The 143,147-nt window shown below is 32.3% G+C and overlaps 18 protein-coding genes and 2 pseudogenes across 24 annotated transcripts; 11 read left to right on the top strand and 9 right to left on the bottom strand.

Annotated features, from left to right (window-relative positions):
• Positions 1-4,602: 4,602 nt before the first annotated feature.
• On the top strand, positions 4,603-7,039 carry LOC123911024 (cytochrome b-c1 complex subunit 6-1, mitochondrial). Its single transcript, XM_045962340.1, has 4 exons — positions 4,603-4,758; positions 5,443-5,527; positions 6,636-6,725; positions 6,825-7,039. Coding segments are annotated over exons 1-4 (210 nt in total). The 5' UTR covers positions 4,603-4,756; the 3' UTR covers positions 6,858-7,039.
• A 1,375-nt stretch (positions 7,040-8,414) lies between these two features.
• LOC123911023 (cytochrome b-c1 complex subunit 6-1, mitochondrial-like) lies at positions 8,415-11,219 on the top strand. Its single transcript, XM_045962338.1, has 4 exons — positions 8,415-8,546; positions 8,765-8,849; positions 10,818-10,907; positions 11,008-11,219. Coding segments are annotated over exons 1-4 (210 nt in total). The 5' UTR covers positions 8,415-8,544; the 3' UTR covers positions 11,041-11,219.
• Positions 11,220-18,166: 6,947 nt separating this feature from the next.
• LOC123908614 (vacuolar iron transporter homolog 4-like) lies at positions 18,167-18,858 on the top strand. The gene has a single exon (XM_045959300.1). It carries the CDS (start codon positions 18,208-18,210, stop codon positions 18,829-18,831), a length of 624 nt encoding a protein of 207 aa, XP_045815256.1. The 5' UTR covers positions 18,167-18,207; the 3' UTR covers positions 18,832-18,858.
• A 5,315-nt stretch (positions 18,859-24,173) lies between these two features.
• LOC123907694 (serine decarboxylase 1-like) lies at positions 24,174-29,534 on the bottom strand. Of its 4 annotated transcripts, none has more exons than XM_045958059.1 (7): positions 29,283-29,401; positions 28,936-29,051; positions 28,057-28,409; positions 26,027-26,258; positions 25,751-25,944; positions 25,524-25,660; positions 24,174-24,864 (listed from the first exon to the last, which is right to left on the bottom strand). In XM_045958059.1, exons 3-7 carry the CDS (start codon positions 28,382-28,384, stop codon positions 24,298-24,300), a joined length of 1,458 nt encoding a protein of 485 aa, XP_045814015.1. In that variant the 5' UTR covers positions 28,385-28,409; positions 28,936-29,051; positions 29,283-29,401; the 3' UTR covers positions 24,174-24,297. The 4 variants fall into 4 exon arrangements, with proteins under 4 accessions (XP_045814015.1, XP_045814016.1, XP_045814014.1 ...); XM_045958060.1 differs by having other exon boundaries at positions 29,211-29,381; XM_045958058.1 differs by lacking the exon at positions 28,936-29,051 and having other exon boundaries at positions 29,283-29,534.
• A 15,266-nt stretch (positions 29,535-44,800) lies between these two features.
• Positions 44,801-47,553, bottom strand: LOC123908224 (glycine-rich RNA-binding protein RZ1A-like). Of its 2 annotated transcripts, none has more exons than XM_045958793.1 (4): positions 47,398-47,553; positions 46,323-46,439; positions 45,102-45,654; positions 44,801-45,017 (listed from the first exon to the last, which is right to left on the bottom strand). In XM_045958793.1, the coding sequence occupies exons 2-3, from the start codon at positions 46,431-46,433 to the stop codon at positions 45,121-45,123; spliced, it is 645 nt and encodes a 214-aa protein (XP_045814749.1). In that variant the 5' UTR covers positions 46,434-46,439; positions 47,398-47,553; the 3' UTR covers positions 44,801-45,017; positions 45,102-45,120. The 2 variants fall into 2 exon arrangements, with proteins under 2 accessions (XP_045814749.1, XP_045814748.1); XM_045958792.1 differs by having other exon boundaries at positions 46,323-46,559; positions 47,398-47,543.
• Positions 47,554-51,299: 3,746 nt separating this feature from the next.
• On the top strand, positions 51,300-54,237 carry LOC123908223 (peroxidase 43-like). Its single transcript, XM_045958791.1, has 4 exons — positions 51,300-51,561; positions 51,655-51,837; positions 52,010-52,172; positions 53,592-54,237. Exons 1-4 carry the CDS (start codon positions 51,361-51,363, stop codon positions 54,014-54,016), a joined length of 972 nt encoding a protein of 323 aa, XP_045814747.1. The 5' UTR covers positions 51,300-51,360; the 3' UTR covers positions 54,017-54,237.
• An 811-nt stretch (positions 54,238-55,048) lies between these two features.
• On the top strand, positions 55,049-57,067 carry LOC123904550 (putative clathrin assembly protein At1g03050). Its single transcript, XM_045954199.1, has 2 exons — positions 55,049-55,757; positions 55,944-57,067. Exons 1-2 carry the CDS (start codon positions 55,082-55,084, stop codon positions 57,065-57,067), a joined length of 1,800 nt encoding a protein of 599 aa, XP_045810155.1. The 5' UTR covers positions 55,049-55,081.
• Positions 57,068-58,282: 1,215 nt separating this feature from the next.
• Positions 58,283-59,255, bottom strand: LOC123908225 (60S ribosomal protein L44). The gene is made up of 4 exons (XM_045958795.1): positions 59,175-59,255; positions 58,906-59,085; positions 58,607-58,681; positions 58,283-58,504 (listed from the first exon to the last, which is right to left on the bottom strand). The coding sequence occupies exons 1-4, from the start codon at positions 59,175-59,177 to the stop codon at positions 58,445-58,447; spliced, it is 318 nt and encodes a 105-aa protein (XP_045814751.1). The 5' UTR covers positions 59,178-59,255; the 3' UTR covers positions 58,283-58,444.
• Positions 59,256-66,616: 7,361 nt separating this feature from the next.
• Positions 66,617-67,699, top strand: LOC123904549 (S-type anion channel SLAH1-like). The gene is made up of 3 exons (XM_045954198.1): positions 66,617-66,737; positions 66,933-67,369; positions 67,454-67,699. The coding sequence occupies exons 1-3, from the start codon at positions 66,617-66,619 to the stop codon at positions 67,697-67,699; spliced, it is 804 nt and encodes a 267-aa protein (XP_045810154.1).
• A 969-nt stretch (positions 67,700-68,668) lies between these two features.
• LOC123904548 (F-box protein CPR1-like) lies at positions 68,669-69,820 on the bottom strand. The gene has a single exon (XM_045954195.1). The coding sequence runs from the start codon at positions 69,818-69,820 to the stop codon at positions 68,669-68,671; it is 1,152 nt and encodes a 383-aa protein (XP_045810151.1).
• A 3,162-nt stretch (positions 69,821-72,982) lies between these two features.
• On the top strand, positions 72,983-74,821 carry LOC123904547 (annotated as a pseudogene).
• Positions 74,822-76,085: 1,264 nt separating this feature from the next.
• Positions 76,086-93,517, bottom strand: LOC123908188 (phosphatidylserine decarboxylase proenzyme 2-like). 3 transcript variants are annotated; one of them, XM_045958740.1, is made up of 21 exons: positions 93,025-93,517; positions 92,836-92,915; positions 92,717-92,741; positions 92,200-92,259; positions 90,592-90,660; positions 90,367-90,459; positions 90,232-90,282; positions 89,870-89,953; positions 89,362-89,453; positions 89,038-89,193; positions 88,634-88,718; positions 88,144-88,255; positions 79,789-79,889; positions 79,024-79,071; positions 78,218-78,364; positions 77,658-77,753; positions 77,500-77,574; positions 77,315-77,407; positions 76,682-76,768; positions 76,535-76,585; positions 76,086-76,384 (listed from the first exon to the last, which is right to left on the bottom strand). In XM_045958740.1, the coding sequence occupies exons 1-21, from the start codon at positions 93,214-93,216 to the stop codon at positions 76,277-76,279; spliced, it is 1,905 nt and encodes a 634-aa protein (XP_045814696.1). In that variant the 5' UTR covers positions 93,217-93,517; the 3' UTR covers positions 76,086-76,276. The 3 variants fall into 3 exon arrangements, with proteins under 3 accessions (XP_045814696.1, XP_045814695.1, XP_045814697.1); XM_045958739.1 differs by having other exon boundaries at positions 89,038-89,196; positions 93,025-93,448; XM_045958741.1 differs by lacking the exon at positions 92,717-92,741 and having other exon boundaries at positions 89,038-89,196; positions 93,025-93,166.
• Positions 93,518-95,921: 2,404 nt separating this feature from the next.
• On the bottom strand, positions 95,922-97,608 carry LOC123909471 (NAC domain-containing protein 104-like). The gene is made up of 3 exons (XM_045960311.1): positions 97,220-97,608; positions 96,525-96,802; positions 95,922-96,191 (listed from the first exon to the last, which is right to left on the bottom strand). Exons 1-3 carry the CDS (start codon positions 97,392-97,394, stop codon positions 96,054-96,056), a joined length of 591 nt encoding a protein of 196 aa, XP_045816267.1. The 5' UTR covers positions 97,395-97,608; the 3' UTR covers positions 95,922-96,053.
• Positions 97,609-100,286: 2,678 nt separating this feature from the next.
• LOC123910104 (7-deoxyloganetin glucosyltransferase-like) lies at positions 100,287-103,340 on the top strand. Its single transcript, XM_045961152.1, has 2 exons — positions 100,287-101,075; positions 102,127-103,340. The coding sequence occupies exons 1-2, from the start codon at positions 100,577-100,579 to the stop codon at positions 103,068-103,070; spliced, it is 1,443 nt and encodes a 480-aa protein (XP_045817108.1). The 5' UTR covers positions 100,287-100,576; the 3' UTR covers positions 103,071-103,340.
• Positions 103,341-104,189: 849 nt separating this feature from the next.
• LOC123904546 lies at positions 104,190-105,305 on the top strand (annotated as a pseudogene).
• Positions 105,306-106,417: 1,112 nt separating this feature from the next.
• On the top strand, positions 106,418-108,105 carry LOC123911326 (soyasaponin III rhamnosyltransferase-like). The gene has a single exon (XM_045962730.1). The coding sequence runs from the start codon at positions 106,617-106,619 to the stop codon at positions 108,036-108,038; it is 1,422 nt and encodes a 473-aa protein (XP_045818686.1). The 5' UTR covers positions 106,418-106,616; the 3' UTR covers positions 108,039-108,105.
• Positions 108,106-111,076: 2,971 nt separating this feature from the next.
• On the top strand, positions 111,077-112,801 carry LOC123908011 (soyasaponin III rhamnosyltransferase-like). The gene has a single exon (XM_045958505.1). The coding sequence runs from the start codon at positions 111,169-111,171 to the stop codon at positions 112,603-112,605; it is 1,437 nt and encodes a 478-aa protein (XP_045814461.1). The 5' UTR covers positions 111,077-111,168; the 3' UTR covers positions 112,606-112,801.
• A 45-nt stretch (positions 112,802-112,846) lies between these two features.
• On the bottom strand, positions 112,847-118,129 carry LOC123908010 (beta-xylosidase/alpha-L-arabinofuranosidase 1-like). Its single transcript, XM_045958504.1, has 7 exons — positions 117,388-118,129; positions 115,992-116,279; positions 115,338-115,507; positions 115,142-115,239; positions 114,496-114,846; positions 113,819-114,229; positions 112,847-113,596 (listed from the first exon to the last, which is right to left on the bottom strand). Exons 1-7 carry the CDS (start codon positions 117,832-117,834, stop codon positions 113,025-113,027), a joined length of 2,337 nt encoding a protein of 778 aa, XP_045814460.1. The 5' UTR covers positions 117,835-118,129; the 3' UTR covers positions 112,847-113,024.
• An 8,447-nt stretch (positions 118,130-126,576) lies between these two features.
• Positions 126,577-129,716, bottom strand: LOC123905456 (laccase-14-like). The gene is made up of 6 exons (XM_045955059.1): positions 129,576-129,716; positions 129,334-129,485; positions 128,429-128,673; positions 128,200-128,316; positions 126,939-127,892; positions 126,577-126,707 (listed from the first exon to the last, which is right to left on the bottom strand). Exons 1-6 carry the CDS (start codon positions 129,714-129,716, stop codon positions 126,577-126,579), a joined length of 1,740 nt encoding a protein of 579 aa, XP_045811015.1.
• Positions 129,717-131,346: 1,630 nt separating this feature from the next.
• On the bottom strand, positions 131,347-134,148 carry LOC123903723 (laccase-14-like). The gene is made up of 6 exons (XM_045953303.1): positions 134,008-134,148; positions 133,764-133,915; positions 133,083-133,327; positions 132,835-132,951; positions 131,608-132,564; positions 131,347-131,477 (listed from the first exon to the last, which is right to left on the bottom strand). Exons 1-6 carry the CDS (start codon positions 134,146-134,148, stop codon positions 131,347-131,349), a joined length of 1,743 nt encoding a protein of 580 aa, XP_045809259.1.
• Positions 134,149-143,147: the final 8,999 nt, after the last annotated feature.

The raw sequence follows: 143,147 nt of genomic DNA, 5'->3' as shown, positions 1-143,147 counted from the left end.
ATTTATGATATTTTTATTTCTTTTATGAAATGGAGGGCCTAAGCCCAAAAAAAAAGATTACTACATAAATCAGGCTTGAAACACTAGTTCGATGAGCTATAACAAGATGACGAATTAGCACCAAATGCGACTCATAAACAATCATAGTAGAACCCAAATTGCTCCCAACATGAGCAAGTCAATCGCGTAAGTTGGTCTCAGTGTAAGTATTACTAACTTAAATTTCTCATTCAAACTCTAGCTTCCTCTATATTCTCTTGTATAGATCCAACTTTATGCCTGCATCACGGTCTCCCTGTTAATTGTTTTGACCACAAAATATGCATCCATATGCAGCTCTACGGGTTCGTTTGGTTGAGTGGAATGAAATAAAATTACGAAAAACTAATGAATGAACTTAGACTAGAGTTTGTTCAAAATCATCAATCGGTTTCCATAATTTTCCTTCCTTCCGTTTTCTTTCCTTCAAACCAAACAAAGCCTACATGTTTGTAACCAAGCTCCCATGCCATATTCAAACATCTACACCCACCCCAAAGCTTGGCATCACCCCCACTACAAGTACCCAACTTTTTAACAAACCTTTAAGATAGTCTTATTTTTGTAATTTGCTCTCGAATTAATCTCTAACTCTTTTGATATTTAAAATTATTCACTTTATTTGTGAAATGCTACTCAATCTAGCTTGTTATTAACATCCGCTTTCAAATACTATTAAATATGTTGATGTAAATTGTGAAGTGTAGCGTGTACAATGACATCGTACAATTTATGTATCACGTGGTTAGTAGTCAATTTAAAGACAGTGGCTATTTGATTAAAAAAGTGAATATAAACATACGAACTCGACAAAAGCTGGGAATTTCAGATATTATCTAAAGTAAATAAAAATATGAATTTATAAACGGATGTTAACATAATTACCAACTTAAAAAACATTTAACAAAAATAATGACTATTTTTAGATATTGAAATAATCGACACTTATTTAAAAACAATATAGAGAGATGAAAAATAATCTAATCCATTTAGTTATTATTATAAGCAAAACAAAACAGTTTTTATATTCATTAAAAACTAATGTGTCTATATGTGTAGGAGTTCGAGTTCGAACCTGGAATACTCTAAGGTGAATTTTTTAGTCATTAGACTACTCGACAAGAAAAAACTAATGTATTTAATCTATCTTATAAACCAGATAAATAAATTTTTCAATAAATTTAAAATGTAATTTTTTTTTTTAATAATAATTACCGAAGAGAATCTATATATATAAATCCTAGATAGTTGTGGAATTGTCTATCTAAACCCTAATCCACAAACCAATGAAAACTTTTCATTTAGCCATATCATCCACTTACATTCATTTAATGTGGGGTACTAATTGTAATTATTATTATTATTATTATTTTGGGTTATTATTCATTTACATTTTTTTGTTCATTTTATTATTTTTTGTATTTTATTGTTTTTTTTTTCAAAAAGGTTAATGTTTTTACTAATAATCTTTTGTCCAATCTTTGTAAATATAAGGAGTTGGTCGATTGTCAGGACTACTTTCTAATGTTAGTAAAAAAAATAGATAAAATAAAGTTTACTAATGGTTGTTATGTCCTGTATGATTTTTATCATATTCGATATTTGAGTATGAGTTAAGTTGGTTTATTTTTGCTCCAATAAGTTTCAAATTAATATAAATGTCAAATTCGATAATACAGTAGTTTTTTTGTAAGAGATAATAAAGTAGTTTATCCAACTCAGAATCCTCCAATGAGATTTATAATATAAATAAAAACTTATGTTTCAACATCGATTGTTTTCCATGGTCAATTATATGTTGTCATTTCCATAGTTATTTTGAAGAATGAGTTAAAGATATTGCTAATCAATGTTAATGAAGAAGATACCAAAGTAACTTCAAATCTGATGTACAAATAAGTTTTTTAAATGTATAAGCATCGATATATATAATTCCTAGATAGTTGTGCAACCACTAATCTAACCACAGTGTATGAGTATGACCATAAACCGTTTTCATAGTGACATGACAATTTATGGATTACCAACTTATTTTGGTGGATGCAATAGGATCCATTGTAATCTTTTCGAAATGTATAAACACATCTTTAATATCTATCTTATATTTACATCACTTTATTATATTTTTTTTTAAGGAACATCACTTTATTATTATTATTATTATTATTTTGTTTTTATTGATATTATTATTATAATTTTCATAATACTTATTGTTTCAATTTATACGAATGATTTTTCAATATTATAATATAAAATACCGCATAACACCCGTGCATCGCACGGGTGTGGGACTAGTAATAGTATACTACTCAATAGACAATAGACATGACCTTTTTTGTATGAGAATCCACCGAAATTCTCACTCTCAGCCGTCCATTTCTTGTGATGTGCTTTTTGAGGTTACTTTCCATCAATACCACGTCATCACGGGCGGCTACGATGTGCTTGTGGGGTCTACTAGGACCGACCAATTCTCAAAAGTTTTGCTGTAGCCTTGTTGGATCCACCTCTCTAACAATTGATCTACCAAACATTCAAATTCAATGCTCAATTGGAATTATTCAAACTTAAACTGAAATTAAAATATTGTGATTAGTAGGAAAAAATGGATTAAAATGTGTTAAGAATTTCAGCAAATGGGGGTGGAAAATGACTGCAAGAAAAGAAAAATAATTATGAAAGGTTGATAGATTGAATGGAAAATACTGCGTTTCCAACGTTTCACTCAAAAGAGGAAAAAAAAATCGAGTTTAATTGTTACATGTAAGTGTAAATTTATTGTACACGTGTATTAATAATATGTTGTCACATTATTTAATAAACGTAATACGTATGTGTTTTAAAATATATTATATGATGTGTCAATATATTATTTAATACATATGTAAAAAAAAAAATTACACTGGCAATGTCACGTCATTTTAGAAGTTTGTGGGACACCTGGTACGAAATTTTGTAAACTTATGTAAAACATATCCAGTATGTTCCAGCAAAAATGTTAATCTTGGCCAAAATATATCCTCAGCACAGGTAGGATCCTTAACCAAAAACATGAAGTAATAGGTAGGAAAAATACTTTGCATCCTTTCAATGGTTGGTTGGTTGTACTCACTCCGTCCTAATTTGATTGACACAGTTAACTGTTGTGCACTATTATTGAGTATTTGAAAATAATGAAAGAAAATACGGATTTTGAAGTCTAGATCCATTTTTCATTCTGAAAAAAGAGATTTTTATTAAAATGTTGGCTGAATCCATTTCTTCGTATTGCATAAGTATTTTTCTCTTCTCTTATTCTATAGGAGAGGATGGTTAACACTTTCTACTAGGGTTCAAATATAAATGGAGGTCATAATATCAATTAGCTAAAGTAGAACAAGCTAACGCTCACTAAAGAGCAAAGTGGATTGAACATTTGTGATCTTAATGGCTTTAATTTGGCCATGTTGTGTAAGAAAGGGTAAAAATGACTTTAATAGTACAAGACTACAAGCTTTGTTTGGCGAAATATTTGGAGATTATTCATTTGCTTTCTATTGGTTACTGTTGGAAGATTATACAAGGAACTAATATAAACGTTTGTAGGATCCTTAAAAAAATTGTCCATCCATACATCATATTTGTCACTTGAAAGACATCATTGTCATATGAATGAATTGGATAATAATAAAAGAACGGGAGAGTGAGCAAGACTATGATATGCCCTAGTCTAGTCCTAAGCAGCTTTGCTATTGGAGAAATGAGAACTCTACCAAATTAAGCTCACCGCTATGATCAAGATCCACCAAGACAATATACAATTGACATATGGACTAACTTCTCGATAAATATGTTTGATCTCGCAATTTTAGTATATTCAGTTTTCGATAGGTAGTCTTAAAAAGATAAGGGAACAAATGGAGATTCGAGACATGATCATATTAACCACAACAAAAAAATTCATCTCAACAATAATCGAGGAGAAAACCAGTTTACTACTTATTTGTTGTATTGTATCATAGATTTTAAAACATAATTAAATGATTCAGTAAAATAATAGATTTTATTAGATATATAATAAAATATTATATAAATAATTGTTGGTCAAACTTTACTTATTTTAAATCAAATTTTATCAACAAACTTTGATACTCTTGATTACCTGAACAACAAAACTTTTATATTGAAAATTAGAGTGTTAATCAATCGTTAGTTGATTTAGTGGTAATTGACGCTGAACTTGGTAGGGAGGACCACGATTCGATCCCCGCAACTGCGATCGGAAGGGGGCTAGAACCACTTGATGCCATAACTAACCACCGAACCAGATTAAACTAGTGGTGAAAGCCAAAAAAAAAGAAAGAAAATTAGAGTGTTAACACTATATTTTTGTCAAATAGCCTAATAGTTAATTAGATTCACACTACAAGTACGAAGAACTGAAAAAATTAAGTTTGAATTTTTACTCATCCAATAATATGTAGCTACCAACTGAACTATTGGGAAACAAGTGTTTCAAGGTGGTTAATTTTACACTCAGGAATAATATTTTATTTTATTTTATGCAGTAACTTTTTTTCTTAATTTATTTTTTGATAATTTATTTTATTTTATTCCTCTCTCTTCCCACATCATTTTTCATTATAGTTGATCGAAAATAACGACTGCGCAATACCCAAACGAAAACGCAACACCGCCGACCACCTGATCTCTCTGCAACTTCTCTCCACACTCCGCCATGTATGTCTCAAAGCTTCTTTATTTCTTTAGTTCCCATTTCTCATATCTATTATTTACATATTTGATTCGAATGCAAACACGTTTTTCGTCTCCAATTTTCAAATCTAGGGTTTTGAAACCTTGCCGCGATTCAATGTTTTTTATTCAATTCTCTTAATGATTCAGTAATATTTTCATCCTTTTGAGTGTAAGCTTCCGAGAGATTGATTAGGTTAATCCAATTCTAGAAATGATTTAAGGGGTGATTGTTATGTTAGATTTATGCTTCTGATTGATGCAATTCATTGTTACTTAGTTAAAATTATTGATCATGTTATGAGTTTTGAGATATATTAATGTTAAAGTGATGATTTGAATCTTTCTGGTTATTGTGTGTTTGTGGTTGATTTAGTGAATACTAATCTAGGAAGGAAAACATATGCTAAAATACTTAAAAAAAATAATTATAAATTTTGTTTAATCAATTCGATACTCATGTTTCCGGTGTATATGTTTTTTCAATCATATGTGTGACTTTAGATGCCGTTATGATTAATGATCGTACATGATCGGATTATGGTGTAAAAAATGATTACATTGACTGTATATTAATGATCGTGCATGATCGGATTATGGTGTAAAAAATGATTACATTGACTGTGTATATGAATTAAATTAAATCCTTGGATTTTATTGTGAATTCAGGGCTGACGAGGAACCTGTTGATCAGAAGAGACTTCTTGAAGAGTCTTGCAAACCAAAATGTGTGCGACCTTTACTTGAATATCAGGTGTGTGAATTTTTTTCTTTTGAAGAGTAAGCTGAATCATCTAAAGATGAGTTTTGTTCTTGATTCATGCGAACAGTAGTCATCAATACATCTTTTTAAAATTTTATAGGTTTAAGAATTCAAAGTAGATAAGCACTATTATTTGATTTTACATTTTGTCGATCAATTATATTATCCCTTTTACATTCATACATTTTATTATGATATTGTTTACTGAAAAATGTGATCAGAGAATTCTATAGTCATTAGTATATATGATATGAATGTGGAAGGGAGTACCAGTAAGTCAGTAACATCAATAACCAAAAATAACAAAGAAATGCAATTTAGCGAAGGAAATGGAGGACTTTTGAAAGAGTTACCTGGCAGAGGCTATACACTCTTATTATCTGTTTATTTTAGAGTGTTTGAGTGGTTAGATAGTCATGAAACTAAATTATTATACTGAGCTACAACATGACAATCTAACTTCTAAGTGCTTTTCCTTTATGCTGATGCATTTTTCTCTTCTTTCATCTCTCATTCTATAAAAAATATAACATTTCTGTAGTAGTCTTTTGTGGGGGATTTTAGGATTCTGTAGTTGCGAAACAATGGAACTTGATATAAGCCAAGGCCTCAATATCATATTTTTGGGTAATGCAGGAATAGTAGATTTGTAAATAAATCATGGTTTCAGTTCTGTGTTGATAAAAAGGTTATTTTAGCGGGGGCTGCCTCTTATATCCCCTTCCTTCTCTTGAGTTGAGAGAACCAACATTGTATGACATTAGTGGGAAAACCTCAGGTTCTGAAGTGTTTATTTGAATAGTAGATACATTGAGAGATTCTTAATGGACAATAATGTGTAGCTCCATTGTGGGTCCGGTGAAGGGTAGACCTATTGTGGATCTATTGTAGGTTGTCTTATCTTGCATTATTATGATTCTGATGCCACTTCAATTCACATGATAGCAACTCCAATTGATGCGTCAAGACAAATTTACAATAAAGAATAAGTATTTGCAAATTTTGCTTATTAAAAAAATGTCACAAATTTTCGTTCAGCCTTATCTTTATTTTTGAAAGAAGTTCTTGCAAAGAAAACTAATTCTCTAAATTGCTACAGGCATGCATTAAAAGGATACAAGGTGATGATTCTGGGCAAAAACACTGCACTGGACAATATTTTGATTATTGGTACTGTGTTGACAAATGTGTAAGTATTCACTGAATCATTAATGTTTAGTTTGTAAATAACCATTGAGCCATTTGATTTGCTGTTGTTTGCCTGATAAATTGTAATCTTGCAATGCAGGTTGCACCAAAGCTATTCACCAAACTGAAGTAATAGGGGAGAATATTTTGGTATTATAATATCGTTCTGTTTTATCTTCGTTCCCAAAAACTACTCCTAAACATATGATTTTGTAACCAAAACTCATACCCTGTATGGTTTTCATTTTGTTTATTATTGGGAATTTTTGATCCCATGGAGACATTGGGTGATAATTAATAATTATGTGTTTGGAAGTGTGTGGCCTTTTGGATTTCCCTTAACAGCTGTTTGTTGAATTCTGCTAGTTCTGTGAACGACTGAACTGAGTATCAGAGGTTCGTGATAATTTGGTCTTCAGGTTTCCTGCTAGGGTTGATTCAATTTTCCGTGGATAATTGATATCTAACGAACGAACTATAAACAGCAAGGTTGCACACCAAATAAATAAATAAAATACAGTTGCATGTTCCTCATGAACAACAGAAAGACACAACTCTCCCCCACCCACGCACACAATAGCCTCTTACAATGCAAACAAATTTAGTTTACCAACTTTTTTGCGACACTAAATGTCTGTTTTTTCCAGAAATGTAAATGAAATTACCATGACTAAAATTCAATTGCATGGTGTTTTCCATTTCCTCAACTAAGTTCATATTGTGTACTCCTAACTGTGATTACAAAGGAAAGTCGTAGCCAAGTATTGTAAGTGCAATTTTGATTCAAGAGCCTTCAGTTCATTTTGTTTTGCATAGTTCTAATATTGAAAAAATGGCTCATCATTTCATTTGTTTCACTTCGATCATAAGATGATCAACCCTAACACCAACTCTGAATAGGGTATAAACCAAAGATGCCATGGATATGGATTGAATTAATATTTTTGATTGCGAGTGTAGGTTACATGCTTTTCATTTTTGGGTAAATTACATAGTTTAGATGCTGCCTGATTAGGAGTTCACCTTAGACATTACCATTCTCCACATTTGCAGTATTATTATTCTTTTCATCCAACCTCATTTTGAGAATCCAAAAATCAAATATGTTTACCTATTGTTAGCAAAACTGATTTAAAAAAGACTATCTAAAGATCAACACACTATTGTGAGGTATCAAACTCGAATTCGGATGAAGTTGTTCAACCTAACAATATTATCATTGTCAGTTAAGTTATTACGGACAACTAAATCCTTTTTGTGGGTATTAGACAAAGTGACAAACATCACTAAAATTTACACATCTACGAAGTTTCAAATTCAAACTTGATGAAAGTGACCGACCTAACGATAGTGACCGACCTAACGATATCATTGAACCAAGTCACATGTACAATTAAATCCATTTCAACAATTTAAAAACAAAAAATTTTGGTTTGGGTTTTGGTCTTCTTAAACATGTGGTTATTAGAAGTTCAATTTCTGACTCACGCGTATGAATAAAGTTCGAATGGAAGGAAAAACCACCTTGTGTGACCCATAGATTATTCACGGAGGTTAGACATCATTAACGGTGGTGAAAACTTCGTACCAATATTGTGGTAACAAAGAAATACTTAATTTTTTTTGGGGAGTAAAAGGTAAAAATACTTAATACTAGGTTAGTTATGGTGATTTGACCGAAATTGGATGGAACCCGAATGTAATAATAGAAGAAGAGAGTGTATGTATAGCACTTGATCCCCAAATTACGATTCTGCGATACCAACACAAACAAACAAACAACACCTCCAATCACTTGCAACCTCACTTCGCGCACCGCCATGTATATGTCTCAAAGCTTCTTTGTTTCTTTCATTTTCATCTCTTTCATTTATTATTTGTATTTGATTTGAATTCAAACACATCCGATTTTTAAATCTAGGGTTTTCAAACCTTCATGTTTTGATTTGGTTAATCCAATTCTAGAAATGACGATAGATTCATGTAATTGTTGTGTTAATGTGTGATGATTTGAATCTTTTGATTTTATTGTGAATTCAGGGCTGATGAGGAACCTGTTGATCAGAAGAGATTTCTTGAAGAGTCTTGCAAACCAAAATGTGTTAGACCGTTAATTGAATATCAGGTTTGTCATTTTTTTTTTTACTATTTTCAAATTCATACAGTTTATTGTGATATGGTTTATTTACTGAAAAATATGATTGGAGAATTCTATAATCATGAGTGTATACGAAGGAATAAGGAAGGGTTTACCACTAACCAGTAAGATCAATAAATGAAAATAACAAAGATTGTTAATGTAATGAAGGAAAGGTTAAATTAAATGAGTCGTTTATCTGTTTGTTTTAGAGCGGATGATTGGCTAGATAGTCATGATGAAACTATACAATCTTATTATGATTTATTTTGCTGTTCTCTCGTTCTATCGAAAATATAACACTTCAGTTGTGGGGAGTTTTAGGATTATGCTCCAAGTGAGGGAAATTAATATAAAGATCATTTCCATTTAAGTTGGACTAGGATTCTCTCAATTGGAGAAAAAACATGATGAAGTAATGCGAGAATCTAGACCATTAAAATATAAAGAGGGGATAATATTGAAATTTGAAAAAAAAATGGAGAAACATTAGTTAAGGGTTGAGATGTGAACATGAGAGGAAAAAAATGGAGGATCTATTTCCGTTCATGACAATGAGAATGAGTGTTTTCTATATTCTGTTGGAGATCTAACACAATGGAACATGATATAAACCAAGGCCTCAATATTACATTTTTTTGGGGTATGTGGGAATATGCAAAGGGTGTAAGTGAACTGGGTAAATCCAATGAACCTGAAAATGACCCGTTGTTCATCAGTTCGGGTAAAATACCGAACCGTAAAGAACCAAGTATGATATGATTGGCTCAGGTGACGGGTTTCAGTTTTGAAAACCGAGTATGGTCACCCAGCCCGAGTACTGTGCTATTACTGTTTTTTTTAATAAATATGGGACTGTACTACTAGCCTACTACCTATTCTGGCGACCCAACTCATTACTCCCTTAAACCCTCATTTCATTTTAGCCAACAAACATAGAAACCCTAGCCTAATATTCTCATCACCGCTATCTTAATCTCTGACCCAGGCCCCTCCTTCCCTCCGACAAGGCCAGCATGGCGTCCCACGCAGCCACGCCTTTTCCGACTTCTGATGTTCTATTCTGTCTCAGTTTTATGTTCAGTGGTGAAGAGTCGAGTTTGTGGGTTTTAATGGGGATGGGGATGAACAGTGGAACTGCTGCTTGGGGAAGTTGCTAGGTTGTTTTGGTGAGTGGCTATGGAAGTCACAACTTGTGACTAGCAGAAAGTGAGGTTTTATTTTTGGGGCGGGGGTGGTTTGGCTTTTGAATGTTGGAGATCATGGTAGATTTTGTGGCCCCTCTATTTCTCTCTGGTTTGTGATAGATGCAACAAAGGTCGAGTTCTGGAAAAAAATTACTATGTTCTACTCCTTTTTTTTTATAGCTAAACCAATCACCCAAACCGAACCAACCCATATTTCATGGGGCTAGTTTGGTCCACGTCCATTCACAAAAATTGCATAAAATAAACCAAACCAACCTGTGCATATTTGATTGGTTTGGATTTTTTCCTATTGAGAACCGAACTAAACTGACCCGTTACACCCCTAGGAATAGGGATAGAGAGATGAATATGATGGTTTCAGTTCTGTGTTGAATAACAGTTTATTTTAGCAGGGGTTGCCTCTTACATCCCCTTCCTTCTTTTGAGTTGAGAGAACCAACGTTGTATGAAAATAGTCGGAAAACCCTAGGTTATGACTTGTTTGGTTGAATAGATACCCTGAGTGAGTATTAATGGACAATAAAGAACAGCTCCGTTGTGGGTCTGCAGAAGGGTAGGACTCAATGTTGGCCAAAGGTTGTCTTATCAGCATAGTGGAATTAGCATTTTTTAGGCTGATTCCACTCCATCTCACACGATACCAAATTGATGTGCCAAGACAAATTTAAAATAAATAACAAGTGTTGACCCTATTTTTGTTTATGAAAGAAGCTCTTGCAAAGAAAATTAATCCTCTAAATTGCTACAGGCATGCATTAAAAGGATTCACGGTGATGATTCTGGTCAGAAACACTGCACAGGACAATATTTTGATTATTGGTATTGTGTTGACAAATGTGTAAGTATTCATTGAATCATTAATGTTTAGTTTGTAAATAACCATTTAACCACTTGATTTTCTTTTGTATTTGCTGATAAATTATAATTTTGCAATGCAGGTTGCACCAAAGCTATTCACCAAACTGAAGTAATAGGGGGAGAATATTTTGGTATTATAATACTGTTCTGTTTTATCTTCATTCCCAAATAACTGCCCCCAAACCTGTGATTTTGTAATCTTTGATTCAAGACACATATTTTGCTCATTGGGAAATTTTGACCCATGGAGACCTTGGATGATAATTAATAATAAAATTATGCCAATTCATTATTTTGAAAGTGTAATATTAGTTTGGGAACAAGAGCAACAATATCAACACAAGATACTATTTTGTTTCTACACAGAAGATCATCATGTCAAATTCATCCCCAACTAGTAAAGAAAGATAAGTTCAAATAATTGATAACTTATGTAACAAGGTAAGAAAAGCTCCATGTTACTATGACATGAAATTGGACACGGACTAGTGTCTCCAACTTCATAAGTTGCATTCATCCAAACATCAACCGATCTTTGCTTTGTGTGTTATTAAAATAGAAGTAGCCTTAAATTTAATATGATATTTTAATTTTATTCTCTTAATATTAAAGAGAAACTAAGGTCTCACTGAAAAACTAAATGTTTTAACAGAGGCATTAAAGAATAATAAAGGCATCATTTTGTTCTTGGATGATTGGTGTAATCAAGAGTTTCTTCTTTGATAAATGTAATTAAGATGTATTTTCTTTAAAAATAAGTGATCCATAGTTATTGAGTTGTTTATCCACTCTTATTTTTGAAATAGTGTATGTATGGATGAGTTTGGGAGTTTGTCGAAACTTTAAAATGTAATTTTTTGTCATCAACATAATATGACACAAGTAGTAGATAACCGATGCCTATAGAAAAAACCTTAATAATTGATTTGGTTTGTAGTTTCACATGGCAATGCTTAAAATCCTAAGTAAATCTTTTTGATTCATAAAGGAATTTTCGTTTAAACCCTTTCAAAGATGTGTTATGCTCCATTTAATTACAGCAGCAAACTTAAACCCTTGTTGTATCTAAAATACTTGCGTGATATGAAATCAGTTGGTTTATCGACTGATGGTTAGTCTTAGGGTGTATTAGTATCTTCCTGTCTTAGCATGCAGAGGTTTGTGTCTGAGTTAGGTTTAAATTGCAGTTTAGTCTTCTACCAATTAGTTGGGGTGGATCAGGCTGATTTTATTTATTTCCCATTTACAACTAAACTACCGTCTGGCCTTTTCTTTTATTAAGTGCCAATGTTGGAGTAATTTGAGTTATAATTGATAAAAAAATCATAAGACTAAATCTCAAATAAAACAACATTTGATTTAATAAAAAGTTATTATATATTTTCGGCAAAACTTTTATTTTATTTTAATATAAATTGAGCATCGAGTCATTGACTATGTTACTACCGCATAACAGTGAACCATGAGTGTATCCTCTCCTGTCTTAGGTATCGTTTGGCCTAGCTTATTTTGAACTTTTTTACTCCTTAATAAAAAAAGTTGGGTCAAACAGTTAATTTAAAAGTACTTAATAAAAAAAAGCAACTTATTATATATGTGTTAAATATATGCTAATAAAGTACTTTCAATTAAGTTAATCCATGTAACTGTTTCTAGCAGAAATTAGCTTCTCGGTGGTTACCTCCTTCGATTCCCGCATGAGACAATTGAATTGATATTTTAAATATTTATTTTGTTTTCTAATTCTAACATACATATTGTTATGAATAATATAGATGTGGATGTTCATTAGTCTAGGCCCATATTCTTGGCCCATGTAATCTCCTATATATATGACTATCTCACAATGTAAAAGACACACCTTGAATAGAACAATACAATAGTCTATTCCTTTCTCTTCTCCCTTTCTCTCATTCTTCTCTATTCTAGCTATTCTCTAGAAATAGTTCATAACACGTTATCAGCACGATAGTCTCTCTCCCCTCTCTAGAAAGGTATAGCAACCATGAGAGGTGATAATTTTATTTCTTGTATTTTTTATTCTATTTTTTTCGTTTTTTTTTTTCATATTGATTCACAGCCTACGATCCAGAAGTATCGTAGTGAAATTTTTAAAATATGAATCCTGAAGATTCATAGTATGATGAAATTTTAAAATATGAATCCTGAAGATTCATAAACCTACGCTTCTAAAATATCAATCCCTGAAGGATTGAAAAAAAAAAAACTGATTTGATCTATTATATAGTTCTTAAAGAACTTAAAAATACAAATTTTATTCTCCATGAAATCTTGATGAATTCAATTGGGACACATCCCTGAAGGATTGTACCAATATATGTATTCCTATTACATTATAATATATGTTATACAGTTCCTGAAGAACTCGATGTTGTATGCATTCCTGAAGAATTGCATAAATGATTAATTTTACATTATAATGATGTTATATAGTTCTTGAAGAACTTCTTATAAATTATTTCCTATGAATTCCAGAAGAATTCAAAATACATATACATGCATCCCTGAAGGATAGCTTTATCAATTTTTTTTAGAGTTTTGGCTATTTATAATTTTTATTGAATTTATTTTATTTATTGTTATAATAATAATAATAATAATAATAAAAATAATAATAATAATAGTGTATAATCTATGCATATCATGCTGATTAAAAATAAATAATAATAATAATAACAATAATTTAATATGTATCATCATATTGTAAAGCTAGAGCATAAAAATATTCCAATTTATTTTCAATAAGATACTAATTAATCTCATTCATAGCATATGTTACATTATAATTATTATTAATTTCATTATGTTACTATTTAATTTGCATTATAAAATTTTAGTACGTTACATTATATTAGTATTAATAAAAATAATTGGAATTATCTTTTATTAGACTGTGTTTACTATGTTTATCTAATTATTTGCTTAATTTTATTATTTGATGATAGTATATATCAATGATAAATGAATGAAAAATCATTCCCAGAAGTGAATGAAATCTAACCCACTGATGTTACTCCATTCCCAGAAGTGAATGTAGTAACACACGATTACCATGAAAAAAAAATTTGTGGTCATGGTCGTGGTAATAGTCATGACTGTGTTAATTTTAAAATTTCGGCTTCTCACTAGAAGTGAAAAAAATAATGAAAAAAAAGTAAAAAATGGGCAAATTAGTTCCTGAAGAACTAAAGAAGAAAAAGGGAAAATCCAATTGAATGCACAAGGAATAAATTATTCTTAATCATTATGAAGATCACTTGTGATATAGTTCTTGAAGAACTAATGCTTTAATAATAATGATCTCCGATGGATTACTCAAAGAATATGGGCCTAGACTAATGGACATCCACATCTATATTATTCATAACACTCCCCCTTGGATGTCCATCGATAATATGCCTCATTAAAACCTTACTATAAATAATTGATTGTCAAATATTCTTGGCCCATGTAATCTCCTATATATATGACTATCTCACAATGTAAAAGACACACCTTGAATAGAACAATACAATAGTCTATTCCTTTCTCTTCTCCCTTTCTCTCATTCTTCTCTATTCTAGCTATTCTCTAGAAATAGTTCATAACACATATGATATATCCTGCGTAATTGTCTTGTTGTTTTATCTACTTACTATTTATTAAACAAACTCTACTCATCGGTCGTCGTTACTAAAAAAAAATCAGTCATCATCATATCATTTTTCCTATTAGTGTTTTTATTTTAATTTTTTCATTTAGTATTATAATTATAGTTAATCATTTTGAAGCAAACAACTTTAAATAATTACTCTTTTAAAATATTTTTATTTATTTAACATAATTATTTGTAAACTTTAATTTAACACTTATTAAGAAAATATCATATTTCTTGGTCATTCATTTTTTAGAATTTAATTAAATGATTCATTTATAGTAATTATTGTGAAAAATTAGCTTCTAAAACAAAACAGGAAATAAAATTAACAAACAACTTTAACTTTATTTTTAAAGTTCTTCTTTTTAACTTTAAGTTGAAAGTAGCTTTTGTTACAAATAAAAGTCAGGCCAAACGGTACCTTAGTGTGTTATGTCATCTCTCCTATCTTAATCCAATGACGAGATTATAAAATAAAATAAAGTGGTCTGGAAAGTGAAACAACAGCAGAAATCCAACGGTTACAATTAGTATATGATAGACAACATAAGAGAATCAATCGGATCTGTATAACGTTTTTTTAAAGAATTTATAAAAATATCATTAAAAAAAAAGAATTTTGAATTATTACATTTGTAGCATCTAAGTTTTCTTGCTTGTTCAAGTTTGGTGTTGAATCTGGATTATTAAGGGTGTATTGAATCTAGTTTCAACAACTTAATAATTTCGTTTCCATGTTGTTAAAAGTCCTGTTGAAGTTCCAATACAATTATGACAAATTATGCTTGACTTTAAAGCCTTTGGAAACCTGCTAAAATGTTTAATTTGGTTAGTTTTACCATTGGACATGCCACTATTAAGATAAGTTTTAATTTATTAGTTTGATCATGTTTCTATAAGGAAGTTACTTCCTCTTAATATGAATTTAAAAGGACAAAAAAAGTGCTTAACAGTTGAGTAGTAGTGCTTAATCAAAACTTGCTGGTGATGCAGATGCTGAGAAGGACAAGGAGAAGAAGGATGCTGATGCTGAGAAGGAGAAGAAGAAGAAGAAGACTGCTGATGCTGATGAATAGGATCAACCTACATGATTGTGAAAAAGTCTCATTTCTGGCTATTTTGTCAAATTTATCAATACCTTAAACTTTGTTCCGTGCTATTTTGTCAACTTGCACATAGTAGGACTGCTCAATGCAATGGACCAATTGTTTAACTACCATCTTTAAAGCAAATTTTTGTATGTTTCACATTGTAGGACTGCTTAATGCAATGGACCAATTGTTTAGATACCATCTTTAATGCAAATCTTTGGATGTTGATGCATTGTGGAATTGAAATTTTATGGAGAGTAAAAAATAAAGTAAATAAATCTGATTTTACTCTTCTTTCATGTTAACGGAGAGAATCCATTTAGTAAAAATGATAAATCCTCGATATATTTTCCAAACATATTAAATATCAGAAGACATAATGCAAAAGTTTGAAATTAGAGTGTGGAAAATGTATTGGTGAAATTGACATTTGGGAACTTAATTTTTCTGTGACGTATTTGGTTAGTCCACAACTCTTAGTTTGTTACATCTATAAATTTGTTTTTGGTGATAGTATCACAATTACTACATAGTCACCTAAAATAAGAACCAAAACCATAGAGAAAAAGCTTCTGGTTTGAGTTTAATGTTTAGTCCAAATTCTATGCAGCCTAGGATGATATTAGTGAATAGGTAAACACAAATTTGGAAAATGTTAACTTGTACAAATTTCAGTTATATTCTGTTTTCTATGCACACTTCAAAATAATTGACTTGTGTATCTAAATGATAATTACAGGTTTTCATGCACATTGAAGAATCAAAGTGTGAAAATTGGTATGTCTTCCAAAAAAAAAAAAAAGTGTGAAAATTGGTATGAATATATAACTCATACTTGTTTGGTTCAATTTTTTTTTTATGGGTTCATATTCTTCATTCTTCTTAGTCTTAGACTTATCCAAATGCAAATGTTATTAGACTTATCGTTTTGATTGTTAAATTTGCAGGACACTGCTCAAAGGTACCGCGGAATGTAAACATGGAGAAACTGCAACATGGTTATTTATTTCCTGAGGTGATCTTCAATAACCTTTCTATTTTTTGAATCAGCAACAACTTTCCAAGTATCACCTTCCTCGTCATATACTTTAATCTTTGCCGAGCCGAGAGAGCTTGAAGGATCAAGTGCATACAAATCATTATTGACAGTAACACTCGATTTTGTTCCAGCTTGCCTTGCCGGCCAACCGTCGCCCATACCAACGAGCATTTCAAGCCAAGAATTTATATCTGGATCATAAACTTCTCCCCCAACGTCAACAAAAAATGGCCAACAATACAAACTCTGAGGAACATACAACCTTCCCCTGTATGAAGTCATTCCTGTGGCAATAGGCTTGAGCAAGTCAGCCAGAAAAGCAGTTGGTAGTATCTAAGCTTTTGCAATAGGCATGTACCTTCTCCATAATTTTCTTAAAGGAGTCTTATATTTAGGGACGAAGATAATGTTATATAAATAGAACAAATCTGATTGAGTAAATATTAACCGTTAGTTGGTTCAGTAGTGATTGACGCTGAACTTGATAGAGAGGACCACAATTCGATCTCCCGCAACTACAATCGGGAGGGGCTGAAACCATTTGATGTTAGAACTGATTCCCCGAACCAGATTAAACTGGTGGTGAAAAAAAAATCCGATTTGGTATTGAGCAGTATTGCTGCCATTCACATTTAGCAATTGAAACTTGCTGTCGTGGGGTGGATACTTTTAAAAAGTTGTCTGACCATAGCTTGTTCGAATCTCAGCAAAATCACCTTTGTTCCTTTCAATTGAAACTTACTGTTTTAGTGGTAATATTTAATTTGTTGTATTTACCCCATATTGCACATCATGTACCTTATTAAGAAAATTATTACTGGTGCAATATATATTCCTTTCCCACGTTTTATATACTTATTTAAATTTATTGAAAAATTATCAAAAAAAATAAACTTTATTAAGAAAAATATTGAATCACGAGATATTCAATTTTAACTCAACAACAACGATGATATAAAGATTATTCTAACATATATCTTAAGGGTATATTTTAAAATATCTAAATATAATACAAAAATTTAAAGTTTAAAAAATAGAATACATGGACACAATTTTTTTTCCTAATGTTTGTTTCTTATGACACATTTCATCGAGTTATATCTTGATTTGTTTTCATTAATTCTCTAGTTTTCCGATAAAAGTAGCTCCAGTAATTCAGAGTTTGGCCGTTAGGTAGATAAAATCTGATAAAGAATTATTTTTATCAGGAGTCGAACTCGATTCTCTTAACAATCTTTCATAGGAGAAGCTCAATAAACCCTGATCCAATTTAAAAATTTGATACTTCTATAGTATTTGAAAAGAATGATTAGTCGGTATAAAGAGATAATTAGCATCCAAAGTATGAACGCATTATTAGATTCTAAATTAAAGTTTATGTTAGTTTTCACGCGTGGCACCCACTAATTCAATTCTATATATTATGGCGTGTGTCTTCCACACTTACTCCAAACTCATCATTTCAATATTTCACATAGTATTTCTAAGATCTATGGCTGAAATTCAACACCACCATGCAGCTACACTAGCTCGCAGTGAATCAAAAGTGTACAACATGGATGTTGAAAAAAATGAAGAAAAAGATTATACACAAAGAGCTCAATGGCTTAGAGCAGCTGTTTTAGGTGCTAATGATGGTTTACTCTCAACAGCATCCTTAATGATGGGTGTTGGAGCTGTTACAAAAGATGTTAAGACAATGATTCTAACCGGAATTGCTGGTCTTATAGCCGGTGCATGTAGCATGGCAATCGGTGAATTTGTGTCGGTATATTCGCAATATGATATTGAGTATGCACAAATGAAAAGACAAGGAAATACTTCTCAGAAAGATAAATTACCTAATCCTTATTATGCCGCTTTTGCCTCGGCCGTTGCTTTTGCGGTCGGGGCTTTTGTGCCGTTACTCGGCGCGGCTTTTGTGAAAGATTATAAGGTTAGATTGGGAGTTGTGGTTGGTGTTGTTAGTTTTGCCTTGTTTGTTTTTGGTGGGTTGAGTGGTTTTCTTGGGAAAGCACCTTTGGTTAAGTCATGTTTGAGGGTTTTGATTGGTGGATGGTTAGCTATGTCTCTTACTTTTGGTTTAACTAAGCTTGTAAACCATGTTGTAGTTTGATCAACTTTAATCTCTTTATTTCCAGCACTTTAATTTGTAATTTTAATTACTCCACATCTTTCTTTGTTATATAAGTTTAATAGGTTGATGATTTTATACATATTTTGTTTTTGTTAATTAGATCTATAAAGTTTTATATATCCTTTATGCATAGTCTCAAGATTTCATTTTGAATAGAGTTGTTTTTTTTTTTTTTTTTTTTACTTTTCTTTTTCTTTCAATGGAGTTAATTTTCTGGTATAATTTCATGAATTAATAGTCGTCCAAATTTACTAATAAAAAATGCTCAAACTAACCGTCATGAGCCTATAACTTAACCCACCCACATTTAGATTCACCCCAAATCAATTTTTTTTTCTTTCTTTTTTCAATACATTAAACTAAGTGATTTTTAACATGTCATTTTTTTTTTGAACATGTCAACTTATAACTTATTTGCAAAGTTCAACTTGATCCAACTTTTTCTCACTTTTAAACAGAAGACAAGGAAGGGAGTAATTTTATTCACCATCATTGAATGCATATATTTATTTCAAGTATTAAACCATAAATGGAACTGACTCTATTCAACCTTATTTAGCAAGTCAAAACTAAATATTGTTAAACATAAAGTACACGGTTATATTCATGAACCTTATTTAGCAAGACAATATACTAAATACAACTCAAATAAAAATTTAAAATATTTCCTCACCATATTTTTTAAAAAAAAAATTCATGAAATATAATACGTATATATATTGTTTAGCTTAAATCACTACTAAGATCAATGTTTGCACATCGTATTTTTATTTACTTCTGGTTCAACCAAGAAAACGAGAAATAGATTTTAATGAAAGAGAGGGATGAAAAAAAAAGATATCTTTTAATATATCTGGTTAGATGAAGGGTGAGGAAAGATTTTAATGGAAAATTAAAATATAAGATTATGTTTTTCAAAATTATAAATATTTAAAATTATGTCTAAATAGGCCGAAAAGAAAGTCATTAGGTTTGGTCTAGTGATGAGGGGTTTGGCTAGCACGTACATTATATGTCCTGGGTTCGATTCACAGCTTATTGTAAACCAATAAAAAATTAAAAAAAATAGGCTGAATTAAAGAAATATTATCTCTCGTTTAAATCTTCCCATTTTGTAAGGGAGTTAAAATTAACTTTTGTAGCCACTAGATTTGATATAGTGGTGGAAGATTTGGATAATATGTATGAACATACGATGACAAATTAATTTTTTAATTATAATGAGTCAAAATTAACAAAAAGACTAATTTGTCATTGTAAGAAATAAATGAAACATTCTAAAGTCATGTATTAGAATGTAATATATTGTATATGACAGCAATAGCAAAAAAATCATAAGAATTGTATATTTTGTCATGATCAATTAGCCATGATCCTGTGTCAAAAAAAAAATAAAAATAGCCATGATCCAGTTGTATGAATTTAGGACATGCAGCATATATAATGATAAAGATAATAAGGGAGTGAGGAAATTTATTTCTTAAAAATATTCTCTTACTATTTGATTTGATTTTTTTTTTTTGGTACCTTGATTTGATGTTTTTAAATCTTCTGCCTCTTATCTCTTGATAAAAAAGACTTAATATCATTGTATGTCTATCCTTTAAAGTTTGAGAAAGAACGACAGGAAGATCTAATCTTAATAATTTTTTTTATAAAAGATCTTATCCTAGTAACTGTATAAGGTTAAAATAATTAAAAGTTTTTGGTAATTTATTTATTGATATATCTAATAATTTAGATGAACAATATTTTTTATTTAAAAGAGTGACTTATATCGAGAGAGAGAGAGAGAGAGGAAATATATTCTTTTGTGGTGGACAAGGAACCTATATTCTTCTTTATTGTTCTTTAGTTATCTCACAATAAAGCAATTATTTTTTAGTGTTTTCTTTTTTAAAGCAACAATGCTACTCCCTTCGTCCCAAAATATAAGGGAAAATTGGTCAACCAAAGTTGATGTATTTAGTCCAAATTTTTAACCAAATACATCAACTTTCTTTGACCAATTTTCCTTTATATTTTGAGACAGAGTAGTAACTTTTAAGCTAGCTATATAGTAGTGCGTACTCAATAATATGTTTTATATTTCATCAATGTCGGCTAGCCAACAGGCTATGTTGTGTTGTTAAAATATGTTAATTTCAAACTTAGTTAAAGTGGGAAATTAGTGGAATTATTTCTTAACCATTAAAAAATAGAATAGTTAACAAATATGGATAAGCCTTCAACAGTTTTACTTTCTACTCCCCGTCCCATTTTAAATGACTTATTTGATCATTTCACACGCTTTAAGAAAAATACATAAATAAATTAGAGTGTGTTGTATAAATACTAAACTACCCTTACCTTTTTCATTACTAGTAATAATGATTAAATTAGTTGAGTATGTCACACATAAACAGGATCTACATAAAGGATAAAATTGGAAAAACTGGTTTGAAAGTTGTATATGTCATTACTCATTTATTTTGGGACAAATCAAAGTCAAAAAAGTATCATTTAAAATGGGACTGGTGAAGTATTATACATATCCGTGATGCATGATGTGGCAGATTTAATTAGAGGAGATATTTTGTTTTTTAATCAATTATTTATGATATGAAATATTGGATGTTGGGGAAATATAATCAACTAAATTAATTAGTAGATGGACTCAAGTCCACAGCTTTAGCTAAATTAAGTGGAACCAACCATTAAAGTACTGGTTTGTTCTGTCACTAATCCACTCGTTAATTATGGAGATTAAATAAGATTTCATTTAATTATGACCAAACCATTCGCATGTACTCCTCCTCCGTCCTATTTTATAAGGTTTCATTTGACTAAATTCACTATTCATATGTCTTGTTTTGACCGTATTTTTATAAAAATATATAAATCTAAATATTATTATATAAGATCTTGTTTGATTTGTTTCGACGAGTATTTTCAAAATTTTAAATTTTTATAATTTTTACTAATGAACAATTAAAGATATTTGTAATCAGAATTATGCATTGGTGTACTGCAGTGGTCAACTGATTCTTATATTTTGGGACGGAGAAGGTATAAAACAATCAAATGGGAAAGTGAGCATTTTAATTGATTCCGTTTGATATAGAATGAAACCATTTTAATTTATCTAGGTTCTGTGCGGTGGTAAAAAAGATTTGGTTGGCTACTACATACACTATTTGAAGTATATAGTTTTTGAATTATAAGTTTAGTATACTTTTTATTTTTGTTAAGTTATGCGGTGACTAAAATTTCATTTTTTTAAAGCTGAATAAGTATGAATATTGAATACAGTATTTAAACTCTGATCTCTACATATTATACGCAATGTCTCTGTTAATTGAGCTATGTGTTCACGTGTACCAGTTGGATGGGTATATTTTATGCTCCTTAATTATAATTAAATTTTTTGTTTGTAAAAAGAAATGGGGTATCATACAGGTAGAATCAAATTGTGTTTTCTAAACTTAGTTGAGGATTTTGAAAATTGAAAGTAACCCAAATTAGAAAGCAAATAAACAAAGGAAAGGAGTGTGTTTTCCACACGGAACAACTAAGCCATGCGTGTATTTTTTTTAATTATATTTTTAACTACTAGTTTGCAAATAAGATAGGAGCAAAGATAATTTTCAAGTCCCATAGTTTGGACTATTAACAATTTTGGTTCTTCGGTTATTTTCCGGTTAATCATCATCATTAATAGTAAAGTCCACTACTTTAAAAATGAAGCAAATATATTTTTAAAAGAAAAATATAATACACTCTATAACTTAGATCTATATTCACAACACCATAGTATAACGAAAAGTTTACTCTATAACTTATTAATTTCACACTTTTGTCTTTGTCTAAAAAAAAAAAATATTATTAACTTCACACTTTGTCCTTATACATAACGTTTTCCCCCTAAATGTGAATATTTTACAATCTGAATTGTATAAATTTTTAAAATTCAAAATATGAAGATAAATCCCCAATTTCTTATAAGAAAAATAGGTATAGTGTTGGCTTAATCTACTTTTTTTTTTTACTAAAGGCTTTTGTTTTTTTTTATTAGGTAGTCTAGTGACTAGACATTCCACTTTTAAGGTGGATAAATGGGGTGTCCGAAGTTCGACCTCAGGCCCTGCATATAATATGTGATGCCCCTTACTAACTGAGCTAAACTCATGGGAACAAGACTTTTGTTTTTATATGTGTGAAAGTTTATGTTCCACATTTTCCAAAACATGAAATAAAAAATTCGAAAAATAAAACCAACGCTTTAATTTTTTTTTCTTCAAATGTTAAGGTGCAGCATTGGAGACCCTTAATCTACACCGTGACAACTACTCCTAGTTACACCACGAGTTTGGCGCATGTAGTTATTGTGCAATTTGTTTGAATGTGTAAACTTTTGAATATTGATTTCAATTTCTATTCAAAAAACACTCTTAGTTGTGAATCTCTCTTCTCACATAATTTTTTTGACTTAGAAATCAATGAAAAAATGAAAATTATAAATCATGGTGTCTCTAAGGCTCCACACCAATGAATTCTTGTTACAACTAATTCCCATAAATCAATCAAAGCATTGAAAGACACAATATTCATACTTAAACCTACATTTGTATTTTAAAAATTTACGGGAGAAACAGAAGATGTATTACATAGAGGGATAAAAAACCAAATAAAATTCAACATAAAAATCAATTTGGAAGGCAACATGTATCATGAAATCTTCAGCAATTTCATGAACAAGAGTTTAGAAATGAAGCTTTCCGATCAAAAGCTCAACATTCTTCTGATATTTACTCCTTAACATTAAAATTATCAAAATAAGTATTGTGGGAAGTGAACCTTGCCTAACAGCATGTCAGCATTTTCTTATTTAGCTTTGTAAATCATAGATAGATAGATTGGGTCTGTTTGTGTGGATTCTTTTCGCAAGTGTCCTTTCAAGGAAAGGAAGCACAAGAGGTTGAAATTGCTTGGGTCTGTGGCAAGATGGAGGTTTTCGATTTTCATCTTATCAGAGACTTTAATCGATAGGGATCTGCCATGTTCCCACAAACCACCAGACCTATGCTGGTGAGCGATGGAGAAGTCAATCACTAAGAGGGAAGGAGATAAATTTATGGTGTTATGAGTAGATCAGATCCACTAAAACACCTTAATACAATGCTAGGGGGAGATTGTGCATGGTGCGCCACCTATACCACTTGTGCACATAAGAGATCGCCCTCTAATAAAGCTTTCTTCATGCGTCAATTTTATTTTAGCTACACTGGTAACTATGGCTTCCAACGGGGAAACTGAATATGTTTAATTGCAGGCCAAGTGAGTAGGAAAGCAAAGACGACTAAATGTTATTTAAGTGCATCAAAGTGCTTAAAATACACCACACACAAAACTCCAAAAAACAACTACAGCCATAAACTCTAGAATAGATTGTATTAGATGCTACAATTACTTATGCAGTGCACAGAGGCAACTGTTTTCGCCTACATCTGATGCTATACAATATGGTTGACACTTCTCATCTTTAAACCAGGTAGCACGCTTCTGCACAAGCTCGTTTAGAAAATCATCAAGCTTCTCAATAGTGACGTTTGGCATCACCACCACATGAGCGATGTTCCCCTTGCATGCTAGCTGCCACTTGCGTATAAATTCCTCATCATGTGGCCGCTCAAATACAACCGTGCTGCTAAGCTCATTAAGCATTGCACCAATCCCAGACTCAATAAGGCGGTCTTTAAAGTAGTGAGCATTTCGCAAGCATCTCTGTACTTCTTTCTGAAAGCCTCTGTATCCTTTACGGTTCAAGGTATACCAAAGGAATATGGGAGCATGGCCATTTCGACTACCCATGATTGTGGCATCCCTAGAAGCAAGGTATTCCACATTCCTGGAAAGAGCATTAATATGCTCCAATCTTGTTATCTGCACACCACAAGGCATGGGGCACCCCACAAATTTGTGGCCAGAAACACTGACACTGCCAATAGGTTTCTTAAAAGTAACTTTTGGAGCCTGACAAAGCACAATTTTATTTTGTTATTACACATATCAACCCTGTCAATGCATATGAAATGGCTAAAAAATATCAAAAGAATATGGCAACTGGCAAGGTTCACATAACATAACTACAAGAATAGTTCTCATTTTCTCAACCTAGCAACTAAACAATCATTTATGTCAAACATAGATGTGTTGACAAAGAACCAATAAACTTAATCTTGTTCATGTTTAAATTTGATCAGGTCAGAAATTAGATAAGAGACAATATTCCCAGACTGAAATTGAAATAACAGGTGGAGTTTCTTCTGCATGTAAATAGTCAATGGTAGTCATGCTTATATTAATATCAATTGGGTCAATTGATAATAGTAAAGCAAAGTCTCAACTACCATATATGAACAAAGTCCGATCATATAATAATTGGGATAAAGCCTACGAAATATGACCTTATTGCTAGAGTGAAAATGCAGAACAAATGAGACACCATAAGATAGACAGGGTATGCATGGAAAAGCATCAATGCAGCTCGTTAATATGATGTATGCAAACAACCATAACAAATGACACATTAACATTCTCTATCAGAACATATGGAGATAGCAAATGGAAGTTTCAACATTATATCTCACATGTTACATGATTTATTTATTCATGATAAAATTAGCACTTACTATTTTCACGAAAGGCATCATGAGACCAAACAAAGCCCCATCAACATGGATGTAGAACCTATCATGCGAAAATCCAGCTTCTTCAAGTTTCTTTATGACCAGATCAAGATCATCCACAGCTCCTTTCACAGTTGTACCTGCAATATTTCAGTTCTATGAGCCAGAACCAACATAACGAAGATGACCAGAGGCATGGGACTATGGGAGAGAGAGGGAGGGAAACTTACCTATGTTCACATTTATAATTGCTGGCTTGTCCTGGTGGAGAAGAAGTTTAGCCTTGAAATCATCACAATCAATCTCGCCAGACCAAAGAGTCTCAACCTTCACACATTCCATTCTGTACATACGGGCAGCTTTAAAAATTGAATAATGTGACTCCCGTGAGGCATACAAAATCCCATCTGGTAACACCTCTCTCCTGCAAAAGTCATTTAAACCATATTTCATGTTCTTTACAAATTTTCATAATGTTGAAGCAAATAAATTTAGCCGACACTAACCCAACTAGGATGCCATGGAGATTGCCTTCTGTGCCACAGTTTGTTATATAGCCCCAGTACTCATTTTTCTCCAATTCCCACAATCTGGCAAACCAATCCAAAACACCAACTTCAAACTGCCGGGAGTGGACACCATAATTGCTTTCAATAAATGGATCTCCAAGGTTGTTTATGGAAAAGTGCTGAAGTTGAGAGAGTGCACCATAATCGAAATCTAAATTATAGGGGTAGCCTGCAAAGTTTATTCATAGATTAAATGAAATGCTAGGCCTAATTAATTACAGAGATTTGTTGAAGAAGTGAGCTTCTAAAGTTGCAAAACTCCTAATAAAATTTACTTCGTAAATGGAATTAAAAATAATTTAAATGCACTGTTATAGATTCATCAAATGTTAAGTTCCAAAAATATATGCAAGGTTGCAAAAGAAATTTCCTCTAAAGAATGATCTTAGCATTCTTTAAGCATATGAAATGCTCTTAACAAATAGAAAGATTTCTTCATGGATCCAGTCAATTGAATGTTTTCTAGTTGTATTGTATGTACCCATCTACTTTCTCACATGCAGAACCTTCAAATGTGTATTTTAGGTAATATGCAGTGAAATTAGAATAGCACAGACGCAGCTGCATGTTCATTCTAAACCAATATCAGCCATGGCGGATTGGGTGGCAGAATTCAATAACTGCCATGACCGATTTGTGAAGGATGGTGGTATCATGGCGCTTTCTGGCGGCAATGTTGTACGGGACATAGTATTGGGTTGTAAAGAACCAACACAAAAATAAATTAAGCGTAGCAGAGATGATGAGGTTGCGTTGGATGTGTGGTAAGACTAGATGGGATAGGATTAGAAATGACAACATTAGAGAGAGAGTTGGGGTAGCACCTATAGTAGAAAAGATTGTGGAAATTAGGCTTAGGTGGTTTGGGCAATTTCCTGCAGACACAATCAAGTTTCCTTCCTACACTAGAAATTAAGATTTTTAAACCCAACATATGTAAATGAAATATCCCACCAAAATGGATGTGGGTCCATGAATTGAAGAAATAATCAGAACTCTTCATGTCAATATCTCCAACAATTAAAAAACCCAGGATTGTAAGTGTTGTTCATTCATTGGAACCTCCTTAAAGTGCATTGGTTTATCTTAAAGATTCTATTTCAATTTAAATTTGGATGATACAAAACCATGACCATCAGAGATTTCAAAATTTCATAGTAACCACAAGTAAGTCCAGATTATGGAAAAACACTAGCAGTTCAGTAGAGATGGTTCAGAGGGATGTCCATTTTAGCAGGCTGTAGCATGTTTTTTGTGACAGAAACCAAAACAGATACTATGTTCTTTGATAGTTTAAAAACAATATTGTTTTTAATTAGATTTGTAATGTATACCACAAAAATTTAGAACGTCTTCAAATTAAAACACAGGACCTTTAGAGAAAGTTCTTACTTTTGACCAAAAATAGCTAGTCAAGACAGGCTTAGCATCAGAAATATAATGGAAGTGAGCTAAAGCATAAGTTCAAGTTAGTGGCAATTGGTGGGTGCCGGGTCGACGTTGCGATGGAGTTAGTTGATTTTTCAGTATGTCCACAGTCAAGTCATAAACCATAGTGCCAAATCTTGAGTATACATAAACCTAAATCCTAGAAAGAAAACTAAAAGCAGCACAATGATTTGAATTACTTGGTTGATATCCTGTTGGCAAACTGGTTTTATGTTTAAAATGAATGGGGATGGATGCAGAGGATTATGACTCAAGGGTCAAGGCTGTTACCATTGGCCCATTGAGAGAAAAATAGAGAATATATTGGCAATTAAGGGAATAAATTGGAATCATCCAATATAGGCAGGTATTTCGTGAAAAGGATTTGATTAGAGGGAGAGTCCAAGTCTCTCGGATTGTTATTAATAAACACTATTTTCTTTTATATCCAGAACCGGCACAGACGACAACCCACATACAACAATAACATAAATGCAATCAGTAAAGTAAAAGGATGGAAAGAGCAAATATCGTCAAACCTAAATGATACTTTGTCCTTTCAGTTAAAGATCTTCTGTATCTGGCCAACACACTTGCCATATGAGCATCACGATCCCCAGTAATCTCATCATCTGCTTCTGGCTCCGTGACTTCTAGACAAGTGGTATGAATATTTCTCCCCAGTACTATTTCCCTTCTCTCTTTTCCCGCATTGATCTGAACCTCCACCTTGTCAGTGCCATTTTCTGCAACTACAGGAGGCAAAGGATCTTTGATAATGGCAGCCACATCAAAATCATCAGGCAATACTTCAACTGCTCCGTTAATGCTCAAATCATCGCCCAAAACATCAACACTTCCAACCATTTTGTTATCAACAACAGAAAAACACCTGACAAAAATTGGCTTACAAAATCAAGGGTATATCATAAAATGGAAATGTTTTTCAAACACAAACACCGTATAATAAAATACAGTTTCCCGTTAATAAATAATCCTCTTCTCTCTCCTCAGGCAAACATCAACACTTCCATGCAGGTTGTTTTATTTACAGTATCCAAATATGGTGTCGGTTTTTGTAGGTTTAAATTTAAATAACACATCTCATCATAAACATGGGAACTCAACTAAAATCAAAATATTTTAAAAGATACTAACGAATCCAAAACGCCAGCATTTCAATGATCCATTGAATGTAACAAGAACATGATATAAAAAATGCATAAATAAATTTTAGAAACTTTAATTAAAGACCGTGCATGCAAGCAAGAGTAGTGAAACCAATCAACCATCCAAAACAAAAGCAGCTAAACATGAAAACAATACATCACACAAGATCTAGTAAATTCCCTTCAAATCTATAATTATAATAACATTACGTATGATTAATTAATAAACAAAAATTGCAGTCTCCTGACCACGGTTCGATCCCTGCAACTGCAATCGCAAGGGGGCTAGAGACTGAAACCACTTTATGCCGGAACTGACCCCTGACCAGATTAAACTAGCGATGAAAAAATTGCAGTCTCCTATCCTAAAGTATATTATTTTTTGAATCAAACAAACAAACAAACAAACGGTAACAACATTAATTAGAGCATGGTTTAATAGTATATATTAATTAATAATTATGCGAAAATTAAATAGAATTGAACGACGGATATAAAGAAGATGAATAACGAAAATGCATTACGAGGAGTTAGAGCATGATTGAAATTGAAAAAACGGAAGATAGATCTGAAAGAAGAATAGAAAAGTTAGTTACTGATGAATGGAGAGAGTAGCGGAAGAGTCGAAGAGCAGTTACGCTGAAAATGAATGAAATGGAGCAACCACAGAGAGAGTTGCGGATTTTCTTTTCTCTCTTCCCATTTATAGAAAACAAGGGTGATTCAGATTCCCTCACGCGCTTCACGTTATTACTGTTTGCCACACATACACACGTGATTCATTAGCTAGCAAGTGGCCAACAATATTAAAGAATCTTCATCTTACTGTTTGCCGAATTCATTCTAGCACATTAATTAAATGTATTTTCTGTTTCTTAATAAAGGATAATAATAAATAACTTTAATATGTTTAAAATGTGTAACGGAAAAACTTCGAAGATTGATTAAAAAAAAAAAACTTTGAAGATATTATTTAATTTAATATTATTATATATTTATTCAATATTATATTGTGATGTCGTGTCAGAATAATGTGATTTTCCAAGATATTTTCACGTATATTTGCTAACTACCACACATTTCTTTACACTTGTGCTCTAGGTTGTTGTAATGACTGACAGTGCAAATATATTTATTTATCTTTTTTACAAATGATAGTGCAAATATAAAATGTGGAAGACTCAAACTTATACAGATTTTATTTGATTTAAATGTGAGTGATTGGTTTCGTGTTCATTATGAATTAACGAAATTTTGATTTCACAAAGTGAAAATTGTTACGAATCTTGTCAGGGTTAGTTCGAGGGTAAGATAACCAAAACAGTCGCAAAAGCCTCTAAAAATATAAAAAAAAAAAAAAGAAAAGTAAAAGATCTTATGATTTTATTATTAATAAAAAATGAAACGAATTAAATACATTAAATTCGCTATGAGTCTCCTCATGTATTGGATTAGTCCTCGATCATGTAGTGAGTAATGTTTTCATATGAGGGACGTTCATCCTTACCATTCAATTTTATGTTATCATCTACGAGCTCTCTAGAATTAAGCTTTCACTTAAAATTTACCATAAAAATAAAACTCACTTAAATTCTTTTATTTATTGTTAACCCTGGTTCTTAAAGGAAGGGATTTATTGGGCGGTAAAGGGAGAGTTACACTGGGTTTGATCGACACACTGAATATTGAGCAACCACATATATAAGTGACTTTAACACCACATTTTAACCCAAAACCTTTAAGACATTAGGTTTATGATTTCTCTCACTTATATGGTGTTCAACTTAAACTATTCCAACCAATGTGAGACTTAACTCACATTTGATAGATCTCAATATTTCCCCTCAAGTGTGAGTCTTTCCATGTCCATGATCAATCATCACTCACTTATTGTTCCCTGAACTGAGCTCTAATACCAATGTTGGGTTGTGTGGGGCAGCATCACTGGGTTGGATCGACACATTGGACATTGAACAAACACAAGTGACTTTGACACCATACTTTCACCCAAAACCTTACGACATTGAGTTTATGGGTCCTCTCACTTATATGTTGATCAATCTCAACTCTTCCAACCAATACGAGGCTTTTTACTCACACTTGATTGATCTCAATAGGCCTAGTAATATGAAGTTTGACCACGAGGTAAGTAAAGAATGACCAAGAAACAGAACTCGGATTCTCCGGAACGATTCGTCCTTTGGTGAAACTCATTAACCACTCAAGTTCAATGCATTAGTTAAACTCACTTATATTCTGATAAATAGTGAATTCTTTCATGTTCAATCACCAACTCAACTTAAGGCTTTATCACCCTTTATTATATGCAATCTATCATCAGATTATGTGTATCCTCAAGTCCAATGACGAATCCGAAATTTTTAAATTGTGGAGGCAATAGATTTAAATTAACACCAAATAAATAAGTCCATGCTTTACAATTACAATAGAATAGTTGAACAAAGGTGGGAAGATGTTTGCTCCCTTGCGGAGATGAAAGTGAAGGTGATGTTGTGAATGCATATATGTCATGTTGAAAGAGAGTGTTTACCCTGAAATTTGGTAAACAAGCGCTAATTTGAATTAATTGCTTGAAAATGTCAGTGCTCAAATTAATTCTTTATTAAATGCTTCCTGTCGAAAATTGGAGATAACAGAAAGATGAAATTAATGGAAGATATCCATATAAAAGATTAAAGAATTGATGCTTAAACTTTAATTTATAATGATTCAGAGTTATAAGGCTCCGTTTGGATTAATGGTACGAAATGGAATGGAGCGGAATGAAATATAATGGAATGGAGCGGAGCGGAATAGAACACAGTTTCCATTCCATTATTTGGGATTTTATAATTGAGCAGAATGGAGCGGAGCGGAATGAAATTTTTTGGTTCCAATTTTACCCCTATTTTTATAAAACGAAGTAAAATTCAACATGTTCTACTTTATTTTAATTAATACTCAACTATTTATAATAATTGGGTTTTATCAATTTGTTAGATTGTTTCAATCGCTGCAATTGTTGTGTGTGATTTTATGCAATTGTTATAATCTGCTATATGTTGTTGTTGTGTGTGTCTATGGGTAGGTACAACTTTTAACTTTAGAATATGAATAAAACTTTTGTCATAAAAAGAGAAGAAAGAAAAAACAAATAGAAAAAACATGGAATGAAAAATCACTTGCTGAAAATTAATTCGAACAGACATGAGACACCTGAGACATGAGACACCTGAGACTTGTAAATGAAGATGTTGCCGATAAGAGAATAAAAAGAAGGAATAAGATAGTATTTTAATCAATTAAAAATTAAGTAATACATCATTCTATCATATTTCTCCCAAATTGGAGGGGAACAAATTTGTGAGTAAGTGATGGAATGTGATGGAATCTATTCCATCCTATTCCATTCCATTCCATCATATTTTAAGTAACCCAAACAATGGAACATAGATTTATTCCATTGCATTCCATTCCATTCCATTGCATACCACCAATCCAAACATAGCCTAAGTTAAATATAGACACTACAAAAAAACTGACTTATACCCGGACCATATTATGCTTAAACTTTAAAATTGATAGTAAATGGTTCCAAATTCAAATGGTTTTGATTATAATATTTGATTATGTTTATTGAGCAAACTAATTTTAATGGTAATTTTATAAATTATTAGGATATATATAGCAGAATGAAAAATATGCCTAAAAGAACCGTGAAAATATTTAGTGACAGCCGAAATCGTAGCTAGAGGTGTTTTATGTTTAGAATGATTTTCTAAGATATCCTACGATTTTGTTCGTAAGTAAAAGTCAAACATATAGTGACAACCAATGACAGAAGGACAAAATTTCGTTAGGATACGGCGCACATAATACAAGGCTAAGGTGGCTGACAGTGAAAGTCAAAGTGGGATCTACCTACGGACTTTTGACTTTTAGTGACGGTTTTTGTGAGTAGATACAAGTTAAATTTCTTGTAGTGAGATGATAGTAATAATTTGAAAGAGTGCGCATGTTGTAGTTTTGTAGGGGTTATATGTTGGGTGTGAGTAGTCGTCACAATAAGTCACATTATATTGCTAGACAATTTTAGTGCAGGCACATGCACAAACAAATGCTTGCGCTCGTAAGTCCTCTCACTTGATTTTGGTTTAGGGGTCGTTTTGATCGTAAGTCTTTTTTTTTTTTTGAATGGTGTATAGATACTATTGTATGTTTTCAAAACATACTATAATTTACTTTATATTATAAGGAATTGAGTACTCCTTTATAATATATATTGTTTGCTTATAAAAAAAAATGCTTGCGGTAGATCCGTCGCTGATCAAGTCTCAACGAATATACTATTATATTAGGGTGCACTTTATGATGGAATGTTAATGGCTACATCAATTATGTTGCTGCAAATAGGTTCAGTTCACAGTAAAAATTGAACCTCAACTGTTTACATAGTTTAAAAAATCGAGTCTAACCAAATTGTTAATGGTGCATCCCCATTCAAACCAAAATGTACTGTTGAAAAAAATATCAAAATCAAGTTGAACATTAGAACTATTTTTAAAAACAAAACCGAACTAAATTGTTAAACAAACCCAACCCACAATGATAGCTCATTATTGAACTAAAATGCATAGTTCAAATATCATAAGTCGTAACTCAAAATATTGTTAGATCAGACGCTTTCATCCATAATCGAACTCAAGATCTTATTATCCGTTTGGTATGATGGAAAGAAAGTGAGAGAAAAAAAATTATACAAACTAATGAATGAATTTGAACTAAAGTTAGTTTAAGTTCATTTATTAATTTGCATAAAATTTTTTTTCCACACTTTTCTATCAAATCAAACCGACGTTAAAGATATGTTGGGGTTGAGTAGTTGTCACAACACTAATAACTCACATTATATTGCTAGACAATTTTAGTGTAGGCACATGCCCACACAATATTTGTGTAGATCCGTCGCTGCTTTTGGAAAAAGAGACTCCAAAAAAAACTTTTCTAAAAAGAGAAAAAAAAGAAGAAGTGTTATGAATAATATGTAATGAATGTCCATTATTGTGTAGGTTTTCTTGTCCCCTAATTGTGTCCTATAAATAGGACCCCTTTGTTACAATGTAATACACACCTTAAATAGAACAATACAAGAGTCTATTCTCTCTTCTCTTTCTCACCTTCATCTCTTCTTCTTTATTCTTGTTATTCTCTAGGAATAGTTCATAACACGTTATCAGCACGATAGTCTCTCCCCTTTCAAGAAAGGTATAGCAACAATGGGAAGTGACAATTTTATTTTATCTATGATTTTTTTTATTCTATTTTTTCAGATTTTTTTTCTTCTCGTTTTTTTATATTAATTCACAAACCTACGATCCAGAAGTATCGTGGTGATATGAATCTTGTAGATTCATAGTGTGATGAAACTTTAAAATATGAATCCCGAAGATTCATAGTATGATGAAATTTTAAAATATGAATCCTGAAGATTCATAAGCATACACTTATAAAAGTACCGTAAAATATATTTTAAAATATGAATCCCGAAGATTCATAGATATAAGTAAAATCAATATCTTGTTAATCTTTTAGAAGAATTCAAAAACAGCAATCCCTGAAGGATTGGATAAATAACTGATTTGATTTGTTATACAGTTCTTGAACAATTTAAGAATCAATTTTTATTCTCCATAATTCTTAAGAATTCATTACGGATACATTTATGAAGGATCGTACAATTAGATCTATTATATAGTTCTCAAAGAACTTAAAAATTCAAATTTTGTCCTCCATGAAATCTTGATGAATTCAATTGTGACACATCCCTGAAGGATGTAAAAAAATAATATATTGATAAGATCTATTATAGAGGTTTTGAAGAACTTATGAATGATTCAATATATATGCATCCCAAAGGATTGTACAAATGATTATTTGTACATTATAAATATGTTATGTAGTTCCTGAAGAACTTTAAAATTAAATCTATTTCTTTATATTCATTATTATTTTATTATTATTATTGTTGTTGTTGTTGTTAATTCATGTTCATGATCACAGTTTTTTTTATTTATATTGTTACATGTTGATGAGATTATGATAATCTTGTTGAATTCCAGAAGAATTTAACATTAAAGCATCCTCGAAGGATTGCTCAAATAATAGGATTTTTGTTGTTAGTAAATATCAATTTTGATATAGTTCCCGAAGAACTAAAGAAGAAAAAGCAGACCTTGATATTGAAGCATCCCTGAAGGATTGCTCAAAAAATATGAAATTTTACATTATTGTTTTGAAGATTTGGGACATAGTTCTTGGAGAACTAAAGAGTTGTGCATCCCAAAAGTTTAGAGCATCTTAGAAAAATTTGATCTGAAGCATCTTGAAATGATTTTTCATAATCGTTATCTATAAATATTAAATGGTATATATAGTTCTCTATTATGCTCCTGAAGTAGCAAATTTGAGAAATAATTTTAAGAGTATGTTGAAAGATTAATCACATATTGCTTGCATATACTTTCGATGCATATTCTATATATATTTTTTCGATATATTATGCATTATTATACAATTGATTTTTTTTTTTAAAAAAAAAGAAATTATACAATTGATTTAAAATAATATGATTGTGAAAGGTGTATATTGCTTTTAAATTCCCTCAATTATTTTATAGCAACGGTTACTATTTTTTTTAATTGATATATTTAGAAGAAAAATGCAAATTGATTGCTTCACTTTATCTTATTCTGGTGTACGTTTCACTTTTATATCAGAATTTAATTTAATTTTTTTGTGCCTCAATTTATTGTATATTTTAATTTATTATTATAATATTGGATGATTAAGTTTTTGTAAAGACTAAAAACAATTTTGAGTGAGTTTATTTATATTAATTATTAATTAGTTCTATTTAATCATTAGTTTGTATGAATTGGCTTTGAGTAAGTTCGGTTACAAAATAAATTCCACATTGCCATAACTTTTTATAGCTACTATGAGTACCTATTAAAATTTCATAATTTTTATTTGTAATGTTAGTGTAATTAGTGTAAGATCGGTTACATAATTAGTGTAAGATTTATATGTTTCAGTTACAGTTTAACTTATACTCATAACATGACCTTTATTGATTTTAAATATTTTTAATTCTCCATAATTAAATAAAATGATAAGCCATTGGAACATAAGAAACCGTTTGTTGTCTATTATTTTTATTCAATCATTTAATTGATAGTCTTCTATTTTTATACCCATTAAATAAATTGAAGAAATTAATGTTGCACAATGCAAAAATATGGCTCCGGAAGAGCTAATATATTTTTACATATGAAGGAAAAACAAGAACGCGTTGAGAATACATTATATTTTTCAAGTCTCCAAGAAATTTATTAAAACGAAGGAGACCTCGTATCTCAATATTACGAGACATGTTTTTTTAAAGAAAGTATCAACCTTTTGTCTCTAGTTTGGGAAATACTTTTAATATTTGTGCAACTCAAGCACATGTTCAAGTAAACCAGAAGTTTACAATTTAAATCATATATATTAAGTTTGTAATTGGCAAGATCGGATGGGTCATCCCGAATCTATTATGATGCGAAATATAAAATAATTCTATATGTATTGAAGGGCCTGAAGTTTCTTCAATCTAATAATTTTTATGTGTTACTACTTCCCGAAAGAAGTTGATAAATTAAGTAAATGAGCATCTTTTATTTTTAGAATATACGAAAGGTGATATTTATAAATCAATACACCGATCATGATGTGAACCAATTAGAACTTTATAATTTTAATTTATGCAACAACGAAATGGTCACATGTGTGTTTGTTGTCAACTCACAACCAGAAGTTTGTGAGATTATTTTTACTAATTTGGTTAAGAGCTCATTTAATATTTAATTTTCTAGAAAGTATTTGATAAGTATCGAATGTCAATTAAAATAATATAGAACATCTTGTAGAATATGATAATACAAGAAGAAAAAAAATGGAATTGACGATCCATTCTCTAGGCGTCTAAAGTTAATTACATGATCGATACTTATGAGATCAATACTTCAAGTTCTATTTTATATTTTGGGAACATTTAAATATATATGTTGAGATATTGATTCGCTCAAGCCAATATGTTATTATACAAAAGTCTTCCCCTTAACTTGCAATTAAGTTTAGTTTTATAATCTAATATTTTTCATATAAGCATTTTTGGATGTGTTGGTATGTTCCGATTGCTCCAATATAATGCAATACGATGAATTATTAAAGAATATTGGGAAACTATATTTGATATGACTCTTCATCCCTTATAAATTATATTGAGCCAATAATTAGGGATTTGTTTATAGCCCAGAAGGATAATTTTCAAGCGATGGTGAATTAGTTTTCCCAATATTAGGGGGAGGGAATAAGCAGCTGAAAAATATGAACCAGAAGTTCAAATGAATCACTTGAAATAAATAATTATTATTATCTCATCTTGATCCTCATATAAAATAGATTGAACTAGATGTTCAAAAGATATATCATTTGCAAAGTCTATGAAATCAACTATCAGCTGCTAATGCTCCAATCAAAATGGATGTCCCTGTTGGACAATCTTATATTGCAAATGAATTTTAACCACCCTGTAGCGTGGTAGGTCAGTCGGTTCCAAAGATAAAAATCCTCAAATAAGAAAATGAGCTAAAAACAAAGATGACCCGAGTGAGGATATGAAAATTGTATTTGACATAATTAATTTTCCAGTTCCAGAAGAACTTATCAGGTACCTGTAATTTACGAAAATATAGAGATCTCGACAAACTATGTCATGAATGGAATACGATGGAACCGAGATGAAGTCAACGTTGACAATATTTTTGCACATAATAAAGCGCTATATATGTGATAAATGACAATGAGGATCATAAATCAAAGTCTATTAAGGATTATAGACAATGAAATGATTGACTAAGGGGGGTGTATTGGATTGGGATTTCATGAGACAAATTTGGCAAAAAAAGTCTTGATGATTTTATGAGATTTTGTTAGACTATATTGATTTTGTGAGATTTTAAAGACTTTTTTACAGAGACTTTTCTACAATCAAGATTTTTAACACATGATTTGAATGGATTTTGAGAGATTTTTTTCAAAAAACTTTTTACAATCAAGATTTCATAATACTTTATATATTAAGAAACTTTTGTATATTAGGCAAATTTTAAAAGAATCAATAAATTTTAATAAAAGAAATTATATTTTTTTGGGAATCCAAATTTTTAAACAAAAAAAAAGCCTTACATTTTTTTCACGTATATGTTTCTAATCACAAATTAAAACCATTATCACCATTGATGGGAAAAGAAGCAGATGAAGGTAACGAAAAAAAATTTGCCGTAAAAAGTTGTATTGAATCAAAAGTTTGTAAAAAAGATGTAGAATTTGTTAAAATATTTTTTTGCAAAAAAACATATTTGATAGAAGAAGAAGAAGAAGAAGAAGAAGAACTGATATAATGATGATGAAAGTAAAATTTTTTGGAGAGTTTGAAAAAGTCTCAAGTCTTTTGGTGAGATTCTTGAACAAGTGAACAAAGAAAAGAAGAAGGAGTGCAGTGATGATGAACTATGAAAAAATAAAGAAAAAAAAAATTTGATACAGTGATGATGAAAATAAAAAGTCTTGGAGATTTCAAAAAAGTCTCAAGGCTTTTGGTGAGATTGTTGAAAAAGTCTATCAAGTGTATTTTCAACTAAAAAGTCTCTCAAAATCCATTCCATAGAAGAATCCATCAAAATCGGTAGACTTTTGAATACCAGTAGACATTTTAAAAGTAGTACCAAATCTCAATTGAATACCAACGGATTTTATTGCCCTGAAAAAAAAATCATGTTTGTCTTAATTGAATACCACAAGATTTATTTAACTTTTGTAAATGTCTTGATTGAATACCTCAAGATTTTTTTGTCATAAAAAAGTCTTTTAAAATCCCATGAAATCTCAATCCAATACACCCTCCTAAATAAGATAGACGCAATTGATACAAAATTAAACTAGCTTTGCAAAGCGAAATGTTTTTGGACCAGTAGTCCATTTCATCTGCAGATGGAGATAAATCGATATGAATAAGTTTTCAAGAGAAAAATAATAAAAACAAAATGTTTAGAGTTTGAATTGTTTATCAAGTATATTGATAAATGTCAATCATTGATTTTCAAGAAGCATATTCACCTGAAGTGAATTCAAAAAATTAATTAAGTTGAGTAGTATCTGAAATACTCAATTCATGTGAAATATGTGTTTTAACGTATTTTACTGGCTCACTTGATAATGATGATCCTTGAAGGATTTAGTTATATTTGACAATGAATTATTTATATCTGAGGCTTATATTAATGATAAAATATCATCTAGACTCCCGAAGAGCTTATGAGATATTCTCATTTAAATTTATAATTTAAATAAGATTATATAGCAAAATTGTTAAAACAGTTTGACATTGACAAACCTAATTTGTTGTATACTAAAAATGGTTGCAATGTCATTTGATGTGTCATGCCTCAAGAAAATGATGAACAATTTGAATTGGTCCTGAAGTACCATATCTTAATTCAATTAAGCTCACTAATATATTTGCTATAATTTCGTAGTATTTTATTTTTGCCTATTCATCCAACCCAAATATTGAAGTAAAGCAAAACATACAATTATTTATACTTTAAAGAAACAACAATATCATCCAATCATGTGAAGATTTTAGCACTACATCAAGCAAGCTGAGAAGATGTTTTTGTTGAGGATTGTAATTCAACACATACAAGAAATTCGTTGTTTTATTACAAAATGATGGTTCCTGCAACAACTCAACATGAAGATAATATCAGACGCAATGCTAATTTAGAGAAGAGTATAATAAAGAAGATATGACAGAATTTTCTACAGAGTCAACTTTTAGTAAAACTTTGGAGCAGCTAGTACAGAAGATTATTTGATTTTTCATCCCATGTATAATAATTGTCTTTATGAGGGGGAGATATAAATATGTTCTGCACTCTTTTTCCCTTCACCGTGGTTTTGTCCCACTGGGTTTTCCTGGTAAGGTTTTTAATGAGGCAGTTCACACACAAATGATGATGTACTCTTTTTCCTTCACTAGAGTTTTTTTTAGAGAAAGAATATCCTTCATGGACATTCAAGGGGGAGTGTTATGAATAATATGTAATGAATGTCCATTATTGTGTAGGTTTTCTTGTCCCCTAATTGTGTCCTATAAATAGGACCCCTTTGTTACAATGTAATACACACCTTGAATAGAACAATACAAGAGTTTATTCTCTCTTCTCTTTCTCTCATTCATCTCTTCTTCTTTATTCTTGTTATTCTTTAGGAATAGTTCATAACAAGAAGGAAAATAAATATTGTAAATACTCACTTAAAAGTTCCACTCGCATTGATCGCGCGTAGTAGTTAGTACTTGAATATTCCTCCCTTATCCACGATTCACTGTCTCAAATCCCTAATTTCTGAAATCGCCAAAACCCTAAAAATTGAATCTACCAAATCCGAAGGTTCTACCTCACCGGAGATGACGATCCATGAACCAGAGAAACAAACCGAGACACAGTCACATCCACAAAATCCTGATTCGTCGGAAAATCGTTCAAATTCCGATCCGCACAAGAAAACTAGGGATTTGCCCAATTTGACCGAATGCCATGGTTGTGGATTCAAGATTGACGTTTGCACCGGTAGGAACAGACTTCGACCCCTTTATAGCGAATGGCGCGTAGTTCTTTTATGTAAGAAGTGTTTTTCTTCTGTTGAATCTTCCCAAATTTGTTCCTATTGCTTTTCTGGAACTTCTTCTGATTCTCTTTGTTGTACCAAATGTAAGCATTCTGTTCACAAAAGTTGTTTCCTTAAGTACAAAAATGTTCCTCCTTGGTCATATTCTTGTGTAGGCTCTGAATTTTCTGTATGTGTTGATTGTTGGGTTCCTAAACATATGGAAATTGCTAGGAGAAGAAGATTAAGAAAAATCAAGAGTGGGAGGATTGAGAAAAAGGGTAAGGTTGATGTTGTGAAAGAGAGTTCTAGGGTTTTGAGTGGTGGAAATTTGATTAGGTCTGTGGCGGATGTGGTTAAAGAGGCTACAAATGATGTGAAGAAGAAGCTTGAGGCGGCTGCTAGGGCTAGAGAGGTGGCAATAAAGAGAGCTGTGGCGGCTAGAAGGGCTGTTGAGTTGGCAAACAATGCCTTGAGTTTAGTGGCAAACAGGGAAAAGAGTACATTGAATCTGCCTTCCAAAATTGATCCTGTTAAAGTTGTTCGTAGTTCGTATTTGGCTTTTGACTTGCATTTAAATAGCCCGACAAAGATTTCAAAGACTCGCTGCTTGTTGAATACAAGTTCTCCAAAGAAGTGGACTGTTGGTATTGATTCATCGTGCAAGAGATCAAACTCAAGGAATGCCAGTGGTTCTGATAATAAGCTTTCATTAGGATCCTCGGACAGTGATTCTTCAACTGATCTGAGTTGTCCCGGCATGGGAAGGAGTGATATGATAACTTGCCCAAAAGATGGTGTATGCACTGCTAAGTATGGTGTTGAAGAGGATTGTGGGTTGGGACTTGATTGCGAGCAAGCAGATTCTGACTCGGATGAGGAAAATCATTATTTCTTGAAGTATAGTAGGAGGAGGCCAGATTGCTGTCAATTGAAATATAGTAGGAGGAGGCCAGATTGCTGTCAATTGAAATATAGTAGGAGGTCAGATCGTTATTCCTTGAAGTATAGTAGGAGGAAGTCAGATCGTTATTCCTTTAAGTATAGTAGGAGAACTTGTTTAAAACCAAAGCTCAATAGTTAACCTTGAGAGTCAGGATTTGACTGTGGATTCCATTCAATTGTTCCCTGCAATTGAGAACAATATCCAATGCTTCATGTCCGTCACGTAATGCTTCTTTACAATTATCAGCTTGTGAAAGTTGATATTTCAGAGACCTGTCTTAAAATTGGTATATATAGTTTTTTTCTTGTAATTGTTCGTAGTTAAAATTTGAAGCTGTTGTTATTCACATTGTTTTTATTCCTAACATCATATTTGCTCTTCTGCTTTTACTTTTAAACCTAATGGTTTCAGTAGTTCTTCGTAAGTTAGATTTCTATTTTAATGTCACATTTTCAACTTTAGATGTTTTCATACTAATAATGATGGAATGCTGCAATTATCTTTTATTGATCAATGGTAACATATGATATGATGGTTGTTACTTTTTACTGTAAAATGAATACAAATAACACAAGTTATGGGAGATGCTAACACAATTTTATGTCAGGTGCTGTGTTTTGAACCTATTTTATCTTGATTTGGTTCTTATATTAACATTGCTCTTGACTGTTTATCACAATTACTCAGCATTTGTCTGAAGTCTGAACAAAATTGTTGGTGGGTTTGCTTAACCTCTGAAAACATAAAGCTGAGATGTGAAGCTACTGAGATATTATAGAGACTTGTGTATCATGTAGTTTCTTGCTTTCAGAATTCAGACCACATATTTAGCAATTTCTATTTTCATTGGATTCACTTACCTTAGAAAGTGATAAATTTGGAGAAAAAGGCCTGAGACACAATTTTTCTCCTTTTTGCTGGGGAATGGAGGATAGCTTACTTCTTTACATTTTCAGAAGTGGTTTGATAATGCATTGTTGCTTGTAAATGCATCGAAATTCTCTTTTAAACTATGCTGGTTATAGTCATTTTTGGCTCAGCTTTCTCCCTGTTTTTCTTTTTGTTAAAAATAAAAATATGAAATCTTTTATTATCATTGGTGGTTAACTAATTTTGTTTTGTTTCTAAATAGCTGACCTCAAAACGGTCACAAGTTTTCTGAAGCAGATGTTTACTGCTAGAACATTAGCAAATTATCTTTTGATTATTTGCAGCAGAGTGTACTGCGTTGGGTTTCAGAAAACCTGATAGGTTGTTGATCATAGGAAAAGCTGATAGAGATAACTTCTGATGTTAGCAATGTTAAAGCGCGTCTAGTTATAGGTGAAAGTTGAAGGTTAAGCACAAGTCAAACAACTTAAAATATCGTAACTTCATTGTACAAAACAACGAAGAAATAGAATGAAAATAATTATATTCAAGTGTAGTGTAATGGATGAAATAGGGGAGCACCTCTTGGGTTTTATGTGATAAAAAGGAACAACTCAATTTTTTTTTTGACAGAAAAGGAACAACTCAATTTAAAGTGTAAGATTCTTGTATATGGATGACCTATTTTATGCTATATCAACTGTTATTCATGATAGGATGAAACCTACATGGATACAATTACCAGCCCGGAATTGCAGCTACTCTATTAATCAATGGATGAGTGCATAAAAAGTGTAATCAATCAAGTTTTCTATATTTCAGTTGAATGAATATAAACTTGTGACGATAGCTCATGATTAATAAAATGGACAATAAATCAACATTATGTTTGTTATCATATGAACTATAGATAGATGACCGCATCAAATGACTCAGATCTATATTTAAGCAGTTAACAAAATATACAAATGTAGTTTGAAAAGATTTTGGTTAAATGTGGATGCATAGCATCATGCATATAAAGAAAGGTGCTGGTTATGGTGGGAAAGACAATTAATTTTCCCATGATGGGAAATTTCAAATCTTACCGTTGAAGTATTATTTGCATAATGGATAGTTTAGATTGAGAACCCTTGCTTTTTCTTGACTACAAAGTTTTATACTTTAATACAGTTTAAGATTTTGTATTTATACAGGAGAATTGGTACAAACAAACTATAGGGAGTTTACTTTGTATTGTAGTATAAGATTTTATCATGAAGATTTAATGCTTAAGAAAAAAAAGTTATCTCCATAATACTCCCTCCTTCACAGACACAATCACAAAACAACTTAGAACACTGGGAAACTGTGAACCCAGCATCCAATAAGTAAGGAATTCTTTCATAGACACAATCACAAATCAAACTATTTAGGCACACACACATCAAAGAGTAAAATTTAATTGTGATATTAATTACTTAACTTAAAAAATTAATTTTGTGTATTTGTTTTTTTTTTTTTGAACAAGCAATTTTGTGTATTTGTTATGTCAATGGAGGAGATTGAATTGTCAAATAAATAAAACTGAGGAGGTTGGAGTAAACCAAAATTCAGAGGCTGAGTCATCTATCTCTATGGCTGAACCATATGAATATGTTGAAAGATTGAATTTCAGAATGCGTCCAAGGAAAAGCACCACTATAAGATCTCTCTCTAGCTTTGTATATTGCAATTGAATTTTTTCATATTTTTATTCATTAAAAAAGAAACTTTCTTCATAACTTTCATATCATTGAAAAAAAAAAATATTCATATTATTTTAAGCACTTAAGTATATATGTTTGGATTGCGCGATCAAGATTAAGGGAAGATCAGTTTTCTATATTGGAATTGATTCAAGAACAACATTATTTTCATATTTGTTCAAGGCTTGTATTTTGATCACCAATATAGAAAATTGATCTTCTCTTTCTCATGATCATCCAAACATATACAAAAATCTTTTCAATGATATGAAAGTTACGAAGAAAGCTTCTTTTTTTAATGAATAAAAATATAAAAAAATTCAATTGCAATATACAAAGCTAAAGAGAGATCTCACAGGGGTGCTTTTCCTTGGACGCTTTCTTAAATTCAATCTCTCAACATATTCATATGGTTCAGCCATAGAGATAGATGACTCAGCCTCTGAATTTTGGTTTACTCCAAGCTCCTCAGTTTTATTATTTGACAATTCAATCTGCTCAATTGACATCTAACAAATACACAATTTATATCACAAAATTAATTTTTTAAGTTAAGTAAACAATAAATTAATTTCACATTAAATTAATATCACAAAATTAAATTTTACTCTTTGATGTGTGTGTGCCTAAATAGTTTGATTTGTGATCGTGCCTATGAAAGAATTCCACACTTATTGGACAAAACAACTTAGAACACTGAGTAACTGTGAATACAGCATCCAATATGTATATTATATGTAACCCCTCATGCACGATTCACAAATCACATGATAACCAACAGTAAATAATAGCAATAGCATAGAGCAAAATATCATATTTGACGGTAACTCAAACATGCACAAGATTTCAACAGAGCTAACGATTGACAGTTATGAACATAAAAGAGTTTGATATATGTTCCGAGTATTGCACATCAAAACACTAGTATCATACATCCATAAAAAAAATTCCAGAATAATGTCATCAAAAGAAAAAGTTGAAGTTGAGGCAGTAACAGCAACCCACCAATTCAAAAACTGCAAAAATCACAATAATTTTTTCATCAGAACCATGAAAAACATGTACAAAAAAGTATATATAATTCAATGCATGTTTGGTACCTCAATCAAACTAAATGTATCAACGATAGCCTCCAGATCCACGACGCTCATATGGTGCAGCACGATCACGATCCCTGTCACGTCCACCACCATCCCTATCGCGACCACCATCCCTGTCGCGACCACCACCATCCCTGTCACGACCACCACCATCCCTGTCACGCCCACCAGAAGAGCGATCTGCATTCCTATCAGGACCATAGCCACCACTATATCTACTTTCCCTGCCACCATACCTTCCTCCTCTTTCTCCTCCTTCACTGGGACATTCCCTTGCAAAATGACCCGGTTTACCACACTTAAAGCATTCCCCACCATTAGACCCTCGACTACCTCCATAATCTCGGCCACGATTGCGATCACGTGAGTCACGACCACGTTCTCGGTCATCATCTCTACTTGACCCTTGAGGCTGAGCTTTATCAACAGTAATAGTTCGACCATCCAAGTCGATTCCATTCATAGCCTCAATAGCCTCTTCCATTGCTTCCTTGTCATCAAATGTGACAAACCCAAAACCACGTGAACGTCCAGAGAACTTGTCAACCACCACCTAAATCATAATTTTTAACGCCTTAAATACCAATGAATAATTGTTAGCAAGAAAATGTGTGTTGGGGTGGGGGATATGTGTCTAGCGTAAGTGCTATTTGTATGAGTGAGAGGAGTAAATCTCAACCATACAATTATACATAGAAGGTTGAGATTAAAGGTTTTTAATAGTCACATGACAAGTTTAAAAAGTAAATTCAATAGAAACTCAATTTTATCATGGGTCTGTCTTGAATTGACTTATTTGAGCTTATTTACTGCATAAGCACATGGAGGCGGTTTGTGAGAGCTTATAAAAACATCGTATGATATGTCCATAGACTATCTAGGACTAGGATAGCTTGTGAAATTAGTTTGCCTTTATTTTAGCTTATGTTATAGAAATTTTTTATACATACACTTATATGGGAAACATTAATGCCATAAGTGCTTAATTAAGCTATTTATCCCAACAGAGCCATCACCAATATCCTTATGTTTGGTTTGCCCAATTTTCCAAGAAATAAGTTCATTTACTACAATTTTGTGCAATGTTAACAAAGAATATAAGAAAAATCGCAGAACTTGGAAAAGTACAGTCGGATACACACATATTACGCAAAACAACTAACAAGCATGAAACGGTAACAAGATGATAACAACGAACAGTAAAAATGTGAAATTAATTACCTTTGCCTCAAGCAGCTTGCCATACTTTTCAAATGCATCCTTTAACTTTCTATCAGATGTTGACCATGCAAGGCCACCAATGAAGCAACGAAACTCATCCGCATCAGACATTTGAAACTGCATATTTGTAGGAAAACTAGCATTACCCCCAAATATTTAAATTAACTGTAGTGATCCAAATCACATCCCACATACACGAACAAGCAGAAGAAAGAAACACAATCATTCACACGTCGCCTGAATAAACCCAATCAAATTCACCTCAAATATACAATTAAACGTCTGTGTAAGATCCTGAGAGAACTAATTAAAAAAACGGCTTTGTCATAGTACTGTCATGTAGAACCACAATTGATGTAGAAGTACAACTATAAGAATATTCTTGCAAAACCCAAAACCCTCGATCCCCTAAAATGATCATAGAACCCAATGGCATTAGCTTTATTACATTTCTCAACATTAGGGCCAAAACCAAAGTAATGAACCCAACAATCACATGATTTCCATACATGAATAAAAACACAACCCACTCCCGTAGAGATTCAAATCCCAAATCTCATCCCACATACATACATAAACAAGTAGAAGAAATCATACACATTCCACATGAATAAACCCAGTCAAATCTCAAATACACAATTATATATCTTTGTGAATGAGTTTTTTTGTCATAGTATTAATGATAAAGTAGAACCACAAATGAAGTACAACTACAACTAGAAAAATATATTTTTGCAAAACCCAAAACCCTCAATCCCTAAAATGACAAAAGAACCTAAAAACAGTAACTTTATCACAATTCTCAACATTAGAACTAAAATTAAAGTAAACCCAAAACCCTGAATCCCTAAAACGATAAAAGAACCCAAAGACAGTACCTTTATCACAATTCACAACATTAGAGCTAAAATCAAAGTAAACCCAAGAACCCCACAATTTCCATACAAGAATCTAAACAAAACCCATCAATTTTTTAAGAAATAAAATTAGCAAATGGTAATAAAAACATAAACTTGAATCGAGAATATTCGAGTACTGAAGTGAAGAAGAATGAATGAACATCTTAGAACAATACCTAACGTTGAACGTGAACGAAGATTTGTTCGGAGAAAACGGTGAAACAGAGAGATACACAGCCGCGCAGTTTCAGATTCCGCCTCTCTTGTGTCTGTCTCCTGGTTAGATACTTTTACGTCTTTAGGTCTGCCACTAAATCGCACGTGCCACTAATATTATATATATCACTTGTACAGGTACTACTAGTAATATTTTTTAATATGATCTTTTCTTGACCAAAAATAAAAATAAAGATTTAACATGTTTTTAATCCTAATAAATATTTTAAATTTTATTTGGTTTTTATTAAAACTTTTAGTGAATTTTGGTCTTTAAATATTTTTCATCACAATTTTGTATTAAATGTATCCTACAATAAATAAATAAATAAAACAAGTATTAAATGTATTTGTAGAAAATATTTAAAATTTCGAATGATACATATGATAATGTAGAAAATGATAGTCGCTTGTTGTTTTATAGGCTTCATCATATTGAGTCGGAAGAGTTTAGGTAATACTTTCAAAGTAACTCTCGACGGGAGAATTCAGACTATTCAAGAAGAATCGAGCAATTCCCGCTCACCCAAATGTTTTGCCTTATTTGACAATTAGCTTGGGAGGCAAAACACAAACTTTGGCTCTAACAAAATTTTCATTATGATCTTTCAGACATATGTCTATACCTACTTTACCATCTATAAAAGTTGCATCAATGTTACACTTGATTTTACGATAAGGCGGTTTCACCCACTAACTATTGCAAGAGAGATCTTGTAGCACATGTAGTTGTATGCTTCAGTTTTCCCATTGCCATTGATTGATGAACATAACAACACGTTGATATATCGTTGTAAAAATAACCTCATCACATAACTTCAAATTCCAACTCTTCCTTACACTTCACATTGTTGTACACCACATGGAATGCTTTACCCGAGACAATTGATTTGTAACAATAAAGAAAAGATCAAACATATCATCAACGGTCATCGCATGGTTTCAAAGTTTCTATAACAACTGGGCAAGTAACAATGCCAAACATTTTTTGCCACGCATCACTACGCGTGCAATATTGAGAGCATTCTCCACATAAAAATTTTCACCATTGGCGGGACGTCCAAATTCCAAGCTAAAGACCAATCACCAGAACCATTCACACGTAAGTAAGAAGTATCGATTAAATGAGTAATAAATAGGTCCTTTATTTTAAATGACCTAACTGTAAACTTAACATAGGATAACTAAAAAAGTAACAATGCAACAAGTTAGTAACTGAAAAATCTGCTTATTACCCAAAACTTAAAAAACCTAACTATTACAAATGCAACTTAAAAAACCTCTAAACCTCTAAATACATTTTTCCGTCGAAATTTTATGTCCAAAATCTTAACATCACACAAGAGTTTCTAATTTGCAAAACCCAAAACCTTTCAATACTAAAATGACCAAAGAACCCAAAGGCAACCTTGTAACAAAGTGTAAGTTAACATCGGCTTATAATCATCAATGGATGTCTTCCTTGTATATATATCATTTTGTTGGCCAAACCTGCAATTGGTTTCTCTTGCTTATGCTGGGCTATTTGGACTCAAATTCAATAAATTTATTATACTTTTTTTTAGCATATCAAATATCTTCTGTACGTAATTACAGACACTTGTTAACAATAATATTTTAGAGACATTCGTTAACAAGAGAATTCCTTACAAAATATTCTAGAGACACTTAGAAGTTGAGCATTCTTAATAAATATTTTTTACACACATCAACTAAAGATCGAAACATAAACTAAATAATTAAAAAATTCAATATAATTTGTGTCACACTACACTAGGTTTTTGGTTAAATCAGGCACGTCTTGGGTTTTAGAAGGTTCTGTGCAAAATATAAAAGTGACCCCTTAATAAAAAATATTACATTTTTTTAAAAAAAATTGTCGATTTAAATTGCATATAATATATAAAAAAATCATCCTTATTCTTGTAAACATATAAATTATCAATATTAAACCAATTGCATTAAATTAAATGAAACAAGAAATACAAAATAATTATTTTTGTATATAACGTCAAAAAGAAACATCCTAATCTAAGATTAAATTTTATGCAAAGATTAAAGTGGACTAAAACTATATTTACTAGTATAGAGAACTAATCTATCGATACTCATATGATATTTTATGAACATTAACAATATATAACTATTATTTTATGGCCTAAAAATTAATTTATTAATATACATCTGATATTTTATAGATATAAATATTATAGGACCTCAAAATTTTGAGGCATGATGCCGTCACATATCCCGCATGTGTGCAAGACGGCTCTGGGTTAAATCAAGTCACAAGTGTACTTCAGAAAGGTCAACTGTAACAGGTGCTACTCCTTAACAATGATGTAAGACTAATTAAATATCAAAGATATCAAAAAAATGGACATGCAAATTATATGAATCGGTGACTCACACCACGCCAAACAAGAAGATATGCCTCCACCACAAAATCTCTCTAACCATAAATATTCATTCGGTGATGTATACAAATTCATGAGTTAATTAACAACTATTTTTATCATTATGTAAGGTATTGTTACTACAATCTTATAGTAATTGAAATGGAGGAAGTAACTTGTAGTGGAGATTTGGAAATAAACCAAGATTCCTTAGCATTAATTAGAGAGACAAAAGATGAACTACCACGTTGTAAATATTCACAGTTTCAAATTCAAAGACAATTAATTGACACGTCTTTGAAATTATGTAACTATGCTTTATCCCGAAATGAAGTTGAAGAAAAAACAGAAATTGTTATTGGTATACATAAGTTGAAGTGCGTGAAGCTAATTTTTGTAGAAGTCTTTGATAAAATAGAGAAATGACAGCAATGCAAAGATTGACTATTTGGCATTAGTAGTTGACACGTTTCAAACTTATTCTTCAAGGTGTCAACTTAAGGATGTCTATTTGGCATTTTTTTATTTTTATAATAAATAGTAAAATGATTTGAATATATTTATGTCCCAAAAAAAAAATTGAATATACGTTGTAAATTGTCTTCATAAGTTACAGGAGAAAATTTATGAAAACGACTTATGAATATGTATTTTCATAAATTTTCTCAAACAATCTCATAGTTCTATTAACTCCTGCAGTGCAAGAGTATAAATCCGTGAAAAATTTGATATTAAGATCGATTTATAGTTTATTGTGTCTAATTATTCAGTTAATTAACAAAAGCATTTAATAATTACTACATGTACAACATGTTGGATCATGAGAGGGCAGACAGCCAAAATCTATTGGCTTCGATACCACTATTTGGTTTATGAGAGGAGTTTATTGGTTCAAATACCACTGTTAGGTCATAAGAGGACAGTTGGAAAATCATTCACATTGGACTCACAATATTGTTAACAACAAAAGCGCTTAACAATTACTACATGTGCAACAAGTTAGATCATGAGGGGACAGTCAGAGTCCATCGGCTCTGACACTATCATTGGATCATGAGAGGACAGTCGAAAAATCATTTAAGTTGGACTTAAAGCAACTATACAAATGAGTTGAACACCGTGCTTTTATTAAAAACTTTAGGGTATTAAATTTATGAAATCTCTCATTTATAAAATGTTCAACTTTCACTTTTCCAAACAATATGAGACCTAACCCACCTCACATTTGCCATGAGATAAATTCATGAAAATAATTTATATTTGATAAAATTTACAATTTGTTGTGCTAAGTTATTGAAAATCAATATCGATAATGTTTAACAATAAATCACATTATCACATTAGATATCTTAATATTATGTGTCACCAGTTAAATACCACTTTGATATTTACCTTTCACCTTTTCTTTCTTTGTAGCATTATTTAATTTGTCCTTCTGACACACATATCTTATTATATATATATCTGTGTGCTGTGATAGCTGAATGCATATTAGCAGATATACCATATTGTATTCTATACTTAGTGATGGCTCCCTTTGTTTTTTTGTCTCTTTTATTCTTATGCTTAATTGGAGATTCTAAGGGTCAGCTTAGAGTTGGTTTCTACTCCAACACATGTCCTCAAGCAGAGGCCACTGTCCATGATGTTGTTAGACAAGCTGTTGTTTCTGACAACTCCATGGCTGCTGGTTTGCTCAGGCTTCATTTTCATGACTGCTTTGTTGAGGTACAATATTTCCATCCATGGCCAATGTTTCTGTGTATTACTATTTTTTGGTTCTAACAGTTTTTGATGTAATTTGGATGGTTTATTTTTCAGGGATGTGATGGTTCAATTCTAATAGAAAATGGTCCACAAAAAGAGAAATCAGCAAATGGACATCAAGGTGTTAAAGGTTTTGATGTTATAGAAAGAGCCAAGGCAAGATTGGAAGCATCTTGTCCAGGAGTGGTTTCTTGTGCAGACATAGTTGCATTGGCAGCTAGAGATGCAATAATCATGGTCTCTTATTGTTGAAGAATTGAATGTTCATATCTTTGTTCTTGTAGATAGTTACATCATGTTTTTCTATAAATTGGTTATTTCTGTGCGTAACTGTATAGACTAGTTTTTGAGTTAGATAATATCACATTGGTTATTTTATTTTCTTTTAAGAATTTTAACGCTGCTGCAGGCAAATGGACCTTCATACCAAGTTCCTACAGGGAGGAGAGACGGATTGGTTTCTGATGTTTCACTTGCAAAGGATATGCCGGATGTTAGTGATTCAATTCAGCAACTCAAGACCAAGTTTCTGAACAAGGGTCTTACAGAAAAAGACCTTGTCCTTCTCAGTGGTACTCTCTCTCTCTATCTCGACTATATTATATATATACGACACTGATACATCGACACTTTAATATTTTTAAAAAGTAAATGAATTGAACATAGTGTATGTGCCTATATCAAACATCGATGCCTGAATATGTCTTCTGAATACGTCTTCAATCAGAAATGTCGGTGCTACAAAGTTTTTACATAAAAGACATGCATATTTCATGCAGAGTAGATGAGATATGGTTGTTGAAGTGGTAAAGTAATATGAATTAGGACAGAGGAAAGATAGATAAATAATCACAAGAAGACATAGTAAGCCATACCAACCACATGATTTAGTTTACTCAATTTGGGAAATTGATTGTGAAGGATTACTGTAACTTAATTAAATATGATTATAACTTACAATATATTTCAACAAATCACCAAATCACATTATTTAAGATTTTGACAAATTTTCAAGATTCAAGAAATGTTGACATCAAATCTACTACTCTTTATTTAATGAGCCTGATAATGACCCAACAATAAAATAATACAAAAGGGAGCTTGAGTCTTTAGGACTATGTTCATTAACCATATCTATCATGTGAAATTCAGTTGTTGTTACTTGTTAGTAATTTACACTGAAAATTATGACTAATAAAAAAATTGTAATTATTAGTTTTTACCCCTTGATAATAACAATAGTATACCCTTGATTGAACCATATTAATATACCATGTATGATCTCTAGCTAGCTTTGATTAATTTTTTGGTTTGGTTTCACCTAATTTGCTTGATAATGACACACAAATGTCAAGCCAGATGGTATTACTTGGTTAAAAATGGTGCACAAGTAACCCTACAGTTGTAAACCATATTGATAAATATATCTATCTGTCTTTATTATTATTATTATTATCACATTCTGATTACTACATGAGAAAATATTTTTGGATTAACATGTGATTTTCCTTTTCAATCACAATCAAATACATCATCATGGTCTATGCTAATAAGATATGATAAGATAGTAAAATATTTGAATAGACTTTACCTTATAATTTTTAAACTCATAAAATAACTAAAATATGCTAGAAGTTGATGTGGCTGATAATCAGAGATTCAGACACGTTAAATAAGTGGTTAGAAATTCGAACCTGATTTCATGCATAGAAAAAATTTGATTGAGATGCGAAAAAATTAACTTGTATATTCAACAAATTTTTCGGCGAAAAAATCACTCATAAATGATAGAAGATATTTCTTACTTAAAAAGTTATAATATGAATAAAAAATGTTAAATAGTGGACTCTAATATGAACAAAAGGGGTGACACATTTTTTGTACTTTAGTGTTGTAATTGCATTTGCAACTTGTATACTTTAGTGTTAGAAATTATATATGCATATGTTTTTAGTTTCTAACCATATATTTGTACAAAAAAAAAAATTCAGCTGCACATACAATTGGAACCACAGCATGTTTCTTTATGACAAAAAGACTATACAACTTTTTTCCATTTGGTGGTGGATCAGACCCAGCTATTAGTCCATTTTTCCTTCCACAACTAAAAGCAAAGTGTCCTCAAAATGGAGATATTAACACACGTTTAGCCATTGATGAAGGGAGTGATAAGAGATTTGACAAAAACATATTGAAAAATATAAGGGATGGTTTTGCAGTGTTAGAATCTGATGCAAGGCTTAATGATGACATAGCAACAAGGAGTGTCATTGATTCATATTTTAGTCCCATGAATCCAATATTTGGACCTTCTTTTGAAAATGATTTTGTTCATTCAATTGTTAAAATGGGACAAATTGGTGTTAAGACAGGTTCTGCTGGAAACATTAGACGTGTGTGCTCAGCATTCCATTGAGTTGAAGACAAAGTGATTACATAAATTGTTCATCAAAATTCTTATTACTGGATTGTGTATATCAGTAGCTACTATATGCCTATATATGTAATTGTTGTTCACAATATTAATTGTGATGTGATTTTTATTTATACAATTCTTGTTTATTTAGTTTTTACAATGCTTTTTTTGTTAGTATGTTAAAATAATCCTTGAATAGGTACATAATCCTTGTTTATATATTCTCCAATGTCTCTATTTTATTACAAAAAAGTTTTGTCGAGTTGGGTTCAAAATTCGGCTTGAGTGCGAACAAAGGTACTAATAGATTATCCAATAAAGAAGTTTTTACGTTGATAGTAGAAGTTAAAACCACATTGTTGTAAGATATGAATCAACTCCTTACCAACTGTTACAAAAGGTTTTGTGGAGTTGGGCTCAAAATTCAGCTTAAGTGTAAAAATAGGCTTTTACAAATCATCCAATACAGAAGTTTTCGCGTTGATAGCAAAAGTTAAAACTACGTTGTTGCAAGATATGAGTCAACTTCTTATCAACTGAGTCAACTTTCACATACGTTTAAAACGTTCGATATGATTTATAATGGGATTGTTAAAATGAAATAAAAATATGGTATATATTAGCATTGGCATTAATTAGAAGACATGAGTTGGTGAAGCCACCTTTGAATAAGTCAAAGGTATCAGAAAGAAATAGAAGATGAATATTTTTCATACTAAATATAGCAAAGCCAAGAATGTTATAGTTAATTAGAGTCAAATACTATCTAAAGGGTATATGTATCACTAAATCTCGTTGGCTCCCATATTTTCATGCTACAAAAACGGACAATGCTTAACTCAGGTTGTAATGCCTTCCCAAAACCCAACAGAAGAAACCAAAGAGGGAACAAAAGACAGATAGAAAATATTATCTATCTTTCTTTTCATTCCTTCTTTCTATTTTCATTTCATTATAAACATATCTTATTTCTTTAAATTTTGAACATCTTTGATATTAGGTCATATTCATCCATATTGAAGGCTATAAAAATCAAAACAGGAGCATAGGAGCAAAAAATAAAGTATGCCACCAAGTTCAATCAGAAGAGCCCTTGGGGCAGTAAAAGATCAAACAAGCATAGGACTAGCTAAGGTTGGAAGCAGCGCGTCACTTGCCGACCTTGATGTAGCTATTGTGAAAGCAACGAGGCACGATGAATATCCGTCTGAAGAGAAGTATATAAGGGAGATTTTGAGCTTAACATGTTACTCTCGGGCGTTCATTAGTGCATGTGTTAATACGCTCTCAAGGCGTCTCAGCAAGACTAAAAGCTGGACAGTGGCTTTGAAAACTCTTGTTTTAATTCAAAGGCTTCTAACAGATGGTGATCCTGCTTATGAGCAAGAGATATTCTTCGCAACTCGACGCGGGACTCGTCTTCTCAACATGTCTGATTTTCGTGACAGTTCAAAATCTGATTCTTGGGACTTCTCTGCATTTGTGAGGACATATTCGTTATATCTAGATGAAAGGCTCGAGTACAAGATGCAAAGCCGGCGTGGAAAGCGTAGCATGTTTGGTTTTGACGAAGAGGAGGAGGAAAGGGAAAGAGAAAAAGAAATGGAAATGGAAAGGGAAAAGGACAAGGATAGAGAAGTAAGATCCCCACCAGCGCGTGAAATGACGTCAGAACAAATTTTTTCCAAAATGCAGCATTTGCAATTGCTGCTTGAGCGCTTTTTAGCATGTCGTCCCACAGGTTTGTGATCACAAGACCCTAAAAAATTTGCCTAACAAAATACCCTTTTTTCCACTCAAATGTATTCACATTCTTATGCATATCACTATCATGGACAACTATAATTTTTTCCTATTAATGAACACATACTAGCACACATTACATGTATAGAAAATATTCTCATGGCTATCTGTTTCAATGCAACAGGGGTAGCAAAGAACCATAGAATTGTGATAGTTGCTCTTTATCCAATTGTCAAGGAGAGTTTTCAAATATATTATGACATATCAGAAATACTAAGCACCTTAATTGACCGTTTCGCCGATATGGATGTCGCAGACTGTGTTAAGGTATATGACATTTTCTGTCGTGTCGGAAAACAGTTTGATGAACTAGACCTCTTCTATGGATGGTCCAAGAGTATTGGAATCGCGCGCTCTTCTGAGTACCCTGAGCTAGACAAGGTCACACCAAAGAAGTTAGAGGTTATGGAAGAGTTTATCAAAGATAAGAACGCCTTAGCACAAATCAAGAAAGTTGATGTACAAGAAGAGGAGAATGAAATAGAAGAAGCCAAGGAACCTGAATCCGAACCAGAAGAGGATTTGAATGCAGTCAAGGCCCTACCGCCACCAGAAGAACCAGTTGAAGAGGTGGTGGAGGAAGAGCCAAAAGAAGAAGAGCCTAAAGAAGAAAAAATTGTGCAAACCGAGGGTGATTTGTTGAATTTAGGAGATGATAGGACACCTGAAGAACATGGGGACAAACTAGCCTTGGCTTTATTTGACGGGGCTGCACCAGTAACGGGCGAAGGTGGAGTAAAAGCACTTCCATGGCATGCATTTGATGAGGGTGCAGACTGGGAAACCGCGCTGATACAATCCGCTAGCCACTTAGGGAACCAACAACCTGCATTAGGTGGAGGGTTTGATACCTTATTGTTGAATGGGATGTATAAACAAGCAGAAATGAATGCAGCCATGCAAGGAGTAGGATTTGGTGGTAGTGGAAGTGCTAGCAGTGTTGCACTTGGTTCAGCTGGAAGACCTGCAATGCTAGCATTGCCGGCACCACCAACATCAGGAACTGCAAGTGATTCTACTTCAGGATACATAGATCCATTTGCAGCTTCATTGGCTATTGCACCACCGTCTTATGTTCAAATGTCAGAGATGGAGAAGAAGCAAAGGTTATTAGTTCAAGAACAGAACCTTTGGCAACAATATGAAAACGATCGCAGACAAGGACATGCTGCACTCAAAAACCAACATGGTAACAATAACTCTTATGGGGGAGGGTATCCACAAAACTATGGCAATTATCATCGTTGAGTGGTTAACTTTGTAATTAGTCAGCACTATTTTTCCTCATCACACATTAGAAACACATTGGTTCTCGAATCTTGTTAGGACATTGAAGATTAATGTCTATATACACTCTCTTTAATGTCAATATCCACACTCCTACGAAAAATCGTTGTTTTAATTTCTTTGCCTCCTTTAATTTCAGAAAGTAAGTAGTCAAAATCATTCATTAGTAATACTGTGTCCCTCAGCACAAATAAAAAACGATGTCAATCCTTCTTTAGGTAGATTTGATAAAAACAATAATCAATTATAAACTACGTAAAGTAATTTGATTTGATTCAGTTCAAAGCTAAGCTTTGTCCTTATTAATTCAGTTTACGGTTTTATAAACTACATACTCAACTTGCAACAGTGCCAAACATGTAATTTCATTAGTTTTGGTATTCTGATTGCATGCCTACATACTTTTATTGTAGTAAAATTACTTTGGAATCGCTTGTATCATAAAATGATTGAAAGATTAAAAATTAAATTCTTTTCAACTTAATTCTCATAGTGATAGTGATGGAAAATTGAGACTCATTTCTCTACAAACGTAGGCGCCTGACATATAGCTATACCTTAACCTAAACTCAAACAAACAACTCAACTAAAACAGAGAGCTACTAATAGAGGGAAAAGGGAGAGAAACCATTTCCCTACAAGTAAAGATTTGTTCAACGTCATATAGCTTAAGCTATTATGTTCATCCAAGCCAAGCCACACATTAACAAAGAAACCATTTCCCCACAAGTATGGATGTGTTCCATATAGGTTAAGCTATTATGTTCATCCAAGAAAATAAAATCATACTGATTTCCCAAACATTGACAAAGAAAATACTTAAGCTATTAAGTTCATCAAAGCCAATCACATTGATTTCCCACACATGAACATAGAAACCATTTCCCTACAAACATAGATGTGTTCCTTACCTTGATTTCCCACACATTAACACAAACACTATGGGCAACACAGAAAAAATCCACAATTTGTTTCAGCTGCTGAACTTAAAACCCAAATTCCTTAGTAGTTTTATTTTTACTTTAGAATGTGGCGATGATATAAACTAGAACTAACACCAAAGCCAACACAAACTAGTAGAGATGATATAAAATCTACAATCTTATCATATCTACGGATTATATTATGCATGAGCAAATGATATAAAAATTTGTGGAATCATTCAAGGAATTGATGGAATGGAAACAAGTACTGGATTGATATTAGCAATAGCTTTCACTTGTCAATCACAAAAGATATTTCAAATAACAATATATCTATCATAAATCCATAGAGAAACAAAATCTTCCAACAACACCAGAAAATAAAACATTAAAACAACAAATCCTAATTCTCCACCTAGAAGAGAGATGTTCCCTTTCCCTTCTTGTCACCACCAATCTCAAAATGCTTGCACCTCTGCATAACAAAAACACATACATAATTAAGTACCAATTACTACAAACAACCATATCAAACCACAAAATAACATTTTTCTTTCCTTAAACTAAATAAACTAACCTTGATTGCATGTTGAGAAACATGTTTGCAACCCTGGCATTGCAACCTCAGAACAATTTTCTTGGTGGTTTTTGCCTATTCAATTCAAATCAAACACAACCCAAAATTACCAAACAATAACTCAAATTTACACTCAACTAAAAAAAATCAAATTTTCATTCAACTAAAAAAAAAAATCAATTTTTACATTCAACTAAAACAAAATCAAATTTTGAATTCAACTAAAAAAATACCCAATTTACAATTCAACTAAAAAATTAAAATTTACAAAATTAAACAGCAAAGGGGTGAAGTGTTACCTTCTTGTGGAAGACGGGCTTAGTCTGACCACCATAACCGGACTGTTTGCGATCGTAACGACGCTTACCTTGAGCGGCGATGCTATCTTTACCCTTCTTGTATTGGGTAACCTTGTGAAGTGTATGCTTCTTGCATTCCTTGCTCTTGCAGTAGGTTTTCTTTGTCTTTGGAACGTTCACCTGCAAATTATTAACAACAAATACAATAAGGTTAGTTATCAGTGTTAACGATTTGGGAGGAAGGAAGAGATAACGGTGGAGAAAATTACCATGATGGCGGCGCGTGGATTGGGATCTCGAAGATGTGTTGATTTTGTGCGCCGTGAAAATGAAAACTTGACGGAATGGTTTGTATTAAGAATGGTTTTGGGAATTAGGGTTTCGTGGATGGGCTTTTCTCGTTGTATGTAAAATGGGTTTAAGCCCAAGCCCAATAATATGACCCGGACAGACTTTATCCAATTTATTTTAAATGCACCCCCTTAGTTTCTAGTTTAACATTTTCATTTGGTAAAAAATAAAGTAAATCAAAATTATGAAGGGTAAAATGTACCAAAAAAAATCATGAAGGGTAAAACTTAGGTGGACTTGCACTTGGTAAATTGGTAGTTCTCTCACAAAAGTAATATTTCCTTTGGTCATTTAAAATATATGTTGTAACAATTATACTCTATTTCAATTGTTCAAAGATTAAATAGACAAATTGGTATTGTGATTTTTTTTGTTACTATTATATTGGTACGAAATTTTCACCGCCATTAATAATGACTAAGACTCTACGAGACTTAATGATGTATTATCAATATCAAAAAGAAAAAAGACATAATGATGTGGATTGATTAAGGGGCCGTTAGCAAGGAGGGTCACCACAACTTAGGAAAATTAGGGGTTCCAAATTTGTATATAAATGTACAAAAATTTCATCTATGTAATTAAACGTAATTAAATTTATTAGACACGTTTTTAGGGCGGTGTATTCAATTAGGATTTTAATGGATTTTAAAAGATTTTTTTATGATGATAAAATCCTGTGGTATTCAATTAGAGTTTTAAAAGACTTTAAAAAAGTCTAGTAGTATTCAATTAGGATTTTAAAAGACTTTAAAAAAGTTTAGTGGTATTCAATCAAGACTTTTTACAACTTACAAAAAGTCTTGTGGTATTCAAAAGTATTCTAATTTCGATGGATTGTTTAAAAAATAGGATTTTAATGGATTTTGATGGACTTTTTAGTGAATTTTGAGCTACAAAAAGTCTTTCCTCATATCATGAGATTTTGATGGATTCTCATTTTTTTTATTTCTTTCACCTTTCCTCATTTTTCTATGTTTCCTGATTATCTCATGTTTTTTATAATCGCTTATATTTTCTCCCTACCTCTCTATCATGTTTCCTCTTCCTGGTTATCTCATGTTGTCATGCTACCATAGATAGTGTCACGATTCATTATAGGATATAGACATTGAAAATATATACAGCAACAACATGTTTCAACAACAGCAACAAACCTTGTTCGTCATTTTTTTGGACCATTTCTATCAATTTGGTTCAAGCTAGCTAGTTTACAATGAGCTATACTTATGGGCGGTGATATATGCATTGGACAAGACTTGAAGCTGTGTAGTGATAAATTGTTTTTTTTTGTTTATTCATTATTTTTTTTTTGTAGAATTTTATTCATTGATTTTTTTATTATATTAATGATTGTTGATTTTTTTAAGGAATGATTAATTTTCATTTATTGATTCATTATTATTTTAGAAGGAATTTATATCGAATTTATTGACTCATTTAAATCTTAAAAGTCTATAAAGTACTTCAAAATCTCAAAAGTCTGTGTCATAAAGTCTAACAAATTCTTGTGTTAAGAATCTTGATTGAAAAAGTCATTCAAAAAAATATCATAAAATCAATACAATCTCACAAAGTCTTTTAAAATCTTCAAGATTTTTTTCTTCTAAAATTGTCTTGTGAAATCTTCTAAAATTGAAGACTTAAATGCAGTTTTACCCCCGCTCACTATAAGACAAACGGTAAGTGCAAATGACATGTATCGTACACTCCTTGTTTGAATGACTTGTACATACACACATGTTATTAATGAAGCATGCAACAAATTAACAATTAAAAATAATAATAATAATAATAATAGTAATAATAAAGTAGTATGTGTGTGCACTCGCGTGTGCATGCGTGCGTACGTGCGTGCGTCCGTGTGTGTTAAATAAATTATATAATTATTGTACCACCTCCCTATGCTACCTCTCTATGAGGTGGCCACCTACCTCCCAAATCCTCCTGAATAACAACTCTCTTAACGTCGGTTAGCCTACCGGCCCGTGAGTAGTAGCTGTATAGGATAACTCTACACTTCTTGTTCGAATGACTTGTACCTACACATATGTTATTGATAAAGAATGCAACAAATCAGCAGTTAAAAAAAAGTAGTAGTAGTAGTAGTTGTAGTAAAGTAATTTAAATTATACATAATTAACTTACCATAACGCTCAGCGGTGCCTCAAAAACAACGATGGATAAAGAAGTACAAATCCATCCAAGTACCACGACATGATGCTTCTTAGCTATAGCAAGTTGTATAACTAAGAAGATCGATAAAAATAAACCCACATTGATTGCCATAAGCAATTTGAGGGTTAATCGCTGTAATTAAAAACAAATTAAATACCTTAGTAACAATATGGTAAAAAACATCTTAATAATTTGTAACAAATTTAGAATATAAATCATTTTTGCCTAAGCATCTCTAGGCGCATATACGATGTATAGAATGACATAGGTGATCTCTACGACACATCCAAAAGCGTTGATAGAAATAATTATAACGCCGTCCATCTGTAGGAAGACATAATACAACCAAAGCACACAAGAAAACAATGCTACCAAATACGGTGGCGAATGAAAGCTTTACGCGGTTCTTCTTTTATATATTGTAAAGTGGTCTCCAATATATATTTATAGCAAAAAAAATTAATTATAATTTTCATATATTAAATTGATAAGTTCAAAATATATTGTAATATAATTTAACGTATATTATTATTCTTAAATTTACTTACACCGAAGACAAAAATATTGCTAAAGAAATAAAGTTCCATACACAGTAATATGTTAGTAATAGTTAATATTAAAAGAAAAATGGTGAAGGGTAAAGATACGGTGTTAAATTTATTAAATGATTCACATTCATTAATTAAAAATAAAAATGTTAACTTGTACATTTTTTTGACACACAATAGGGCACCAAAATTTTATGGGTGCCAATGTTTCCTTTATTTATTTAGAGTGTGTGTGTATGTGTATGCACTCGTATGTGCATGCACTTGCATATGCGTGCGTGCGTTCGTGTGTGTTAAATAAATTATATAATTTTTATAACTGAATTTAAAAATAGACTTGCGGGAGTGTATTGGGTTGAGATTTTGAAATATTATTTTGACAAAAAATGTTTAGGAAAATTTTAAAAGATTTTATGAGATTTTACTGATTTTGTGGCATTTTAAAAGGTTCTTTTAAAAGACTTTTTTACAATCAGGATTCTTAACACGAGATTTTAACGGATTTCTAATACAAATTTTTAGATTTCAAATTAACAGACTTTTTTACTACATTTTCTTAACACAATATTTTAACGGATTTCTAATACAAATTTCTATATTTCAAATTAACAGACTTTTTTACTACATTTTCTTAACACAATATTTTAACAGATTTCTAATACAAATTTCTATATTTCAAAATACTTTATTGATTTTTAAGATTTCAAAATATTCAATAAATTTTAAGGAAAAAAATAATACAAAAGTGAACAAAAATAAAGGATTCTTTGCCAAGTCTTTCGCGCCCAAGTGTAATTCAATCATTTTATGTAGGACACCTTTTATGTATTCATTCTGCTTTGATCACATATTGATTTGAGCATTAGAGTATTAACCTACACTACTTGTATTCATCACCGGTGAAGAAACAATTCTTATAAATAAAAAAAAAAGAAAAAAGAAATCAATATAACTCAGGAATTATGAAGCAACGGAAAAAAGTATAACCAATGAATAAAAAAGAAATGTGACATTAGAGATTGTTGAAAAGTGGCATATGCATGATGTCTTGAGAATTTGAGTGAGGTTATTTTTTTTAAGGGTTCGAGTGGAATTGTTAAAAAAGCGTTGTATGTGTATTTTTAATTAAAAAGTCTCATAAAATCCACTCTAAGAAATAATCCTTCAAAATTTGTATAATTTTGAAGGCTTAAATGCAGTTTTACCCCCCCTATTTTGAAAAATGCGGAATTTTACCCCCCTATTTTAAAATGCGAAATTTTACCCCCCCCTATTTTATAATTTGTTGGATTTTGCCCCCCCACCAAAATTTTGCACAAAATATGCTTCTTAGCCTCAAGTTCAAAGCTTCGCACATAATTCAATTTGGATCAATAATTCACCAAACTGGTACCGAAACGACCGCAATCGAGTTAGTTTTCCACAGAATCAAACTCCACTAAATTTAGAGTTACAGAGAGAGATTAATTACCGTTTTAGTGAAGGTCTGTTCAAATTAATTATCGTATGAAACTACTACTGGTATTTTCGTCATTCCTCTCACCCTGTAGCTCATTTTTTAATACTATTTACATGTATGGAAATCTAACGAAATTACCCTTGTTTGCATTTCAATTTAGTTGAATTTGGAGTTACGATGTGTTCGGTAGACGATGTTGAATTTGAAGATCACAAGTAGATTTCTGCAGAATTAGTAATTGGACAGACCTTCACTAAAACAGTAATTAATCTCTCTCTGTAACTCCAAATTTAGTGGGGTTTGATTCTGTGGAAAGCTAACTCGATTACGGTCATTTCGGTAGTCGTTTGGTGAATTATGGATCCAAATTGAGTTGTATGCGAAGCTTTGAAGTTGTGACTCGAAAGCAGATTTTTTGCAGAATTTTGGGGGACATACCTTCACTAAAACGGTAATTAATCTCTCTTTGTAACTCCAAATTCAGTGGGGTTTAATTATGTGGAAAGATAACTCGATTACGGTCATTTCGGTATCCTTTTGGTGAATTATTGATCAAAATTGAGTTGTGTGCGAAGCTTTAAAGTTGTGACTCGAAAGCAGAATTTTAGGGGGGGCAAAATCCAAAAAATTATAAAACAGGGGGGTAAAAGTTCGCGTTTTAAAACAGGGGGGGTAAAATTCTGATTTAATCAAAACAGGGGGGGCAAAACTGCATTTAAGCGAATTTTGAATATCAAGAGACATTTTATAAATGCCGGGAAATCTCAATTGAATACCAACAAATTTCGCTGCCCCGAATAAAAGATTTTGATTGTCTTGATTGAATACCACAAAACTTATTTACATTATGAAAGTATTGATTAAATATCAAGATTTTTTTTATCATAAAAAGTCTTTTAAAATCCTCTGAAAAGGATTTTTTCGGAAAACGTTTTCCGAATTTTTTATAGTGTAAATTTTACACTAAAAAACAGTTCAGAACATATTTTCCGAATTTTTTTAGGTGCGCTAGGGAGTAGGGGAGAAATATTGAGGTGCGTTGAGAAATTTTCCATTCCTAAGTCAAAGATAAACCCGTTTCCAGGCCTGCATTTCTTCAGATTGGGCCCGGGGACTTTCCTGAGCCTAGCAAAAAGCAAGGCCCATTCACACCACTTCAAGGTCAAGTTTAAAAATTAGAGTCGCATTGGTATTTATATGCACCATCAATCTATCATTATATTGCTTTTTGTCGATGTGGGACTTTATTATAAGAATAATTCAGCACTAATACCATATGCAATCATTTATATACTAATTCTTCAAAGATCTCCCAACATAGATCAGATTGTAGCAGTGATAGCAGATTCTATTATATTTGGTGGTTTTAGTAGTTTTGAATTATGCTTTTCATCAATATTAATCTCGTTAACATCTGCAAAAAAACAAGTACATATATAGGCCAACAGAACCGCTCCGGGACAGCAAAATGTGCGAACTGTGTCTGTTAACAGTAGGGCTGGTGCGTGACAGCAGTGCTGATCGCAGAGTGAGAGGTGGAGCAGACCGGCTACATGAAGATATAAATGCAACGTTGATGTGTCCTTCTCGTCAAAACGTAATTGTGTTGGTCTTGGAATGTGTACTTGCGATGTTTAAGGCCGATTTGTACTTGCAAAAACAATGTGGATATCCCTGATATGTAGTGTTGAATTAGGGGAAGCATCGAGTCTTTTCCATGCTCTTATCTGGGTGCGTGAATTGCAATTAGAAGAAGTGGATGATTTTCACAAAGGGAGGAACGATATTACTGAGCATGTGGCTGTTATAGATGATGAATGTAAACGTATTTTTTCTTTGTATTTCACAAACTCTCGTGCTGAGGCGACTCATGCTTTACCAAGGGTAGTCTTATCTTTAGCTAGTATTAATTCTTAGAATTGAGTTTTGGGCCTAACTCATCCTTACAAAACCGGCTTGTAAGGTGAGGATTGCATCTAGTATATAAACACTTAGTCAGGCCATATCGCAACCGATGTGGGACTTCTTAACACCCCCGCTCGCGCCAAGCGCTATGGGCTTGAGGCGCGGATATGAATGGTGGAGGGCCCGATCAGAAACCTGATTGCAGGCGGCCCGACAAAGTGGCCCAGCGAATCGTGGATAGGCTCTGATACCATCTTAGAATTGAGTTTTGGGCCTAACTCATCCTTACAAAACCGGCTTGTAAGGTGAGGATTGCCTCTAGTATATAAACACTTAGTCAGGCCATATCGCAACCGATGTGGGACTTCTTAACATTAATATACATAATTGAATTTTTCAAACAAAGTAATGATGATAGAATGAAAGTAGTTATGTTTTCTTATTGTTAAAACTACCAAATATTACTGTAAAAAAAAAAACCAAATATTTGATATTTTTTATGGTTATGCTTATCTATATCTTCTTCATTACTCTATTCAATGATAGATTGTGACTTATATATATTGAGACTAGAAGGAGTAATTTGCATTGACATTCATATTTTGTAGTCTCAACTCAACTACTCTTTTGAATTTTGATATTCTCTTCCATTTCCCTTTTAGTTCCTTCTAGAGTTCTACTGTTATACAAGGAAGAATATGAAACAAGGAAGAGGTTGAAGGTGATGATGACATACCTGTTATACACATCAAGTATCCACATTTGTGCTACAAGGAAGAACTTCTTATTATGAATAGTTTTTCCTCATTATGCTAACTACATTAGTTGTTTTGGTAGATAATTCTCGACTTTCTTGTCTTTTAAATGCAGGATGACAGAACCTGCATCATCTGTGGAATCTTGCACTGGAAACAACGAGGAGGAAAGCTCGTCGCTGCCTCCTGATATAGCAATTGTAATTGACATTGGCACCACACCATGTGGTGTTTCTGTTTGGAATGGTTCCCAATTGGAGATTTAGACAGCGAAATGAATGAGATGATGAAGAAATGTTGCGAAACTTCCAAAGATCATGACTTTTCTATTGGAGCTAGTAGTAGCAGCAGCAGTAGTACTGAAGTCTCGCTCGAGAATGAGAACATGAATCAGTTCTTTAACATAATTTTCGGTGTAGAAGATTTGCTTGGAAATATGATGTGTCATCTCTTACCCGATTCTGAAAAGATATTCAAGAGACATGTTCGCTGGAACTCAGATATTATATATATCGATGGCTTTTCTTCGAAGTAGAATCCACGATGTGATTACCAAGCTTTCGACTGAGACAAGTGTTGAGGTTGATTTAGAGTTGACTGAGACGAGTGTTGAGGTTGATTTAGAGTCGATAGATGGTTTGAAGATACAAAGCTAATCTACGAATGCTTGCAAGATGCAAAGATAGAAGCCGAGAATATAAATTATATCATGATTGTAGGCGGATGTTGTAATATACCAAGGGTGAAGAATCTTGTTACGGAAATATGCAATGGAAAGGAAATATATGAAGGTATAGGATCCTTTGAATGCTGTACTTTATGGTGTAGCAGTGGCAGGAGCTCATAACATGGACTCTTCTACTTCTCAAGTCACACTCCATACCATCGTAATATTTCTGCTTGATGTAAAACTGTTTGGACAATGGTTCACAACTGAAAAGAGGTTTCTGTCAGTTGTAGTAAACCCAGTTAACCTGGTTTCTGTTATAGGAAACTTGGTGGCTGCTCAAATTGCGACAGAAATCGGTTGGAACGAGTTTGCAATTTCAATGTTTTCATTAGGAATGGTACATTATTTGATTCTATTTGTGACGCTGTATCAGCGTCTAACAAGTAGTAATCAGTTTCCTATAGTGTTAAGGCCAGCTTATTTCTTGTATTTTGCTGTACCAAGCATGGCAAGTCTAGCTTGGAAATCCATCTCAGGTGCTTTTCTTGTCTCATCAAAGATGCTGTTCTTTCTCTCTTTGTTCCTTTTCATTTCTCAGGTAGGTTCAATTCACCTATTATATATTTAGTTGGTTATTTTAATCATCACTTTCATCGTAATGATCAAGGGTTGTATAATGCAGGCTTGCAGGCCAGCGATGTTCAAGAAAACTATGAAAAGGTTAAATGTTACATGGTGGATCTACTCATTCCCTTTAACATTCCTCGGTCTAGCTTGTGCTGAATATGCTCATGAGGTGAAAAGTCTCATGGCCTCTGGTTTAATGCTGCTGATATGTATTGTGTCTGTGCTGGTTTTTGTTTTTCTGATGCTAACCACTGTACTCAAAATTGAGAGTCTGCTGAATAAAAAAGCTCCTAATAAATGAAATATAATGAACTGGATGCAGAGCCATCCCAATTCCTTTCTTTCCATTGGAAGGAAGCAAATGAAAGTAGATCAACTTGTCCGAATATACTATACCCTCTATTCTTTCCAAATCGTCTTCACAAAGCATGTATGGTTTGGATTATTCTTAGTCACCATATCCTCAGTTTTTGTAATCAATCAATGGACCATTTGATAAAAACCTAATTTAAAATGTAACTAATAATCCAATTGAGATCTACAAGAGCTAGAATCGCAACTTCAGAAAATCCAAATCCCATGTCTAGAAACACAGGCTCTATTCGCGCTTGGGACTTTCCTTTTTACTATACTAGGCGCGTCTAACCTTTATTCATCCTTGGCTCTGAGCCTCTAAGCTTCTTCACAGATCCATGATCTAAAACAATGTTCCACATTTTCGAATGGTTTCTAAATTTATTAGCATAGTGAACCAATTGCTAACTTAACAACAGGCCAACTTCTATAAGATTGAATACGACAAAACTTGAAATGAAAATACAGGTGCACACAGACAAAGTTATTCAAACACAGAAATGAAAATATATTATTCCCAAGAGATTAATCACAACTTTTCCATATGCCTATTCCTAACAAAATCAAAGGAAGATCCATGACAGCATCATTACTTTAACAAGCTAACAACATATGATATACCTAACAGTGAATCACCATATAGTTATCAAGACAAACAGCAGCTACAAAACATACACTGCAAGTCCATGTATATTTTTGTATCGATTTCCAATCAATGATAGATAACAAGCTAACAACATATACCTAACAGTGAAATTATATTCCTTTATGTGTGAAAACTTGTATCTAACAACTCGTATACATGATAATACGTATACATATAATGTCGAAAATTGACAAGCTGATATGCATATAAGAACAAGACTCATAAAACTCAAGTATGAAAACATCACGTATGCATAGGCTGAAAAATAAATTAAACATTTATTTCTCCAATCGAAGGAAGGGTTATCCTGTAATGTACCACCTGACACGCATAATCTGTTCCTTGAAGACCAATGTCCTCGATCAACCCAGTAGTTAAATCAAAACAAGCAAGTTGATCATCTTTTTTTCTAAAGAATATATTGCCCTTCATCCCTGCTCCGATTGGTTGCTCAATGCAAGACGCGAGTTGAACATCAAAGAGTCTAATCCAGGATTCTTTGACACCAAATTCACCCAAAATTGATATTTGGTAAGATGCAGTATTTTTCCGATTAGATATCAAAGCAAGAGAGCCATTTAAAACAGTGAGATGAACACCAAAACCATCAGGCGGCACATCTGGTAAGGGTGAAGGTGTAGTAAGGCACACCTCATTGCACAAGTTAAATGATACCAAACATGTTTCATTATTTGTTTCCCCCCACCAATGACACACCCCATTCAAGTAAACATCACTAGTCGCCCGGGCACGAATTGGCATATCATAATTGATTTTCCTCCAGGAATTACTTTCTAGACTATATATCTCCCAGAATGGGTCGAACACAACATGTGAAGGAGTGCGGCAACTTGCGTTATAACCCACATGTTCAATGATTTTATAGTCATCTCTAACATGGTCATAGCCAAATCCATGAAGTGAAATATCAGTGGAATCCTCATCTTGAAAATCAGGAACACTATATGGAACTTTCATATATCCTCTAGTTGCAGGGTTCCATAATACAACTTCTGTATGAGTATCATGGTCGTAGATACAAAGAATGCCATTAATACCCGAACCTAAAATACTAATAGCTTCAACATCATACGCTTCACGAATAAAATCAACGTAATCTGGCAAATCCAATTTTTGTTTATTCTGAAACTTGTCTTCACCATAAAGCAAATAAAATTTCCAATCATAAAGTTCAAAAAGCTGGTCTAGAATGAGATAAACATCGTCGTCATCAGCGTATAGAGTGAATAAGAGATTGTTGCGGAACATGTTGATGAAAATAGGGTTTTCAAATAGATTAATCCATGATTTGCAAACGGAAGAAAACCTCTTGAGAGATTTAACAGGAAGTTTGGAGAGAATGGAGAAAGCAATATCATCGTGTATATAACTAACCTTCTTCTCATTTGTTGGAGCCGCCATAACTAGATAGATAGATAGATAGAGAGAGTTCTTTGAGTTCTTGAATGAATGAATGAATGCTCTGTTCTGTTACTGTTCTGTTTCTGAGCAAAGGAAATGGAAACAGAAAGACGCGGGAACGAGTTTCTTTATTTTTGAAATCTCTATTTCTTTCATGTATTCAGTTTTTTTAAGAAAAGGAGCAACATCATATTCCCCAAATTTTGGTTTATCCCCTTGTAATATTTCTTTTCCGATCACCCCGTTGTAATTTGAAGATTTTGTCCTTTTAGCCCCTCATTGAATATGTTGGCTTAAGATTCCGCCCTTTTGCCCCTGTAATGTTAGCAAATTTTGGTTTACCACCCTCACTAAACATGCCACATCATCATTTATGCGGAATCTTAATCCAGCATATTTAATGAGGACTAAAAGAACGAAATCTGGATAATCGGAAAAAGAATTATATTACAGTGATAAACCAAAATTTGATAACATTGCAGGTGGTAAACACTATTTTACCCCTAGTGTAAAATATCTTTACATTGTCGGTGCATATGAATTAAATCCTAAGAAATATACTACTCCCTCCGTCCCAAAATTTTAGTCTTTTTGGAGTTTTGCACGAAGATTAAGAAATGATAAGTAAAATCATTTTTATCCTTACTTTATTAAGAAAGAGAAAATATATTTATTTAATGCTTTAACTTTTGTAAGGGTTCAAATGGTAAAGTATCACTAAATGTGCATTGGTTTCTTAAAAGGACTAAAGTTTTGGGACAAAATTAAAAATCTAAAAAGACTAAAGATTTGGGACGGAGGGAGTAGTTGGTAAGAAAAACAAAAGAATTGGCATATTGTTCATTTTACCTGGAGCCATATAACCAAATGATCCAATTAGGGGTGTGCATGGTTTAAAAACCACACCACACCAAATCATATTTATGGTTTTGGTTTAGAACCAAAACCATTTTAATGAAAAATTGGTTATTTTGCAAAACTAATTTGGATATGGTTTATAATCGGTTCGAAACCAATTTATAACCGGTTTATAATAAAAAATAGGTTACTTATTTATAACCGATTCATCTTAAATTTTATTTTATTTTTTATTTTTTTTAAAAATGCATTATTATAACTTTTAATTCCTATATATTTAAACTTTTTTTTTTTTACAATAATTAAGCCAATTTTTTTTTTGTTTAATTGATTAAAAGAACATATTTAATAATTATTGTTTATAAAAAAAAACATAATTTTTCTTTAATTTTATGAATTATTGGTTTATAATCAATTCATAAAAGTTTTTTTTCTAAGCCCAAACATATTTCAAACTAAGCCCAACAAAACAGATTTTTTTAAGCCCAAAATAATTAAAATATAGATTTTTTTAAAAAATAAAACCATCAAAAATCTGTTTTTTATAATTATTTTTAAAATAAATAAATTTTGTTAAATAAAAAATAATTAAATATTAAAGGGTGGTTGATGGTGGCCGGCCGCCGGAGCGCTACCACCAACCACCGCACCGGTCACCGGAAAATCACCGTCCACAGCCGTCCGTCACCGGAGCTCCGCCGTACCGGCCGCCGGTGGTCCGGCGTTGACCGCCGCGTTGACCAATTCCTCCACCACCTTATTAATTATTTATTTATTAAATTATATAATTAATTGAATTTGGAAAATTTGTTTTTTTTTAAAAAAGAAACTATTGGGCTTTTTCCTTATTGGGCCTCAATTTAAAAATCAATTTTAAACCAATTATAAAAAATTGGATATGGTTTAGAATTGATTTTTTTGTATTGGATTGGTGTGATTTTTTTTTAAAATGGATTTGGTTATTAATTTTGGATATGGTTTGGTTAGTGATTTGGTTAAGGTTACTTGGATTTTTTGCACACCCCTAGATCCAATCACAGCTGACATGATGTTAGATTGTCCTGCCTTTATCAACAACCTAGCAAAGACCAAAATCAGAAACTTTATCATGAGGAAACAAAGTAGAAGGATGAAAGTTGTATTCATTGATTGATAGACTAATTACACACATATTTATACACAATTGTATGCACACAGTAACTATAGTGGATAGCTGCACACTAGATTAGCTCTACTCTAACTAACTAACAGACTATGTAACTAACTTGTTCTGCAAGTTATTATCTATATCTTGTTCATTACTCTCTGCAATGATAGATTATGACTTATATATATTGAGACTAGAAGGAGTAATTTGCATTGACAATTATATTTTGTAGTCACAATTAGTCTTTTGCTATTCTCTTCCATTTCCCTTTTATTTCACTAACAGTTAAAACGTTCCTTCTAGAGTTCTATAGTGTTATACTCATCACAGAAACATTCAATCCACATTGTGCTACTGATCAGGTATATCAATCTTCTTCCTTGTTTAGTATATTCTTGTTTTTCTCTTCTGGTTTTCAAATCTTGGCATGCAAGAAATACAATCTCGAGTATGAAAATATTCAAGAACTTCTTATTATCAAATGATTGTGTGATTTTAGAACTATATAGGAATGCTTAAATTAGTGTTAATTTACATAAATGAATTTTTCAAACAAAGTAATGATAATTGAGTAGCAAGCAAGCTGTTATTTAATCATCTGCTATCAATCAACACTATAGAATCTATTTTTAACTATTGACTTATGCATTGATTTTTCCAAGAAAACATGTAGATTAATTTAGCATTTAGTCACACTGAGAAATTTTAATGCTCGGAAGTCAAAGGTTATTGATTGGTCCTTGAGAATTTCTGTTCTTATCATGCATTCTATCTATATGTTTGTTTGTTTCTGTTAGATTATTCATTGCATATAAGTTTTAATTTTTTGTAACATGAAAAAATATAAATTGATGCAAACTTGTTTGTTGATTTTTCTTATTGAATTAATCATTTCCTTTTGTACCTAAATTCATGCATTCTCACCTGATTACATTTTTTTTTTCTCTGTTTAATTTCACAGAATTTCATTGCTGCTACACTCCATAACATGGCCTGCACTTGCATCTCCTCAGCCCTTTTAACTCCTCTTCAACTCCTCCACCGTCCACCATCCCCTCATTTCCCCGCCGCCACTTTTCACCCTTTTCCCTCCATTCAACTAACCCCTTCTCACCCTTTTCGCCTTTACGCCCTTCCCCTCTTCACCGGCAACAACAATGGTGGTGGTGGTTTCTGGGGTAATAACCCTTTTGACTGAGATGATGATTTCTCTTCATATTCTTCAGGTTACACCCTTTTCTTTACCTTACTATTCTCTTCCATTACATACATTTTGTTTCTAGAATCTCCTTCTAACCAAATTCGCTATTTGACAAACCTGCATCTACTGCGGCATCTTGTAGCGAAAACACCGAAGAGGAAAGCTCTGAAGTAATGATATCAACAAAGTAATGATAATAAGAAAGCTTTTATTTAATTATCTGCTATCAACACTAGAATCTAATTTTAACTATCGACTTATGGATTAATTTAGCATTTAGTCACACTGAGAAATTTTAATTCTCTCAACTCATGCATTCTACCTAAATGTTTTGCGTGCATTGTTAATTTGTTTCTGTTAGAATTTAAGTTAATCATTTTGTAACATGATAATTAGTGAAGCTATATATGTTCTTATATATTATGCAATGATTGTGTGATTTTAGGACGATATATGTAAGACTATATGTTCTACATGATGTTGTTTTGGTAGAAAATTCTCAACTTTCTTGTCTTTTAAATGCAGGATGACAGAACCAACATCTACTGCGGCATCTTGTAGTGAAAACACCTAGGAGGAAAGCTCGTCGCTGCCTCCTGAAATAAAAATCGGAATTGACATTGGCACGTGGCCATGTTGTATTTCTGTGTGGAATGATTCCAAAGTGGAGCTTTGGAAAAAGAAAATAAATGAGATGATGAAGAGATCTTTCAAAACTTCCAAAGATCGTGACTCTTCTATTGGAGCTAGTAGTACTGAAGTCTCACTCTCCCTAGAAAATGAGATTAAAATTTTATACATGAAAGACTTTTGTAGCATAATTTTCGGTGAAAATGCAAATTTCCCATTTCTGTTGCATACCGTGGATATTAAGGTTCGCCCTTTTGTTGCTGCATTTGTGAACAAACTGTGGAAATCCGCTACTGTAGAAGAACTACTTGGAAAATTTATGATAGAATTAGGATCAATGGTTGAAACTCATCTGAACAGACCTATAAGAAATGTAGTGTTTACCGTTCCAATTTCATTCAGTCAATTGCACCTAAACTGGATACATTGCGCTTGTGGGATGGCCGGTCTTAAAGTTATCAGACTGATGCCTAAACCAACAGCAGTGGCTTTGTGGTATGTGGTTCATCAACTGACTTCTTCTGCTTCTGACAACGAAAGCATGAAAATTGCTCTTATTTTCAATATGGATGCCGGTTATTGTGATGTTTCTATTGTTGAAGCAGATAAAGGAAAATTCCGAATAAAAGCATGGACAGGAAGTTCTATTGGTGGAGAAGATTTGCTTGGAAATATGTTGTGTCATCTTTTACCTGATTTTGAAGAGATATGCAAGAGACAAGTATACTGGAACTCAGAAATTATATCAATGGCTTTTCTTCGAAGTAGAATCCATGACGTGATTACTAAGCTTTCGTCAGAGACAAGTGTTGAGGTTGATTTAGATTTGGGATATGGTTTGAAGATATGCAAGGTTGTAACGCGGAAGGAGTTTGAGGAAGTTAACAAAGAGGTGTTTGAGAAGTGTGAAAAGTTAATCATCCAATGCTTGAAAGATGCCAAGATATAAGTTGAGAATATAAATGATGTGATAATTGTTGGTGGATGTTGTAATATACCAAAGGTGAAGAATCTTGTTACTAAAATATGCAATGGAAAGGAAATTTATAAAGGTATGAATCCTTTGAATGCTGTACTTTGTGGTGCGGCGGTGGCAGGAGCTGTTGATGATGACATTGGTAACATGGACTTGTTTGCTTCTAGTAAATGGAAAGCAAATTTATAAAGTCATGAGAATATAACAGATTAATGCTACATACATGTAAAGATATACACGAGACCAAGTTCGTATTATCAGTTGAGAAATTTTATAGAAATTGTCAAATATAACAGATTAATGCTACACATACATGTAAAGATGTGTGATTATGTCGTTTCAACTTGGAATATTGATGTGTTCCATGCATAAACTAGGACTATTTTGGGTAGAAAATCTGATTACAGTTATGGAATTTTTGCTTTTGAAGTTAGTATAATGCAGATAGCATCATAAAAATGTGTTATTTTTTCAAACACTAAAACTAATATCAAGAAGAACCAAGATGTAAATAGCTACTTTTAGACCATGTAGACCAAACCCTAAACATGTAACCCCAATTTCCAAACTTCAAACCCAAAACTACAAACCCTTAACCTTTTATTTTCTAGTTAGGAAAATCTCTCTCTCTAAACCCTAAACACTATAAAATCAAGCCCAAAACTCATAAACCCTATACTTCACACACACAAACCACCACCACTACCACTTTCTTCTTCTCATCTCTCTCAGCTAAACAAATTTTCTTGTTATGTTAACAAAAATTAATATTAGTAATATTAATTTTAATTAAAATAAACCAAACACAAAAGGGGTGTATTCACATTTTTCAGGTATTATGGATTTGATTGAAGATATAGTTAGTGTGGCAATGGAATGGAGGGTGAATGCAATGAACCAAAAGAAAATATACTTGATCAGAATTCATAGCAAAATTGAAAATTTAAAGGCCTCTTAAAAAACATCAATGTACTGTAAAGCATAAGCTTTACAATTAAACTGCAAAATGGCAAGAGGGCAGGTAGCTTCCATCGATGGAAGTTGAAGAAGGTGGAAGAACAAAGACACTATCTAGTTATGTTTATGAACACTTTTTACAGTAAAACAAAAGACGTGGCTAGTTGGTAATTTGGTATGTGTTGGATGAATCTAATGGTAACTAAGTGTACATTTTCAGTGACGAAGAAAAAGTGGTGGAACAAACCAAGTGTTGTTCTAAAAATAGTTTTTAGGTATGACAAATGGAGATCGGTGTTCATTTTTATAAATGGTGTGTTGATATAATGGATTATATTATTAGGATGTAGTCTACTCTTTTGGGTATATTGTTTGGTTTTTTGGTTTCCAGTCCTGCCGGTTTTTTCATAACTCGTTTCAGAAAAAAACAAAAATTAAGAGATTTCAAAGTCCCAACTTTTCCGTACCGATAAAACCGATGTGTATTTTGTCCAAGTTTCAACTAAACAAATTTTAACTTTTGTTTATATTTAACATCGGAGAAAGTACATCAAATGTGATTAAAAAGTTTACAAATTGGGGGAAACATCTGAATTCAATAACCAACGGTGCCATGATTCACATTATACAACTACACAGTACAGAACACTATTAACATTTCTAAGTTAGTGAACCCAATCTTAGCTGTCAAGACAATTTCCTGGTGGAGACACCCAATCTCATCCCCACAGTAACCAAAGTCTCCAGTGATCTGGTGCTATTTGATAGCAGGTCTTCATCAATTGCAATTGAATCCTGCATAATACATACAATAAGAGGAAGGAAAATATAAATCTAGGTCAGTACAATAAGAAATCAGAACCATATCAACTAAATTGATTTCAAACAAGAATTAATTAACCGAAAAGATAAAAGACAGGCTGTATAATCAAGTATAATACCAACCTTTTCAAAAACACAAATTACAGTGCTTCCACCAAAAGAGAAATATCCAAACTGTCGATTAAAGCAAACATATATGCTTATTAGAAACAAGAACAATGATGAAGATTGGAAAAATAGTAGTTTACTATAACTGGTCGGATTCCAAACCTCATCTCCCTTCTTGACACAGTCGCCCTTTTTCTTTGTGAAATTAATGCTACCAACCATTGTAGCTCCTATTGCAACAAATGCCACCTGAACACAAATCATAGGTAACTCTCTAAGATACATGTATCATATAGGTCTGCAGCGATAAGATGCAACTGTAGTGGAGCCAGGGAACTTATAGAGTGTTCTGTAAAAACTTTTCACAAATGTAACAAGCCATAAATAATAATAGCAAGAATGCAAGAGAATAAGAACAAGACCAGGTAGAAGTTCAAAGATATGGGACTAGGCTATAGGAGTACATTAAGTATAAAATGCAAAAGGGAAAGCCATTTATAAACTTAAACAAAGAAATAAAATAGTTGTAACTTGTGAGCAAAATTTCCCTTTTACAATCATGTCAATGGTGGTGACATAACAAATTTGAAGAAGAAAAGCATTAAATTCATAAATTAAGCAAATCGTAGCATTCTTAAAACTATAATATGATTTGCAATTGCCGAAAGGTTCAGTGAAGTTTTTGATAGGTGTTATCAAGAAATTCATATATTCTAATAAATTCATACAGAAAAACTTCAGCAGGATAGCATTATAAACTCATGCATCACACACAAATTAGTTGCAATCACAAACCTTTCCAAAATCTACAGTTGAAATTATTGAAACAACTCGCTTATTCTCTGTGAAGACATTACAGTACTTGCTATTTACAGCAATGGGATTGACCTAAGAGAAATAGAACACATCAGAAAAAGTTGCAAATGATAATTAACAGAACGACATAAAGTTTCATTTTCCCAAAGTTTTATTTCACATACAGTAAACAGGCATCCGGGGATATTAACAAATTGCTCAACAGTTCCGGATACTGGCAAATGGAAACGGTGATAATCCTGCAATAAATAAACGTTCAAATCAAAATTCGCAATCAAATGAACATAAAATTAAAGAGGCAATGAAAGAAAGCAACAAACACCTGTGGTGCCAGACGGAAAATCACAAGTGTTCCATCAGCAAAAGCACTGGAACACATTTCTTTCCCCAGAAGGCCTTGAACTGAAAACTTTCGACCCTGAAAGCAAGAAATAACAATCCCATTAGAATTTCATTTTGAACACATAAATGAATATAAAAGATTAATAATAAAGAGAAATAAATAGAAATATCCCAATATCTATGATAGTATGATTTTCCTTGTACTGATAAACAAGGTGACAAAACATTAAACAGTTGGGTCTTTTCATCATTAAAAATTGTTTAAGCAACTAAATAATTTCATTTAAGAAAAAAGAGAACGGATTATAATCTCATATAAGCAAAAACCAATCCCTACTCAATACCTCTGTCCTAATTTACAGGCTAGACATGCAGGTCAACTGAACTGAAAACACTCATTTCCGACTTCTAGTTCTGACTGATAACTGTCCAAGTCTTAAGTGCATATTCTCAAACGACAAACATCTACCCAAATATTAAAAAGAAAATGCATTCTTGAGACAGGAAACCTCCCATGTGCAAGAGATGTAAAAGAAATACCTTAATCCAAAATCTTGAACTATCATCAACTGATTTAAATGCCATTAGACGACAATCAGCACCACATACAGCAATGTTGTCATGTTCAGCAGAAGCAATTGGTCTTGAACCAGGTTTTAACTCTCTAATGAAAAATTCATTGAATGTCTGCCCAGAACATTATTCAAGATAGGTGTCATATAACAAGATAGTTACTGCCATTATGAAGTCTAAATGATTTTCAGTTTGATAATTGGTCATATTTTGTTCATTTTCGTTCCAACTTCTTGTTCAGACAAAATGTATCTAGCAAGCTCAATGAAAAACAAATTCATTTAGTTCTTTGTATAGATCGGTGAAAAAAGCAGGAGAATTTGAAGGTCCCACAAAACCACATTGGCTAAAAGGCAAAATAAAAAACAACTGAAGTAGATCATACAAATGGTGCTATATTGAAATTTTTAAAAAGAAAAGAAAAATAGCCAGAATAAAAGTCATTAATAAGAAGACTGTTTGTATATGACCAGAATAAAGGTATCAGAATATTTTTCAAGCATAGACAGCGACTAAATGAAATATGTTGTTAGATCAGTAAGCAGTGCCTAGCTTATGAAAACACAGGAGGAAAGTTAATGTTGTTTAAAAATATTTCACACAAAATAGTAATTATTAAATTAAGTCATAAGACCATATGCATATGATGCACCATTATTTTAATTTTTACACATTATCAAATTGAACCTTTAAATAACTAATAAGATAAAAAAAGTGTTCAGAAGCAATTGTGCATCAATAACACATAACTTCAAACTACAGTTTTAACCCACCTTAAAGTGTTCCAGTGGATACTTCACTTCTGCCAAATTGATTTGACCCTACAAGACAATATTCACTTTATAAGATGGATGTAACTATAGGCATACAAATCCAGCACATAAAGAACCAGGTGAAAATGGAAATAAATGTGGCAGAAAAAAATAGCATTCTTCTATGCCTTAAAACTGTTTCAACACACACGCGGGCGCACATATATACACATATATAATGCCATTGTTAAGTAGTCTTAATATATAGTTGTATGCGCACATATCTTTTGCACCATATATGATTGTCATTTCCTATTGTATTACCAATTGTGGTGTACATAGCCATTAGATTCTCGTCCTTTAACTTTTCCAGTTTGCCAGTAATAAATGTCAGGCATGGACATTGTATTTTGGCCGGGACAATAATACTTGCTTATCTTAACTTGAGTATGCTGAATGTTGAATGAAAGCATTATCCTTCAGTTTTAAAATACAGTAACAATCATAAAAGAAAAGATAGCCAATTTGTGAAAGTGAAACAGAGTAGTTGTTCAGGATGTCCGTTTAGCACACATAGAACGTGCACTTTTTATTAAAAAGAAAAGAAAGATATATTATTAGGAGAGATAGATGGCTAAAATGCACAAGATGAAAAGCAATACTCCAAAAGAAACCAAACACTGAACAAAGGGCACCACATATAACATAACCAAGAATTGCATTGATCTGCGACTTGTCAAATCAAATTATGCTATCCAGAAAGAACTAAAAGAAACATTTCCATACCTTATAAGATTCAATGAATTTTGGTATATCAGCAGCCGATTCAAGTGAATCCATTTTTGCTCCCTGCTTTTCAGAAATGTTTTGCAGGAGCTCCTTCACCCCTGCGTACAGGAGGTTCACCAAAGCAAAGCAAATGACTAACTCAACGCCGATGGAAATTTTTATTCAAGTTCAATTTGTATCTCATATTGACATCAAATCCCGATATTTTTCTTTATCAATAGTAATCTACTAAAAAAGCACCAAATCGGGTTAAATAAATGTCAACAAGATGTAATATATGCACAGAATGTTTTAGCCCGTAAAAACTTTATAGCAACAATTCTGCTGACAACACGTCAGCAATCCTGTGTCACAAGGACATTGTTGGTGTTTTGATTGGCTACATTTTGCAAAAGCCAACCAGCCAGATGCTGGACTGAGATGCTGTAGCATTATAGTACAGCATACTGATACTCTGTTTTTCGTGCATAATTTTTATTTCAAATCTGAGTCAAGATTTGCTTCAATTATATATTCAGGCACGTGCGTCTGGGCAAAACGAGCCTTGCTCAGCAAGTTTTATTGAAGTCGGTTGAAGGAATGTTATTTAAAACAAAAATATAATTATATTATATTTTTGGCGTTTTTTTGTTTGGTACAACATGAATTATATTTCTGGAAATAATTTAGGGTTGGCCACAATTCCTACAGCTGTATTTGTCTGAAGACCTAGCTTGCCCATCAAGACAATTGAAGACTATAAATATGTGAAGCCTCAAGCTATTATTCTCATGTATTCTAAACCGTGTTCTTTACAAAGTGTGAGTTTTTAGGGTTTAGAGTTTGTGTCTTTTGTCAGCCTTTCTTGTGTCAATTTGATGCAAGTTTAGGACTGTGTTTTGGTTGTTAATTGTAAGCTACTCCTAAGCTTTGAAGCACGGAGTTAGTGTGTGTGATTCACTCATAAGCTTTTAAGCAAGAGTGTTGTCTAGTTTCTAGGAGAGTGTCTCCATCCTTATTGTTATTATTGACAGCAACATAGTACGTGTTGTTAGAGGGAATTTGGGACGGGGTCTCATTATCTAAGAGGTTCTTAGGTAGGATTGCACGGGTAGTGTCTAGGTGATAAGTCAAGTACCGGGTGTTGGTCGAGGGCTTTGAACTAGAGCTATTATAGTGGATTCATTCCTGGATTGGTATCCCCCAGAGTAGGTGACGTTGCACTGAACTGGGTTAACAACTATCTGTCTTATTTATTATTCTGCAATTTATTTATTTAGTTACTGTGTTCTGCGACTGTCTTGCTGCAACGTGTGCTATAGCATCTTGTGCAGCATTGTGTTCACTGCGTGCCAGATTTCAATTGGCATCAGAGCAGGCACCCTTTCTGGTTATAGGGTGAGCTCCAGGGAGAATGTCTGGCAACATGGACAAAGAAGGAGGGCTTGTAAGCAGACTACCGCTTCTCGTTGGTGTCTCCAACTATGATTATTGGAAATCACGCATGATTGCTTTCCTAAAATCTATGGATAGCAAAACTTGGAAAGCTGTTCTGAAAGGATGGGACCCCCCTGTGGTCATGGACAAAGATGGAAAGCCAACACTTGAACTAAAAGCTGAGGAGGACTGGTCTAAAGAAGAAGATGAGCTTGCTTTGGGAAACTCAAAAGCATTATATGCATTATACAATGGGGTAGACAAACACATCTTCAAGCTGATCAAAAAATGTGTCTCGGCAAAGGAAGCTTGGAAGATTCTTGAAACTGTTCATGAAGGTACTCCTCAGGTAAAGATGTCTAAATTACAGATCCTTACTACTCAGTTTGAAAATTTACGTATGAAGGATGAGGAAACAATCCAAGATTTTCATATGACTATTCTAGATTATGATAATCAATTTGATTCTTTGGGGGAGAAAATTCCCGAAGAAAAGTTAGTAAGAAAAATGCTCAGATCTCTTCCAAAGAAATTTGATATGAAAGTCACGGCTATGGAAGAAGCCAAAAACATATCTCAGATGAAACTGGATGAACTGGTTGGATCACTCCAAACTTATGAAAGTGCTGCAAATGGAAGAAGTGAAAAGAAAAATAAGAGCATTGCCTTCTCATCTAAAAATAATGAAGAAGAACTGGAGGAGGATGAAGAATCTAATGAAAGTATCTCTGAAGCTATGGAATTGCTGGGAAAACAGTTCAACAAAGTTCTAAAACAAATGGACAAAAGACCCAGACCAAATTCTAAGAATGATGCTCCAGGCACTATGCGCAACATTGTGAATCAAGGAAAACCTAAGAGTGATGAAAAGTCAAGCTTAAACAAGAATATTCAATGTCATGAATGCGAGGGATATGGTCACATTAGACCTGAATGTCCAACATATCAGAAAAGAACGAAGAAAGGACTAACTGTCAGTTGGTCTGATAATGATGACTCAGAAGATGATACATCATCTGTGACTGCCAAACATATCTCAGTCTTAACAGGTACTATTACATCTGATACAGAATCTTGTGATGGAGAGGTAACCTACGAAGAACTTGCTGATTCTTACAAAGAACTCTGCCTCAAGAGTGGAGAAATATGCAGAGTCATTGAGAAACAAAAGGTAACCATCAATCAATTGAAGGCAGAAAAATTTGAAAATATATCAAAGATGGATGAGCTCCAGAAGAAGGTAAATTATCTATCCTCTGATCTTGATGAAGCTAAGGAAGTCATTGAAAAATTAAATGCTGACATTTGGCGTTTGAGAAAATTCTCCGACATGTTGTATAAAGATGATGATCATCTTGATAAACTTCATAAAGCTGATGGTCAACTAGAAGAAATCTTAGAGAAAAATGTTCTAAAGCCTAAACATATTGGGCTTAGTTATGAGAATGTCAACAAACACAAAGGTTACAGCTCAGATCTCACGTACATGCATCCAAAAGAAACTCATAAGCAAAAGATGCCTCAACAGATGCTACAACATCATAAGCAGCATCCCTTGTCAAAGAACAAAAGAAAACATCACTCTTGGATATGTCACTACTGTGGTAGAAAAGGGCATATAAGACCTTTTTGTTACAAATTGTTTGGATACCCTAACAGGCATCATCAGCCTAAACCAGTTTCCACAACTGCCTCCACTCAACAAGAATGGAAACCTAAAGGTAAGAATGCGAAGACCAATGATGGTACTCAACTTGAGAAGAAGATTACTGCTCTGGTTGCTCACACATCACTTAGAGCTTCATCAAGGGAAGACTGGTATTTCGATAGTGGTTGTTCAAGACACATACCGGAATTGGAAAATTTCTTGTTGATTTAAAGTCTTACTCAACTAGTTTTGTTACTTGTGGTAATGGTACTAAAGGAGAAATTGTTGGTATAGGGGAGCTCAACAGTAATAGCTTGCCTAAACTAAGCAATGTGTTGTTAGTAAAAGGATTGACTGCAAATTTAATAAGCATCAGTCAATTATGCGACCAAGGGATGAAGGTAAACTTCACCAAGTCTGAATGTTTGGTTACAAATGATGAGGGTGAAATTTTGATGAGGGGCGTCAGATCAAAAGACAACTGCTACTTATGGGTTCCCCAAGAAGAGGCAAATGTGTCGACATGCTTAATCACGAAAGAAGATGAAATAAAATTGTGGCACCAAAAACTTGGTCATCTCAACCTAAGAAGCATGAAGAAAGCTATACCTGAAGAAGCCATCAAGGGCTTGCCAAATCTCAAGATCGAAGAAGGAAGCATTTGTGGTGAATGTCAAATTGGAAAACAAACCAAGAAGCCACATCCAAAGCTGCAGCATCTTACCACTACCAGAGTTCTTGAGCTTCTACACATGGATTTGATGGAACCTATGCAAACTGAAAGCTTAGGAGGAAAAAGGTATGCCTATGTTGTTGTAAATGATTTCTCTAGATATACCTGGATAAATTTTATTGGAAAGAAATCAGAGACCTTTGACGTATTCAAAGATCTATGTATTCTACTTCAAAGAGAGAAAAACAATGTTGTGTTAAGGATCAGAAGTGATCATGGAAAGGAGTTTGAAAACTCTAGATTCTCTGACTTTTGTGCCTCTCAATGCATCATCCATGAATTTTCATCTCTCATTACACCACAACAAAATGGTGTAGTAGAAAGAAAGAATAGAATTATACAAGAGTCTGCAAGAGTAATGTTACATGCAAAGAAACTCTCTCATGGTTTTTGGGCAGAAGCTATGAACACTGCTTGTCATATTCATAATCGTGTCACCTTGAGATCTGGAACTACATCTACTCTGTATGAATTGTGGAAAGGTAGAAAACCTACTGTTAAGTACTTTCATGTGTTTGGAAGTAAATGTTATATCTTGTCTGATAGATAACCAAGAACTAAAATGGATCCTAAAAGTGATGAAGGCATATTCTTGGGATACTCAACAAATAGCAGAGCCTACAGAGTATATAACTACATAACCAAAACCATGATGGAATCTATAAATGTAGTAATAGATGGTATTTCAAGTGAAGTTGTGAAAGATGATACAGAAGATGCTACAGCATCTATCCAAGGTAGTATAGATTCTGAAACTATTGAGGAATTCAAGAATGATACAGAGATTACTACACCTGAACCAATCTTTGCTACTTCAAAGAAAGGGTCATCCATTCGTACTCAAAAGAATCATCCTACAGATCTGATTATTGGTAATCCTAATCATGGAATTACTACTAGAAGGACACTTGACTTAGTTCCTAATGCTTGTTTTGTTTCTAAGTTTGAACCCAGAAATGTGATGGAAGCCCTCACTGATGAGTTTTGGATAAATGCTATGCAAGAAGAGCTAAATCAGTTCAAGAAGAATGAAGTTTGGGACTTAGTTCCTAGACCAGAAAATACTAATGTGATTGGTACCAAGTGGGTCTACAAGAACAAGTCTATGCTAGAGGGGTATTGTAATGCTGATTGGGCAGGTTGTGCAGATGATAGAAAAGGCACCTCAGGAGCTTGTTTCTTTTTAGGCAACAATCTTATATCCTGGTTCAGCAAGAAACAAAAGTGTGTATCTTTATCTACAGCTGAAGCAGAGTACATAGCTGCTGGTAGTAGCTGTTCCCAACTATTATGGATGAAACAAATGTTGTTGGAGTACAATGTGGTACAAGATGCTATGGCATTGTACTGTGATAACCTTAGTGCAATCAATATTTCAAAGAATCCTATCCAACATAGTAGGACGAAGCATATTGATATTAGGCACCATTTTATCAGAGATCTTGTTGAAGAAGGTATTATAACTCTTGAGCATATTGCCACTGAAGAACAACTGGCTGATATTTTTACCAAGGCTCTAGATGCGGTCCAATTTGAAAAATTGCGAGGCAAACTTGGGATTTGCCTATCTGAAGAGTTATAGCAATTATTGCAAGTGTGGCGTGCAGTTTTCTTTTCAATTTATTTAGTAATGCACGCTATTATGGGTAATGTTGAAACATCTGAAGATTTGGTAACAATTTTGTGTCTGTTGATGATAAAGATGTTTCTTGTGGTGAGAAAGTGTTTGTTAGTAGAAGTTATGTGGTGTTCTCCCCTGCTGTATTTAAAAAATTCTAAGGAAGGAGATGGAAAAGAAGATGTTACTATTGGTGATGATATTGACTTTATGTTGGAACATGTAAAGAAGAGTGTTCCTGAGAAGGATGCTGCACATGATGCTACAACATCTGCAGCACAGGAAAATGTGGAGAACATAATTGTACCTCAATCTCTAGATAATGTTATTATCCCTGATAAAGGGAAGTATTCTGATAGTAACACTGCTGTGATCTCTCAGTCTGATGAGAGTTTGAATACTTTGTCTGTGCATGATGAATCTGCTAAGAAAGATAATAATGCAGATTCCAATGTTATTGATGTGGACAATCTCACTCTTACAGAGAGGACTCCTGCTCCTAGTACTAGGAGGTTAAGGAGCAATGCTGGTAAAGATGTAGTTGTTTCTAATGTTCCTGTCAAGACTACCAAGGAAAAGAAAATCTATGGTCTTAAAAGACAGTGGAGTAAGATTACTGGGCCCTCTGAGCCAAAGAAGAAGATTTTGAAGAGGAAGACTGTTTCCTCTAGTAATTCAGAGTTTGAGGAAGACCAATATTCTACAGCATCTCCTGAAGCATCCTCAAAGAAATCTGTGAAGATGTCTATAGTCTTTCCTACACTGATGTGTGACATTATTCTAGCTCAACATCCTGACATTTGTACTAAGGTTGGTGTTCCTAGTAAGAGAGGTTGTGATTTGTCTTTTGATTTTAGACTGTTTGAAGGTACACATGCTGCAGACTGTGCTACATCATCTGTCAATCAGTCAACTGATGTTTTGCCTAGGAAGCAAATGATTGTTGACCTCAAGGTGTTTTCCAATGTCAATCCTGGTGTTCTTGATGATAATGCAGGTGGTGATACTAAGGTAGAGGAGGAGGACTCTGACGTAAGTCCTTCTATGTGACCTGCTTATACTTTATTTGCATGTCCTTTTGGATTTTAATTTGTTAGGCTACGCCCTGATGCTCTCTGGATTGTAACATGCATAATCCATGTCTTTGGGTCCGATACTCCAGGTTTTCTATGCCCTGATGGTTTGTAATATGCACTTTATGATCTCTTATGCTCTGATTCTCTCTGCACTCTATGTTCTCTATGATCTGATTACTCTGTGGAAATATGTATTTTGCTCCTACTATGTGATACTGACTTTATTTGTCAGAATTTATGGCTAAAAAGGGGGAGTAGTATGTTGTGCATGATGTGATGCATAATGCTATAGCATCTAGTATAGCATGTCTGTTCTATGTAATATGCAAGTTTTGAGGGGGAGTGAAGTTTATGCATATATTGAGGGGGAGTAGGTAGAATTTATTTTTCTACTACTTTTTATATGCATGCTTATATAGGAATTTATTTTTCCTATTCTTTGTGGCGTTGCTTAAATTTTAAGGAGTTTATTTCTCCGATCTTGAATCCACTATGTGAGAGTTTATTTCTCTCTATCTGTACTTTGAGGCTAAGATGTGTTATGTTCCGCTGTTGCATGCCTCTGATTCTTACGTGCTAGCTATCTATTCATCTGATGAATTCTTTTACCTTCTTTCCTAGTTGTGTGTGTATGTTGACTCGAAGGAAAGTTCAAATAGCTTAGCATCGTTCTACTTTCTTTCCTAGTTGTGTGCTTATGTTGACTCGAAGGAAAGTTTAGACTGTATCTCTCTATGCACTGGCCTAAGGTTGTTTTAGCCAAAATTTGCCAAAGGGGGAGATTGTTGGTGTTTTGATTGGCTACATTTTGCAAAAGCCAACCAGCCAGATGCTGGACTGAGATGCTGTAGCATTATAGTACAGCATACTGATACTCTGTTTTTCGTGCATAATTTTTATTTCAAATCTGAGTCAAAATTTGCTTCAATTATATATTCAGGCACGTGCGTCTGGGCAAAACGAGCCTTGCTCAGCAAGTTTTATTGAAGTCGGTTGAAGGAATGTTATTTAAAAAAAAAATATAATTATATTATATTTTTGGCGTTTTTTTTGTTTGGTACAACATGAATTATATTTCTGGAAATAATTTAGGGTTGGCCACAATTCCTACAGCTGTATTTGTCTGAAGACCTAGCTTGCCCATCAAGACAATTGAAGACTATAAATATGTGAAGCCTCAAGCTATTATTCTCATGTATTCTAAACCGTGTTCTTTACAAAGTGTGAGTTTTTAGGGTTTAGAGTTTGTGTCTTTTGTCAGCCTTTCTTGTGTCAATTTGATGCAAGTTTAGGACTGTGTTTTGGTTGTTAATTGTAAGCTACTCCTAAGCTTTGAAGCACGGAGTTAGTGTGTGTGATTCACTCATAAGCTTTTAAGCAAGAGTGTTGTCTAGTTTCTAGGAGAGTGTCTCCATCCTTATTGTTATTATTGACAGCAACATAGTACGTGTTGTTAGAGGGAATTTGGGACGGGGTCTCATTATCTAAGAGGTTCTTAGGTAGGATTGCACGGGTAGTGTCTAGGTGATAAGTCAAGTACCGGGTGTTGGTCGAGGGCTTTGAACTAGAGCTATTATAGTGGATTCATTCCTGGATTGGTATCCCCCAGAGTAGGTGACGTTGCACTGAACTGGGTTAACAACTATCTGTCTTATTTATTATTCTGCAATTTATTTATTTAGTTACTGTGTTCTGCGACTGTCTTGCTGCAACGTGTGCTATAGCATCTTGTGCAGCATTGTGTTCACTGCGTGCCAGATTTCAGACATAACAAAGAGCAGTGACTTGTGAAGTTACATATACATTTAGCCTACAATTTCTTTCAACTAGTTAAAGAGAGAAGGAACTAAACAACACATACCTATGTCCATTAGACCAAGACCTATTTTTGACTGATAAATAGCTCTCATTGACAAAACAATCTTTTTGTCAATTTGTTCTTCGACGAGCCTTTGAGCCTTCCGATCATATACCTGAAGCCAAAAGTATGATGAATTAAATATTGCAAATTATCTTAAAGATATTTCTAGTTCTCTACTTTTATGAAGTTGTTGAACCAATACATTAGAATTCTTGAGACTTCAAAAAAGGTATGCACAACAAATTTTGATACTTATAATCACATGAAAAGGCTACCGGCAGGAGTGATACATGTACTTGGTAGACATTTTCTAATTATAGTGAATGTGATTCACAAACTCAGTTATCAGCATTGGATAGAAAGAATTTCAGAGAGGTATTATCCTGATATAACTTGAAACATACATCCATGTATGATGTATGATATGAATGTCTTCAGATTTTTTAAATAAAAGAAAGAGGAAATTGGTATGGAAAGAAATATGACATACCAGAATATGGGAAGAACTTGATCCAGATCGAATACCAACATCATAGGATGAGACATGGGCCCATTCACTCAGTTTGAAGAACCAGCTATATAAACCGAAAAATAAACAAGTGATTTTTATTATCTTATGATATACAAACCATAAATACATAACAGTAATCCATATATATGAATCAACTACTTTGTATATATAATCTCTTAGGTAAAAATATCATGTTATATAATCCATATCCAGGTATAGAAGCACACTGATGATAAGTTAGCAAATTGCAAAGAATGTACCCAAATCCACTCCAGGTATACAATCCTAAACCCTAAAATACTGTTATATAATCCGTTAGGTAAAAAGATCATGCTCTCCTGTCTCTTAAGGCTTAAATTAGTAGCAAATTGCAAAAACTGTACCCATATGAAGCCTGCTTATCTGTCAAGAATCCTCCAGCCATCACCTGGTTTCCGGTCCCTTCGTCAAAACAAAGAGTTAAGTGGATCATACTGTTCAACTGGTCAGAAATCTGAAGAACCTCACCACAAACCGGGCAGCAATTCAACAGTGGTTCCCTGCTACACCAAAAGCAAGCTAACCGTATAAGAATCAATCAAATGTAAACAAACATCACTTGGAAAATTTATAATAAGCGGTAAATATATCTCTACTGCTAGCAAAAGACAACAACACACATACAAAACCAAATATTTTAGTCTCGTGTATTCTAGATGGATCATTACTTTTCTTGTTGAAAAGCAAGCAGGGAAGCCAGTTCATCCATGCTCACAACACCATCTCCATTCTTGTCAGCTGCTTTGAACAGCTCCTCTTTCTATGGAAAAAGAATTGTATTGCTGAAACAGTATAATTCGTATATACAAAACTAAATATTATATTGTAAATTCATTTTAGGATTTGCAAGGCAAAGATTCATTATTTGAACCTTAAGCCCTGGACCTTCTGTAGTGAAGATTTGGACTTTGATATGACCAAAAAAGTTAATTTCCACTGTCCAAATTCAATATTCTGACATTCAGATTTTATTAGTTTATATAAGCCATAATATCTGAAATTAGAAGATAATAAAAAAAATATGAATCAAAGTCCAAATCCATATCCAGGTATAGAAGCACACTGATGATAAATGTCCAGGTATAGAAGCACACTGATGATAAGTTAGCAAGAAAATAATCCAAAACAAAAAAGTAACAGCATTGTATAATGTGCAGAGTAGTTTGAACTTTGAACCTTGTTTGTTGCTAATTGATTGCCAAAAGCATCAATCAGATCAGAAAATTCAGAAAATGAAAGCATCCCATCTTCATTGTAGTCCTGCATAAAGCATAAATCATCCAGTTTGATAAATACTAGATGGTGCTGAATAAGATCAAGTATTTCAAATGTATTTCTATGTTGAGGGATGAATAAAGAAAGGAGACAGCATGAATAAACTCAGCAACACTCCATGGTGCAATTTTGGTTTAACACCAACATCCTAATGTAGAGGGATGGGACTATATATCATCACTTCCTGTGCTACCCTCATAAGTCTTCGATTTAATCTTGCAATAAGCATGAGTTATTATAAAGTAGAGGAAGATCAAACTTACCACGATGGATAAAATACGTCTAACAAAGCCCTTTTCTGTTTCAATTGGATCCTGTTAATTTCCACTTAGAATTGTTAGAAAACTTTATCATACACTAACAACAATAGAATTGTATTGTATTAGTCTACTGTATACCTCTACAGAGCATGAAATGGAAATGTTGCCAACCACTTTTCCAGGAACTGATGGATCTAAAAGGTTGAATGTTTCAATGTCAGAATCAGAATCCTGCACCATCATATCATTCATAATGAAAGTGTGTAAAATGAATAATTCTGAAAGGGCACAGAAGAAACTGATAAATTAACAAGTCTAACGTCTATGATTTCTTAAAATGAACAACAAACAAAGTGTCCTTACCTGGGTCAGAAATTCAAGCAGATCAATCTCACAGTATCCAACAAGAGTATTGCTGGACAGTTTGTTGGTCTGCACGAGGAAAAAAAAAGCAAACTTAGATGCAGCGTTTGGGGACAAGGGATCCAAAGTTATAACAACAACAGCAACAACCAAGCCTTATCCCACTGAGTGGGGTCAGCAAACCAAAGTTATAACAGTATTGGTTTGTATACTATATGCAGTTTTTTTCTTTCACATAAAACAATAAACAACAATTAAAGTTTTTTCATCAGGTGAAGTCGGTTATATATTATCAAACAATGCTATAAAGATGTCAAGATTCATATCTAAAGAGTAAAGATAGATCATTTAACTCAACCATTCTCATTCGATTTATTTATTGTTTTCCTTGATCTTCTCTATCTCTAACTAACAACCTGTCATCCACGTGATCTGTCCAAACACCACCTATGGCATTTTTCCATCTTTGCTATAATAGGAGCTACCCACACTTTTTCCCTACTCTATTCCTGATTCTATCTTGTTTTGTATGAACCTTATCCAACATAGCATTCTCACCTCAGCAACACTTAATCTTATTTCACTGTTGACATTTTACTGCCCAGCATTCAGCTCCTTACACACTTGAGAGGTGCTTTTTTTTTTTTATCACAAACTACACCTAAAACATTCATCCATTTCATCTATCCTACATGGATCCTATGGCTAACACCACCTTCTATCCCTTTTAGGATATAGACCATAGGTTAATTAGTGTAGTTAAGAGTTAATTAGTAAAAGTTAGTAAGTTGATAAATTTGTAGATGGTTGTTAAAAGTGTTATTTTAGTTATTCTTAGAAAGACATTGGGCTCAAGTGGTTAATGAGCTCCCCCTAGGACGAATCGTTCGGGAAAATCCGAGTTCGATTCCTGGTGGAAACAATTCTTGGCTAGACTTTACTTTGAGGCCAAACTCTGAATTATTGGACCCCCCTTGCCTGGAAACCAGAGGGTTAATATACCAACAAAAAAAAAGTCTTTAAACAGCCCACAATTAGTAGAGTTGAATGATAGCTTTGAATAATAAAATTTTGTGACTATAGAATTATCTAGTGTGAAAGGATAGTGCTTCTTTGGGGTAGCCTTGTGTGCAATATGAAATCCTTCATTTGCTTTCAATCTTTATTCATTTGAATCTGTTTTTACAATATTCTAGGAATTATTTCTTGCTCAAAGAAACGATCCTAACAATCTCATTGCCATTTTGTATGATGGATCTGTATTACTTAATCCATGAGACTTATGCTAAGGCATGTTCCCCGATTTTCACCTCTATGTTAGTATTTCTGTGACAGAACTTCCACTCCTTTCATGTACTCCATTTTACTTCTACTTAAACAAAAATCATGGTACTAATTCAAGCTTGAAATGCATTAGAAACATACCAAGAAAAGGCAGCAGCCCAACTAAGGATTTCAAGCTTTATTTTATGTTATTAGAAGGGTAGCAATTCCTTTTAAGTGTCACAAAAATGATGTTGCACTACCCCCCACCCTGAAGAAAAACATATGCTTACTAGAGGGTAATGTATAACCAATGAAAAAGTAACGTTAATTTTTATTACACACCTCAAAGACAGAAACTCTTGCAATATGAGGCCCGTTCTGTTCCAAAAGAAGTTTCTTTTCCTACAGAAGAAAATATCAGTCACACAAAAGAAATATTGTCTTATTCAGCAGAACATCAGCTCATAAATGATAGAGTAAAGAATATACTCATCAACAACTCCTTATGAGAAAAATGGCTAGTTATGGGACTAATTTGGACGGGACCAATACTACGCTAAATAATCATGCATTGCTTTTGGTACCATATATGATCTAAGTATATATGAATCTAATTTGATTACCAATAAATAAAAGAGAAAAATGTATATGCATAGACAGTGTGTCAATCAATACCAACAGTGTATTATGCCAAATCATCCCACTATACCCCACTATAATTGTATGACATGGAGAAATGTTTGATTCCTATTTGATGTCGGTGTAAAATTAATTTACACTGACAGAGTGTATCCATTAAACTCTAAATAAAAAAGATGTACTAATAATAATAAATAATAATTTAGATAAGAGTACTCACAGAATTCCAAACAGGTTTATCTGTTCTGCAGCAGCAGCAGCAATAATGAAACAAAATCAATACTACAAGAATGAATATGAAAAATAGTACCGTAATAAAGTGAAGTGAAGATAACTAACTGTTGAGAAGACTTGGTACGAAAAGTTTGTTCTCCAAGGGAAAGACACGCAATCCATTTATCCTTGAATTGCATCTCCGCCTACAATCAATCAACCAGTCGCCACTCTTTTTATTCATTGATTAATTTACAAAACAAAACAAAAAAGGCGGAGAGAGAGAGAGAGAGAGAGAGAGAGAGAGAGAATTACGCGGAGGAGGGCGAAGAGAGCGATACCGGTGAAATTACCGGCGGAGAGAAGTTTGTGAGTGGAAGGAGATGCGTTAGTAGTTTTACGGCGAAAGTGAAGACGGTTTTTGAAACGAGCAAGACGAGATCCTTTCCGTACTGATGATGATGAATCTTCCGGCGAAGAGGAGAATTTGGAGTGTTCGTGACCCATCCTCTCTATTTGGAATCGATGAATGCTTTCCCTTCTGATTGATTTGATTCAGTTACAGTTACGGTTACAGTTACAGATTGCAATGTTGAATTGAATTGATTAGTAGTAGCTGATGCGGTCCACCTAAGCAAAATCAATTCCTCCCTCTCTAATAATACAACTACTACAACACTGTTTGTTTTGTTGCTCTATTCATTCATTTTATTCTTTGTTCTTTACTTCGCCGCCGGAGAACGGTTCGTATATTACTCTAATACAAATTACAATAGAATTAAATTCTTCAAAAAATAATAAAATATTTGCAAATAGCGCAAGATATTTGTATCAAGTATTTTTATTAGTAACATAGGTGAATAAGTGGAGTGTCGGGTTCGAACCCGGACTCTTATTATCATGTTTTTATCTACTTAACTAAGTTTACAGGTATATTCGGCTTTTCACCACCAGTTGAATCTGGTTCGGGGGTCAGTTCTGGCATCAAGTGGTTCCAGCCCCCTCCCGATCGCAGTTGTGGGGATCGAACCGCGGTCCTCCCTACCAAGTTCAGCACCAATCACCACTGAACCAACTAACGATTCTTTTTTATTAGTAACCTTTTTTTTTGTTCACTTTGATACAATTTGACTCAACGTATCCTTTAATTTTTAGATAGAATAGAAATAAGTATATGAATCAAAAAAGAAAAAGAAAAAGAAGGAACGAGTATAATATAAATTTTTTACGGAACATATATTACGTCTAATAAAGATGATTGAAGAGGTAAAGAAGTCGGCTCCTTTAGAAGAGTGGTGTACCGTGTACATGTATTTGTAAATACTTTAAGGGTCATGCTAAACCGTGCTTCCAAGACACTTGTTAAGCATACTTAAAAAAGAAATAAAAAATAAAAATTGTATTGAAAAGACAATTTTTTGTACTTTTAAGACATTGAATACACGTATTTCGAAACAAAATTTTTATTTTAACATGAATCAAGTAAATTAAAGTTGTTAGTGTATAATTTGATCATCTGCTCAGGTTTGGTGTAACTTTAGTACGCATATATGATATGGTCCACTCACTCTAGATTAGTGACTTTGGAATGAATTGTTTTGTTGTTGGATTGAATTTGGCTACATCCAGAATGTTGATACTTAATTAAAGGATGAAACACACATAATTGAGAGAATGAATTATGAAAAAAAAGAGTGAAAACACTTGGGAAAAGAATGTGATTGCACACATATATGCATGGTATGTCACTTATTTATATACTTCCCTATTTCACCATAGTCACGCCCTTTTGATAAGCACCATAGTCACGCCCTTACTATCATATACCAACTAGATCCAATACACCTCATACAATCTAGAACTAACTATTCAACTAACAATAGTAGTTAGTGATTTACGCAACTATATATTAACCCTAAATTTGAATTAACTAAACACGGGTGTCAAATTATGGCAAACAAATTATATTTGCTTTTACCTATTATAATTAAATCAGTGTCTTTTTTGGGGTCAAATAGTTTACCGAATAGAAATTTCACCTTAAGGTGAATAAATGAGATGTCCGGAGTTCGAACTCCAAATACTATACATATAATGTAATATTTCTAACAAGTAATAACTGAGTTAAGTTTATAGGAAGACAAGTAAGGAATATCATGTCGTTGGTCATTAATTATCATATACTCCCTCCGTCCCAAAATATAAGGGAAAATTGGTCAACTAAAGTTGATGTATCTAGTCCAAATTTTTAACCAAATACATCAACTTTCTTTGACCAATTTTCCCTTATATTTTGGGACAGAGTAGTATGTTGTAATGGGGATTTATTCAAAACCTAATTCACAAGTAAGGAATATCATGGTTTTCACTTTTTTGTGACAACATATGAATACAATGCTATAGTATAGTATTTGTACTGTGTTATCTAAACACATTTTGGCCGATAAAAATATGACATCTTATCATAATATGAAAGGAAAAGATTATGCACGCAAATCGATATGCATAATATATTATTAAAAAATAAAAATCAGTATATTTGTCTAACTTATGTCAAAAAGTGTGTTTATGTAATATTTCTGTATGTACTATTGGTGCATGAAAAGTATGTGCATGCTTGCATCACACATGACTTGATGCTTCCCTAAGCATGCAACCATATGTCCATATCACATGTGCAAAGAAAACAACAGATAGATTAATATTGTTCCTTAGCATTGTGACACAAGACAACTAGCTACAAAATACCATCAAAGTAGCCAAAAAGCCAACCATAAAGCCTAATAATATGTTTATTAATGTTTAATGCTCAATTGCTCATAATTTGCAAGCTTCCTTTACCTTACTTACAGTGCTACACAAAAAATCTCCTTCCCTTTCTCATGTTTAATGTTTTATTGCTACAAACCTTATTATTCCCTAACAAACAATATTACCTACACAGTAATTTGAAGATCCGAATTTTAAATAAAATTATGTAACCGCGATGAAGACCGTGACATCATGTTTTAGATATCTCTTTGCATTGTTGTGTTCGAGGTTGAGGCTACATACATCGACAATATTTTCCTAATATTCTCTATAATATCAAGCATCGCAACACAACCATGATGATTAATTACCGCCACATTTAAAAACGTTTGTGAAGATTAAACGAAGATGAAATGTATAGCGAATAGCATATCGATCTTTAAAAGCATAATGTCGACATATATAAATATATTGTTATAAATTTTACTGATTGAAATGTATAGTTACATCCATTTCACTGATTACATTTTATACAATGGCAAGCTACGTACGGTGCTAACTACTGGATTTTATCACTTATTTGCATCAGCTAATTAATAATTTGGTAAGCTTATTTCGTCAAGATCATCTAATGACAAGAAAACTTCATCTAAATAAGAGAGCTGATCCATTCCATCATCACCATCTTCATTTTGCTCATATACTCGACATATCACCCATTTACTATAATCCTAAATCAAACAAAAGAAAAAACAAAACCATCAATCAAATCAAAGTGTTATATATACAATACAATAGTTATGTAATACTAATAGTGATGTATCTTTAAAATAATAAAATTATACATATTTTTATGCGTGCCACATCTACCACCCAAGTATTTTTAGTAGTTACGAGGTTGGAATTTCATGTACTATATTAATCATCTGAATTCTTTGCTACACATCTTATTTGAATATGTACTGGTATCCCGCTGAGGTGGATGATTTTTATCCACCTCAGAATAAGATGTGTACCAAGAGTGTTCACCTACAAACTATTATATATTAATTATATAGACTTACTTTGATTGGTTGTGATTTTCTTTTAGATGATTTAGCAGAGGAGGAAGCAGAGTCTGATAGACAAAATTCTTGCATTATCCAATTGGTTTTGATACCTGAAGCAGGGGATTCTCCAACATGGAACACAAAATGTTTCTTCATGCCAACTTTCTTATTGTTTGTACTACAAATCACTGCCTCTTCCATTCCTGTTGCCTTCCAATAACCATTATCAGTGACTCTATTTTGTGTCCTTCTGCTGTAGTAGTACCATTTGTTTCCCTCCAACAAAGCTCTATCTATATACATATAATATGCACCAACACCAAAATTAATATAAAGTACTTGCAATTTAATTAATCTAGAACAAAATTTAACCGACAGTCTTTACTTATCTTCTGATCAAATTTCGGATTACTAAAACGGAGGATTCTGTATTAATTATTAATAAATATAGAATAATTACATATGAATGAAAGAAAAACGAGCAACAAGCTGCGCTGGATAAATCATATAATCCTACGATTTCATTGACTAATAATGTTATTAAATGACGAATTAGAAATTTCTGAAATAGCTTTATTGCTATTTCGCGGGGCAATTCACATTGATGTAATGAAAGTGATGGACCTACAACAATAGCAGAACGCCCCGAATAATCAACCGCTAAAAAAAAAAATAATAATAATAATAATAAATGGTATATACATTAATACCATGAAGTTGCCATGGATCATATGAGTATAGGTGAAGATCAGGGATGACATGAGGATGGCAAGGTAAGAGTGTTGCTTTTCTTTGAAGGAAATGAACTACAAGCTCTTCATCTGTGGGATCAAAACGAAACCCAGGTGGAAGGTTGACATTGTAAATATCATTCTTATCTCCCATTAGTATAACTAAGAAAAAACAATAGATAAATAAAGTTAGAGAAGAAATGATGAAGGTGGATTTGGAGACAAGGTATTTATAGTGCAAAGAAAGTATATAGCAATATATATACTAGATTATCATGAGGGTCTAACGTGAAACACAAGATGACCTTTAATCACGTACAAATTAAAAAATATATATCTCATCAAATCAAATATATATATATGATAAATTATTGGTAGCTAGGTAGATGAATCAGCACTGAACACCACCAAGCAAGCAAGCACAAGGTTGTGGATAACGGAACGTGATACTTGCTCACCAAAAAGTGAAATTTGGAAGGAAAAAAATCATTTGTTTTTTCAAAATTTAAATGATTGACTTTGAACTTTACACTGTTTGATCTCAATGGATCGTCCGATCTCAATCAAGCGATCAAAGATTATATATTATATGAATGCAAAGAAACAAGAAACTCAAATTTAAAAAGTGTGTAAGAGAGTACGGAAGCTAATAACTTTTGTGCACATTTTTATTTTTATTTTTTTTCTATATATCCATAAATTTTATAGGTCAGGTAGGCAAGCACAAACTATTAATTTATTGCTTTTTTATATGAGTAGAATGTGAGTTTATAATATATAATTTGGTTTCCTTATAAACTCACATGCTATATTCATTATCAAACTATGTGTCATTGGTTACTTTTCGCCTAACAAAGCCTTATAAAGACTTCAATTTTTTGGCCTCGAAAGATCTTTTGGGTGTTCCTTTGAAATGTGCAAAATGATACTTTCATCATATTCATTTTCAAACTAGCTTCCATTGGTTACTTTTTGCCTAACAAAGTCTTAAAATTTTAAATTTTAGGCTTTGAAAAATCTCGAGTGTTCCTTTGAAATGACAAAATGGTACTTTTTTTAGTCACGTCATTAGTGTAAAATATTATCAATTTTATCGATGATTTGATTTATGTTGAAATACTTACAATGCCAAGTTTCGAGCCAGGTATCTATTGATTACAAAATGACTTCTCAACCAAGTGACTACTTGGGAAACAGACATTTATGTTGAAATACGTTTTTTGATGCAATATGTTGAAATACTTAATCGGTCATTTTTAATGAAATTTTCTCAACTAGCATTTTTTTTCTTCTACTCAAAAAATTCTAAACTGAAATATTTTTTAAGGTAATTAATCAAGTTAAGTTCCACTTTGAGCTACATAAATTACTATGTAATTTTGTAATCATGACACTACATGTCGGTATGATCTACCTCTATTGTTGTCCACGTGGAATGTGTTAATATGAGTTTGGTCTTAAACCAATATTAGAATGTAGTCACCCTCCATCTTGGAGTTTATCTACAACAAATACCAAAATATATGTTACATATAATTGTCACCCAATTATAGTACTTTTTACAAGAACTTTTTTATTTGTTTCGCTCTCACCCACCCATATGCGCTCTACCTACCTAAATATATATAGTAGCTTTGTAACAATCAATGAATGATATGTAGTAGCACATACAACCCACACCACACTTATATAAAAACAAAACAATCATTTATTTATGGTGATTTTTATTCTATTTCTTAATAATTTAAGAATATTTATCTAACAACCATCGAGAACAAGTCAATCTATATTTATTATGTTATATATACAAGTATTTTTTAATCAACTTTTATTTTACATACACATAATTTTTTTTTTATTGATTATTGGATAAATATGTTAGATATTATAGGAAAAAACCTCTATTTATTTTGGAAAGTGAGAGTTTAAGTGTATGTACTACTTTGCAGAAGAAAGGAAAGGAAAACTTAGCTAGCCAAGGAAAGGAAAACTTCCACATCATTTATATCTTGCAGAAGAAAGAAAAATATCATATAAAAAGAATGAACTACTTTGCTTATAACTTATCTAATCACCGTAAAATAAAAAAGTTATCTAATCAAAACAAGGCCAATGTTACGTAAGTGGTCCACCGTGAACAAGTGATCCACCGAATATTAATTTTACGAAATTATTCACTGTTTGATTGAAAGTTTATATCGTATAGATCATCCATAAATTTTTTAAATTTTTTTGAAAATCATTTGATATGTTATTGAAACCCATCAAGATTTATGTTATTTAATAAACCGTTAATCTTGATGTGTCTCAATAACATATCAAATGATTTTCAATTTTTCTAAATTTTTTTATGGATGATCTATATGATATAAACTTTCAATTCAACGGTGAATTTTATAAAATTCGTATTCATTATAATATTATTCTGGTCCACCATAAACCACTTAATGAAGTGGTCCATATTAAAATTTACAACAAGAACAAATACACGGGTTTCAAATTCTTTTTTTTTTTTGGTCAGGCACGGGTTTCAAATTCTTTTACCATATATATGATACAGATAATTTAACTCTCTAGGCTTAAACACAAGATTGAAATAGTACTTGTGAGACGTTGTACGTAAAAGAAACAAAAATTGAAATGCAATCAGTGCTGATTAGGACAATGTGACATGCATGTCGATAAAGATTTGGTAGAGATCCTCTCGTTCTTATACAAGACAAGATAACTATAGTAATAATTAAATTTGTAAAAAAATTACATATTTATCTTTTTAATTATTTATATTATAAAAGAAAAATAAAATTTATATTATTAAATGATATTTGTAAAGAAATTATTATTTTTTGGTTAAAATTTGTAAAGAAATTATTAAGGCACAGAAAAAGCAAAAAAAAATAAGTTGTATAATTAGGTAGAAGAGAATCGCTACAAGAAATTTTACAGTTAGCAGCAGTTTTGAAAAAGTTTAGCGAATGTATCAAACTTTATAATTATACTTTTCATTTAAAGGCTATAATATTTTTAATTTATCAAACTTATAAATATGTTTTTAACGTTCTATTTTTTTTTTTTTGTACAAGTTTCTTTGTGTTCTTTTGTTAATAATTTTATAAAAAAATATTTAAGGAATAAACTATCTAAAAATGTATTTGATGATCAAATTTTTTTTATATATCAATAAAGAAATATAGTCAAAATATATTATACGAATAATATACACAATTCTTTCAAACGACACTTAAAAAGAAACGGGGGATTGCAATCTTATTATTTATACACTTTCCCAACCCAGCAATTCATACCATACACTCAAATCAAGCTGATTCATGCAAGATGAGTTTAGTAGCTGAAACCAAGAAGCCACATGCTCTTCTGATCCCATTTCCAACACAAGGTCACATAAATCCATTTCTCAAACTAGCAAAGATCCTTCACAACAAAGGCTTCTACATAACATTTGTCAACACTGAATTCAACCACAAACGTTTGCTTAAGTCCATAGGTCCTAATATTGTCAATGGTTTGTCAGATTTCAACTTTGAGACTATACCAGATGGTCTCCCTACCACAAACATGGATGCAACTCAAAACATTCCTGATCTTTGTGATTCTACAAGAAACCACTGTTTGGCACCTTTTTGTGATCTCATATCAAAACTCAATGATCCTCCAGTTACTTGCATAATCTCAGATGGTGTTATGTCCTTCACAATTAAAGCTTCTCAGCAATTTGGGTTGCCTAATATTCTCTTTTGGGCTCATAGTGCTTGTGTTTTCATGGTTTACAAAGAATGCAAGAATCTCATGGAAAGGGTCCTGGCACCACTTAAAGGTATATACTGTACACCTTTACAAGATTAACTCTAAATTGATTATTATTTTTTGGGTTATAATATTGCTCGAGTTCGAGTTCTCCAGAAAGATTCTTTAACTTAAGTTCTGTTTACATGAGATGGTCTAAACATGATTTATAGTAGAGATAATTCTCACTTTACAAGTCGGATTTGTAAGATTGAGTTAGCCTCAACTCCCATATTTCAAGATGGTATCAGAGCCTCCTTTGAGATCCATTGGGCCGCCTACTTTCAAGTTTCCGCTATCAGGTTACCGTCTTGTAGTGTTGAGTTAGGCTCAACTCCCATATACTAAGTAGTTCATTAGCAGGTTGAATCCAATCAGTTGGTTTTGTACATATTCTAAGTAGTTCATTAGCGGGTTGAGTCTAATCAGTTGGTTTTGTAATTCGATTCGTATTCTCAAAATTTTGGTTAGGCCAAGCTCAACCCTTACAAAACTGAACTTATCTCATCCAACGTGATACTTTTCGAAAATTTCTCATCCCACCCACCCACTTTCTCACATACCCCTTATTTTTCCATTTTTGCCCTTGATCAAAAAATTCGGAATGCGTTTTCCGAATTTTTTTTGCCTTTAAAAACAACTTCGGAATGTGTTTTCCGAATTTTTTCCAAATTTGAACTAAAAAAATTCAGAAAACGCATTCCGAATTTTTTGACCAAGGGCAAAAATGGAAAAACAGGGGGTAGGTGAGAAAGTGAGTGGGTGAGATGAGAAATTTTCATACTTTTCAACACACCTCCTTACGTCCACTTCACATCTGGAGCGTGATCTGAGTGGTCCGATAGAGGGTGACCCAATGAATATTAGCTAGATAGACTCTTATATCATCTTAAAATTTGAGTTTGACTTAACTCAATGTTCCAAAACCAACTTGTAAGATGAGTACTACCGCCACTTATAAATATGTATTTAGGTCTTACATGATATAACGTGAAACTTCTAATTTCTAAACACATGTGATTATGTGAACACTAATGTTCATTTTTTTACTATTATTTTGAATTTATGATGTTAATTTTCAGATGCCAGTTATCTCACAAATGAACATTTAGACACCATCATAGACTGGATCCCTGGCATGAAGAACATTACTTTAAGAGACCTTCCAGGCATATTTCACACAACAGATCCAAATGATTTACTATTGAACTTTGTGGCAGAACAAGTTGAAGTAGCTTCAAAAGCTTCTGCTATTATTCTACCAACTTTTGATGCCTTGGAATCTGATGTGTTAAATGAACTCTCCACAATGTTTCCTAAACTCTACACAATAGGTCCACTTGAGTTGTTCCATGACCAAATTTCAGAAAATAATGGATTTGAATCTATAAAATGTAATTTATGGAAAGAAGAAAGTGAGTGTCTCAAATGGCTTGATTCACAGGAACCAAATTCTGTTCTCTATGTGAATTTTGGTAGTGTTATAAACATGAGGCATAATCAACTTGTTGAATTGGCTTGGGGATTAGCAAATAGCAAGAAAAAATTCTTGTGGGTGATTAGGCCTGATATAGTTAAGGATGGAAGTGAAACATCACTTGTGCCACAAGAAATTGTAGAAGAAACCAAAGATAGAGGACTAATGGTAGGTTGGTGTCCACAAGAGAAAGTTCTAAAGCACAAAGCAGTTGGAGGATTTTTGAGTCATTGTGGTTGGAATTCAACAATTGAAAGTATAAGCAATGGTGTGCCTTTGATTTGTTGTCCATTTTTCAATGACCAAATTCTCAATTGCAAGTATATTTGTAGTGAATGGAAATTTGGAATGGTGATGGATAGTGATAATGTAACAAGAGATGAAGTGGAGAAGCTTGTGGTAGAGTTGATAGAAGGTGAAAAGGGTAAGGGGATAAGGAGAAAAGCAATTGAGTGGAAGAAAATGGCAATAGAAGCAACCAATGTTGATGGTTCATCTTCTTTGAATTTGGAAAAATTGGTAACTGAATTGCTGCTATTCAAGAGTTAAGACTACAAGAAACATTACTGATTCAAGATATTGTTGTAATGAAAGTCTTCTGATGATGATTTGATGTATTTCTAAATTGTGTTAATGTGTGATTTAATAACATCTTTCTCATGATGGTCATTTGTTTGAATGCCTTATTGCATAATTTGTATGACTAATTTTTTTATGAAGCACGAATATAGATACCGAACACGAGAAGATAAATTTATCACGAATTTCAAGTGTGATTCAATCTATAGAACTATTTAACCAGAGGAAAAAAAATTGATCTAATGTCAAGGAATACAATAGATACGATGGTTAAGTTTTTAATCGGATGTAAAGTAACAGATACAATGGTTTGTTTTGTTGTTGCAGAAGTTTCCAAAGTGTGTCGTTGAACAACGTTAATGGACACAGTGCAACAAGATAACCGGAAAGGTAACAGTTCAACAAGTTTTTGCAACATAGGATAACTAGAATGATAACGGTACAACATGTTAGAAACTTAAAGACCTATTTATTATTAGCTAAAAAACGTAAGTGTTACAAATGCAAAACCTAGAGTACCCTAAATGCTTTTTTTTTTTTCTTCAAATAAACTTAAACTTACAATGACATTTTCCTCCTTGGATTTAGATTTATAAACCGTTTGTTTCCACATATAGACAAGAGGTTTTGGAAAGCCATCTCCTTCATTCTCAACGGCAGTATCATCCCCTTTTTCACTACATGTTTTATTAGTTCACAAATACCATTAGAAGTTTTCTAATTTTTATAAAGTATTAACAGTTATACCAAAACAATAAGATGATTAAACTAATTTAACAAATTCAAATCTATCTGAAACAGATAATCTTGACATACCTGACCTAAGAGGACGCCATCTCGAGAAACCCTTATTTAACTTAATGAAAGGTAGGCGGATAACAAACTACGCAGCTAAATCTTTTTGTGATATAACTTTCTATATATAGAATCATATAACTAATAATGAGAATGAATGAGAAAAATGAAATGCGTGTAAGTTATGGTTATGGAGAAAAATGAAATGCCATGCCGCCTATTTAAGTTGTCACATTTTTATTTTTTTTCAATTTCATTGCTTTGTTAGTCAATAATCTTAGGAGACGCTGAGGCATGGAGAAAAAGAAGACACTGTATGTTCCTTATGACTTGATCATCCAAATTCTTTTGAACTTACCAGTGATGTCTCTTTTACGTTTCAAATGTGTTTGTAAGTTATGGTTTTGTCTTATCTCTGATCCTCATTTCGCAGATTTACATTTTCAAATTACCGCCGCAAGAGGCACTTCTAGAATTCTCTTCATATCAAATTCCTTACGGAAAATAGTATCTTTAGATTTTGAATCAAAACTTCACTTCACTGCTTCAAAAATACCTAGCCCTAATTTCTTGTATCCCCGATCTAATTTTCTTTATGAAATTATAAGTTCTTGTAGAGGTTTTATATTTTTGCACCATTCTTCAAAATTCCACATTTGGAATCCATCCACCGGAGTTCACAAACAAATACCTTTGTCTCCTAATGAATTATATGAACATAGTTTATGTTATCTATATGGTTTTGGGTATGATCGGTGAAGAGATGATTATTTGGTGGTTTCAATCTCCTTTGATCTAACCTTAGATCATAGTTATTCACGTTTGGAGTTTTTTTCGTTGAAAGATAATATGTGGAGAGAAATCGAGGGTATTCACTCCCCTTATACCAATAATACATGGAGATGTTATTCGCCTAGAGTAGGATCGCTCTTTAATGGGAATATTCATTGGTTGGCTGCAAATGAAGAAAGCGGAGACAATGTTATTCTTGCATTCGACATAACAGAAAGAAAACTTTTAGAGATGCCTTATCCAGATGGTTTTGAGTGTGAACGAGATGAAGATCGTGAATTGTGGGTATTTGGAGAATTTCTTAGTCTATTGGCTATGGATTATGATAATGATATTGTTGAAATATGGGTTATGAAAGAATACAAAGTGCATTCATCTTGGACTAAGACTCTTGTTCTGTCTATTGATGACATTTCTGCTCGATACTTTACCCCAATTTGCTCTACAAAAAGTGGAAACATCGTTGGAACAAATCATACTGCTGGATTGGTGATGTATAACAATAAAGGACAACTTCTAGAGCATGAATCATACCATGTAGGTCCACTTGAATCCTTCCAAGTGACCGCCTATACAGAGTCTTTGCTTTCACTCCCTAATAACAATGTGCAAGTCTAAGAAGATGACACAAACGAAAAGAATGAGGTATTGAAATATTCTCTTGCACCATTTTCTTGATATTTATATCTTGTATTATGATATGAACTACGGGGTTCAAAAATGAATAAGGTCTTGTTTTATAATTTAGAGTCTTTTGGAGTGTGTGTGTGTAGTATGATACATATTTAGTCGTTGAATTAATACCATTTCTTTATTTTATGAGTTTTACATATATTTTAGTGGCACACTTTAATTAAAGTATTTTCAATTGCAGAGAATTGCACAATGCTATTGCAATTTGACATAGAAAAAGATTGAAGACCTTTAGACATATTGTGGTCTAACCAGTTACTAAAGCAAATTTCAGTAGCCCTTTATTGTGCTTTCTAGTCAAAAGCCTTAGAACTAGTTTTCATCCAATTTCAGTTTAATGTAGTTGATATATCCTGCAATTTTTAGGGGTCATTGTAGTTTTGTTTCTAAGTTGTATTCTTTCATTTGTTTTGAATGAAATGTCATAAGATTTGTTCTATATAAAAACTAAGTAAGTAAGGATGAAAAGTAGATTTTTACTTAGCAGATCAAATAGACCCTATACTAAACAATCCATTTTAGAGGAGGTATAGATCCTATTGAGAAGCTCAGTTTTTAAGTTCATTAATTAATAAGTTTGATTGGATAGCGAACATCGCCAAATCGACGCAATCAATTATCTAGTGAACCACATTACACTAATCACTGCTCATTGGTTAGTCACAAGCCGTGTTCTTTTGCAGTCGATTAACCCCGATAAAAATTAGTCATCACTAAACTGCGGTAACCCATAGATAGATAAAAGGGCCACATCAGTCAAACATAAAATTGCGACGTAAAAGATCATAAAGGAACAAAAGTTTGTTACCATATCATTACGCTTTACAAAATTGATATTTTTTTTTTTGTTGATAGACGAAATGATAAAGACATTGAAAACTCACACACACAAAGTGGAGTGGTCAGGGTTCGAACCCCGGTCATGAAGTTCGACACTAACAATTTCGACATTTCTGTCTGTTGAGCTAGAATTTATGTATGGATATCATTTTACTTGCACACAAAACAAAGGCAGATCTAGAAGAGAATAAACTACTACCTGCGTGTTTCACATGCCACTACCATCCAACTCTTTCTTTCTTATCTTTTCTTTTTTGTGTATGACCAATCAATGAACCAATCTCTTTTCCATCTTCTTCGCTAATTTCTATATCTTCACTATAAGAATAACACACATATGCCACTAATTTCTTGCATTCCATCTTCACAAAAAACAACATTAATCCTCCATTATTCATGGACAACAACAAAAACAAACCTCTACATGTTGTAATGTTCCCATGGATAGCCATGGGACACATGTACCCATGTTTTCAAGTTTCCAAAATCCTTGCACAAAATGGTCACTTTGTAACACTCATATCAACTCCTTCAATCATAGATCGTCTTCCTAAACTCTCACAAACACTATCAACATTCATTAAACTCATCAAACTTCCTTTATCATCTCACATAGACAAAAACCATCTTCCACAAAATTCAGATTCCACCATGGACATTCCTTCCAACAAACTCTATTACCTTAAATTAGCTTATGATTGTCTTCAACAATCTGTAGCTGAGATACTCAAAACTTCAAATCCTGATTGGGTTTTCTATGATTTTGCAGCTAGTTGGTTACCACAGTTAGTAAAAGGTTTGAATTTGAACATTTCATGTGCTTATTTTAGTCCTTGTCCTGCATGGAGCATATGTTTCTTTGACACACCAAGACAACAACTTGGTGATGATGTTGCAGCGATTCGAACAAATCTTGAAGATTACTATGGTCCTCCCAAATGGGTTTCTTTTCCTACAAAGATTGGTTTAAGACCTTATGAGGTAAGAAAATTACTTGAAGATATCAAAGTGAATGGAACAGGGGCTTCCCCTGTTTTTGATCTAAACAGAGCAAATTCAGATTGTGACTTGTTTATTATTAGAAGCTCAAGAGATCTTGAAGGAGAATGGTTAGATTTTCTTGGTGAGTTTTACAACAAACCTGTGATTCCTATTGGATTGCTTCCACCAATAAGAGATTCTTCTTCTTCTGATGAAGTTGATGATAGTCCTGATTGGCTTCAAATCAAAGAATGGTTAGACAAACAAAAAGGTTCATCTGTTGTTTACATTGCATTTGGGAGTGAAGTGAAATTGAGCCAAGAAAATCTCAATGAATTAGCTCTTGGAATTGAGATTTCTAAATTACCTTTCTTTTGGGTTTTGAGAGATTTGAAAAATGGTTTTGTTAAGTTACCAAATGGGTTTGAGGATAGGACAAAACATCATGGGATAGTGTGGAAAAATTGGGCCCCACAACCTAGAATCTTAGGTCATGGTTCTATTGGTGGTTGTTTGACTCATTGTGGTTCTGGTTCAATGATAGAAAATCTTTATTTTGGACATGTTCTTGTTATGTTACCTTTTTTATTGGATCAAGCTTTGTATTCAAGAGTAATGCAAGAGAAGAAAGTGGGAATTGAGATAGTTAGGAATGAAGAAGATGGATCATTTACAAGGGATTGTGTAGCTAAGGCATTGAGATTTACTATGGTGGATGAAGAAGGAAGTGATTATAGAAAAAATGCTAAAGAGATAGGGAAGAAATTTAGTAGCATGGAGCTAAATAATCAATATGTTGAAAACTTCATTTCTTCACTTCAAAATTATAATTTATAGGAATGTTTAGAAATAATTAAGTAAACATTTATTTGATTTGAGTTAGTATATGTCTTCTTACTTTTCATCTCCTATTTCACACCAAATTAGATGATCCATCATGTGGACTTAATTTGTGTTTTTTTTTTGCCAATGTATTGAATTTTGAAAGCTTGTTAAAGTGGAAAAAAAGCAGAGAAAGAAGATTATGAAGATAGATATAGTATCTTATATTTTTACATTATTATAGGTTTTGATGTATAAAGATGCACAATTTTAGAATGTATGATGATCTAATTACTTATTTACCTACTCACTACTAAGTTCTCTATTTGTTTTGATATATAAAAATAGATCTAATCTATATAAGAAAGTTTATTGTTTTGAAAAACTTTCAATCTAATCTATATAAAAAAGTTGATTGTTCTGAAAAACTTTCAATTGTCCTTATATATTGATGTGCATTGTAGTTTGATCTCACGTGTTCTTATACATTGTTTAATTAGATGATTGGATATTGGAAAATTTGAAATAAAGAGAAGAGAGATTGGAGGAAAAACCTTGGTTATCTCTTGTTTCGCAGCAAATTTTATCACACATGCCACTTTACCTTCATCAGCTAGCCATAATATTTTCACATAAAAAAAAAATATGGTCATTACCCCTCATACAAATAGAAAATACGGGGACAGATAATATATTTTGGGTTAAATATATCGAAAAATTTATTTTTAGTTTCTAAAAAAAATTCGAATTTTGGTTCCTCAAAACTTTGTTTTTTCAATTTTAGTTTATGTTTTTTTTACAAAAATTATGTAGCATGTTTCAATGATTATTATGATATCTTATCATTATTAAAATTTTAAATATTATTAGTTTAATAATTTAACTATTTTAGTTTATTAATTTAATATCTAATTCGAAGTTATGCATAAACTTAAGTGTTTAAGTTATCAATGTTAGACAATTTGCTCCTGAATTTTTTTCGTTTTATTTTGGTCTTTTATATTATAAAATATTAGACACTTTAGTCCTTTAATACATATTGATACTTTAGTCCTTTAATATAAAGACATATATACATATTAGACATATATACATGAAGAATCAGTTAAAGTATCTAGTAAGATTTATATTTTAAAAGACTAAAATGTGAAACATTTCTATCTTAAAAGACTAAAATATAACAATTTTTTTAAGAACAAAAATACAAATATCTAGCTTTCATAAGAGATCCAAAAAAAATAAATAAGAGTCTCCAAAGAAGCTCATTTACAGTCACAAGTCACAGAGATACAAGTAAAATAGAAAAAGGGAAAAGAAGAATTAGAATAGAGCGCAATGGCAATAACAATCTATTATGCCTAAGAAAGAAGAAAAATGTTACGTAAACACATTTATTTGACAAAAATACAATAAATATATATTTTTGATTTTTTTAATATTTTTTGCATACTTCGTTTTGCGTGCTTATGAGTGAAAAAGAATTGTGTTAATTTTGTGTCTCAAAATTTGTGTTTGAATAACACACTTCAAGAAAGAATGATAGTGTATGGCGGCCACCAACAACTTTCTTCTACAAATATTGTATTATTTTGGCTTTGACAAGGTAATAAACAATGTTTTTAAAAAGAAGATTAAGTTCCAAATTCTTTTTTTTTTTGTGATAATTAAGTTCCAAATTCTATTATCAAAAGAAGATTAATCCATTTTTTTTAGAAGATAGAAAAAGTGACAATTGTTTTTAAAAATTCACACATATAAATATAAATAGAAGAGTCGGGATTAAAATACCAAAATCTAACTTAATAGGTCTACAATTTTATTAGCTGAGTTAGAATTTGTGACGGTTAAAGTCAATTTTAATTTCTAACATCTTCTAAAGCAAAAACTAAACATATGCTTATTTTGCACATAATCTTAATGTTCTGGAGTGGGCCAAAAGCTGGCCCAATTACTCTTCTGCCCGACATTTGGGGCAGGGCCCAATAAGGGAAGACCTCCCTGACATGTCAGCCAATGACGTGTCCTCCACAACGTACGACTAAGCAGCACGTTAAATACGTGCTCATCCATCCAGCCACGTTTGAGTCACGGAGCTTATCCATTACCCACCTAAAGTGGAACGGCTCCAACCAAGATAGGGCGCATAACCGCCTCCCCTACGATATAGGGACTATCTTGGCAGTTGAGCCTATTGGGCCGGTTATCCCGGCTCAATAGACCAACCTTTGGCTCAGCGCCGAGGGCAACTATATAAGCTCTCCTAGACTTTCTCTCTCTTCTTTCTTGAGCCAGGTATTCTGAATCATTATACTCTAAACTTTCTCTCTCTTCTTTCTTGTATCTCTCATTCTCTTGCTGACTTAAGCATCGGAATGCCTGCAAGTACAAACCCCCTTCAGGTGAACGAATTGCTCAACAGATCAGTCATCTCTATTCTGATCAACAGGTTAGATCACTTACCATAATACTAACGTAAACTTGAGAGATTCTTGACAAACAGCCAAGCACCTATACCACCATTGCTGTCAAAGTACATTACCCGATCCCAAAACACAATCTATATATTTTTTATATTTTTTATTTTTACAATAAAAAAAAGTTGCTGCGAGGTTCTCGTGGAACACCAATTTGTTTTTATTTAATTTTATAAATGACATGGGGCTTCCTCGTGTACAATAAAATAACATTGTATTAGATGTGTTATTCATAAACACAAGTATTCTAGCTGAATGCGTGACACACGTGGCATTATTGTTTATACAATGATGAGTGATTTCTTGAAAATTAGTAGTTAGGTTAGTTAATTCAGTGGTGAATGGTGAATGATGTTAAATTTGGTCGGAATGACCATAATACGATTTCCGCAACTACGATTGAAAGGATGGTGGAACAATTTGATATCATAACTGACCATCGAATCAAATTAAGCTTAAAGTTTTACATTTAATCTCTGACACTTGAAAAAATATTTGAGAGAATAGTCTTTGCAGTTGTGAGGTTTAAAAAAAATAAAATAAAAAGAGTGTTATATATTATATTATATCTTCAACTCTTGCATATTCTACTTCCTACTCATCATATCATCAACTCTTGCATAATCTTCACACTCATACCTTCCAAGTTCCAAACAAATCCAACTCTTGAGATGGGTTCAATTGATAATGAAAATGTCATCAACAACATTGATGAAAACAAACCTCTTCATATTGTAATGCTTCCATGGCTAGCTATGGGACACATATACCCTTACTTTGAAGTAGCCAAAATTCTAGCTTCAAAGGGTCACAAAGTTACCTTCATAAACTCTCCCAAAAACATTGATCAAATTCCAAAACCCCCCAAAACCATTCAACCATTCATCAACTTAGTCAAGTTACCTTTACCATACATTGAACAACTTCCACAAGGTGCTGAAAACACTATGGACATTCAACCAAACATGAACCGTTACCTTAAACTAGCTTATGAAGGTCTTGCAGATGATGTTACTGAGATTCTCAAAACATCAAAACCTGACTGGGTTTTCTATGATTTTGCTTCTGGTTGGTTAGCACCAATAGCAAAAAGTCTCAACATTGCTTCTGCTCATTACAATATAACACCAGCTTGGAACAAATGTTTCTTTGATCCACCTAAGGATCAAGTCAAAACAAATTTCAAACTTGAAGATATGTGTGGTCCACCAAAATGGGTTCCTTTTCAAACAACTATTCATCTTAAGCCTTATGAGATTATTAGAGCTTTTACAGCTCTTAGAGATGAATCAGGTGGAGTAGCTGGTTTTGATTTGAATAAGGCTTATTCAAGTTGTGATCTTTTTCTTCTTAGAACATCAAGAGAGCTTGAAGGTGAATGGTTGGATTATATTTCTGAGCAGTACAAGGTTCCTGTTGTTCCTGTTGGGTTGCTTCCACCATCTATGCAGATAAGAGATGATGAAGAGGAAGAGAATAATCCTGATTGGGTGAAAATCAAAGGGTGGTTGGATTCAAGAGAATCATCTTCTGTTGTTTACATTGGATTTGGAAGTGAGTTGAAGTTGAGTCAAAAAGATTTAACTGAATTAGCTCATGGAATTGAGCTTTCTGGTTTGTCTTTCTTTTGGGCTTTGAAGAATCTGAAAGAGGGCACACTTGAGTTACCTGAAGGATTCGAGGATCGGACGAAGGAACGCGGAGTTGTTTGGAAAACATGGGCACCTCAGCTTAAGATTTTAGCTCATGGAGCTATTGGTGGATGTATGAGTCATTGTGGTTCAGGTTCTGTTATTGAAAAGATTCATTTTGGACATGTTCTTGTGACACTACCTTATTTGCTTGATCAATGTTTGTTTTCAAGAGCATTGGTTGAAAAAGAAGTGGCTATTGAGGTACCAAGAAGTGATGAAGATGGATCTTTTACTAGGGATTCTGTGGCTCATACATTGAGGTTAGCAATTGTGGATGAAGAAGGAAGTAACTTAAGGAACAATGCTAAAGAGATGGGAAAAGTTTTCAGTTCAAAAGATATCCATAATCATTACATTGATGATCTCATTGCTGCTCTTTACAAGTATAGGGTTCCTTCCAATTCCAACAACTAAGGAGACTAGTTTCATTTCATGTGTTTCTTTTTCTTTTTTTATGTGATCTTTGTTTTGCAATAAAAGGTTTAGTTTAGTTTAGTTTCCTCCTTTTCAATTTTGTAACAAAAATGTGATATGGCACTTTTTTCACAAATTTAGTATAATTGTAACTTGTAAGGTACTTTTTTCCAGTAATATATCCTTATTTAGTGCATCTCAATACACTTATATGTGGTCAAATCATATATAAAGTGTCTTATAGTAGAAACTATTGATTTTGATTTCAAATTTGTGATTTGAGTATAATGTTACAAATCATGGAATTTTGTTACAGTTGCCTCAAATTTATTTCTGGTTTCCTATAAAAATTCTTTTTAAGGAAACCAAGAAAAATGGAAATAAAAACTAACTCAATGTAGAGAATTTGAAGACTTGTTTCAAATCCTTACACTCAATGAATACTTCAAGTTTCCAACATGAAGCATGTGCTCTCCCAATGGAACTTTTCGGTTTCCAAGTTCATCAACCACACTCAAATCTTTGCAAACGTCTACCTTGAACCTAACCAATCCTTCCGATTTTCCAGCCAATTGCATTTTCTCAAAACCCAACAAGTGTTTCTGAGGTGCATTGTGCACATCAGGAGGTGTAAAAAATAACAACACTGTATGGCTACTACTCATTTTCGCCATGTTCTTGACAGTTAGATGAATATCAAATGCCAAGTTTTGACAATGCTCATCGGCAACATCAAGTGACTTGCATTGTAAGGAACGACATTCGTGATCCACGGCTAGAGGAACGGACACCAACTGAGGCGCTTTAACTATTTTGTGTTCGACCGTGCCGAAACTAATTCCGTCTCCAAATGAGAAAACAGTTTCTCCTTTATAAAATCTGTAAGTCCTACCAGGGTAACCAGTATCAGGATCAGCTCTCATGTTCATGTTTGTCATCGGTACCTTTTCTACATATGATTGTGGATACCATGTCATCGGTAGCCTTCCACCTGCATCACAAAAATCATCCATTAGTGTCAATGTTGTATATCGTTTTCATTTTAAATAATGTCTGTGGCCACAATCTGTGTCGCGACATCAAGTTTTTATGTCTCCAGGATCACAATGTGACCACAATTGAGACTGTATCGGCAGTTTTTGACTGCAATTCTCCGTAATAATAGAGATTATGGCGTGACCTCAAACATTGTGGGAAAAAGCGAATGACTTACTTGGATTATAGAAGCCAAAAATAACATCAGCTATTGCAGCTCCACCCGCTTCTCCAGGGTAGCCAACCCACAAAATGCTTGTGATTTTATCATTACTTTTGGCAAAGGAAACATCCATGCCACCACCAGACATTATGACAAGAATCACAGGCCCTTTGGATGCATTTGCAACTTCACTCACTAGCTGTTGTTGCTGTCCTGGAAGTAGAATGTTAACTCTATCAAGACTTTCTGCTTCTATAGCTAGATTTGCACCTACAACAATAATGGTTGCATCTGCTGACTCTGCAATCTTCGTGGCATCGTCTATCTGAGCATTGGCACATTGCACATCAGGACAACCAGGAGCATAACTTGTAGGAACCAACGCAGTTAGGGCTTGCAAGGGTGATGTATATTTGCAAGGGATTCCTGCAAAATTTCAGGAACTTGTCAAATGTGATGTTAAGCAAAAGTTAAAGATAAGAAGTCCTCAACAATAATAACAAACCATTTGATAAGTTTTGTCTCAAGTTAATATGTTTTGTACTTTTATGCATAATATGTAAGGCATGTTTGGATTGACTTATTTGAGCTTATCTACTAGCATAAGCACTTGTGTGACTATTCGAGGAAGTTTATAGAAACATAAGCATATTTCAACTTATGCAAATTGCAGAAGTAGGAAATTTTGATACCTTCATAGTTTCCAATCATGACCCTTGTAGCATTAGCATTAGGTCCTATAACTGCCAATGATTTAATGGCTTTGGAACTTAGAGGCAATGATCCTGGACTATTTTTAAGCAACACAATCCCTTGTCTTGCAGCTTCACGGGCTAGCTCTTGATTCTCTGGAGTGCACACATCTTTTGGACCAAGTTTTCCATAAGGTTGCTTGCTTGGATCACCATCAAAGAAACCAAGACGCATCAATGTTGCAAAATTGTTCGACACAGCATTGTTAATAGATGCTTCATCCACAAGCCCTTGCTTTACTGCACCTTCTGTATATTGGCCTAGATAACTTCCACAGTCCAAATCTAATCCTGTTAAATCAAAATTTACATACGGCAAAAATAAGTAAACTGTTAGAACAGCAATTCGGTTCAAAAGAAAAAACATACGAAAAACACAAACACACGATATTTGGTCACAAAATTTGGCCAAATGTGCCTATCTCTTCGGCTGCAGTACCTTACTACTAATCAAACTTAATGTTTATAGAGTACAACGTGTGTTTAAATACTACGATTCAGTTTACGCGATTACTCCTGAACAGTAAACTATCCAGCACTTTTCATTGGAATATGTATGTACAATTTTTTTCTCATATTTTGTTACCTGACAGTATGGTTTTGGCTGCAGCTTCTTCAGGAGTCTTGGTATAATGTTGATCTTTAAAAAGCACTTCTACTGAATCACAGTCGGAAACTATATATCTATATTCATCGCATAATAAATTCATATTACTTGGTGTAAAGACAACAACATGAATAATGAAATCTAACTAAATGAGATTTAGGAGAATTCTAATTACCCATTTAATTTCCATTTGCCTCTGATAACTCCCTTAAGAAGGTCAGGGTCTGCACAAGTTGGCTTTCCATTGACTTTGTTGTAGGAACACATCACACTAGCAACATTCCCATCAATCACACAACTCTTAAATGGAGGTTGGAATGTGTCATCCAAATCTTGCTGATTCACCTAACAAAATCAATAAATAAAAGGGGTACCAGAAAATGAGTTTTTGCATTCATAACCTTACAAAAACTACGAAACACTGACACAGACACAAACATCGAACACAACATTGATACTAACATATGTAATAATTTGAGAAAATGGAAGCGATTGAATGTAATCACATGTGTCAAACTGTCAGCATGGTACACGACATTGTTGGACCCTGACATATTTCAGATACTCGAACATGCTTTCAACCTAAAATGTCAGTGTGCTACATAGTATAATCCTTTATAGCACCGACATTTCTGATTGAAGGCGTGTCTGGTGTCCAACACGTGTCAATGTTCAACACCGACCCAAAACCGGCACATGTGATTACATTCAATTAATTCATTTTCTTAAATTATTACTGGTGTGCGTTGTTCTTCATAGGTACAATCACATTAACTTCTTAAGTTAGGTAACTTCTTAAGTTTTCAATGAAATGTAGACAGATTATTACCACAGCATTGAAGGTGTAACGCTGAACACCTTTCCAGTTATCAACATCATAAGCTGTATAATGTTTGCAACAAGCAGCAACCTTAAGCTTGTCGGAATCTCCATCATCAGTTTGTTGCAGACCTTTCACATATCCTGCTGCATATTTGCTACTTAACAAAGGGTCTTCCCCTGGTGTTTCTTGTCCCCTTCCCCATCTCGGATCTCTAAATATGTTTATATTTGGTGACCAATATGTCAAACCAGCCAACCCTACATTGTACATTGCTCTTGCTTCAGTTGAAACAACCTGAAATTACCATAAATTAGTCCTTAACACCATCATTTAGTGTCTAAGTTTAACTTTAATTAACTAACTAATTGATAATTATCACAAAGTATATACTTTCGCAGCAAAATAAATGAACACTACTTTTTTATGATTCAAATTCAAACCAACTAATTACATTAACTTTTGATTCAATATGCAAGCTGGAAATAAAAAAGATAGTACAAATTTGGCATGATCACCCTGAGAACTCACCCATATTTGTGTTTCATTTATTATTCTATTTGCTCAATTTAACATTTGTACCTAAAAGGCTTTTGCTTTTATGCCAATAGCAATAAAGAAAGGATGATGAGAAAAATACACAGATTCAATTATTCAACCAGGTAAGTTGTAACTACCACCTACTTTCTTTAATCACTAACTAATACTACATTTAACCTCGTTGCTAAACCACCTACTATTAATACTCAAACCTACAAAATTTAACAACTAATATCCTCTTAACTCCATTTTTATAAACCAAAGATGTATGTGGCTCGTGCACGCAACTGAGGAAACTAATCCCGAGAGCTCAGAGATTGAACCCTGAACAAATGCTTAAGCGGCCTAAGTATTTGTAAATGTGGCACACCAAGATGGTTACTTCTTTTAAATGGATAATGTACAATTTTAGATTGGAACCAAAAAAGGGTCATTTCTCATTCAAAACTACACCAAAATCTGACATTTTCAAAAAAGATCCACCAACTCCAATGAATAAAATTACAGTAACAACTTTTTATGTCTCTATTCACCAACATCACACTTTCCCAGTTTTTGACAACCCTACTCCCAAGAAAGAAAGAACAAAAAAATAGAAGAAAACTTCTATGTACACCATTTCTCCCACAATAATGGACTTATTTGTAAAAAAAATTGTTTCACAATAATTTACCCTTTTAATATTCAATACAATATTAATAAATTTTTCCGATTATACCTTCTAATTAATACTAATTCCTGCTGGAAACCATTTTTAGCCGGATTTTACTTACCTTACGGCCGAACTATGGATTATCGGAGCTCCTTCCCTAAGAACTAGAGGATTAATACCAAAAAAGAAAAAAGAGAGAAAGAGAAAACTCACACTTCCAATGGCTTGAAAGAGAGAAGTGTTGAAAGAAGCTGCAGTAAGAATAGGCATAGGAAAACTAGTAGCACCTGGAACCAAACTTGAAAAATGTGTACCAGGACCAATGTTAGAAACTCCATGAAGAGCTTCAGACCACCATTCATACTTTGGTATCCCAAGTCTGCTCACTTGAACAGCAGAGTTTCCAAGGTTCCCTATTTTCTCTTGCAGTGTTAATCTCTTCACCAAGTCTGAAACCCTATCTTCAACCGACAATGACTTGTCACAGAATCCATAACTTGATAAATTCGTATTCTTGGCAACATCGCAGGCAAATACAGTTGATGTTTGGCCATAAACATGGTTACAGTTCAATAAAACTGTTGCATAAAAAATTGTGAAACACAGGAAAACAGAGGAAACAGAGAAAACCTTCGGTTCTCTGTTTTCAGTGTATGCCATAACTGTAATGTAAACTCTAAAAAAATCTTAAAACAACAAAACAATCAAAAGGGTATGTTTTGTTTTGTTTTGTTTATTATCTATGAATTAAACGAAAAATGTGTTCTTTTGTTTTTATGAACACATTGTTTTTTTTAGTGATGTGTGTTATTTGAGGGAAAAAAAAATGAAACTTTGAAAGACCCTTTTGAATGCAGTTGTTGTTTTTTGGCAGAGAGCCAAAAGAACAACTGAAAGAATCAATGTATTGTAATGTATCTAACCAAGATTTAACTTGGTCTCTGTGTTTGATTTATATATACTGTATAGTGCGTGCAAGGTGGTTTTTTTATTATTAATTTTCTACTATTTTAGGTGAATTATTATGTATAAAATAAAGTCAATATTTGCTTGCTACGGTAAATCATTCACGTGAGGAGTACTTTTTTGGCATTTGGTTTGTTTTGGGGGTTCAGTAAAACAGATTGTGAAAACTGAAAAAATATTGCTACAAAAATAAAAGGTATCATATTGTACTCTTGAAAAATATATGATTCCTAACATAATAGTAATTGATAATTGCATGAAAAGGGTTCTGTGTAAGTGAGGTAATTTGTGAATCTTGTGAAGCTTAGTTGGGGGATACTATTTTAATTAAATTTTCAGTATATACCAACTTGAGAGAAAGTCTTACTTAGGCACTGACCCAACACATCAAATTTGGGCACATCCAATAAAAGTTTGACAACACATAAACAATTGTTATCATTTTAAAAAATAAAATAAAAGTGTTTTTTTTCCTTCTCTCTTCCGTCTTCTTTCTCTTTCATTGTCTCTTCTCTTCTCTAAAATCTCTGCAACATTCTTCTCATTTTCTCTACTACATTTTCATTTTTGTGTTCATCATCATTAACCAATAATAAAAAAACAACAAAAATCTAATGAAATAAAAAGAGTCTATTTCTCTTCTACATTTTCATTTTTTGCATCATATAAAAGAACTAAGCAACCGAGGGATTTGACTCTTCTTCAAGATGAAAACTCGGATCCATCATTATTCACCAGATCTTATTTTTACCAAACTTTTCTCATCTATCTGTGTTGTTGCTGTTCAAATTTTTTTGTTGATCTTTTGAAATTTTAGTTTTTCCTATTAAGGTAGGAGAGACTGAAAATTTGATAAGTGTTTTTTTTTTACAATTGAAGATTTTATATGTTCTTTGGAGGAAGAAGTGGAAATTTTGTTGTAGAGATCGGAGAGAAAGAAGACACAAGGAGTGGAGAGAGAAGAAAAAAATTAGTTTTTATTTAATTTTTAGAAAAAGTAACAATGGTTTATGTGTTGTCAAAATATTATTGGATGTGCTCAAATGTGATGTGTTGGGTAAGTGCCTAAGTAAGAGTTTCTCACCAACTTGGACCTAGGAAGCTTTTAGCCTGTATCAAATAAATGATTTTAGAGGGTCTCATTTTCATGGATAATAAAAGCCAATAGCACTTGTATTGGATGATAAATGAAACAAATATTTTTTTTGTCGGTTAAAATTTAACCCTAAATAAATGGAATATTTAAAATTTAATTTTTGATATTTAAATTATAGTTCAAATATAATTAGTTCAGTTACATCAGTTTTTATTGTATAGAATCGAAGATAGTATATGATACTGGTATAAAGTAATGGTATACGTATTTTGTGACTTTTGTTTGTGTTATCTGTTTGGTCATAAAAATACTATGTTTGATTGTTAATTTGTTTATGTATGTCCTCAAATTTTTGATAGTGTATAGTATTAGTAATATTTTTTAATGATAATTTAGTGATATATACTACACTATAGACTCCTTCTAAAGTTAGAGTGTATGTTAGGACCAGTTTCTTTATTACTACATTCAAAAAATAATACTAGTAGCTTTATTCGGTTGGTGGTTCAATTCTTGCAAACAAAGAGAAAATGATGGAAGAATAATAATTAAAATGTATAGTTAAGAAAGAAAAGAAAGAGAGAAAATGATGGAAAAATAATAATTAAAATGTAGATAAGAAAATATCTCACAGTAACTTATTGGACACATTGGAGACAGCAGGAATATATGGTAGTGAAGTGAAGACCATGAAGCCCGTGCTTGTACAGGGTTAAGCAACCTTAAAAAATCCAACTCAAACAAATTTTTTAAAAAAACTATATGTCAAGAATCATCAAAATAATAATTTTTTTATTGAATTAATTTTTTTTAATAATAAAATTATTATGAGTTTAATGGTATAAAAAAATTCTTTTCTGAAATTCTTAAACAACATTTTTAGAGAACTTAAGAGAATCTCACATCCGTCGATGTGAGATGGTCTGAATATGTATTTATAAGTGAGGGCAATCCTCACGTTATAAACCGATTTTATAAGATGAGTTAGGTCCAACTTCATATTCTAATATGGTATCAGAGTTTCTCCACGATCCGTTAGACCGCGTGCTATTAGGTTTATGAAAAATTAGGTCATCCATCATTTATATCTGCATATCAAGCCCAATTGTACTGAATGCGAGGAAGGGTGTTAATAGTAGGCCCAACATCCGATTATAATAGTCAAATACTTATTAACATGAATTTTTTTATAACACTTATTAGCATGACTTTATTAACACTTGTTAATACTGTATGACCTTGTAATAATGGTAAGTGCATTTCTCCTATTCAAAACAGATAAAATACACTTTTGAATCATATATTTTGGTAAAAAACTATACTAAAAAAATTATTTTCCAATACAATATACTACACTATTGAGATATACTAATCCTCTAATTAATAAAAATGAAGAATTGTGAGGTACACAGAAAACAAAAACAATTGTGTAGATAATGATCATTGAGATGCACACAGAAGTGAGAGCATGATTTGTCTAAGAATAAGATGATGAACCGTGAAGTCTAAGTTTAGATGAGAGGGGACCTACCCAGTGGACTGGCCTGTAGAAACAAACAGATAAGTGAGTGAAGGGCCATCTCTTTGTAGGGTCCTAATTGATTCAGTAACCACTCCTATTGCTGAGTTATATCCTACCTGTAAAGCACCACCCATTCAATCATTATCCATTTGTCAAAATTAATAAATACACGTTTTGCTTTTCAATTAATTTTGGTCTTCACTTTATAAATTTTGGATAGACTAAAAATCATCATTTTAAATTGTAAAATAGTAGTAAGTGCATGATATAATTTGTTAAATTTTTATATGTAGATTTCCATCATTTCCCATCCATGCTAATTAGTTTTAGAATTTAAATGACAAAAGTTTAATACACATAAAAACTTAAGTTTTTATTAGTATAAAACAAGTGTTTAGTTAACTCAGTTGACATGACATCACATTATATATACAGAAAGTTGGAGTTCGGATCTCGGTCATCCAACTAACCACTATATTATTTGAAGGAAAAAAAAAAAACTAGTGTTTAAAATTTCATATGGCGTGATATCAATGCAAACAAGTTGTGATGACAATTAATTGATTCCTACACAATTAGTTAATAGAAGAGTATTTTGAATTGAGTTTTTTTTTTATAATTTTTTTGACACATTTTGAATGAGTTAATTAAACAATTTGGAAAGCAAGGTTTTGTATATTTGAGATCTCAAATTATAGACATTAACAATCTCATTGAATATGTACCAAAAAAAGAAAGAAAAAAAAAATCTCATTGAATATAAAATCCGTGGTTCATTCATTTGGATATATTGCATGATTACTTCAGATTTGAGAATGAGAAGTATTTATAGGAAATTGAAGTCACAAAGAAAAAAAAAAACCACTATTTATAGGAAATTGAAAGGGATATATGAGTTGCAAGTTGCAAGTTGCAAGTAGGCAGTGTCAGTCATATCAGTACTGGTATACTACTCTTTCGTGGTAATAATAATGGGCCAATGTTATGTCTGGAATTCTTAACATTATTATGAATATTCCCTCCAATTATCTTCCAAACTCCTATTCCTCCTTAGATTTAAATTGTGCCCGGTTAAAACTACATGCAGTCTTGCAATTAGGATATATTTAAAACGTTTAATTTTAATTAAATAGTTATAGATATATTTTGGTTGTAGAATTGCATGTAATTCGGATTCTCCTAACAAGTATTATGAATCGGAGATCTTATTTTTTGTATGATCCTATCCTATAGAGAATTATATACATATAGACCTATAGTAATCATGGTAAAGAAAAATGGACCTATGTAATAATTTAACATTAATTCATATTAATCATGGTGAAGAAAAATGTACGCAAGACCAAATTCATGTGAAAAAGGATTTTTTTTAATTTTTTAATATTTTTTTTCAATATGTGCAAAGGGGTATCATGATCATGTACTAGTATTTTTTATTATTGAAAACCTTGTAAAGTGTTATAACACTTCTGCTCTACATCTAGCTCAATTTTCTTATGACAATTTGTCTGCTAGCATATACAGATATTTTTTTATTAGACATATTAAAATCTGCAAATGAATGAATCTTTGTCCATATCTTACTACACTAACATAAGTCAATTGAACTAATAAAGAAATATGGACCTTGCTTTTTCGGTGATCCAGAAAACAACTCAATCTTCTTCAGCCAACTAACATGCATGAACAATTTTTTTAAGGGTAAATGATCATTTACCCCCCTGCAAAATAAGCAAATTTTCGTTTACCCCCCTGCACAGATTTTTTTTCTGTTTACCCCCTTGCAAAAAATAGATTCCCTCATTTCGCCCCCTGGGTGTACAGCAGGACAAGTGACTATGCAAACCTGTTGACGTGGCTTGTACATGTGGAAAAAATCATTTTTATTTATTTTTTAAATTCCACGTCAGATAATTTTTTTTTTAAAAAAAAAAATAAAAAAATTTCCTACAAAATAAAAAAAATTCTGTTTTTTTTCCCCAAAATTTTTTAAAAAAATTCCTACAAAAAAAATTAATTTTTTTTTCATACAAATGATTTTAAAAAAATTTCCAACAAAAAAAAAATTTCCTCCCAAAATAAAAAAAAATTAATTTTCTTATTTTTCTCCCAAAATAAAGATTTACTCCGAAATAAAAATTTTAAAGATTTATTTTCAAACTTTTTGAATTAAAAAAAACATAATCTTTATTTTTTAAAAACAAAACTTTATTTTTTGTTATTCTTTTTGAATTAAAAAAAATAGAAAAAGATTTTAAAAAAAAATATAAAATAGAAAAACAAGTTTTATTGGTGTTTTCCCCTTCTATCAAAACCATTTGCCTTAAAACTAGAAAAATATAAAGAAGCAGAAGACAATAATGAAGTAGAAGATGATTTCGGCGATTGAAGAAGACGACGACAAATACAATCATGACGGTGGAAGCAAATGATTACGGCGAAGATTCTGTTTTTTTTTTTAATTCAAAAAGATTTGAAAATAAATCTTTATTTTTGGAGTAAAATAAGAAAATTCGTTTTTTATTTTATTTTAGGAAAAAAAAAAACTCAATAATTTTGTACGAAAAAAAAAAAAGTTATTTCTAGGAAATTTTTTTAAAAATTTTGAAAGAAAAAAAAAAACAAAATTCGTTTTTTAAATTTTGTATGAAATTTTTTTTTTTTTTTTTTTTTTGAAAAAAAATTATCTGACGTCGATTTTAAAAATAAATATAAATGATTTTTTTCCATGTGTACCAGCCACGTCAGCAAATTTGCACAGTCACTTGTCCTACTGTACACCCAGGGGGCGAAATGAGAGAATCTATTTTTTGCAGGGGGGTAAACAGAAAAAAAATCTGTGCAAGGGGGTAAATGAAAATTTCCTTATTTTGCAGGGGGGTAAATGATCATTTACCCTTTTTTTAATACATTTTGCCTTGTAATTGGCCAATAAAAATTAGTTAAGGAAAGAGTGGTTACAACATGGACAAGTACCCTTCAACAATTAGTCGTTCCTGTTAGGTGGTATTTATTTGGTGTAATATAATATTATCTTATATTCTTTAATTATGAGTACCTATAATTTGGGAACATTTATTTTTAAAAAATATCCTACAATTTAATTTGGACAACTTCGGATCGACAGAAGTGTAATTTTTGTTTTGTGAATATGAAAAGAGAAATAAAAAATTACCTCTTTAAATAAAGATGTGATGATAAGAAATAAGAAAATGATGAGCCTTTCCTGAGAGATTAATTTATTGTTTTTCTGTTGTTGTTGTTTCTCTTTTTTTTTTCTTTTTTGATTAGTCTTGTAACCAAAAAAAAAAAAATAGACAGCATAGAGAGAGCGGAAAAAAAAAGGACAATAGATAATCCATATTCATAATTCAACGTCTTCTTTTTACTATATCATGCGAAAATGAAGATATACTCCAAAGCAATGATATATCGATATTCACGTTTTATATATATCAGATCAGATTACTCAAGTTACAAAACATGATTAATTCAGTTGAATAAATAATTAATTTAATTTATGATATAAAAATTGTTGTTAAAAGTGGATGTGCATGCATGAAACATTTTTTATTTATTAGATCATTGCTAGCATTTTTAATTTAATTTATGAATAAGAATATACAATCCCATGTAAAGCATCTATTGTGTGTTTACACATGATCATGCAGACTTAACTAAACTAATATGAATTAATTATTATATGCTGGATCTTCAAATCTAGAAATGGACTGCACCCAATACATGCACTTTTAATTTCAATTATATCCATAATTTATTTGGAAGAATGGCAACGACCCGTGTTGTGTACCCAATGATAATGAGATGATATAACTAGCGATTGATTCTCTCCATAAAATGGTAGGCAAAACCACCACATCCTATAGTATTTTTTAGTTAGTTTGTCTCATGTTCCAAATTACATGGTCTAATCCGAATTAGTAGTTGTGTTTGTGATGTGTTTTTTTAATGAGACGGATCATATTTTCGGTCATTGGCCACTAATTAAAAGGTACATATATATACATATACATGAGTGTGTTTCAATTTCAGCTTTCGAGTATCACGCCATCCACCATTTATATCCGGGTTTCAAGCCCAATAACGCTGGACGTGAGGGTGTGTGTTAAGAAGTCTTACATTAGTTGCGAGATGACCTGACTATATGTTTATATATAAAGTAGATGCAATTCTCACTTTACAAGCCGGTTTTGTAAGGATGAGTTATGCCAAAACTTAATTTTAAAAATTGCTCATTTAAGCGTGACGGAAAGGATGATAGACCTATGGGCAAGGGTTTAATAATGAGACAAATAAGATAGTAGTTTTCAAATGCATAGGCATCAATTCCTTATTATACTATGTTTGATGTACTAAAAGACAGAGCAAAAATTGAAAGGTATCACTTTTGCTAATTATAGGGTTGTGAGTGGATTGGTATAAAACTAGAGAATATGTGAGGATTCAATTTATTTATAAAATTAATTTACATTCATTATTGATGTATATTTTACACTCATATTTGTCTTTCTACATGAGTAGCATTCTTCTTCTTCTTCTAGAGAGTACAGGAAGTTGGGAAAACTTGACTCGAACCAGAACTTCTAGCATACTACTCAAAACACTTATCACTAAATCAAATATAGACAATGTAATGATGATTTAATTGTTTATTATTGTTAATTGTTATTGATTATGTGTGTTGATAATTTTTATATGAGTTGGTGTCATTCTGTTCGTATTGGACTCAACAATAATATCACTTGGGCCTCACATGGGCTTTACTTTCTTTCCATTCAAGCGAAATTGAGAAAATTTCACCCCCCTCCTAAAATTACACCTTTACCTTTACATTTTTAGTGCACTAACCATTTCGGCCTTGTATAAACCAAAACCATTCATATTTTATTTTTTCACTCAAAATCATACAAAGAGTTCCGGTTGATTAGAGAGAAAAAAAATAGAGTAAGTTTTCGTGAATTCAAACCAAAACACTTTTATGAGTGTCCTGAGTTGCAGTAATGGTCTATGGAGACCATAGAGAGTGGAGCAGTGAACAGCATTGGGCCATGTATTCTATCTTTTTGCAGTTTTGGTGTACTAGCAGAAAGATAATATTATGATTCAGATTCTGCATATTTAATGTTTGTTTGGTTGATGATTGTTTCATTGGCATTGAAGCCATTTGGAGTTCCTTTACAGTCCCCACTTGTTGTTTCTTCAACTACATTCCATCATTATATATTATTGCCACTCACTCAAAGTCTCTAGGATATAGGAGCAGTACTACTACTCCCTCCGATCCCATTAATAAGTAAAAATTTACTATTTAGTTTATATTATAGATCAAATAATAATATATTGTGTTAGAGAAGATGATTTAATAACGATAATTTAACAAAAAATCATCTCAAAAAACTTAAAAAAATAAAAGTATAACAAAAATATAGTACTAATAACTTTTAGAAAATATTACTATTAAATTATTTTGACTCATATTTTTGTCTATGTGAGGAATGCAAGTGAAGAACTGCTACCTTTTGGAATTCACATTAAACCTCATTATTTTTGGCCACTCAATTATGTGAAACATGGAATTTTGACTATTTGAGCACCTTTTTTAGTGCCGGTCTAGAAGAGGCCAAGAGGGTACACTACAAAATTTGATTGTACAATTCCACTTTTGAATATAAGTACAATTTTGACCCCAAAAAAGAACCAAAGTACAATAATAATTCTACATAATTCTTATTTTTTTTGTGGCTATATCTTACTCCACTTTCTCATACACAAATAACATCACTAATTACTACAAGTCTTAACATTTAGGTAAATCCTTAGGAGGTGGTAGCATTTGTGTTTGAGAATTAGGGCCATCTTTTACTAGAAACACCATATTCATTCCCCAACTAGCATGCCTCTCTATGTGACAATGAAGCAACCACATACCTAATCATAATCAAACAATAAAAATGTTATAATTTTTTAATTTAAAAAACTTACTAGTAAAATAAAATTAAACGTGTCCCTATGAGCGTAGCTCAGTTGATAGGGATATAACATTTTATATGCAGGAGTCGGGGTTCGAACCCCAGAAACTCCACTTATTCACCTTAATGATGAAATATTTAGCTACTAAACTACTTAACAAACAAAAAATTTCGATCGATAAAAAATCACCTGGATTATTAGCCTTGAATCTGATAGCAACCCAACCGTTCTTTGGTACTCCAACTGTTGTTTCCTCAGGTGGATCAATAAGATTATAATTTTTTGGATCTTTTTTAGGATCAAAATTACCAAAACCCCAACCAACAACATAGAAACTATATCCATGCAAATGAACAGGATGATTATCACTTGCTAACACATTAGTCCCTTGCAATATAAGCTCAACACTAGCATCATACTCCAAAACCAACACTTTAGTACCAAATGATGTACTCAAAAAATATTCCGGTAATTTTTCAGCTGTATAGTTAAATTCCCTTTTTGGGATTTTTGGAAAATCCATTTCAAACACATCAGGGATTTTATAGTAATAAGCACTTAAAAAATCGATATCCGGATGCACAAGACTAATGTTGTTCACACTAGCCGCAAACCTCATTCCAAACGGACCAGTACAGGGTTTATCGTGGGTACAATTGAGCAAATTAACCGAAAAAGTGAACAATAAATGTGTGTCCACTTTTTTAGGGACATTTATTGGATGAGTTTTTGTTGCAAGGCTTCTAAATTTCTTTGTGAAGCTAGTTGATGCTTGTGTGTTGTTGTAAGGAGGAAGATTAGGAAGAATTGGACTTTTTTTGTGATGTTTGTGAGAGTTTTTATATACAAGTAATGCTGTTGTAGTTGTGTTATCAAAACCAGCACCAAAAGCACTAGAATATGATCTTGCAGCCATGAAATAGTGACCATGATGTTGTTGATTTGCTTCCAATAGAATGTCCATAGATTGCCCAGGTGTGATCATTATGTAATCTGTTTTTATTGGTTTTAAGTATAATCCATCTTTACCAACTAATGTTAATTTATGATTTGCAATGGCAAAGAAAAGTTCTTCATCCATTACTGCATTGATTATTCTAAGAAGATATGTTTTTCCATAGTCCACAATCATCTTGAAAGTATCTATCAACATTACAAGAAAAAACTCATGTTTAGGTAACAATTTTTTGATACAAAATATTTGTAGAGTTTAATATTCGAAATGGATTAGATGCAGTCAGCTGCACTTATCATCTTTGAACAGTCCAATTAAAATTAGACGATTTAGATATAAATTGATAAAAGAGCATATAAAAATAGTGATAGAAATGGATTAGATGCAGAGATTGATGCAATCAGCTGTAATCATCATCTCTGAACCGTTCAGACTTTAAATATGTAAAAGCATATGTAAAAATAGTGTAAGAATGGAATGCACCTTTTTTGGAGCAAGGGTATAGATAACCAGGTTGACCATTTATTGTATATGCATTTGATAGAATTGGTTCTCCTCCTGTTATGTTTGCTACACTTGGAATTTCCATAACTTGTTCCTTCCACCACTCTCCTTTAAAATGATGAAAATTTCAATGTAGGAATTGTGCTTAAGTCATAAGTCATAAAAATGACTAAAATTGTGTCATAAGTCATAAAATTTTAAAAAAATATGGAGTGAGTACCTAGTATAATTGGAACCTCAGCATGAGGTTTAGGAAAGGGATAAGTGTGTCCACGTTTAGGATAAATGATGACAGCTCCATGAATTGTGGCTCTTGCCCAACCATTATGTGCATGCCACCATATTGTTCCTTCCTCTGTTGTCAAATGTATAATTTGTTTGAACATATTTCCTGGTTTAATTGGGCATTGTGTTATGTATTCAGGTCCATCTGACCATGGATTCCTCACTTGTCTTGCTCCATGCCTGCGACCAAACACTCCTCGAATGAATCATACCACAATGTTACATACATAGATGTGCACTATTTGTTATCAAGTGAAGGACAAATGAATTTGATCATAGCACAATGTATAGATACATACATACATAGACTATTGAAAGATAAAAACATTTCTAACTATGAAGCACGGATACCGGACACGATATGAACATTGATACGTCGACACTGATAGTAATTTGAAAAAGTGACTCAATTCAATGTAATTATAAATGTCAGTGTCTTACACCGACGCATGTCCTACACTAGAACACGTCTAATCTAAAGAGTGTTTGTGTTTTATTGAAAAAATCATGCCCTTCTTGTCCCATCACCTTGAAGAGATTATTAAAAGACCAATTTTAAGCCCAAACAAATAGATAAATCCGAATTTTTTTTTTCTCAATTGAATAGATAACTTTAGACAAGAGCGGTTTCTAAGAATCATATTGAAAAAGAAGCTCACCAAATTATGCCCAAAGCTTACGTAGATGCACCAACAAATATCAAATTCCAAGATGTACTCAATCTTTTGTTTTTGAAAAATAGTTTTGGTACATGTCAAATTACAAGATAATAAAAAAAACTATAGTTTATATATAAAAAAAAAAAAATGTACAAGTTATATGGTTTAGGAATGAACATACCAATGTAATGTTATGTTATAATTTGCCTGGTTATAAACCTTGACTACAAGTGTGTCTCCTCTATGAGCTTTCAATGTTGGACCAGGAAATTGTCCATTTACAGTCAAAATATTCTTGCTACTACATAGTCTTGTGAAAGATGTTGATTTTACCTGCACATAAAAACACAAACCTTTTAATTACAAATATTCTTCATTACCACCATAATTAATTAGTGTAAGAGAAATAAAAGAAGCACATACCACAAACTTGTGATGGTGAACTTTTCCATTTGCAGTATGAATCAGAAGAACATATAGTATAGAGAGTAACAAAATTCTCAACGTAGAAGCTGGAGTCTTGAGCTTGTTGGTTATCATCATTTGGCTAGGATCATATGCCATTGCTATTGCCTCAATTTTTATTTTTGACAAAATTATGGCCTCTATTGTTGAAACTTAAAATTATAATTATAATAATTAAGCTCTTTGACTGTCTAACATTAATTAAATTAAATCAGTAGATTTAGTGATTTACCTTCTATAAAAAATTTGATTTTTTTCTTTAGAGAAAATTTTGATTTTTTTCTTTAGAGATTATGCTGATTTTCTATTTAATTTTTAACTTTTTTTGGAATAAAAAAAGTTTATATTATGGGGAGATACATGAACCTCACAGAGAATTTACAATGGAATTTTCTATACAACTTGCCGATTAAGAAATTTTGAAAGTAATAAAGTTACAACTTATGTGAACAAAAGTTCTAACTATTTGTGTCAGTTGCATTTGGTTAGACTCTACGATTAATGAAGGTAAATTATGGATTTTATTACTCCTCCGATTGAGTGGTTTCAGTCTCTTTTAGATCGCAGTTGCGGGAAATTGAATTGTGATCCTCCTTATTAAATCACCAGTCATCATTAATGGACCAACTAACGATTGATAGTGCAACATTAATTATTGATTTGTCAATAACATTCTTAATTATTTATTGCAGAGAGGAAAATAAGAGGAATGAGATCATAAATTATTAATTGTATTATGTTTGCTTATCAAAAAAAAAAAATTAATTGTATTGTGGCAAAAAATTAAAATAAAGGCATCAAAAGTAACAAAAATCATTAATTTTCTTGGTATGTATAAAAAAAAAATGACAAATTGACAATGGAAAAGAGAGGGATTATTCTTTATGATATTAAAATTCATAGAAGAGAACTGATTTATTTAAAAGGAACGAAATCATTACCAAAAAGCTAATTAACTTATACTTCAACCAATCCTATATATATATATAAGAAGAAATTTGTTTTTTAGATTTATTATAAAATTGATGTATTTAGATAATATTTTAGTCTAGATACATCAACTTTTATAATGAGTCTAAAAAACAAATTTTTTCTTATATAGAACCGGACGGAGTATAAAAATCTTATTATGAAAATCCAATTTCATATTAAAAACTATAAAATAAAACTAGTTTCTACACCTATAAACTAATTACCTTATACTCTTGTTAAAAAAAAAAACCTATTACCTTATATAAATACTTTATCGAAAATTCAATAAATAATTTATATTAAAAATATACATTAAAACTAATTTATATTAAAAAAAAACAATATACATTAAAATTCAATAAATAATATATATTTAAAAAAGAAAAAGGTACAAAAGAAAAATAAACTGGGGTACATGAAACCTGAACCAGCAAAGTGCTATTTGTTTGACTTGACATGACTAAATTTTAAATTTGTAGCAGACAATTTACTAGTACTGTTATTAAGGTAAAAGTTCACTTAATATACAATATATATTATTGTGACGTAGATCAAATAACAATATTGTTATGGAGTTTTGAATATTTGAACACCTTTTTTATTGCTGGTCTAGAAGAGAGTATACTACAAAATATATATGATTGTATTATTTTGACCCCAAAAAATAAAAATAAAAATCAAAGGACAGTACATAATTCTTATTTGTTCCCCTCTCTTCTGATACATAAATAAAATAACAGCACTATTATTACAAGTCTTAACATTTAGGTAAATCCTTAGGAGGTGGAATCATTTGTGTTTGAGGAGTAGGACCATCTTTCACTAGAAACACCATATTCATCCCCCAACTAGCATGTCTCTCTATGTGACAATGCAGCAACCACATACCTGATCATAATCAAACAAAAAAGTCAGAGTTCGAACTCCAGATAATCCACTTATTCAATTAATGGTAAAATTTCTAATCACTACGTTAGTTGACAAAAAAATAAATTCTGATGGATGAATAATTAATTACCTGGATTATTAGCCTTGAATCTGATAGCAACCCAACCATTCTTTGGTAATCCAACTGTTGTTTCTTGTGGTGGATCAATAAGATTATAATTTTTGGGATCTTGTTTTGGATCAAAATTCCCAAAACCTGAACCAACAACATAGAAAGTATATCCATGCAAATGAATTGGATGATTATCACTTGCTAACACATTAGTCCCTTGCAATATAAGCTCAACACTGGCATCATACTCCAAAACCAACACTTTAGTACCAGGTGATGTACCCAAAACATATTCTGGTAATTCATCAGCTGTATAGTTGAATTCCCTTTTTGGCTTTTTTGGAAAATCCATTTCAAACACACCAGGGACTTTATAGTAATAAGCACTTAAAAAATCGATATTGGCCGGATGCACAAGACTAACGTTGTTCACACTAGCCGAAAACCTCATTCCGAACGGACCATTACAGGGTTTATCGTGGGTACAGTTGAGCAAATTAACCGAAAAAGTGAACAATAAATGTGTGTCCACTTTTTTAGGGACATTTATTGGATGAGTTTTTGTTGCAAGGCTTCTAAATTTCTTTGTGAAGATAGTTGAAGCTTGTGTGTTGTTGTAAGGAGGAAGATTAGGAAGAATTGGACTTTTTTTGTGATGTTTGTGAGAGTTATTATATACAAGTAATGCTGTTGTAGTTGTGTTATCAAATCTAGCACCATCAACACTAAAATATGGTCTTGCAGCCATGAAATAGTGACCAAGAGATCGTTGATTTGCTTCCAATAAAATGTCCATAGATTGCCCAGGTGTGATCATTATGTAATCTGTTTTTATTGGTTTTAAGTATAATCCATCTTTACCAACTAATGTTAATTTGTGATTTGCAATTGCAAAGAAAATTTCTTCTTCCATTACTGCATTGATTATTCTAAGAAGATATGTTTTTCCATAGTCCACATTCATCTTGAAAGTATCTATAAATATCACAAGAAATTAGACGGATTAGATGCAGTCAGCTGCAGTTATTATTTTCGAACCGTCCGTTTAAAATTAGACGGTATAGATTTTAAATTGATAAAGTGTATGTAAAAATAGTGTCAGAAAAGGATTAGATGCAGTGATTGATGTAGTCAGATGGAATCATTTTTTCTGAACCGTCTGATTAAAATTAGACGGTTTAGATTTTAAATTGATAAAAATGTATGTAAAAATAGTATAGGAATGGAATGCACCTTTTTTGGAGCACGAGTATAGATAACCGGGTTGACCATTTATTGTATATGCATCTGATGTATTTGGTTGTCGTCCGGTTATGTTTGCTACATTTGGAACTTCCATAACATCTTCCTTCCACCACTCTCCTTCGAAATGATGTGAAATTGTGTTTAAAAATAGGAGGACCAAAATTTGTAAATGAGCCAATATAAAAGGACTAAAATTGTGTTTAAGTCTTTTTTTTATATTTAAGTTGATACACGTAAGGAGTGAGTACCTAGTATAATTGGAACCTCGGCATGAGGTTTAGGAAAGGGATAAGTATGTCCACGTTTAGGATAAATGATGAAAGCTCCATGAACTGTGGCTCTTGCCCAACCTTGATGTGCATGCCACCATATTGTTCCTTCTTCTGTTGACAAATTTATAATTTGTTTGAACATATTTCCTGGTTTAATTGGGCACTGTGTTATGTATCCAGGTCCATCTGACCATGGATTCCTCACTTGATTTGATCCATGCCTGCAATCAAACACTCTTCCAATCAATCATACCACAATGTATAGATTCATACATAGATGTGCATTATTGAAAGGTAAAAAATTAGGGAATTTTTTCTTGCGTCATTCTAATTTTCCTAAATACCCTGCTTGTTACCTAAGTAGCAAACGACAATTTTTTTTATCCCAACCCTATGTTTGCACCCATCACACCCCCCATAAAATATTTTAAAATAATATAGTTCTCTACTTAAGTAGCGAATTGAGTTCACACTTTAAGTAGCAAACTGTATCTTTCTAGATTTTACATTTTTACACACGCTACTCGACCTATAAAAGGGGTAAAATTAAAAAAGCACAGGGACACGAAAAGAAACCCTTCAAAAATTATGCATTTCTTATCCCATCATCTTAAAAAAGAAAAATGTACAAGTTATATGGTTTAGAAATCAACATACCAATGTATTGTTAAGTTATAATTTGCCTGGTTATAAACCTTGACTACAAGTGTGTCTCCTCTATGAGCTTTCAATGTTGGACCAGGAAATTGTCCATTTACAGTCAAAATGTTCTTGCTACTACATAGTCTTGTGAAAGGTGCTGATCTTATCTGCAGAAATACAAACCATTTAATTGCAAATATTATGCATTACCACCATCATTAACTAGTGTAAGAGAAATTAAAGAAGCACATATATATACCACAAACTTGTGATGGTGAACTTTTCCATTTGCAGCATGAATCAGAAGAAAATATAGTGCAGAGAGTAACAAAAATCTCAATGCAGAAGCTGGAGTCTTGAACTTGTTGGTGATCATCATTTGGCTAGGATCATATGCCATTGCTATAGCCTCAAATTATATTTTTATTTTGACTAAATTATGGCCTCTATATATAGTTGATACTTGAAATTATAATTATAATAATTATATATATGCTCTTTGACTGTCTAATATTAGATTTAGTGATTTACCTTCTATAAAAAATTTGATTTTTTTTTTCTTTAGAGATTATGCTGATTTTCTATTTTATTTTTTTACTTTTTTTGGAATAAAATAGTTTGGATTATGGGGAGATACACGAACCTCACAAAGAATTTACAATGAAATTTTATGTACAAGTTACCGATTAAGGTATATCGAAAAACTTGTTTCTTATGTGAACAAAATGTCTAACCTTTGTGTCAATTAGACTCTACAAATTTATTAATTTTCTTGATATATAAAAGAAATAATGACAAGGAAAAGAAAAAGAGAGGGAGATAGTATCCCCTTGTTGGGGTTATTCTTTATGAATATTAAAATTCATATAGAAGGGAACTGAATTTTTTAAAAGGAACAGCATCATTACCAAAAAGCTAATTAGCTTATATAAAAATCTTATTATGAAAATTCAATAGATACTTCGTATTAAAAACTATAAGATAAAACTAGTTTCTGCACCTATAAACTAATTACCTTATACTCTTGTTAAAAAGCAATTACCTTATATAAATATTTTATATTAAAAATATACATTAAAAGTAATTTCTACATCTATTTGTTTGACAAGACAAAATTTAAAATTTGCAGCAGACAACTTATAATCCTTTTTTATTTATTTGGAGAAAACAGCTGTATCGTAGACGTACGGCTAGAGCTGGATATATTGGCCAAGGTCTGCGGACCGACTTATTTAACCTGCTGTCTGCAGGGACTTAAGATCAATTTTTTTTTGTCCGTTTATATTTTTGCCCTTGTGGATTGGACCGTTAAAATTGCGGGTTTGCGGGTTGGCCATGACCTGTCTTTTTTTAATTTATATAATTAGTTATAAATTTTATCACCTATAAATTATAACTTGATCCATCTTCAAATCCAACTTAAAAAAGTCGCAAACTTTATATATTTTCATTTGTTACTTATTTATATATGTTATAACATAAAATTATTAATAATATAGTTTTTTTTATTTTTTATTATATCAATATTTTGTTAATTTAGTTTATTTTTTAAAAAAAGTAATTTTTAATATTTTTTGTAATAGTACGTGGGTCGACCGTTTAATCGGGCTTACGCGGACCGGATTCGGACTTACATATCATAACTCGCTTATTGTTCGGACTTATGCGGGGCGGGTTAAACGGAGCAGGCTGGCCCGCATACTCAGCTCTACATATGGCCAAAATAAATCTCCTCGCAAGATAATTTGATTATAAGAAATACTCTCTTTGATTTTTCGCGCCCCGCCGCCCCCTGTCTTTCTTTTCTCAATCGCTCCCTGGATTTTCAAAATTACTCTCCTTGTAAGATAACTAGCGAGCATTAAACAAGAGCAAAATTTAGAAAAACACATTTTGTTGAACGAAACTCGCTCTAAAAGTAATAACGTGTTGAAACGAAACTCGCTCTACGCCTAAGTAGGGTGTGTGGGGTGGTGTAATTAGATGAAATCTTTTTCAAAGGAACTTAATTAACTTAAAAAATAAAAATTTATTTGAAAGTTAGATAATTAATTTTGAAAATCATGTTGTTAATGTAACATAAAGAGGTAATATATTTTGACACACAAATTGATATCAATTCAAATGGGTATCACATTTTAAAAAAATGGGAGAGGTGAATTTTTGTTCTTCTAATAGTCTGATACAACTAATTGGTTTACGCTATAGAACAAACGCACGTATATGTCATAGTAGATATTCATTAGTTATATATGACTATCTATCTAAATCAGTCCTGCTACTACTCTAAATTTAGGTGGGGATTAAAAAAAAAAAGATCCATCTCCTGTAATTGTGAATTGAATATTGAATGACTATAAAAAAAAAAAAAAAAAAAAGAACGAAGAATTAAAAGGAAGGTTCAAAATCTAAGATAATCTAAGATAAGAACAAAAATTGTATATATTCCCCCCCACACTACATGGGTAGAAACGAAAAAAAGTAAATATCGAAGTAATCGGGATAATTCAATAAAAATTATTCAGTTTTGAATTTTGAATTTCACTTCGACTAGATAACCTTAAAGATAAATAACTAGAGTGTTCGGGGTTCGAATTTCGACTTCTACATAATATATGAGATATCCTTACCAACTGAGTTAAACTCATAGAAACAGCAGGAAATTTTATTAATTTGAATAATACTATAATAACTATTTTATGAGTGTAATACATTTCAAATATATAATTAATCGGTGGATGGTTAATAATAAAGTTAAGTAACATTTGTACATAACACGTTAATTATCAATTGAACACTATGGTTACTAATAAAATCTTTTCAAAATATATATCATTATCATGTGATGTCTTTTCACTCTATTTTTGCTAAAAAAAATGTCCAAATATATATGATATATTTATGGGTTAAATATGTTTTTTTGTCTCTATAGTTCTCCAGAATTATTTATGCGTTAAATATAGTTTTAGTCCCTAAAGATTTTTTCACATTTTTTTGTCCCTTAAGTTTTTTCCTTCAAGGTTTTTAGTCCTTACTTTTAATTAAACTATTGTATACTTTGATATTTTTTAATGATATTTTATATTCATGTTTATAATATTATAAGAATATCTCTGATAAAAATTTTGATTTTTTTTTAACATAAGATGAATTGTTTATGAATTTTTATGTGCAAAAAACTAAAAAATTCATATTTAATTCATCTCTTGTTAAAAAAATTTAAAATTTTGTAAGAGAGATTCATATAATATACTAAACATGACCACACAAGTTGAATGAAAAGTAGAGACTAAGTTATGGCCTCTATAATTGATACTTAAATTGTTATTATTTTTAAGCAAAAATGGAGAGTATGGCATCATAGTAAGTCATCGACATTCCTGTTAGAGATATTTCCAAAATATATAAACTTGGAAATAAAACATTGTATTACTGGATATAATGATATAATGATTAAGGTTGAGAAATATATCAGAACTATTAAATATGGCTTAGTGGCTGCGTGCGTAATCCAATGACCTGTAGGTACAGGGTTCGGTTCCTGGGTCTTCCTGCCAATAGACTAGAATAACAGTTACTGATATATTTTGAATTGTAACCGTTAATTACGGTTATTAGGAAAAGTTATTCTCTTGATCAAATCATTGTTATCTCTCTATAAATAGAGAAAGTTGGAAACAGTAAACATAAGAAAACTGACATAATCAAACCAAATTCTCTCCCACTTACATTTTCTTCTAAATCATCATTCACTTCATTAATGCATGAGTGAATTGTTGGAATCATATTTTTGTAAAATGTTATCAAAGATATGCTTGTTGTGTTAGTGCAAACCACTACAAGGTGATCAAAGTATCCTGCAGGGTATTCGCCGTACATCCCAATTGCATCCAATACACATTATTGGTGGGGGCGAATAGAACCTAAAGGTTAGTGTGAAAACACGCTTTGATTCTTTACGTGCATCCATCGGCGACATCTTTCTTTGTTCAAGTGTTGCAGCATCTTCCCCAACAAAAATCTCCAACAATCTTTAGGTTCTATTTCTATTTCTTAATCAATGGCTGCATCACTCAAAGAAATGACTTCTGATTTTGTGAAATTGGAGAGGTTTGATGGAGGCCATTTTAACCGATGGCAGAAAAAGATGAAATTCCTTCTCACAACCTTGAAAGTGGTGTATGTTCTTAATACCACAAGACCAGCAGAGAGGGAAAATGAAAGAATTGCTGAAACAAGAGACAGACAGAAGTGGGAAAATGATGATTACATCTGCATGGGCCACATTCTCAATGGATTATCAGACTCACTTTTTGACATCTACCAAAGTAGCGGTTCTGCAAAGGAACTATGGGAGAAACTGGAAACAAGATATATGTTGGAAGACGCTACCAGTAAGAAATTTCTTGTCTCTCAATTTAATAATTATAACATGGTAGACTCTAGACCAGTGATGGAACAATTATATGAACTTGAACGAATTCTTAACAACTTTAAGCAACATAAAATGCACATGGATGAAACAATCATTGTTTCTTCCATAATAGATAAACTTCCTCCATCATGGAAAGATTTTAAAAAGTCCTTGAAACATAAGAAAGAAGACATTTCTCTTGAGCAGTTAGGAAATCACCTTCGTCTTGAAGAAGAGTATCGTAAACGGATGATACTAAGAATCAAAATGCTCATGAGAAGGTATATGTTTTAGTGGATGGAAAGTCTAGTAAATCCAAGGATAATATGGATATAGATGGAGAAAATGTTCATGACAACAACAATGGAAATGGACAAAAGAAAAGAAAGAGAGGAAGTTGCTTCCATTGTGGTAAGCCGGAACATTTCAAGAGTGAATGTAAGTTCTTGAAAAAGTTGAACAAAGAGAAGAACTCTAGTGCACAAGAGGATCATCTTGTTGCATAGAAGTCACTTCTAGAAATTTCTCACCCTTAAGAATATATAATATGTACCCGATGATGGGAATGTTGTAATTTAAGTGTGTTTGCTTGTAACTAGTTATGAATTTGTAATTTGGTTTGTATAACTTATTGTGTGTAGTGCTTTATAACATGATGATACTGTGATTTATATTTATATTATTGTTTTTGTATGATTATTATAGAGATCGATGTCTAATTCTCATGAATTCCTATAAGCATGATGAATTGTTGATTTTGCTTCTAATAAGACTATTTGATTAAATCAGTCGCCGTTTCCAAATTTTTCTCAAATGCAGTACATGAATTTTAACTAAATACCTTGGTTTAAAATGTTAGAATTGTTATGTATAATGGTATGTGTATATATTAGTAACAATGTTAATAATTTGATTGTTTGAGTACAATGCATTTTATTGTTGGAGTTATGTCCTCTATTGCCATTGTTATAAGATCTTTCGTAGCAGCAAATTCCCATGATAACAGACATGTGCCGAGACTATGAAAATTTAAGTTATTATGATTGCTAATGTTATAATAAATTTCATGTGTGTGTATGATAAGCTAGACATGCATTATTTTATAGATTTGAAATCTTAATTCTTAAGTGTTTTTTAGATTTGACTATATGTGTATGATTAACATGTATGTGACTCATAATTTGTTATTTTAAGATTATGGTTATTGTTGATCATTGGAAATTTGATGATCATTATTATACATGTTTTATATTTTGTATAAATGATATTCGGTGAATGTTGAAACGAAAGTGAAAACTTTAAATCGTAATGCTTGTTATTAAATGGTTTAGTTTAATAACAAAGGTGAAATGATTTAAAATGAGTTTGTATAAAATACAAAGTAATTGAATGACTCAAAGTCATGAATTTGTGATAGTTGGTTAAACTATCAAGAATATATAAATAGCATAGCTATGAAAGTGATTGAATATTCAAAATTATTTAAGTGGAAAAACTTGCAATTATTTGACGAAATGATTGACAAGGTTATGGTGTCTTCGGATATGATGTTAAAATCATTGAAAACATCATTAGGGATGTGATACAAACCCGGATCTAATTGATCACCAATGGTGGAAACTCAACTCACACTTGAATAATATCAAGTCTTGAGTTCAATGGTGAAAGTACACTATTCGAGTGATTGAAGTACTTGATAATAGATACTACATCCCAAGGGGTAAAAGTACTTGGACCATAAGATTAAAAGTGGTAGGATGAGGTTTTCCTCTTAATAGACATATAGCATATATTTGCTTGAATGCATGATTATGGGTGCATTTATGATATAGTCTACCTATATGAGAATGAAGTGAGGCCGCTTCATAGAGTTCAAGGGTTTGACTCTTAAATTCTCATGAAAAGGATATGTGACACAAGGCCTTATTGAATGTGTCAAATTTAATAATTCTTTTGATAACACCGAGATTTCATGTGTAAGTTATGCACACTTGTTCAAATGAATAGTTGGTTCAAAGCTTGTCTACCAATGTCTATTCGGGATAAGTGGAACACATTATCTTACTAAGTAATGGTTCAAATCGTGAGATACCATTATCTGAAACCATGATATTTCCAGAAATATGGATTTAGTTATATTTTGTAAATGGTGGGGGATTGTTAGAGATATTTCCAAAATATATAAACTTGGAAATAAAACATTGTATTACTGGATATAATGATATAATGATTAAGGTTGAGAAATATATTAGAACTATTAAATATGGCTTAGTGGCTGCGTGCGTAATCCAATGACCTGTAGGTACAGGGTTCGGTTCCTGGGTCTTCCTGCCAATAGACTAGAATAACAGTTACTGATATATTTTGAATTGTAACCGTTAATTACGGTTATTAGGAGAAGTTATTCTCTTGATCAAATCATTGTTATCTCTCTATAAATAGAGAAAGTTGGAAACAGTAAACATAAGAAAACTAACATAATCAAACCAAATTCTCTCCCACTTACATTTTCTTCTAAATCATCCTTCATTTCATTAATGCATGAGTGAATTGTTGGAATCATATTTTTGTAAAATGTTATCAAAGATATGCTTGTTGTGTTAGTGCAAACCACTACAAGGTGATCAAAGTATCATGCAGGGTATTCGCCGTACATCCCAATTGCATCCAATACACATTATTGGTGGGGGCGAATAGAACCTAAAGGTTAGTGTGAAAACACGCTTTGATTCTTTACGTGCATCCATCGGCGACATCTTTCTTTGTTCAAGTGTTGCAGCATCTTCCCCAACAAAAATCTCCAACAATTCCAACTATGTTGGCACCTCAATGCACTACCACTCCTCTACCATCTCACCAAAAATATTATTAAAATGAAAAACAAAAGAAAGGGTGGGGGGACATAAACCAAACCCACCAAAACAAGATTAGCGAAAGCGATAATTAGACAAACCAACTCTATCTCTAAAGAAACTCTCTCGAGAGCAACTTGATAATTGGTCCCACCAGACTAACCCATCAACAAAAAAACACGCATTAGCTAATCTGTCGGCACAAGTATTTCCTTCTCTATAAATATGAGAAAATCTAAAACGAAAATTTCTAACGATATGAAGACAATTTTTCCATTTAACCTTCAGCTTCCAAGGGACCACATTCACATTAGTAAAAACTTGAACTAAGAGGATAGAGTCACATTCAAGCCAAAGATCGGTCCATCCTTTAGCATAAGCAAATTCAATAGCATAAATTGCAGCGCAAATTTCAGCATAAAGAGAGGTTGCAACACCAATATTAGCTGAAAATACACCTAAAAAAGTACCAAGATGGTCTCTAAAGATGCCACCACAAGAAGATATACCTGGAGAACCTCTAGAGGCTCCATCAGTATTGCACTTCACCCATAAACTAGGAGGCATGATCCAATTAACTTGTTTAATAGATACTTAAAATTATAGTTATAATAATTAAGCTCTTTGACCGTCTAATATTAATTAACTTAAATCAATAGATTTAGTGATTTACCTTCTATAAAAAAAAATTTGATTTTTTTTCATTAGAGATTATGCTGATTTTCTATTTTACTTTTTTTTTTGGAATAAAAAGTTTGGATTATGGTGCAAAAATAAACATTCTAGATAATACAGAGAGAATGTTGTCTTGTCAGGTATGGGGAATTTTTTTTCTACCCCAACAATTGTCATTCTACGCCAACATTAATTTTAAATGGACGAATTTACCCTCATATAAAAACTAAAACCCTGAAGAAAAAAGTGTTCTGACATGTATTTTTTTTTTGTTACCGGAACACTTTGGAAAAAAGTGTTCAAGTATATAAAATTTTTCTAATTTTTTTTTTTACCTGAACACTTTGAAAAAAAGTGTGTATGTATGTAAAATTTTTCCAAATATATTTTGTTACCAACACACTTTGGAAGAAAGTGTTCAGGTATGGACGAATTTTTCTAATTTTTTTTTTATTACCTGAACACTTTGAAAAAAAGTGTGTAGGTATGTAAAATTTTTCCAAATTTATTTTGTTACCTAAAATAGAAAAATTTTACATACCTGAACACTTTTTTCCAAAGTGTGTAGGTAATAAATTTGGAAAAATTTTACATACCTACACACTTTTTTTCAAAGTGTTCAGGTAACAAAAAAAATTAGAATAATTTTACATGCCTGAACACTTTTTTCCAAAGTGTGTAGGTAACAAAATAAATTTGGAAAAATTTTACATACCTACACACTTTTTTTCAAAGTGTTCAGGTAACAAAAAAAAATTAGAAAAATTTTACATACCTGAACACTTTTTTCCAAAGTGCAGTGTTCAGGTATGTAAAATTTTTCTAATTTTTTTTTGTTACCTGAACATTTTGAAAAAAAGTGTGTAGGTATGTAAAATTTTTCCAAATTTATTACCTACACACTTTGGAAAAAAATGTTCAGGTATGTAAAATTTTTCTATTTTAGGTAACAAAATAAATTTGGAAAAATTTTACATACTTGCACACTTTTTTTCAAAGTGTTTCAGGTAACAAAAAAAATATTAGAAAAATTTTACATACCTGAACACTTTTTTCCAAAGTGTGTAGGTAACAAAATAAATTTGGAAATATTTTACATACCTACACACTTTTTTTCAAAGTGTTCAGGTAAAAAAAAATTAGAAAAATTTTATATACCTGAACACTTTTTTCCAAAATGTTCCAGTAACAAAAAAAAATTTACATATCAGAACATTTTTTTCCAAAGTGTTCCGGTAACCAAATTTTTTTCTTCAGAGTTTTAGTGTATATATGAGAGCAAATTCGTCAATTCAAAATTAATGTTAGGGTAGATTGACAATTGTTGGGCTAGAAAAAAAAAATTTCAGGGATGGAAGCTGACTTGGGTCAACTGACTGGCCCAATGAAAAAAGCCTGAAGCAGTATGGAAGCCTAAAAATATTAAAATGTTGATACGAAACTCGCTCTATGCCTAAG

Source organism: Trifolium pratense, linkage group LG2 (assembly GCF_020283565.1).
Source record: "Trifolium pratense cultivar HEN17-A07 linkage group LG2, ARS_RC_1.1, whole genome shotgun sequence".
NCBI classification, from domain to species: Eukaryota; Viridiplantae; Streptophyta; class Magnoliopsida; order Fabales; family Fabaceae; genus Trifolium; species Trifolium pratense.
Note: the sequence above shows the minus strand (reverse complement) of the source record. Positions and strands in the feature narration are given on the sequence as shown.

Coding starts and splice junctions, on each gene's coding strand:
- LOC123911024 (XM_045962340.1), top strand. Junction 5,528..6,635: donor GACCTTTACTTGAATATCAG/GTGTGTGAATTT, acceptor AAATTGCTACAG/GCATGCATTAAAAGGATACA. Junction 6,726..6,824: donor GGTACTGTGTTGACAAATGT/GTAAGTATTCAC, acceptor CTTGCAATGCAG/GTTGCACCAAAGCTATTCAC.
- LOC123911023 (XM_045962338.1), top strand. Junction 8,850..10,817: donor GACCGTTAATTGAATATCAG/GTTTGTCATTTT, acceptor AAATTGCTACAG/GCATGCATTAAAAGGATTCA. Junction 10,908..11,007: donor GGTATTGTGTTGACAAATGT/GTAAGTATTCAT, acceptor TTTGCAATGCAG/GTTGCACCAAAGCTATTCAC.
- LOC123908614 (XM_045959300.1), top strand. CDS start 18,208: ATGGCTGAAATTCAACACCACCATGCAGCTACACTAGCTCGCAGTGAA.
- LOC123907694 (XM_045958058.1), bottom strand. CDS start 28,384: ATGGTTGGAAGTGTTGATGTTTTGGGCGATGATTTGAGCATTAACGGA. Junction 26,259..28,056: donor AAGGACAAAGTATCATTTAG/GTTTGACGATAT, acceptor TAAACTTTGCAG/GCTACCCCTATAATTTAGAT. Junction 24,865..25,523: donor TGATGCCTTTCGTGAAAATA/GTAAGTGCTAAT, acceptor GTGCTTTGTCAG/GCTCCAAAAGTTACTTTTAA.
- LOC123908224 (XM_045958792.1), bottom strand. CDS start 46,445: ATGCAGTTTCAAATGTCTGATGCGGATGAGTTTCGTTGCTTCATTGGT. Junction 45,655..46,322: donor GCAAGCTGCTTGAGGCAAAG/GTAATTAATTTC, acceptor ATTATGATTTAG/GTGGTGGTTGACAAGTTCTC.
- LOC123908223 (XM_045958791.1), top strand. CDS start 51,361: ATGGCTCCCTTTGTTTTTTTGTCTCTTTTATTCTTATGCTTAATTGGA. Junction 51,838..52,009: donor CTAGAGATGCAATAATCATG/GTCTCTTATTGT, acceptor ACGCTGCTGCAG/GCAAATGGACCTTCATACCA. Junction 52,173..53,591: donor AGACCTTGTCCTTCTCAGTG/GTACTCTCTCTC, acceptor AAAAAAATTCAG/CTGCACATACAATTGGAACC.
- LOC123904550 (XM_045954199.1), top strand. CDS start 55,082: ATGCCACCAAGTTCAATCAGAAGAGCCCTTGGGGCAGTAAAAGATCAA. Junction 55,758..55,943: donor TTTAGCATGTCGTCCCACAG/GTTTGTGATCAC, acceptor TCAATGCAACAG/GGGTAGCAAAGAACCATAGA.
- LOC123908225 (XM_045958795.1), bottom strand. Junction 58,682..58,905: donor AGCCCGTCTTCCACAAGAAG/GTAACACTTCAC, acceptor TGAATTGAATAG/GCAAAAACCACCAAGAAAAT. Junction 58,505..58,606: donor TTTCTCAACATGCAATCAAG/GTTAGTTTATTT, acceptor TTTGTTATGCAG/AGGTGCAAGCATTTTGAGAT.
- LOC123904549 (XM_045954198.1), top strand. CDS start 66,617: ATGGCTTTTCTTCGAAGTAGAATCCACGATGTGATTACCAAGCTTTCG. Junction 66,738..66,932: donor TGATTTAGAGTCGATAGATG/GTTTGAAGATAC, acceptor ATGGTGTAGCAG/TGGCAGGAGCTCATAACATG. Junction 67,370..67,453: donor TGTTCCTTTTCATTTCTCAG/GTAGGTTCAATT, acceptor TGTATAATGCAG/GCTTGCAGGCCAGCGATGTT.
- LOC123904548 (XM_045954195.1), bottom strand. CDS start 69,820: ATGGCGGCTCCAACAAATGAGAAGAAGGTTAGTTATATACACGATGAT.
- LOC123908188 (XM_045958739.1), bottom strand. CDS start 93,216: ATGGGTCACGAACACTCCAAATTCTCCTCTTCGCCGGAAGATTCATCA. Junction 76,769..77,314: donor CAACTGTAGATTTTGGAAAG/GTTTGTGATTGC, acceptor ATTTGTGTTCAG/GTGGCATTTGTTGCAATAGG. Junction 76,385..76,534: donor TAATTTGTGTTTTTGAAAAG/GTTGGTATTATA, acceptor TGTATTATGCAG/GATTCAATTGCAATTGATGA.
- LOC123909471 (XM_045960311.1), bottom strand. CDS start 97,394: ATGGGAGATAAGAATGATATTTACAATGTCAACCTTCCACCTGGGTTT. Junction 96,803..97,219: donor TGATCCATGGCAACTTCATG/GTATTAATGTAT, acceptor ATATGTATATAG/ATAGAGCTTTGTTGGAGGGA. Junction 96,192..96,524: donor GAAAATCACAACCAATCAAA/GTAAGTCTATAT, acceptor TGTTTGATTTAG/GATTATAGTAAATGGGTGAT.
- LOC123910104 (XM_045961152.1), top strand. CDS start 100,577: ATGAGTTTAGTAGCTGAAACCAAGAAGCCACATGCTCTTCTGATCCCA. Junction 101,076..102,126: donor GGTCCTGGCACCACTTAAAG/GTATATACTGTA, acceptor GTTAATTTTCAG/ATGCCAGTTATCTCACAAAT.
- LOC123911326 (XM_045962730.1), top strand. CDS start 106,617: ATGGACAACAACAAAAACAAACCTCTACATGTTGTAATGTTCCCATGG.
- LOC123908011 (XM_045958505.1), top strand. CDS start 111,169: ATGGGTTCAATTGATAATGAAAATGTCATCAACAACATTGATGAAAAC.
- LOC123908010 (XM_045958504.1), bottom strand. CDS start 117,834: ATGGCATACACTGAAAACAGAGAACCGAAGGTTTTCTCTGTTTCCTCT. Junction 116,280..117,387: donor TCTTTCAAGCCATTGGAAGT/GTGAGTTTTCTC, acceptor TGGTAATTTCAG/GTTGTTTCAACTGAAGCAAG. Junction 114,230..114,495: donor CATGATTGGAAACTATGAAG/GTATCAAAATTT, acceptor GAAATTTTGCAG/GAATCCCTTGCAAATATACA.
- LOC123905456 (XM_045955059.1), bottom strand. CDS start 129,716: ATGGCATATGATCCTAGCCAAATGATGATAACCAACAAGCTCAAGACT. Junction 128,317..128,428: donor TGAGGTTCCAATTATACTAG/GTACTCACTCCA, acceptor ATCATTTTAAAG/GAGAGTGGTGGAAGGAACAA. Junction 126,708..126,938: donor ATTCAAGGCTAATAATCCAG/GTGATTTTTTAT, acceptor GATTATGATTAG/GTATGTGGTTGCTTCATTGT.
- LOC123903723 (XM_045953303.1), bottom strand. CDS start 134,148: ATGGCATATGATCCTAGCCAAATGATGATCACCAACAAGTTCAAGACT. Junction 133,916..134,007: donor TTCACCATCACAAGTTTGTG/GTATATATATGT, acceptor GTATTTCTGCAG/ATAAGATCAGCACCTTTCAC. Junction 132,952..133,082: donor CGAGGTTCCAATTATACTAG/GTACTCACTCCT, acceptor ATCATTTCGAAG/GAGAGTGGTGGAAGGAAGAT.